Raw genomic sequence first — 144,179 nt, forward strand, 5'->3', positions numbered from 1 at the left:
GACGACGATTCCTGGCCCCTTATTCCCCCTCACGCATAATCCAGAACTTGACCCCAATGTTCGTAAGGGGCTCTTAAGCTTACTCAAGACCATGCACCTCAAACATATGAGGATCTGTCACATCATGCAGGGCTCTGAGTTCAGACCCTTGAAGGATCTTCTTAGACAAACCCCTCCACTTTTCAGACAACATTCTTATTTCACCAAATTATGCCAACTCCCTACTACCTAACACTCAGTTGACGAGAGATTTGACCGGTTTTGAAAGCCTGTGCGTAATGGCTGGTGAACCGGCCCATCTCTTATCCCGACTTTATGCTTTGATACTCGAGGAAACCAGCAGTTCTAAACCATACTACTTTAGCCTCTGGAAAAGGGACCTCGACCTGCAGATCACTGACTCAGACTGGGACAAGATCCTCTCCCTTACACGTAAAGGTGTCATCTCTAGCAGAGCGCAAGAGTGCTCCTTTAAATTGTTATCCAGATGGCAGTGGCATCTCCAGCTTTCATAATTAGGGGGGGGACATGGGGGGCCAGGGACCAAAGTAAGGGGGCCAAATTATAAAACGGTACATATACTCTATATATATCTATATATATCTATATATATCTATATATATAATATATATATATATATATATATATATATATGCGTTAGACGTGCATTTTTAACTACATCATATGTACTTATGTCTTTGAAGTGATTGAAATATGATTTCAAAATAACAGCTGAACTGGCAGTTATTTTGCATTCTTTAATATTAGCCCCTGCTGCCAATATACATATAAATATTAGACCCTGCTGCCTATATATAGAAATATTACACCCTGCTTCCGATATATATTAATATTAGCCCCTGCTGCGGATATATATTAATATTAGCCCCTGCTGCGGATATATACTTATATTATACCCTGCTGCCGATATATATTAATATTAAACCCTGCTGCCAATATATAAATAAATATTTGCCCCTGCTGTCAATATATATATAAATATTAGACCCTGTTGCCAATATATTTTATAGTGAAAAAATTGGACCCCATCCAAGCATTTCCTTGGGCCCCGCTCAACCCTCCCTTGCATGCAATCACTCCCTCTGCTACCACACCAAAAAAAATATATTTGCCACACTGACTGCAGATCTTCCCTCCTTTTGACTGCACAGTGACATTGAGAGGTCCTCTCCCCTGTAATCATCCCTTTGTCCCCTCATTCACTAAACCATACCACTCTTTTACATACACCCTGTAGTTCAAGTATAGATCAAATAAACAACAGATGCAAACAGCACGTGCAACTGAATAAGACAAAAAAAAACCCCTTGTATTTGCAGGTATACATAAATAATGTATGGAAGCATAGCATTGCAGGTATAAACCAACAGAACACACAAACCCAGCATTGCAGGTATAGATCAACTAGAAATCACATATAAACTCAGCACTGAAGGTATAGATCAAATAAACAACACATGGAAACAGCACTCCAGGTATTGATCAACTGAATAAGACATACAAATCCTATATTTGCAGGTAAACATAAATAATGTATGAAAACATAGCAGATACATATCAACAGAATAACACAAAACCCAGCTTTGCAGGTATATATGAATTGGAATTCACATAAAAATTCTGCATTAAGGGTATAGATGAAACCCCCTAAATTACAGGCATAGATCACAGGTCGCACACCCCAAAGCCAACCTTGGCGTCCACATTGCCCACATGGAACCCGACCAGCACCCAAATTACACATATATAGGACGTGCCATCTTTGTCGCCAAACAGCCCAGCATGTGTCAACTTTGTCCCCAAACAGCTGAGTGTACGCCATCTTTGTCCCATAAACACGCTACCTGTACCATCTTTGCTTTTTTGACAAATACTAATACAAATAATACACCTATGATTCACACAAACACTTTTACAGTCATTCACTTTCATTCACACAATCATTTATTCTTTCACACAAATTATTTACACATATTCATTAATGCATCCACACATTAATCCATTCATTTTCTCTCTCATTCTGACTCTTTATTTCAATATTCTTGCCACCCTCCTTTCTCCCTCTCTACCCCCTCTCCCTCCCTATCTACCGTATCTACCCCCTCTCCCTCCCTATCTACCCCCTCCTCACGTTCTACCCTCTCCCCCTTTGAAGTTCACTTACCTTGTAGAAGTCCAGCGGCTGGATCTCGAGGCCTCTGCCTCCCTGTTCTGCCGCGGTGTGCGCGGCTTCACTGCTGAGTGCCGGTATATGACGTCATATACCGGCGCTCAGCATGAAATGCCGGCACCGCGACCAAGGCAGAGGCCTCGCGGAGATGAGTGAGAGGCGCTGAACGGTTTCTGAAAACTTATCCCTCAGCGACCGTTCGGCGGCACCGCCTCTCTCTCTTATCTGCGTCTATTAAAAAAAGACGGCGTTTCAATTGGGGGGGCACACGGGAGGGGCACAGCATGCTGTAGGGGGGGGCCATGGCCCCCTCTGGCCCCCCCTGCCGACGCCACTGCCAGATGGTATAGGGTCCCGCTAGCAGTACACCACTATTTCCCACATGTATCTCCACTATGCTGGAGATGCGGACTCGCCGAAGGTTCTTATCTGCATTGATGGTGGGAGTGTAGTGAGGTTCGTCCTTTTTTGGGACGTGATTATCGTGGTGATCAGGGAGGTTGCAGACCCTGACTTTGAGGCTTCTCCTGGAGCTCTTTTGCTACACCACACTCGCTCCTCCTATGGTACTTAAAAGCGCTCTCTGACCATCCATTTGATCCAGGCTGCTAAATCTGTCATACCAAGGTATTGGAGAACCTGCGGTCCCCCCCAATTGCGGCGTGGCTATCTAGGATGAATTTCATTTCCCATATGGAGGACCTGGTGGCTATTTCAACAGGTCGTGAATATAAAAACGGCCTCAAATGGTTACCTTGGACGATGTTCACATCCTCAACCCGTCTTATTGACCTATGTTTCGCACACACTCTCGGGGCTTCACAGGTTCCTTGAAATTGCCAGGCAGGTCACTGCTACCACCACCAAACATGTAAAGCTCCTGCCTTTCCTCCCTCTTTTCCTGTCCTTCTCTTTCTTCCACCTCTTCGAGGCCCTTGCTTACAGGTTCTCATGCTGGGTTCTACATCAGCTGGCGGCATTGACAAGCAGCAACTTTATGTTTACTTTGCATTTTGTTTTTATTTCTGTGTTATGGTTTGTAGTTTTAACCCTTTCCATCTCTGGAAACTTTCTCCTTATTGAGCGCTGATGGGATTCATAGCGATTGTAATTCTGACTCAGACATGCTATGTATATGTAGACGTGTCATGTGCACATTAATGCTTCATACACTGTATTGCCAAATGGCTTGCCTACTATGTCTGTACTTACTGTACCCGTTTTTCCATGCTATTTAATACAATACATTGTATCTAATCCTTTTGTATACACATCTTACGCACTTTGGCAATAAACGGAGATTTGACTAAAATATATATGGCCTGGAAGAAAGACGTGACAGGGGAGATGATAGAAACTTTAAATACTTAAAGGGAATCAACACGATAAAGGAAGAGAGATTATTTAGAAGGAGAAATACTACCACAACAAGAGGACATAACCTTAAACTAGAAGGGCAAAGGTTTAAAGGTAACATCAGGAAATATTACTTTACGGAAAGGGTAGTGGATGTATGGAATAGCCTTCCAGCAGAAGTGGTAGATGTTAATACAGTGAAGACATTTAAGTAAGCATGGGATAGGCATAAGGCTAAGCTAGATATAGGATAAGGCCAGGAACTAAGCAAAGTATTCAGAGGTTGGGCAGACTGGATGGGCCAAATGGTTCTTATCTTCCGTCACTTTCTATGTTTCTATGAGTTTTGGGGTCATAAAGTTTTAAAAACTATAATCACCGACATTGCCACAAGTTGTTTGGAAGGGTTTCAAGAAAAAAGCCTCTACTCTCATCCAAAAACAAACTCAACCATTTTTAGTTTGCCACTACAGAAACGTCAAATGGGGTCAGATTCTATGGTCGAATGAACCGAAAATAAAATAACCAAACATTTTGGAAGCAAACACCAGGTGGATTTGGCACACACAGAAAGGTAGCCACATGGAAACGTACCTCATGCCCACAGTTAAATACAGTAGTGGCTCTTTAATGTTTTGGGGCTGTTTTTCTGCCAGACATTTTAGTAGGATACATAGAATCAAAACCTGTGGGGTGAACTGAAGAGGAGAGTGTGGAAATTTGAAGGATCTGGAGAGATTCTGTATGGAGGAATGGTCTCAGATCCCTTGCCATGTATTCTACAATCTAACCAGACATTATAGGAGAAGACTTAAAGCTGTTATTTTGAAAAAGTATTTAGTAAAAGGCTGCCAAATAATGTGGTTATTTTGTGTTGGCAATTGTTTGATATCCATGAGAGCATTTTGGTGTATTTTTTGAGAAAAGATCAATGGGTTAAGCAATAAAGACAATTTTTCACAACATTCTTTGCTCATATTTACCAAGGGTGCCAATATTAGCCAAGGGCACTGTATGCTGTGATTTAATGCAAGGCCCTTGATTAATTTCCAGGTTATTCTTTGGATATTATTTGGATATGCCCTCCTTGCCAACTTGTCCATTTTATTTCAATACATATATAATAGGGTAAAATACGTTGTGTTAGCATTTATGTTTAAGTGTGTGAACACGATTGTGCATGTGTAAATGTGTGTGAGCATGAATGTGTCCCTTACGAAAAAATTACTGCAGTTTTTCTGAAGTAATACTGTAATACTTTTGGACATGAAAAAACTGTAATACTGCACTTTTACTGCAGTATTACTGCACATTTACTGCAGTTTTACTGCATTTGTACTTCACTGTACTGCAGTTTTACTGCCGTTATTTTTGTAAGGGAGTACAAATGCAATAAAGCTGCAGTACATTGAAGTACAACTGTAGGTTTGCAACATAAAAAAAAACTGCAGTACAGTGAAGTACAAATGCAGTAAAACTGCAGTAAATGTGCAGTAATACTGCAGTAAAAGTGCAGTATTGCAGTTTTTTCATGTCCAAAATACTGCAGTATTACTTCAGAAAAACTGCATTAATTTTTTCGTAAGGGGTATGTGTAATAGTGCGTGTGAGCATGAATGTGTATATGAGTGGAACACTTGGTAAAACAATATCTTCAAGCCTCAGACTAGCAGGGTCTTAAGGGACAGCATTAACCTCTTCTCTAAGAAACTGCGCCCCAATGGATAATACAAAGAACAACACCCTCGCATCCCAAGATATTGGTATGCAGATCATCACCAGAAACAATAAAGATTACCCAATTATAAAAAGTGAAGAATCTTGAGAAGAAATTTAATACACATTTGAAAGGGCTATGAATGGAAGACTGCTTTTAATACATGGTGATGCCCTTTGGCCTATGCAACGCACCTGCAGTGTTCTAAGGATTTATTAACAACATATTCCATGACATCACACTCCTGTTCTTCCCTTCTATTGTAATTATTGTATTATGCCATTGATGACTAACCACTTCATGCAGAGTGTGCATATTGACTAAAAAAGTAAAACTCAGGAAGCTAACTCTCCTTTGCCGGATTAATCAGACGAAGGACTCCTCCCTTTGGATTACTTCAGTCAGGAATGCCATTTACTACCTGGTACACTGGAAGGGATATGGATCTGAAGAAAGGTCACAGGTCCACTCTAGTGATCTGCATACAGAGCCGGCCTTAGGTGTTCTGGCGCCCTGTGCAGACTACTCCTCTGGCGCCCCCCCTCACTACCCCCCCCTCTGCCCCTTCAAACTACCCCCCCTCTGCCCCTTCAAACTACCCCCCTCTGCCCCTTCAAACTACCCCCCCTCTGCCCCTTCAAACTACCCCCCATGCCCCTTCAAACTACCCCCCCTGCCCCTTCAAACTACCCCCCCTCTGCCCCTTCAAACTACCCCCCCCTCTGCCCTGTCAAACTACCCCCCCTCTGCCCCTTCAAACTACCCCACCCCTCTGCCCCTTCAAACTACCCCCCCTCTGCCCCTTCAAACCACCCCCCCTCTACCCCTTCAAACCACCCCCCCTCTACCCCTTCAAACTACCCCCCCTCTCCCTACTTCTCCTTATCCTAACTTACATCGAGGAGTCCTGCGGTGGGAGCCGGAGGCATCCGTCGCTCGCTCTGCCGCGGTGCCGGTATTTCATGTTGAATGCCGGAATAGTCCGGCGCTCAACATGAGATGCCGGCACCGCGAAGGAGTCACGGAGAGTAAGGGGCGTCGAGCGGTTGCTGAGAACTTAACGAGCAACCGCTCGGCGCCCCTGCCCGGGACTTAGATTAAAGCATCGGGGGGGTTTTTTGTTTTTTTTAAAAACTTTATTTAAATGAATGATGTTAAATAAAGTTTAACCCCCCCCGATGTTTTAATTTAAGTCCCGGGCAGGCACCCCTGCTGCCATGGCGCCCTGTGTGGCCGCACAGGTCGCACACCCCTAAGGCCGGCCCTGTCTGCATACCCCAGTTATACCGTTTGCTTGATTATAAGATGACCACCCAAAATTTGAAAATTAATTTAGAAAAAAAAGCCTGAATATAAGACTACCCTATAGGAAAAACATTTTACTAATAAATATTAGTTCACAACTATTTTTTCATATTTCATAAAAACTACGATTGAGAAAAATGCATTTCTTGTTTATTTCCTTTTACTGTATTTGCTCGATTATAAGACGACCCCCAAAAATCTGAATATTAATTTAGAAAAAAAAAGAAAAAGCCTTAATATAAGACAACCCTATAGAAAAAAAGTTTTACTAGTAAATGTTAATTCATGTAAACAATTTTTTTAATAAAAGCTATGACTGAGAAAAATATTTTCTTTTTATTTCCTTTTATTTTCAAATCTGCCCCCCAGTTATGCACATCTGCCCCCAAGCTTGCCACTCTGCCCCAGAAATGCCTTATACCCCTATATGCCACTGTGCCCCATGATATGCCTTTTAACCCTCTAAATGCCACTGTGCCCCATGATATGCCTTTTAATCCTCTATATGCCACTGTGCCCCATGATATGCCTTTTAACCCCCTATTTGGCACTCTGCCTCCAGAAATGCTTTATACCCCTATATGCCACTCTGGCATTTAGGGGGATTAAAAGGCATATTATGGGGCACTCTGCCTACAGAAATGCCTTATGCCCCCCATTTAACACTCCCCCCCCCCAAACTTACCGGTGCTTCTGACTCCCCGGTGTGTTGTCCGGGCAGCGGGTAGACGTCTACGCGATTCGCATAGGCAACTTCCGCTGCAGCCGGAAGGAGGTGCAGTTAGCAGCGGGGGTTGTCTGCGTCCATAGCACGGGAAACTCTGATCTCTGACAGCCGGGGAAGGTCTGTGCGATGGACGCAGACAACCCCCGCTGCTAACTGCACCTCCTTCCAGCTGCAGCAGAGGTTGTCTACACGAATCGCATAGATGTCTACAAGTGGCCCCGGCTACAATCCGGGAAGTCAGAAGAACCGGTAAGTTTGGGAGGGGGGAGTGTTAAATGGGGGGTATAAGACAGGAGGATCCAGGTCCCCTGCAGCGCTGCGGGGGATTTGGATCTTAGTCTCATAGTCAGACCTATTTGAGGTTTGATTATAAGACGAGGGGTATTTTTCAGAGAATTTGCTCTGAAAAAAACCTCGTCTTATAATCGAGCAAATACGGTATTTGCCAACCTGCCCCCCAGTTATGCACATCTGCCCCACAGCTTGCTACTCTGCTCACCCAGATATGCCTTATACCACCCTATATGCCACTCTGCCCCCTAGGTGTGCCTTATACCCCCAAATATGCCTTATAACCCCCTATATGTCACTCTGTCCGCTTAATATGCCTTATACCCCTCCCCTGACTTACCGATGCATCCCTAGACTTGCTGCCCATGCTTCAGACTCCCTGGTGTCTAGTGGGAGCAGCTGGTGGACATCTGTGTGATACGCGAAGACAATCTCTGCTGCTACTCGGCACTTCCGTCTGGGCTTCTATGACTGAGGGCTGGAAGGTCATGTCGCGAAATGTACTATTGGGACTCCCAACCTTCCCTTACTCACACAGTAATACACTTATATACTTGCACACACACAGTAACTTACTAACATACTTACTTTCATGTCTGCCATCACCAGCACACACCACAGAAGTTCTTCGCCCGGAATCACTCAGCAAGGGGTTGAGCCCCAAGTTAAGCAGACTTGAATGATCCCAACAGTGTGGAGGCTCAGAAATAGGCAGGTGTAATAGGTACTGGGTATAGGTGGCAAAGCACAGTAGAATAGCCAGATAAGTTAGGTAGGTAGGACCACAGGACAGCATGTACTGGATGCCAGGTAACAATGCAGAATGGATAGTAAGACACAGCCAGAAGTGAAAGACTGTGGAGAGTGTGAGTGTGTTTTCGGGGTCCACAGCAAGTATGACAGGTAGGCACAAAGGAGTATGCATAAGGGTGATGGGTACAGGGAGGTATTAGCACAGGAGGGATGGGCATACTGTAGGGTAGATGTGACACAGGGGTGGATTCTAGGTCTCAAATACCTATGGAACATGGCGAGAGAGGGGGCAAATGGGTATGGACGCTGGTGGGAGTGGAAGGCAGAGGGGTATGGGCACTGGTGGATGAGAAGGCAGGAGAGGAGTATTGATACTGGCAGGGACTGGCAGGGAGAGGACAAGAAAATGGTATCGGTATCGGTGCCGATACACAGCAGTTGCTGTGTACTCGTGCAAACTGCTCTGATGCCGAAACCGATACCCTGCCTGCAAGGCCGGACTGGCCCACCGGGATACCGGGAAATTGTCCGACAGACCGGCAGACCGACATTCAAAACAGCGTCTGAGAGAGGGATTGAAAGCCGCCTCCTCCAGCCGCCGCCGCCCAACGCCGCCCAGTTGCCGTTCCTCAGAACTTCGTCCCACATCTTAAAAGATCGGATGTCTGCATTAACAGACCTCCCGCTCCCTTGATTGTCTTTAAGCCGGTTAGAGGGAGATCCTTGATCTCCCCAACCGAGCCTGCCCCTCTAGCGGCGGACATTACTGTCCGTCTCTGGGGCAGTGCTGACGTGGTGGCACCCCCCTGATGAGCGGCACCCAGGGCGGAACGCCCCCCCCACCCACCGCTAGGTACGCTACTGCCCACACTAACATACCCAGACACATGCCCAGAATCACATACCTGTACACACACACTAACTTTCCCATGAAAACAGATGTCCACAATAACATGTGCTATCGAACACACTTACGCACCCAGCCTACTCCTAGACCCCTTACACACGCCTGCCCATCCACATGTATACACACTATCCATATACACACATATACACATGCACTGCCCATATACATGCATGTCCAGACACACACATCCAGTTAAGTCCGGAACACCGACACAATTTTCATAATTTTGGCTCTGTGGTTTCAGGTAAATATTTGATAGTGGTGCTGCAAGCGTCCCTTGGATTTTTTTTTTAAAATGTTGGCCACTATGGTCTTTCATCGTAGGGAGGACGAATGGCTGTTCCCGATGACTGCCTTGGGAACTGTCGGGTAATGGTGTGCACAACGATACTTTTTTCATTCATGATTAATTTTTTTTTTATTCATGATGTTCCATGCCATCATGATAGGCTTTCTGGCATATTTTCATGACAGCATGGAACTTCATGAAGGGTTAAATATTATGTGCTATTACATGCAAATAAAAAAAAGGAATAATTTCACAGTAACTACTAGGTTTCCCCCACCCCCAATCTTTTATTTTTTACCTAGCACTGTTTCTGATTGTTGGACGTCACCGTGAGAAAACACAGTTCTCTGTGTGTTACATGATGTTGTCACCAATGGGGCCGGAGGAAAACTGAAGTCCCCCTGACCTGACACTGAGAAGTCATTCAAAATTTCAGCCCCATTGTTGCAATTATCCCAGCAAATTCGAGCAGCTATATTTTTATGCATTTATTTGCTTTAACAGTGCTACAGTGGGGGGGGGGCTGTCGCTTTAATTCACACCTTTCCGCATCTCTTCATAGTGCAGCCAATGAAAAACCGGTACACTTTACTAGCCCGGACACCTCGAGACTTTGCATCACTGCAGCCCACCTACACGTCTTTCATTGAGATTGAAAACCCGCAGAACCAATGACCTGAGAAAGAGGGTGAAGGTTGGATGTAGAGCACATATTAGTTTACGGGGTTGGCTGCAACACTAAAAGAAGGCGGGACGATTGTAGATCCCACAGCAAATGAGGGAGCGGGAGGGGCGTTTCCAGTGAGACAGCGGGTCGTGTGGGTGTTCTTCGAGGAGGGAGGGAGTTGTAGGGCGATGGGGCACCTGCGCGCAGAGTAGACTCGGAGAGGCCTTTTCTCCCGGTCAGGTGAGAGGTCCACCTGTGGGGGGCTTTAGGTGGATGAGCAGCAATAGTGATATGGCGCGGGCTGGAATAGGTTATGGAATGGCTTAAAGGTTTATGCGTGTGGGGGAGATAGCAGGTAGGTGATGTAAAGTAAGGAATGGTGAACAACTAAGGTCAAGGGTGTAGATAATGTGTGCATTTGGGGTGCGGTGTGTTTGAGAGGTATGATGGATGTTGTTGGGTGAGATTTGGGGTGCGAGGCTGGTATTTTTTCAAGGCTGCGAATATCTCCAAATGCGCATTTTATTCATTAGAATTAGAGCTGTGTGTATTTTACATGGAGCCACAGTGGGTAGTGCTTACTCTGTATGCTGGATCAGTGTGTACCTGTATACAGTGTGAATACCCCTCTACAAAAGACAACATATTCACATTGAGATGATTGCAGGGAGCAGTGTAGGTATTGGTTGGGCTGCGATATAATTGGCACAAAATAATGATATGCATTGAGCCGTGTGATTTACGGTTCTTCTTAGGCAGTGTGTTCGTGTCAGCCTCCCCCCTCACTGGTGTAGCGACAGAGAAGCCAAAGAGGTGTAACCTCACAGCTTCTTACATCTCTACAGGGTGTTGTGCAGGGATGTTGGAGGTGAGTGCTTTAACTATCATCTAATAGATGCAGGGCGATGCACTAAGTCTGTGTGGATATGCTTAATCTTGATAAACTTGATTACCTGATTGAGTATACGGGGTTGTTGATATTTGACCTAAAATATTCACAAACATGCCAGGTTTGGAGTCTTCATGTGAGCACTGGGGTGTCTCAAAATGATTAAGGAATTGATCTGTTTGGCTTCTATTAAGGAGACTCTGCAATTTTAGTTGAGGAACAGTAAAACAGTATTTGTCCATGATACCGGTATATATGCTCATGGCTTTTTTTTTAGGTTGCCTGTCTAAGTTTGGGCAGCGAACAACGTTCTTAGAGGTAGACATTAGGCAAAATGATCCAGAAATTTGATGATGTTCTTTTACCAGCTTTGCCTTATACAGTAAAATTGTAATAGATACTGGTTAATACATTACCAGTTTTATTTAGGTGACATCTGGTGTCACTGAGGTAATATCTTTCTAATAATAGAGATAGGTGATCACACGCTTTATAGTACAGGTGCATTTTCATGAACAGATAGATCTTGCCTAACCTCTCTGTACTTTTCAAATTGTTTCGCCATGTGAGTCTTTCACTTGGAGAGAATCAAGATGTTAAGGCTTGTTTAGGAAAGAACACCCCTGTCTTTTACTGTGTGCTGATGTTCAAGAAATGTGTTTCTATTGTCATTTTGTATTGCAGAATAAAGTGAACCTGAAAAACTCATGTCAATCCGTTTCCGTTCATAGAAAGAGGAAAGGGAGACCGGAATTTGGGTCCAAATGAGGACCACTTGTTGTGTATGAAACTATGTAGTTACTGTTAGGTTTCTTTAGATGACAAGTCACTGCAGAATCAAGTCTAGTAATGTGTACTGGTTAGGTAGCAAGAAGATGACAGATGAGGTATCTCCTGTGTCTGTTCCCTGGGAGTGAAATTTAAAACCATGGTGTCTTCTTGCAGTTGTACCTCCTCCTTGTCTATACACTTGCAGGATGCTGATAAGGGAGCAGCGCACAGACCTGGATACTGTAAGTAACCCCTTTTCCTTACATTGGTTTGTGTGTCCACCAGCCAACTCTGTGGAGAGCTGTCCTTACCTTCCTGTGAATTGTAGTGAAGTGGTAGTTCAGTTAAATCATGTAATGCTACATCATATGTCCCCGTGGTAGTAGCACAGCTCCTCTTGGCTTTTGCTTGTGGAGTGCATTTATGAAGCTGTGAACTATGCGTTATGCACGTCTTTGCTTTGCAAGTGAATGGTAAATTAAGTGTTCCAAAGTTTTTAAAAAAAATACAAAAAAAACAACACGTTTCTCCTTAGGAAGAATAGCCTGCGGTTTTATGGCACGTTGCTACAAATGCATAAATGGACATTTTGCACATATGCATGTAAAAAGCGAGAAATTATGTTGGTGAAAGTCTTGTACAAGCTTGTAAGAAAAATACACAAAATTTTAATTTGCTTAGTACGGACACCAGGAACCCCCAAAACAAACACATTTACAACCCGAAAATCATGTTTTGAAGTTGCTACAGCACCTACTTCGCTGAATAAAACACTTGTACACCAGTGCAGAATTAGAAAATATTTGCTGTTGAATACCAAAGTCTGTCCAGATAAAAGGTTTATTTTGCCATATTCGTATTCTCCCACAGATGCTTCAAGCTGAATATACAGTAGTTGTGGGAAGTAAAACAAGGGCTATAGGAATATAAAAATTCTGTTTTCAGTGTGATTGATTTCTGAAGTGTCAATAAAATTATCAATCTGCATACATAAGATAAAACTTTTCTTATGTATCTTTTTATAGTAAATATGGGAACAAACTAATGAGCCATGTACCGTTATCCAAATTATACCAGTGTAACCAGCGTTCAAACTATGCTATGTGAGTGCAGCCCCATGCAATACTGAATTCCTAATATATATATATATATATATATCACACACACGTTCACTTTAAGAGGTTGTATTTTTATGGTAATTTAAATGCTAAATTCTATTACTGAGTATGCAGGCCTCATATATTATCCTCAGGGCCCCACCAAAGAGGTGAATTTCACTTCTGTTTTTTTCTAGTTTCTGGTCTTGGGCACTAAGATGTCGCTACTACTATCTGTCACCTCAACCACATCCTGCTGTGATGTGGAAAGTGTTGTATAGGTTTAATTTGCTGCTTTTGCCTCGACCTACACTGCAGCCTTTGCTTTGCACCCGTGTGCATATATATATATATATATATATATATATATATATATATATATATATATATATATATATATATATATATAAAAAAAACAAACAATTGCTTATCAGTTCTTCTTTTACCCTTCTCTGTTCTTTATTCCTACTGCACCTCTTCCCCCTCTCATCTTGCCTCCCACTCTCTCTGTTCTCCAGCTTCCTCCCCTTCTCTGTAATATGTGAATGACCCATACAGTTCTCCTGCTGTCCCTTATTAAAGCTTATGTTCCCCTAGCTCAGTGACTGCTGACGAACTTCTTCCGGCTGTGGTGGCTATTCCACTGCTTTTGTCTCCAGACTACAAGATGTCCTATTTTGGGGAGCATTTTTGGGTAAGATGTTAATCCTGACGTCTTTTTCCCATATATTTAAATCTTTATTCTCTTTAAACGTTGTGCCCCATATTTCTTGTTTTTTCCTCCCTACCCTTTCTATTTAATCTCGTAACTTTATATACAGTGCAAAGTCTGTTTTTACCCAATTAAAATGTTTAGTTTTAGGGCCTCCTTTACATTATGAAATTAATTTATTAAGTTTTTTGACAGCGCTATAGAAATACAGTTGGAAAGGACCGTGGTTCTAGTTCCTTCTTACAAAGAAATACAATGTTCATTTATAGTGGAGCAATGCATTGCAGTTGAGTGTTATTTATATTTGTGTCCTTCTCATAAAGCTGCTATTTGCATTTATAAATTTGTATATACACGTGTATATAGTCTCCCACACGCTTACTCAGAGCTATGTATTTGTTATTTATATACCTCCTGCAGACGCCTCTTATCTCTTGTCAAGTGTTAAAACTCCAAAGCCCGGAGTTGTGGGTTGAGGCGGCAAGCTGTTTCTTTATACTGTTTTGTTTTTGAAGATTTCTATTTTTTTTTCTTCAGTGTAGCATTTCTTTTTGTCTATTGTATACCTTTTTTGCTTTTTATATTTGGATGCTGTCATTTTCTACTGATTAATTCCAACAACATATTTCTGTAACCTAGGACTAGTTAAGTACGAGTTGTGTTTGTCACTACAGATTTTAATTAGAAGCGCAATGAATATATTCTGAGACTTGTAAAAACACAACACAAAGCAAAACTTTATGGTAACTGTACTTGAGTGCCTGTGCAGGATGGAATGCAAGATGTCTTGTGTGTCTTGAGCCTCGCTTGTTTTTTATCTCTGTTATACAACTGCAGAGACCTTACTATATTGAGCAACACAAATTATTTATTGGTTTGATCAGCATATGTTAAATATCTTATTTAGTGACCCAGGCCTTGTCTTCACCTGGATGAACTCACACGTCTTCATTTTTATTTAGAAATATCTACCTTGCAGGTCTCTTATAATACCATAGCAATCCAAAAAGTCTCTAAAACATGCATGGTACCTTTACCTTAGAAACATAGAATTGGCGTGGCAGGTAAGAACCATTTGGCCACCTATTTTAAAGACAGATCATAATCAGTCCTTGGTTTTTGTCTTAGATTCAGTATAGCTTTTTGCCTATACCATGCATGTTTAACTCCCCTCACTGTTTTAGCCTCTCCCACCTCTGCTGGGAGGCTATTCCGTTTATCTGCCACCTTGTCTGCAAAATAAAACGTCTAGCACCTATATTAAATACAAATCTCCCTCTGTGAAGCTTCTAAAGAAAAGAAAAAACAGTGCAGTATACAATCATATTGTACATAGAGGATTGTTCATGTTCGTGTGTGACTGCTTTGTATGATAATGCCCATACTTTATTACTGCCATGTTACATCTCCACTTCTCCAGAGAGTTTTATTAATTTAATTTCCTTCTTCCTGTGAATCCAGATGTCTCCGGGACTTAATGGTATTGATGCACACAACCTAATTCTAGGCCCACATCCATGTCCTTCTGCCTCGGCTAAGCAAGATTCATTCTTATGCACTAGTGTTTCTGAGAGTGACTCCTTTACAATACATAATCTGCTTGTTGCAGTCTTTTAATGTGTTTTTTGGTTTTTGTTTTGTTGAAAGCTTTATCAATATACATGGCTATTTATATGGCCCCGTACACTCAATGTTTTTATAGCTTTTAGATGATTCTATTTTATTAAGTAACTCTAAGTAAGTAAAGTATGTGATTGACCAGGTCCACTGGTACATATGACTGACACTTTATTGTACTTCTAAATAGTTATGCTTGACTGAATGGTACCAGTTCCAGCTATTTTACAATATGGCTGCCTGAGTGCCCACTTGCTTAGACTGCCTTCTGTGTTGTCCTGAAATGCTCTAAGCATTCTGTGACATGGTGAAGAGGATTGTAGGTGATGAGATGCGGCCATGCTTCTAGTTTTTTATTTATTTTTTAATCTAAATTCCATCATTTTTCAAATACACAGGTGCACATAATAAAAAGCCTATTCACTTCACTTGGTGTAACATACTCCCTGTATTATTTATTCATATAAATTTGCCAATATGTGGCCAAGGTGTACTCCAGTCTTTTTGTATAATTTAAGTGTAGATGCACAAGGGATAACAAAAAGAGATAATTAAAGTTTGGTGCAGTTGATGAAAACATAAAAAATTTGATTTTTGTCATGCAGGCAAATTTCTATTCTGTAAGGCCTTATATAAAACTAATAATAAGCTCAAGAAAAAATAAATAACATTAAGATAATGCTATTTCCATTTTGGGGGGAGGGGTTATTTAAGGGTAATTCGGGCTATGTTGACCTTGGCCTTCTTTTCACGCAGAGAGAGAGATTCCAGTTACCCGTGGAAACTGGTTTCCATGGCAACAAGGCCTGCATCCCCAGCCTGGCACACAGGCCTATTCTGTGCTATAGGCTGGTACACAGGCTGGCATTGTAAGCCCCCAGAATGCAGCTCTGTCATCTGGCATCCTTATGCACAGGATACACAGGACACCTGCAGCGAGATATACGTGTCTGGGTAAAATGGCAGTGAAGCAGTCATTCTTTGATCTGCCCTATATTCTAGTGTGCTTACAGCCAATGTAACTAAAAAATCTCTTCTCCCATTTTCTCACTACAGCTAAGTCTGTAGAATTTTAAGGCTTCATAGGCTGTTCCTTCATTCAGTTGCTTTATGTACGTAGCTAGCAGTTTAAACTGTCACACTCGTGTCTTTAATGGTTGATGGTATATAAGCTTCTTATCCCTGTCATTTAATGGAAAGAAGTGTTGATCCAACCCAAAAATTTATTTAAAATGCAATATCTCAGGAACTAGAATAGCTCTAAAATGCGGGGCTGTCGTAATCGGTAACATTTTTGCCAGTTTCTTTGTTGAGGGGGCTGGTTACAAACAATTGTTAATATTGCACATTTTAGAGTAGATTTATCAAACAAAAAAGTTGATCAAATCTTAACAACTGGAATTAATTTTGGTAAAATTCATAACACTGTGGGCTAACCCAGATGAGGTGATTAAGGTCTGAGTCTTTACATCAGGAACAATGGGCAGACTTAGATGAGACGAATGGTTCTTCTCAAATGTAATATTTCTGTTGAGGAGTAGGCTTCATTAGCATTGACAGAACTGGCTCAGGCATACTTGACAACTTTAACTCCGGGTTTCTTGGGGCATAAAGTAGCCTAAAGTGGAGCGTAAAGTAGGCAGACATATGGAACACTTTGGCTCCACCTACTTTAGGCCCCACCTCTTCGGTTCCTTGGTGTCTGGAGCTCATTTACCAGTGTTTAGGTTGTGTGTTTTTCTCGGACGTATCCAGCTTAAACGCAATGGTGCCTGTGCACAGTGTAACGCAATGTGCATAGGCAGTATTTTCATGCTGAGACACACCAATTTGATGGGGGTGGGTGGGGAGTCTGTTGGGAATGACACTGTCCAGGCAAATTCGAGACTGCTGGCAGGTAGGCTTGTAGGGGGAAAAAAAACCTAAACAAATCAAATAAAATTGTATCAAATATATACGTCCCAAAACTTTAGTTTCACAGATGGTATAAGTTCTCAAGAATCCTAGGTACTTGAAAGAAGAAAACAAGGAACTTTATGGTGTAGTATGCACAATAACAAGTGGTATATGTGATAGAGTATAAAAGAGACTCTTAAACTTTGCAGGTCAATGCCTGGCCTCTTTGTATTTTGTTTCTTTACAATGCAACTTTCAGGTGTTTCTGACGGCGTGCATGAATTCAGTTTTCTCCCGAACAATGGGAAATCGTATACCAGGGGGTTAAAAAGTATAAAAATATCTTTAATCTTGAATAAAATCTGGTAGCTTACTGGGGTTGTGGTAGCTTTGCTACGTGTGGAATTCTGAGTGTGCGGCTCGCCCCCCCCTCCTGTTTTTTGTCAGTACGCATGACGCGTTTCGCTTGAATAGCTTCTTCTGGTACGAGACTCTTGTATCCTCCTTACATTATTTAAATCCTTTCCTTTCACTCAATTTGTGGAGAGACAATTGGAATCACTTGATTTTCAATAACGATGCGATTAAAAATCTTTGCATCGTTATTGAAAATCAAGTTACTAGATGTTTTATACCACTTATTTATACTTTTTAACCTCCTGGTATCCGCCTTCCTTTTTTTTTTTGCGAAAACTGGTTTCATGCCTGCCGTCAGGAACACCTTAAAGTTGCATTGTAAAGAAACAAAATACATTGACCTGCAAAGTGTAAGAGTCTCTCCTATACTCTATCACGTATACCACTTGTTGTGCATACTACACCATAAAGTTTTTTTGTTTGTTTTTTCTTTCAAGTACCTACGGTTCTTGAGAACTTACACCATCTGTGAAACAAATGTTTTGGGGAGTATATATTTGATTTTGATTTGTTTTTTTTTTCACAACTTTTTTTGAGGGCTGTCATTTCACATTACTTTTGGAGTAACTGTGGAGTTTTACCCCCAGTGATTCAACAGCACTTACGTTTGTTTAGCACCTAGTCGCTTTTTTAAGGTTTTGTTAGAGCAGGGAAAGTCATCTAAATTATCACATAACTGACAACAATGGCAGCCTGCAAATAAGTTTATTGGTACAAAATGAGAGTTCTAGATTTTGTCAACGATGACCTAAATGCTTGCATTTTAGACACAATTTAATGGCAGGTAATAACCATTCAGCCCATCTGTCCTACTGTAAAGACTTAATCAATCCCTTTGCTCATTTACCGCCCTCTAAACTAAAACGTCCTTGTATTACACCTAATCCTCTGAACCTCTTGCTTTAGATTGAAGTTCTAACACTTCTCCTCCTCTGAAATAAACTTCCAGTACTAAGTTAAATCCTTTTGAGTGTTTAAATGTTTCTCTCACACTTCCTCTCCTGCTAGAGCACTGCATTGAATTATATAAATATGTATGACTGTAGATATATATATTTTTTAAACAGTGCCTGCTATGTAGGAGATAGGTAGCTGGCAATTGGATTTAGACCATCTTCGTATCTCTTAAATAGTGGCACTCTAAGCCCTGTTTCTAGCAATCGCAGAAAGATTACTAAACTCTTCTGTGGTGTAGTGGGGCTTCCAGCCTTTTCCTACCTCCCAATGAAGACTTCACACTACATTTGAGACATAGAAGACAAATGCTCCTCTTTCACACTTTAATGTCCACCTGCATGGACTGCTTGTACATACATGTACATTGCACAACCAGTATTGCGTACATTTGGTAAGGATAACGGAAGCATTTAAAAAAAAAAAAAAAAAAAAAAGTATTTTCCATCATTAAAGTTGCTTATTTCGGTAGTGCTAATAGATGCTACAGAACTGCTCTATGGAGAACTAATACATAATTATCATATTGAAACAGACGGTGCAAAGGCCCTGTTGAGTTGGTTATTATGTGCAGTAGTACTTAAGATTTGTCAAAGTAGTGTCAAATTTGTCAACTGGTCAAATATTTGAAAAGGCTTTCTAGAAAGAATAGTCAGAGGGTTTATATAGCACAGAAACAGAAGTACATGATGGCCAGCAGAGGCTTAATTAACACACAGTTTAATTGGAAGTGTGGAAGGGAATTTCATGAGGCGAAAGGAAGGAAATGATTTCATGTATGATTCATCCTGGGTTATAATCTTGTAAATTCTAGATGACATGAAGACAAGGCAAAATGGTGGTTGAACTGTGAAAAATAAAAGAACATTGAACAGTGGAGTAGTGTTTGGTTTAAGGAACCAATTAACTGGTGCCAAAAAATCTGGCGAGATTTGGAGAATTGTCGGACAATGGAAGTGGAGGGCAGCTGCACTGTTGCATCTTCTACTTAATTTAAATAAGAATACATGTTAAAATACTCAGTACAGTAAACTGACCCTTTAATGTTAGCTTCTATTAAATCTCACCACTCCTTAGTTATTCCTTGTATTCAAATTGATGTATGCATTTTTTGTTTGAAGTTGGAAAGCAAGATTTCCATCTATCTTTAACTCCCCTGGTTGTCTCCACTGAAGCCATGAACTATTATGTACAGTTCTAGCACATGCTCACTAAGCACTTTAAGCACTGTTCAAGTGAATGATGCATCAGCTGATAGCATGAACGCTATGACAACTTAAATTTTCAGGTAGCATACGTTTGGATTTCAATGCGAACCCTTGTGAGCATGTGTAAGCATACTTGAGTATGCTTCCTGTTCTCAGTAGAGTTAGCTGGAGGAGGAGTTAGGTGAGAGAACACTTTCGTTTCTTTCAGTAAAATGTATTAATCCTTGCAGGATGGGCTCCAGTATGGGTTTAACAAGAAAATAAGGCTTGTGTGCTCCATTAAATCATGGTTTTGTGAGTCGGTTGCAGTTTATTATTTGACAGTCCAGCAATGTGCTATTAGTCCCATGATAAATACAAACCCAAAAATAAACCTTTCTAGGGATGCAACAACGAATCAATAATATTCGATAATAAAAATCGCTGCCAGCGAATTTCATTATCAATTAGTTGAATCTATTTTATCGAATATAAGATGAGTTTTTTCAGAGCAAATGCTCAGAAAAATACCCCTAGTCTTATAATCCGGCCTCAAATAGAGGTTGGATAATAACACTAAGATCCAGATACCCAGCAGCACTGCAGGGGACCCGGAACCTCCTCTCTGACAGCCGGTGGGTGTCTGTGCACTGCGTGCAGACATCCTCCGCTACTGTCCTCCACTTCCGCTGGGGCAGAAGTACCGGCCAGAGGTTGTCTGCGCGCATTGCGCAACGTTCGCCGCCTGCCAGCACTGCAGGGGACCTGGATGTCCCTCTCTGGCAGCCGGTGGGCATCTGTGTGATGCACGCAGACAATCTCTGCTACTGCCGGCACTTCCGCTGGGGCTTTAGAGGGGATATAAGGCATATCTGGGGAGGGCGGAGTGGCATATCTGGGGGTATAAGGCATACAGGGGGGGGCAGGCTGGGAAATGAAAACAAGAAATGCTTTTTTTTTTTTGTTTTGTTTTTTTACATCCAGTTTGTTCACTAAATTATTTCGAATTTACATTTATTTTTTTAACAGATTAATCGCAAAACAATCGTCCAACTAATTGATTGTGAAAATAATCATTAGTTGCAGCCCTAAACCTTTCCTCTCTAAACGCAAAGGAGTCCTGCCACATATCCCGCACTCTGTCAAGTGAACAGAAACATTATTTTTATCATGTCCAAATTATGTTTTGGAGAATCACATGATGTTAACTAGTACTTGGATGAAATACCTGATTCATGTTGTCTACCAAGATACATATTTTCAATATGTCTATGGCTGATAAAACTAGTCTTTAAAGTCAGTGTACATGTTTGGTTTTTTTTTTTGGTTTTTTTTTTGTGGCATCAAACCATGAGAATCTATATTAATAATTAAATCTATATTAATAGTACAGCCATGCAAAAAATGTTTTTGAGAGAGCAGGCATATATGATCTGTGTCCCTAGGATTGTGCTTGGTGCAGGGTACGGTTTGTATGACTTGCACAAACTTTTAAACTAGTAAATGGTTTGACAGATAAATACCAATTACATTTAGAGGGGTCAGTGTTGATCCAGATGTTTTGTTTTAAACCGGTATTTTTGTTTAGTGGTGGATTCATATAAGCAGTTTATTTAAAGAGAGAGCCATCTGTAATTTGTTCTACTCTTTCTATTTGAAGGGTGACAAGAACTCTGGCTTTGCTGTGTTGTACCACAATATGAAACATGGTCAGCTGTCTGTCAAGGAGCTTGCAGACTTTGTGCGTGAAAGGTGAGTAGACTCAGAACCACAACTGTAAAGATAACATGCTTATCAGGTGTACCATCCTGCATGGTGATATGTTGTGACTTGGATCTCTCTTTACATGGGTGTAAAAGTTTGGATCTTTCCTAGGAGGGTGCAGACCAAAGAAGAGATATTATACACTGTTGAGCTATAACATTGACTATTGACAGGTGAACTGAATAACACTGGTAATCTTGTTATCATGGCATCTGTCTGTGGGTGGGATATATTAGGCAGCAAGTGAACATTTTGACCTCAAAGTTGACGTGTTAGAAGCAGAAAAATGGAGAAGTGCAAGGATCTGAGCGACTTTGATTAGGGCCAAATTGTGATGTCAGACGACTGGGTCAAAGTGTCTCTAAAGCTGCAGCTCTTGTGGGGTGTTGTCGGTCTGCAGTGATCAGTAACTATGAAAAGAGGTCCAAGAAAGAAAAGCAGCGAATCACAGGGTCATGTGGAGACAAGGTTCATTGATGCACGTGGGGGGCAAAGGCTGGCCCATGTGGTCAAATCAAACAGACTACTTCAAGCTACTGTAGCTCAATTTGCTGAAAAGGCTAATGCTGGTTCTGATGGAAAGGTTTCAGAACACACCGTGCATTGCAGTTTGTTGCGTATGGGGCTGCGTAGCAGCAGAACAGTCAGGGTGCACATGCTGACTTCTGCACCTACAATGGGCACATGAGCATAAGAACTGAACCACGGAGCAGAAGGCGGCCTGGTCTTATGAATCATGTTTTCTTTTACAACAAGTGGATGACCAGGTGTCATGTGCGTCTCTTACTTGGAGAACACATGGCACCAGGATGCACTATGGGAAGAAGGCAAGCCGTTGGATGCCGTGTGGTGCTTTAGACAATGTTCTGTTGGGGAACTTTGGGTTCTGCCATTCATGTGGATGTTAATTTGACACGCACCACCTACCTGATCATTCTTGCAGACCATGTATACCCATTCATGGACATGGTATTCCCTGGTGGCATTGGTCTCTTTCAGCAAGATAATGTGCCCTGCCAAAAAGCAAAAATGGTCCAGGAATGGTTTGAGGAACACGAGTTCAAGGTGTAGACTTGGCCTCCAAATTCCCCAAATCTCAATATAATCGCGCATCTGTGGGATGTGCTGGACAAACAAATTCAATCCATGGAGGCCCCAATTTACAGGATTTAAAGGATCTTTTGCTAACGTCTGGGTGCCAAATACCACAGCAAACCATCAGAGGTCTAGTGGAGTGCGTGCCTTGACAGAGCAGTGCTGTTTTGAGCAAAAACTTTAAAAATATAATATGTAGTGCGGGTTAAAAACATTTTGCTGATGTAATGAGGGAGGAATCCTACTACTGGCAAGCATTAAAAGAAGGTAGTCTGTAATGCAGGCATTATCCATAGTAATGAAAAGTTAATGTTGCTTTTTGTTTCTTTACCATTTTGTTTTATGCCAAATGATCGTAAATAACATTGTGAATAATTCTTAAGCATTGATATGTCTGTTTTGGGGTATTGGCAATTTGGTGGACCAGTTTATCTTCCAGATTGTTAAATATAAAGGAGTTTCTGTGGGAATACAGTAGAGCATTTGTGAGGTTAGGCACTGATGTTTGATGAGAAGGCAAGCCTCCTGATCTCTGTTCCATTCCATCCCAAAGGCAGGTAACGGTCTCCTGGCATCCGCCATACCCATTTTGGAACTCGTCGGCTACTAAATCAGCTGACGACTTTTAAGCACCATGTGCCTCAACACAGTTGCTGCAGTTATTACCGTATTTGCTTGATACCGTATTTTCCCATCAAAGATACCCGAAATAGCGCATGGGGCAGAATGACCAGATTTGGAATAAAATTGGTTTTGAAATCTGAAAATGCTACTTGTACTTACTGCACAATAACTTGCAGAAAAAAAGCAAAAAAACATTGGGTATATCTAAACTCAGGACAAAGGCTAGGTTTCCACTTGGTTTTTTTTTTGCTAAAAACGCCCATAAAAACGCCAATAGCGCCACCTGGCGTTTTTTTAGTGAAAAAACGCTGCAGCCAGATGTTAGCTGTTCTTCAATAGGAAATCGCAGAATGCCATATCCGTTTGGCGTTTTTTCAGTCCTCTTTGGCGTTTTTCTGCTTTTTTGGGCTCTGTGGCAGTTTTTCAAAATTGCAGCATGTTGACACTCTGGCATTTTTTGCAAGGAAATCTTGGCGTTTTTCTCCAATAGAAGTCAATGGGAGAGAAAAAACGCCATGAAAAAGCCATGTGGGTTTTTTGCCTTGGCGTTTTTTATGGCGTTTTTTTCCACAGTAACAATTAGGGCTACAACTAACGATTATTTTAATAATCGATTAGTTGGCCGATTATTTTTTCGATTAATCGATTAATCGGATAAAAAAAAACAATATGCAAATTTTTTGTTTATTTAAAATAATTTAATGAACTGGATGTTAAAAAACAACTTAAAATTTACATTAACATTCTTATTTTGTTATGATGTAATAAAAAAACAATATTTTCAAAGTACAAAAACCCAAACACAATATTTATGAAACAAAATAACCCCAAACATTCTGAAAAGAGGTGGACTATTACTGTTCAAGAAACTTTGCACCCGGCACTTTGCACCCGGCACTTTGCACCCAGCCCTGGCACTTTGCACCCAGCACTTTGCCCCACCCCTGGCACTTTGCACCCAGCCCTGGCACTTTGCACCCAGCACTTTGCCCCACCCCTGGCACTTTGCACCCGGCACTTTGCCCCAGCCCTGGCACTTTGCACCCAGAACTTTGCACCCAGCACTTTGCACCCAGCCCTGGCACTTTGCACCCGGCCCTGGCACTTTGCACCCGGCCCTGGCACTTTGCACCCGGCCCTGGCACTTTGCACCCGGCCCTGGCACTTTGCACCCGGCCCTGGCACTTTGCACCCGGCCCTGGCACTTTGCACCCGGCACTTTGCACCCGGCACTTTGCACCCAGCACTTTGCACCCAGCCCTGGCACTTTGCACCCAGCCCTGGCACTTTGCACTGTGCCCCTGCACCCAGTCTCCAACTCTGCTCTGCACCCACACTCACACTCTGCCCTGCACCCAGTCTCCAACTCTGCCCTGCACCCAGTCTCCTGCCCAGCCCCCACACTCACACCCTGCCCTGCATCCCCACCCCCACCCTGCCCTGCACTCAGTCTCCTACCCTGGCCTGCCCCCCCCACCCCCACTCTGCCCTGCATCCCCTGAAACCCCACCCCCACCCCCGCGAATCGCTCTGTGCGAATGGAGCCACTCGCACAGAGCGAAACCGCTCTGTGCGAACGGAGCCACTCGCACAGAGCGAACCGCTTTGTGCGAACGGAGCCACTCGCACAGAGCGAACCGCAACTTAAAAGGAGGCGCGTGTAGCGGAAGCGGGGAACGCTCGCGGAGGTAAGTAAAAGGAGCCGAGTGCTCCAACAACGAATCGATCACTCGATTAATCGATAACGGAAATCGTCGACAACGATTTCCGTTATCGATTATTATCGATTTTATCGATTCGTTGTTTCAGCCCTAGTTACAATGCAGAGGATGGACCCAGTATCTGTGTGTCCTACGAGAAATAGGCTGGAAACAAACAGTTTCACACAAAACAAAGTTCATATTGAATTTTACACCATTTGGAACAAACACGCCATTACAAACAAACCAACGGGATCCTGCGTGCCAAAAGCAACAGCAAACAATTTGCTCTATCATTTGGGGCCAATCCTCCTAGAGGAGCAGACATTCGGAATAAAGCAGGCCTTACAAACCACAGAAAAGAGACAAAAGGGTCCGCAGGGGCGTTTAAGTAGAACTCTACCAAGGAAATGACATCAGGAGGGGGCAGATAGTTGCCATTTATCCTAATCCCTTTTAGCTGGGTGAAACTTCTAACTTGTAAAGGCTGGAAAAACTGCCTAAGGTCAAAAAAAGCAATTTCCACAAAAAGGCTAAAACGCCAGAAAAAACGCCAGAAAAAAACGCCAAAACGCAGGAAAATGCAATGGCAGTTTTCTTGGCGTTTTTCATCAAGAAAAAAAAAACGCAGGACAAAAACCCAAGTGGAAACAGCCTTAGGCTAGGTTTCCACTTGGTTTTTTTATGCTAAAAACGCCAATAGCGCCACCTGGCGTTTTTTTAGTGGAAAAACGCAGCAGCCAGATGTTAGCTGTTTTTCAATAGGAAATCGCAAAATGCCATTTCCACTTGGCGTTTTTCTGTCTGGCGGTTTTTCAGTCCTCTTTGGCGTTTTTCTGCTTTTTTGGGCTCTGTGGCAGTTTTTCAAAATCGCAGCATGTTCACACTCTGGCGTTTTTTCAAGGAAATCTTGGCGTTTTTCTCCAATAGAAGTCTATGGGAGAGAAAAAACGCCATGAAAAAGCCATGTGGGTTTATTGCCTTGGCGTTTTTTATTGCGTTTTTTCCACAGTTACAATGCAGAGGATGGACCCAGTATCTGTGTGTCCTACGAGAAATAGGCTGAAAACAAACAGTTTCACACAAAACAAAGTCCTGGACTGGTTCATATTGAATTTTACACCATTTGGAACAAACATGCCATTACAAACAAACATACCCGACGCATCAACTGGATCCTGCGTGCCAAAAGCAACAGCAAACAATTTGCACCATCATTTGGGGCCAATCTTCCTAGAGGAGCAGACATTCGGAATAAAGCATGCCTTACAAACCACAGAAAAGAGACAAAGGGGTCTACCAAGTAAATGACATCGGGGGCAGATACTTGCCATTTATCCTAATCCCTTTTAGCTGGGTGAAACTGCTAACTTGTAAAGGCTGGAAAAACTGCCTAAGGTCAAAAAAAGCAATTTCCACAGAAAGGCTAAAACGCCAGAAAAAACTCCAGAAAAAAACACCAAAACGCAGGAAAATGCAGTGGCAGTTTTCTTGGCGTTTTTCATCAAGAAAAAAAAAAACGCAGGACAAAAACCCAAGTGGAAACCTAGCCTTATAGTAGTTTTTTTCATAAGTTTTTTGGGATGAGTTCAAGATTTTTCAAATAAGTGGTTTTTTTTTTTTTGTTTGCTTCATTTTATTTTTTATTTATATTTTTTTTTAGAGGAAATTAGATGAAATGATCAAAAAAGCCCTTCCTGTCTTGAAAAAAACAATATAACTTGTGTGGGTACACTAAATGGGTGGGTAGAAAATTACAGCTAAAGGCTAGGTTTCCACTTGGGTTTTTGTCCTGCGTTATTTTCTTGATGAAAAACGCCAAGAAAACTGCCACTGCATTTACCTGCGTTTTGGCGTTTTTTCTGGAGTTTTTTCTGGCGTTTTAGCCTTTTTGTGGAAATTGCTTTTTTTGACCTTAGGCAGTTTTTCCATCCTTTACAAGTTAGAAGTTTCACCCAGCTAAAAGGGATTAGGATAAATGGCAACTATCTGCCCTCTCCTGATGTCATTTTCTTGGTAGAGTTCTACTTAAACGCCCCGGCGGACCCTTTTGTCTCTTTTCTGTGGTTTGTAAGGCATGCTTTATTCCGAATGTCTGCTCCTCTAGGAAGATTGGCCCCAAATGATGGTGCAAATGGTTTGCTGTTGCTTTTGGCACGCAGGATCCAGTTGGGTATGTTTGTTTGTAATGGCATGTTTGTTCCAAATGGTGTAAAATTCAATATGAACTTTGTTTTGTGTGAAACTGTTTCCAGCCTATTTCTCGTAGGACACACAGATACTGGGTCCATCCTCTGCATTGTAACTGTGGGAAAAAAAACGCCATAAAAAACGCCAAGGCAAAAACCCACATGGCGTTTTCATGGCGTTTTTTCTCTCCCATAGACTTCTATTGAAGAAAAACGCCAAGATTTCCCTGCAAAAAACGCCAGTGTCAACATGCTGCGATTTTGAAAAACTGCCACAGAGCCCAAAAAAGCAGAAAAACGCCAAAGAGGACTGAAAAAACGCCAAACAGAAAAACGCCAAGTGGATATGACATTGTGCGATTTCCTATTGAAGAACAGCTAACATCTGGCTGCAGCGTTTTTTCACAAAAAAACCGCTGTGTGGCTGAATTGGTGTTTTTATGGGTGTTTTTAGCAAAAAAAAAAAAAAGTGGAAACCTAGCCAAACACAAGCACTTCAAGTGTTTAAACAGCCTTGGTTTCAAAGGGTACAAGAAATTTTAAAAAAACAAACAAAAAAACAGCTTGGTCCTTAAGGGGTTAAATAAACCTTACTCATCTAGGTAAATAGTACATTTGCAAAACTAAAAAAAAACCATTTGAAAAATCATTGATTTATTGTAGTAACTATTAAATAAGAGTATATAATGACACAGATTGTTTGTGAGTGCAGTATCTTAGTTTATACAATGAACAGAAGTAATGAAATGTTTTCCCTAAAAATTGTATGTATATATAATTTTTTATAAACGCCCTTAATAGCTGGATTTGTTTGGGTTGACTTTAGGCCTGATGTGGTTTTTTCCCCCATACAGGGCTGCTGTTGAGGAGGCTTACGGCAAATCTATGCAGAAATTATCAAAGATGGTGAGCAGCGGAAGCCACCTAGGGTAGGTGTTTTTTTTTGTTGTCCTATATAACAAATGTGCGGCTGATGTACCGATAACACCTTGTAGTAAAGAATGATTGGTAGAGCATTGCAACACACACAATTCAATTGCAGAATCTGATAATACACAAGGAGCTTGTGCTATTGTCTTTTTGTTTTCCCTTTTTCTACAGTCATATTGGCTTGTTTTACAGTTTTTAGGGTAACAAACATCCAGCTTTTCAGCAGTGACAGGGAGGGAGATCTGGCTGAAGACAGTCTTGGCACTTCCAGATCACCAGTCACTGCCACTAATGCCAAGAAACACTACATCTTCACTGTGAAGTTGTAGTGACACATGCCTTCCTATAGGTGTTACTGCTGACACCACAAAGGTCTAGTCGGATGAGCTGAGACCCAGCAAGGCCTGTCCAGACCCTGCTGTGATCCCTGAACACCCTGGACCCACTTCTCCCTCTGCTGGCTGATCACATACACTCTACCACTGGCTAAATTTAACCCCATGATCAAAGGGATCATGGGGTTAAAATTTAGTATCGTCCATTTTTAAAAAGGGAATGTGACTTTTCATAGCTATATGATCACTGTGGTAACATTGGCTACCACAGTGATCATTTAGCTAGAATACTTAAACTTTTTTTTTTTTTATTTTTTTTTTAAGTTAAACTAGTTAATGTTTAGATAATTTAATTTGGGGGTCTCTAGGCAATTTTGATCTTTATTTATCTTCCTTTAGAGACCCCCAAATCATTTTTTGTACTTTTTTTGTACATTTTTATTTTTTTAACTTAATATTTTTTATTCTTTAACAAGCATTATACCATTGGAAAGGTGAGGCGATCAATGGTATATGTTGGGGGTCTGTAGCTGCTTAGATGCCTGAGATATAGGCATCTAAGCAGCATGTCCCCATACCGCTTTAACTGACAATTGTCAGTTATTAATAAAGTTGCGCGGTGACGTCATTGCGCGTGCCGTCACCGGCCGGATCGGGTGGCCCCAGTGATCCCCTTCAGCAATGTTCCATCTAATTTTTCTTAGTTGGCATGCGCAGAAAATTTCTCTTGTGCAAAAAGTTTCACAGAGCAAAAATTTTGTGCGCACAATATCCGCGCCGCATAAAGTTTCAAAAAAAATATTATTTTTTTCTTTTTTTGGGGAAAAACTGTTGTGCGCACAATTTTTGGACATGTGCGCTCTCTAAAAAAGCTATGTGCGCGTGCACAAGCGCACAGCTTAGAGGGAACACTGCCCTTCAGTATGAGGGGCAGATCGCCAGGGTAGGTGGTGATGGGGGTCCACAGACCTCCATCAAGGTAGGGTAGTGCTAGCGACGGCATGGTGCACCATGCCGTCGTTAGCAGTCAAGAGGTTAAAGGTAACCGCTGATTTCAGGTTTTTTAGATACAGCATGCTTTCCATGGGGTAAACAGGATAATAAACCAGTCCTAAAACCCTGTAAAGATGAATCCAGCAACTTATACTGTAGCAGCTTAGCCATGGAAGCATCACATTTAGATTCACTGGTATGTTCCCCTTTGAGCGCAACTTGTTGTGAGGCATGCACTTTTCCACTCTTAAAACAGCGGGAGAAGCTATGTTGTCCTCTGCAACCTGAACATTTCTGTCTAAACTTGCATGTGGAACCCCATTTCCAATGGTGGTGGTTAAGCAGTCAGAATAGGCCTCTTGGAAGCGGCCAGTGAGTTTCCTTGATTGGACCCGCTGGCCCTCCCTGGAAAAGGAGTTGCCCTCTAAGCTGTATTGAGTTTAATTCAAAGTGCCATTTGGTCCCGTCTCAGGCAGCCTTAATCTATCTCCCCTGGCTGGTCATTGGTTAAAAATAAATGAAATATAATCTTGTTACCATGGTAACATGACACTGGATAACCAGTGTTCTCATGCTCTACTGACCGCTAATGTTGCCTTTCCCCACCATCACCCACTGGAAAATAGAGCGGGCTGAAGGTACCTTCCGCAATGCATCCTCACGTTCCCCTTTTGGGGTGATGTGACTTGCGCACACAGAGGACCTGCTATAGTTTCCAGAGGAGGCTAATACTATTGACTTTGGATGAGTAACGTGAATATCTATATGAAATGACTGGACTTCTATGTTGCCTTGCACTGTTGAGAAGCAATTTAGCTGGGGGGAGTACTTTTAGGAAGCCCCCTACCCCCTATATTCTGATCTCAGTGGTATAAGTACAGAAGAGATCATAGTTATGAACAAGTGGATACATTTAAAATAAAAATTCCATAAAATTAAAATGGAAATAGTGCAAAAAATCTAAATACAAAAAGATCCCTGCCATTATAAAAAAGAAAAAAAAAAATACCCAGAAGTATTAAACGCCATATAGGTTACTATGCAAGGAATTGATGTGGCCCGCTGTATTAAAAAAGATCCTATATGTGATATTGTAACTGGGGTATATTGTTAAACTTTATTCAGCTGTGGGTGAAATCTCACGAAAGATTGAGAACAAAAATTTTAAGCATACTCTTCATGTATTAGTATTGTGTTTTTTATATTTTATGGAAAGACTTGTCCTGCAGAAAAAACTAATTTGTATGAATATATACCATACATTGAAATGGAGAGCCATGGTCTAACAAACATGATAAAAATGGCAAAAAATTTACAAAAGTAAAAATGTAAAGTAATGGAAAAAACATACAGATCCAGGGACAAGTAAAGATAAGGTGTCTCATTCCATGGTATACATGTTTGTTTTGTATAAATATGTAGATATGGTTTAGTTTGTTAATTTGTAATATAAACTGTTTTGAACTGTCATTTTATGGATCTATATAATCACTTCATGTAAAACTGTAATGCAAAATGGCATTTGTTTAAGTACTAATTGTGTAAATGTTGGTTATTAAATCATAAATGTGTTTTTACGGTAGGACTTTTGCCCCAATGTGGGAGATGTTCCGGGTGTCCTCTGACAAGCTTTCTCTCTGCCATCTGGAACTGAGTAAAAAACTCCATGACCTAATCAAGGAAATAAACAGATATGGGGAAGAACAAGTCAAAATGCACAAAAAGGTACAGGCAAAAGTAAAAAAACCAAAATGTGGATTGTTCTTTTTGCCAGGTGCAGTGGCATTTTCTGAGAGTTGTATGCTTTTTTTTTTTTTTTTTGACATTTTTCTAGTAGGTGACTCTCTATTATGTCAGTATTGCTATTTGGGTTTAATATTCCCATATGATTTCCAAGACACTGCAGATTTACTGGACCTCCCTACAGATGCAAATGTTTTAGCCATTCTTGACTGTTGCCTATATAAAGTTCCGCCGGCTGTCATATGCAGTATGTAATGTAGATCTTAAAACCCTGTTCTATACTGTCCTGGTGACTGACAATGAAACCAAACAATTCCATTTATGCTGTTGCTTATACTCTTCCCCTTAATCTACAGTCCAAAGAGGATATGTCTGGCACTTTAGAAGTCATACAACTGCTACAGTGCAGTTCTCAGCTTCTCCAGAAATCACGGGAGAATTACTGCAGCAGATTTTCTGAGCAGGAGCGGCTTAGGAGAGAAGGATCACCACAAAAAGAAGTGAACAAGGTGAATGGAATTACTTTGCATATAGTGGAGGTTGAATGTCAGGATTACCTTTAGCCTAGCTAAGTGTTATACTGTGGTGATATCTACAGCTGCCTTCTGTTGGCACAATCTAAGAGGGCAGCGTCCTGGTCTGTGTGATCCACATGCCACTATTTTGCACAGTATGGTGTTTGTAACTAGCCTATATAATGTCAAATAAGGCAAGAATCGTGTTAGAGATATAAAATATGTACTCATGGACACACACATACTGTACTTGAATAAGTCATGCAGCATCCTCCTGGGGCTATCCGGCAATCCCTGCCATTTTTACCATATTTTTAGTGTACTCAGTGGTATGAAATCCCCCTCATCCTAAATGGATTGAAAGAAGAAACAAAGTATAGGAACATGCGATGCCTCCAGAACACTGCAGTGTGTTTATACACTCATTCTGAATTTATTGAAAAGAGGGTCATCGTTGGATTAAAGTGAAAGCAGCACTTCACTAGGCTTATGAAATATCCTTGTTTTTTTCTTCTTCTAGGTATCAATTGGATTCCTTGATGCGATTTCATAGACTCCTTGTGAAGTTTAACTTTACTGTCAGGGTTATTGTATTCTACATTACATTAGGTCTAAACACTAGTTTTTAATCGAACTCTCGTGCTAACATGTCCCTTCTGAAATAAATTTACCTGTCTCTTGTCACACTATATTTTCCCCTTGAATAGACCCCTGTCAATAGTGACTGATTAACCCCTTCAGGTCCGGGACGTACCTTCCTGGTCACCGGTAGACCGGGACGTACCAGGTACGTCATCCCCAAAAACCGCCCCTGCATCCCCACAATCGTGGTGATCGCGGGGGCGCTGCTGCAGTACAGCAACTCAGAGCCCGCCCCCAAGCCTACGACCACTCCCACGGAGTGATTCTGTAGGCTGAAACCGCGATTGCAGAAAAACCTGCAATTGCGTTTTCAGCTGCCACAGGCAGCTTCAGGGAAGGGGGTGGTGTGTTGATTGGGTCCACAACAGCAAAAACGAGCCCTTTAGGACTGATCAAAGAGAGTCCTCCCCTGCAATCTCCAGTCTATGGGAGATTGTGTCCCAGCTGCCAGATGCAGCTTCAGGGACAGGGAGACAGGGTTCTTTGGTCTCCACATGAGTGTGGTGACCAGCCCCCACCCCCTCCCTTGCTCAATTAACCCCCCTACCCCCCCTCTTGCTCAATTAACCCCTTCAATGCTGCGATTGTGTATGACCCCCATCGCAGCATTGCAGGGGTTAATATTAGCCCCCACGAGCTTGTGGGGACTAAATATCAGGAAATGCTGTGCTTCAATGGAGCATCAGCATTGAAAGAGTTAAAAAAAAAAACACAAAACAAAAAAATGTAAAAAAATTAAATAAAAGTAGTTAAATAAATAAATAAAATTTAAAAATGGAAAAAAAATAACAGCACTGACCTGAAAGTCCAGGGTGCTTCCAGGTCAAATGCTGGGCTGGGCTGATGATGATCAAATCACTCCTGGCCAATAGGAGTGATCGGATCATTATGGCAGCCCATGGATGACCCTGCCCTACAAAGAGAGAGGGGTCATCTAGGGTAATTATGAAAAAACAAATTATTAATAAAAAAACCCAAAAAACATAATTATTACCTAATCACTTGTCGGTGACATTTTAAGTCGCTGATTATTGATCGGTCTCCCTGATGTCAGCGGCCTAAACCTGTCATTTACAAGTAATCTGATAAAAAAAGATATTTAAAAAAGTTTAAAAATGTAAATGTGCATGTTCCAGTTTTGCCCTCATAGCTTCCTCAAAAAATGCATGAACCATGCATGTGAGGCCTTGTTGGAACCGGGGGATGTTGGTGAACAAAATGTGGTGTTTTCTTCCACTGTTGCACATATGCTGTGCAAGAAATAAATTGCAACATTGAAATATATGCGTTAAAAACACAATAAAATTAATTTTCTGTGAACTTTGGCAGACATCAATGAAGAAATGGTTGCCTGAAAACTGTCAAAATTACCCTAGTTGAACACCTTGACTTGTCTGCTGTTCATAAATATATACTTTTATGGGGTAATTTATAGTGGGGGCTTCCAAAATCTCCCAAATGGGATATGGGCCCAGGAAACCAATTTCAGAAAATTCCAGTTTTGCCTTCATAGCTTCCTCAAAAAATGCATGAACCATGCATGTGAGGCCTTGTTGGAACTGGGGGGATGTTGGTGAACACAATTTTTTTTTTTTTTTTTTCTGCAGTTGCACATATTCTATACAAAATATAATATGAAATCTAAAGCAAGATTGCAACATATGCAAAAAAAACAAAAATATAAAACTACCTCAAAATTTGGCAGCAATTGGCGATAAAATCCCTGTTTGAAAAGTGTCAAAATGACCCTAGTTGTACACCTTGACTTATCTACTATTCATAAACATATAATTTTGGGGGGATAATCTGTATCTGTGACAACTATTGCAGTTATTAGACTACCATACCAAATTTGAAAAAAATTACATTTTAAAAACGTGATGCATGCCTTGCAATATTTGCCCTATACTGGTCAAAATAGATGAAAATCCTGGCCATGTTGGGTGATTTCCAAATCAGGACAACTTAATTAATATATTTGGGATCATTTTTTCCCATTGGTACAATGTGTGTACAATTTGTATGTATACAAAACTGTAAAAAATGCGTTTTCCCCATTTTTTTCCCCACTTTTTCCAGTTTATTTTAAACAAAACAATGTACTACCCAGCTTAATATGGTTTCAAATGAAAGCCCTACTTGTGCTGAAAAAAACATGATTTGTGTGCTCTAATTGATAAGAGAGAAATTACAGTTGAAGAAAGACATAGCGAAAATACAAAAACGGCTCCGGTCCTTTAGCGACACCTTTGTATCAAAATCCCGGTCCTCAAGGGGTTAAATAAGTCTGCATTCTGAAGTTCTTTTAATAACTTTGGATGTATCCCTTGAGGTCCAATTTCTGTTTACTCTTGAGTATTATTATTATTATTGTTTTTATATAGCGCCGTCATATAGAAATTCTTCCTTTTATAAACATACAGATAATACATTTCTCCTTATTTGTCTTTTCTAACTAGGTCCCTTACCTTCACATTCTACTGTAAAAACTCAACAGAATGCTCTGAAAAATACCCCTGTTTTATATTCGGGGTCCTCTTAGACTACAGAGGTCTGACTAAAAGACTAACATCCAGATCCCCTGCAGTGCTGCAGGGGACCTGGATCCTCCTGTCTGGCAGCCGGTGGACGTCTGCACTATATATATATATTCGATTTGGTGACCTGACAAAACCTTAATTGGCCTCAACATTGTCACAAAACCTAGCAATTAAACAGCTCGACTAAATCTCATAGAGCAATCGTATGTTCTACCTAAGAACACACAGAAAATGCTACGTTTAAACCATAGAAAAACCTTCCATTTAATGCAACTCAGTGATGTGTGCAGTGTATATGAGCGCCTAAAATCAATTTTTGCTTGTACATTACAGACCATGAAATCTTTCATATAACCTCCACTAGGCCTGACTAAACTAAATAGACAGGTGGATATTTTCTTCTCTGTATTAAGGGAAGGTCAACCTCTGGCAAGCACCATGAAGACCAAGGAACTCTCCAAACAGGTCATTAAAGTTTGGAGAAGTACAGATCAGGGTTGGGTTATATAAAAAAAAAAAAAAAAGCCCCACAACAAACCTCCCAAGAGAGTCACCCACCAAAACACACGGAGCAGGCAAAGAGGGCATTATTCAGAAAGGCAACATAGATAACTCTAGATAGAAAGCTCCACAGCGGAGATCGGAGTATCTGTCCATAGGACCACTTTAAGCCGTGTATTCCACAGAGCTAGGCTTTATCAAAGAGTGTACAGAAAAGCCATTGCTTAAAGAAAACAATAAGCAAACACTGTTTGCCAAAAGGCATGTGGGAGGCTCCCAAAACATGGAAGAAACTACTCTGGTCAGGTGAGACTAATATTGAGCTTTTTGGCCAGCAAGGAAAACAATGTGTCTGGCAAAAACCTAATATATCTCACCAACCAGAGAACACCACAATGAAGCATGGTGGTGGCAGGATCATGCTGTTCTGATATTTTAATTAATTGTCAGGGACTGGTAAACTGGTCAGGATTGAAGGAATGATTGATGGTGCCAAATGCAGAGGAAATTGTTAGGGAAACCTGTTTGTCTCCCAGTGCTGTTCAGTGCTGTTTGATGTCTGCCGGTTTTACAAGTTGATGTCATTTTTAATCTGCCGGTCTCTATTGTGTTTTTGCATAGTACTGTATTACTAGCCTCATACTGTCTCCTTCCACTTCCCAGGCAGAACTGAAGACCAGGAAGGCGGCAGAGTCTTTGCGTTGCTCTGTTGAGAAGTACAATGCTGTACGCTTAGAGTTTGAAGGGAAAATGTTGCAGTCTGCGCAGGTCTGTGATTTGCATCTTGTTTGTACTACAGATTGAGGACCTTATTTAGGATATAGAAAATTGCTTGGTGATGCAGAGTCCTCTGCAACAAAATTAACCACTTTTTTTTCTATCTGCCAGGCTTTCCAGGACACAGAGGCATCTCACCTTAGACACATGAAGCACCTTGTTGCAGCCTACTCACACTCCGTAGAGGACACACATGTACAGATTGGACAGGTAGGGCTATAGAACACCCTCTGTTTCCCAAACATCTATGAGTTGTGTATGCTGCTCTAAGTAAGTAGGCATTCATTCACTCAACTACTTTAATTTGCTTTATTAAGACTGTCTGAATTTAAGTTTTTGCAGGATTCCATGTTCATGGTTTCCTCATGGTGAGTTACCATTGAGCCCAACTTGTAAAACCTCAGTTGCTGCCAATGTTGTATAAGCTGTTCCACTTGGATGGTATTTAATAGATCTCACTGTAGTCTTTGTGATCCAAGATTACCATCTAAGGGTGGCCACCATGTACTCTAGGGTGTCCATGACATCTTACATGCCACCAGTCAGCTCCTCTATCAGCCTCCTTGTCAATTTTTCAACCTCCAGTTGTGGTCTGTCTCCTGGTAAGACCTCATTGTCTTCCAGGAAGTTATGCATTTTCTGAATCGGGTGGATAAATAAGGGCCAAACTGCAATGCTTTTGGCTTAAATTCTTAGTTTTGGGCCTTAAAGGCTTCAGGACTGCCACTACCTACACCATTAATGCCCATTTCTATCTGTCCAATGAGTTGGGCACACCAATGCTCAGAGGACGTGGATTAAAGGGCCTGCTAAAGCTCTAGGGCCTGCTCCATCATGTCCAGGGTGGAGTTCCAGTGGGTGACTATGTCCTGATGTAGAGTGTGCAATATTTGTGTGGTGCAGCCCAAACCCACATCTGTCCCGCCACTGTATCTTCCTGAGAGCTGCCAAACTGTGAGCTGATGTGTGCTGCTCAACCAAAACCTATGCACTAGCTGTTACCACTAATGCCTAGAGCAGCCATCCAACACTTTGGGCTGCCCCTGGTGTGCCATCAGCGAAAGAAAGGCATCCTGTGCGCTGAAGATGGTGAAACAAGTGGAGGCAGTAGTGGGGAGTGAGGAAAACTAGCAGCTGCTTGAATTGCTCCTCATCAATTATGGAGACAATTTGACTGCTGCTTCAACATGCCCCTTGAATGGAAAGTGCTTAAGGGTAGGCTGGTGCTGTTTATATTCCTGCCCCTCATGTCTGATCAGCCTGTTACTAATTTTTTTTAATGACAGTCCCCTCTACTGAAAACCGCCTTCTGCTGGATCATTTTTAACTTTATGATTTTTTTTTTTGTTTTTACTTTTGCTGCTGATTGGTCACTTTACATGAATGGAACATTGTGTTCATTCAGATTATGATACATTCATTCAAAATAGAAGTCTTGCATGATTGTATGCTACCAGCTTTTTTGGTACCGGTTTGAGGAAGGCCTTTTCCTGTTCCAGCATGACTGTGCACCTATGCATAAAGCAAGCACATGGTTTATCAAGTTTGGGGCCTTAAATGAAAAATATTTCTACTTAACGGGAATTTTCTTTTAGCTTGCTCGTCCCATGGCAGTACGTTTATTTCCCACCTATTAAAATTATTTTTCATGCACTTTGAGGTGTAGTGGAAAAAGGACAACCCAGTCTATAAAAGAAGTTGGGGAAGTTTCACCCCTAACCACCCCACTCCCACAACCCTAAACCAAACTTGCCCCGTAAAAAACAGGACTCCCCAAAAATCTGCCTGACATCAAATGCTTGGCATCAAACCAAACTGCCCTAGGTTCGAAAGGTCAAAGGAGCAATACCCTCCCCCTCAAAAACAACCCATACCCACCCACCTCCAGTAACATATAATACACACAGCAAATAATGAAAAGCACACCCTCCACCAGTCACCTAACCTCAAACGTCTCTCCCCAATATTCAACATTCCAACCTATGAACAGCAAGTCCCGAGGGGCACAAAAGGCATAGGACATAACTCTTCCATAACGGATACAGCAAGATAAACAGAAACGTAACTAAAAACGAAGAGCGAATATAAGACCCCCACCCATCTCATCAGGGCACCAGGAGCAGAGGGATAAAAAGTCTGAATTGTCCGCAGGGGTGGAGGAGGTCCCAACCATAGCCAAGGACCAGAGCCTTAGATGGAAAGGCAGGGGCCCAACTCCAAAGATGGAATACATAGGTATGGGCCTGGGGGACAGCCAAAGGCATCACTGTCCCCATTCTGGAATGGCAAAGATCAGGAACCACCAACCTACTGCAACACACGCGTAGCCCCCGGGAATCCTTGCCAATCTCCATCCAAAAGATAACTCCTCAGCAGCTGTAGCTTCAGGAATCACTGAGATCGCACTCCGGCGTCGAGTAGCACCACCTGTCGCCATCCCCTCCCGTCTGGAAGGCCTCAGATCCCTAGCCTCAGCACCGCGCTTCCGTAGTAAATCAGGCAGATGCCAGTCTGCGATCAGAATATGAGGTAAGAGCAAATCCTGGAGGGAGACTAATAACTCTGAGTGTAAAGGTAGTGCCCCAGGATCTTACATTGGGGCTGAAAGGGTAACCCCCTCAGCAGTGAGGGTGATGTCCGAGAGGTCTTGATAAAATGTGATGCTAGATCCACTGTAGGTCCAGGAACCCACCTCCCTCACCCTGCACATGATCTGCTTGTTCAGCTGGAAGTCCGTGATGCAGCATATCACATCCCTCGGTGGTGATGTCGGGGGACCCTTAGGCCTCAGAGCTCTGTGAGCTCTATCCAGATGGATCTCTGCCTCAGGGGGTCGACCCAGAAGGCTGTTAAATAAGCGCACCACACGACTCCCAACATCATCTTCAGTTAGTCCCCTGATGCGCGCATTGGGCTGCTGGCCCAGATTATCGAGATCCTCCAAGCGCCGCCGATATTTGACCAGGTAGAAGGCATGTTGGGCAGAGGTTCTTGCTATGTCTGCAGTTTTCTTGTCGAGCCGAATCTGCTTCCTGTGCTGCGAGTCCACATTCCACTCTAAGCTTTGGCTGCAGTATGCTTGAGCTCCAAAAGCAAAGTGCTGAAGTCCTCCCGCCATGGAGCTGAGGAGAAGAGCTGCTGGATCTCCGCTGAACAGGTAGGTACACTTGGCTCCCCAGGCAGGGGGGGGGGCAGCACCCCTGTCATCGGATTCGAGGGAACTCAAGGGTGAAGCTACCTCGTGGTCCTCTAGTGTCTGCGAGGCCAACACTGATGGGGTGTTCGAAAGTGCTCCCTGAGAGATGGTGTGGATGAAGCAGCACCATCCCCAGACTAGGACTGCTGCTTGTTGCGTACCATGTCTACAAATTATTAGGTGTAAGTTCTGATTAAACCAGGTGATCGATGGAGCTCAAAACTCAAGCGTCATCTTCCCCAACAGCTAGCCGGACTTTTTTTTTTTTTTTTAATACGTTTGTTTTCCTTCCCTAACTTGCTGGGAGTTGGAGTCTCGTGTGTACTGCCGTGAGATGAGCAAGGGATATATTGTGTTCCCAGGTTGCAATGTTATCCTCTTAAGTTTAATTCCCGCACCCCCATTATTTTTCCACTTCCCTTCACAATCTTGTTAGTCTTAAGTTTTCTGCTTTATCAAAATCTTTTTTCAGGTACAGGAAGAGTTCAATCACAACATGGAAAATGTGGCCATTGAGAAGCTAATCAGGAGTTTTGCAGAAAACAATGGCACTGGAACAGACAGACCAGGTGAGAGGAACAACTTACACTCATGTTACTACGATTGAACTGTTGTACAGTTTTTGGACTGGGAGACGCAGGAGCTAGTAGACGGATGAGTAAGAACTGAAGTTAATGTGAGTGGAGTCATAAAAGTGGTGTGCTTCACTCTCTTCACCACAGTACAGCAATCATTTCATGTTGGGTTTCCCCCCCCCCTTTGTTTTCAGACGCTGTGGAATTTGAAGGTTTTCGCTTTCCCACCCCTCTAGAAGGCAAGCATCCTTATTTTCTTCTTCTATCGGCCTGTTTTTTGCTGTGTTAACAAAAGTTGGCATTGGGAGGAGAGTAGTAGTGGTCACTATACATTAATATGTGTGTGTGTATATATGTATGTGTGTGTGTGTGTGTGTGTGTGTATATAAATCACATTTCTTAAGTCATCTTACTGATTGAACTATTCCTTATTCAAAGCCAGCTCTTGCAGAGAAATTTGCTAGGGTTAGCCCTTTTATAATGATGTTGTAGTTAATTGTGTCTATGCTAAAGGGTAATTTAGCTGTAGAACCAATCCACACTTTAGTACCTCCTGTCCTTGTTGACAGCATGATCAAATTGAATATCCAAGTATTTTTATCACAGTGCAGCAAAGGGAAGTACTTGTTTTGTTTTTTTTTTTGTTTAAAGAAAGAAAACACCCCCCCCCCCAAAAAAAAAACACGTCTGTCACCTCTACCAAACCCTACATAATTTCAGTACACTGAGTATGATACTCAGCTGGCGTACATGCTTTCATTCCCTTTTAGTTAGGAAGTACAGAACAGGAGCAGTACAATCATGTACCAAAGGTGTATTTAAGTGTGTGTTCTGATTTAGTAGAAATGGACGAAAGCATGTGTGCACAGAGACTTGAATGCATCTTTAGAGTTCTTACTTTCTGTCCCACAGGAGTAAAGCGTACATGGTCCAAACCTTTCCGCATTCGAGGATTGAGCAAGAAGGAAAAGGGTACTCGCCCTTTGTAAGTTCTTGAAATGGATTTAACCGGACATTGTATGTGTTACAGCTGAGTAGACTAATTGGATCAATGACAAGAGAAATAACCAGCTATTTTACATTTTTCCTCTGTCTTGCAGGGAAGCCTTGGAGCCAGAATGTGTTGTAAGTAGCCCACCAGTTCACTGGGAAAATCCATTCAATCTGTAGCTTTCAAGTACACTTAAACAAAACATGATGATTTATAGTTAAGATTCTACCTAGGCAGAGGCAGTTCTGCAAGGGTATCAAATAAAATCCACAGCTGCATAAGGTTCAGTAGTCTATTCAGTGTTCTTGTTGGTCAGTGATTGTTTTTTTGTTTTTTGTTTTGTTTTGTTTTTTTTAAACCAGACTATTCTTGATAAAAAATGTAAACAGAATACACTTGCATGATAAATTCTCCTAGCATCCATTCTGGGCTTCAGATACAGTGAGGCTAACTTCCTGTTGCCACTTGGGACTGGTTGGAACTTTTGTTTGATAGTGGGAGAGTATTCCCTTGCACAGCGGGCATGCCTGGTTCTCTGAAACATGGACAGCAGTGTTCAGAAGGAGAGCAACAGTGATCATCGAGCAACAAATCCTGATTGATTTAAAGGGTAGTTTGGCAGGTTTATTTTTTTCAGGTTCATAAGTATATAGGTGGTATGAGGTTTTCACTTTATTTAGTTTTTTGTCTGAGGACCAACTGATCCATGAAAAATGGGTGGGGGGGAGCTGGCTATAAGAAGAATATCATAAAACATTAACATTGATTTCATTTGCAAGACCTATGAGAGTCTGATGATCACGGATTCAGAGTAGTTTGGGTAAAACAAAGTCTTTCTATATTGTGTCACAAAAAGCCTGTAAGAATTTTTAAGGTCTTTTGCACCAGGCCAAGATGATACATGATTTTCAGTTGTACAGAGTCTTAAGTAGTTTGGTGTTAGTTCCGTTCCTAAATTTGCAAAGGCAGTAATATCAGTTATGGAATCTGTAGAGAAAGAGGTTATTCATGATAAGTTAATTGAATTCCCAAACCCAGATGATTTTAGTATCAGTATTTAAGGGCATTATGCTGCAAGGGGTGGAGTATACTGATAAGAGACCATCATTTTCCTCATATTGAATGAGAAACAGAACTTAAATGGTGTAATGCTTTTGCACACCTATTAAGGCATGTGCTTATTCCCACTAAAGACCACACATGCCTTTTTGGAGACACTATCAACAGAAGAGCAGAAACATCTAAACGCACAGCCTGCCTATTCTCAGGGGCATCATGTAAGGCAGTTTGGATCTGCAATAGTTGTGTTGAGGTTGCAGCTTGAAAAGTAATTGGAATGGAAGCAAAATCAAATGTTGCAGACACCAGATGATTTCAAACTGATTTGATGGGTGACTCGTATGTTTAGTTCATGAGACTGGCTATCGCAAATATGGCATTAAACAGTTGTCCGTGAGGCTTTGTGACTGAAACATTCGTTTTCTAAAAGGGGACATACTTTTTACTTGATTGTACCTCCTTTTTAAATGCAAAGTCATGTCAGATCAGTGGATGCTGAGGACAATAAGTGACTGATATAGCTTTGAGTTGGAAGACACTCCTCTAGCATCTGGTATCCATTAGTGAATGTTAAGAAAGTTGTAGTATTGCCAGTTGGAAAAATCTTAGTAAAAAGGGGCTTAAACCCATACACCCTTTTGGAGCAGGCAGTGTGTTTTCCATTCAAGACATTCCTGGTACCATATGTATTCTTCAGACCTATGCTATTTGAATTGGTTCTTTTAAAGTAACTCTTAAAAACGGAGCTACTGTTTTGTAGGACAAATGTTCTTGACTCGATGCACAGGGAACTTGATGCAAATGCTCATATACTTATAATAGTTCATCCAAAATTTCTGAAATTGTGGATCTGCCTTTTTTTTTACAACAATTCTGGTGCTTCTGGCAGCTACCATACCAGCTATTCATTGGAGCCATTTTTTTTTCTATTACAACTAGAGATATATCTCTATATAGGGGACAGATAAACTGGGTCCTTGATGATCAGTAGCACTGATGAGTGCACAAGTTCTCTTAGAAAAGCCTGATTATATCAGCATGAGTATCCTGATCACAGATGTCTTTCTTTTTGGATGGAAAGTGCAGTTAAAAGGTTGGTTTATGGGAACCTGAGTGTCCTAGTATTTTTGTGAGGGGAATCCATGTGATTGACGCTAAAAGTATTTTGTACCCAATGGAAAACTCTGTTCAGAATGAGTCAAGCAATGTTAACATATTTGCTTATATGAAACAACCAAAGTGGTATGCATCCTCCTTGCTTTATGTGACCAGCACAACTGATTCTGTCTTGGGCAAAATCAGTTCTTACTTTATGCTGTTGGAATTTGGTGGAGATGTACTAGCAGACATACTAAGTTGGGACTATCACTCCAAGTGTTTTTGGAAGAGATCCGCTGAGGAATAAAAGACTGAATTGTGTTTCTGTGTTAGAATGCAGGCAAAAATAAGCTTTACCAAATTTTTGCCAGATTTTGAATTGCATTCCAAATCTACACAGTGGGACATTGATCCATGTGTTGCCACAGTACAGACAATTCTGAAAAGTTAGAAAGTGAGACTTCTATCTTCTAAACTCCCTACTGAACCCAAGAAGATTGAGCTTCTAGTAGCGGTAGCTCAGACAGGAGGATAAATAAAGCAGACATTTTCTAAATCTAGAATGCGTATCCAGATTTTCATGTGGGAAAATGCATTAATTTCTACCCAAAGTGTATGCAACATGAAAATAGGGCTGGGAAACATTTCTGGTAATCATTGCATTAACAAGATATTTGTGTGAGTTTCAGGGCTTATCAACAAAAGAGCCTAATGCTACTGTATTTGCTAGATTATACGACAACCCCCAAAATTTGAATATTAGGAAAAAAACAGCCTGAATATAAGACTACCCTGTAGGGGAAAAATACTAGTAAATATTAATTCACATGTAAACTATTTTTTCATCTTTTTTTTATTTGCCAGTCTGCCCACAGGGCATGCCTTATACCACCTTATGTCACTGTCCCTCCCTGCCACGCAGAAATTCACCGGCTGCCAGAGAGAACGAACCAGGTCCCATGCAGCGCTGTGTGTGTGTGGGGGGGGGGTCCTCCTTTCTGGCAGCCAGTAATTGTCTGCATGATGCACATAGACAACCTTTGCTACTGCCTGGCACTTCTGCCGGGGCCTCTATGAGCACCGGAAGGTCATGTCAAATCGCACAGACATTCACCGGCTGCCAGAGAGGAGGATGGAGCTCCCCTCTAATATATATATTGTATTTACTAGATTATGAGATGACCCCCCCCCCCCCCCAAATTTGAATATTAATTTAGGAAAAAAGAAAAAGCCTGAAATATATATATATATATATGTGTGTGTGTACAGTTATGTGAAAAAAGTACACCCTCTTTCTATGGATTTAATAACCATCTGTTCCTTAGGTGTAAAATTAGGTAAATACAACCTCAGATGAACACATCACATTTTACCATGTTATGATTTATTCAACAAAAATAAAGCTAAAATAGAGAAGCCATGTGTGTGAAAACGTAAGTACACCTTATGATTCAGTAGCTTGTGGAGCCACCTTTAGCAGCAGTAACTTCAAGTTATTGTTTTTGTGTGTGACTATCAGTCTTGCACATCAATGTGGAGGAATTTTGGCCCACTCTTCTTTACAACGTTGCTTTAGTTTATTGAGGTTTACAGGTATTTGCTTATGCACAGCTCTCTTAAGGAACCACCACAGCATTTCAGTAAGGTTGAGGTCTTTGCAAGGACCATTGGAACACCTTGATTCTTTTCCTTTTCAGCCATTTTGTACTAGATTTGCTGGTGTGCTTGGGATCATTGTCCCGTTGGATGACCCAATATCGGTCAAGCTTTAATCTCACATTTGACTCAAATCATCACCCCTCTGCCATTGGTATGAGGTGTTTGTGCTGATACGCTGTCCAAAGGACAAAACTAAGCTGTGTGGCCATTGTCTTTTTCAAGAGAAGAGGCTCTGACAACCCTTCCAACCCACCCATCTTTGTCTAATTGTACTGCCATAAACATTATGATTTAACATGCTAACTGAGGGCCTGTAGCATCTGAGATGTAACTCTTGTGTTTTTTGCAATTTCTCTGGACAGTGCACGGTATGACCTTGGGGTGAATTTGCCGGGAGGTCTGCTCCTGGGAAGATTTGCAACCGACTTGAGTGATTTCCACTTTTAACCCCTTAAGGACCGGGCTCATTTTTCGTTTTGTACCCTGTGGGACCGAGGCTGTTTTTTGACACTTTTGTGGTGCTTGTGTTCAGCTGTAATTTTCTCCTCCCATTTAGTGTACCCACATAAGTTATATATTGTTTTTTTCAGGACAAGATGGGCTTTCTTCAGATACCATTTTTTTGATCGTATCATCTTATTTACTATCAAAAAAATAAAAAAAACATGGTGAAAAATTGAAAAAAAACACATTTTATGACTTTTATTTGAAAAATCTTTTACTCACCTAAAAAAGCAAGAAAAAAAACTAGCTAAATAGATTCTACTACTTGTCCTGAGTTTAGAAATACCCAATGTTTTTATGTTTTTTTGCTGTTTTTTGTAAGTTATAGGGCAATAAGTACAAGCAGCGTTTTATGATTTCCAAATCTTTAACAAATCTGGTCAGTCTGCCTCCATCTCCTCTTTGGAATATATTTGAAGCCGGTTAACTCAATTTAACCCGGTCAGACCATATATTTTTGAAAACTAGACACCCCAGGGTATTCCAAATGCTGTTATTTTAACCCTTTCCATGCACCAATTATAGAACTACACTTTGTCAAACTTTGTAATAGTAATTTTTATTTTTTTTTCACACAAATTGTACTTTAGTTATAGATATACAGGTTCTGGTATATGTCACTGTCAAACAACACCCCAATGTGTGTTCAGGAACATCTCCTGAGTGCAGTGATACCCGACATGCATGGGTTTGTAGGGTTGTTTGAGACTTAAAATGCCACATTTGGGAAGTGCGCTTTTTTCTCCATTTTGGTCAGTCTGTACCTATGCCCTATCTTTGAGCTCGGCCACTCCAATTTACCCCATCACTCATTTTTTTTTTATATATTAGACACCCCTTGGGTATTTGAAGTGCTTTTATTTTAACTTTGTTGAGATTTTTGAGAAATTTTAGCACTTGCTCAAAATAATAAACTTTATTTTTTTATTTTATTTTTTTAATACTTTTTTTATATTTTTTTTACACATTTTGCTGGTACTGGATGGCTCATCAAGTGACATCACTGCATAATTATTTTTAAATGTTAGCACATTTTTTTTTTTATTTTTTTTTCATTTTTTATTTTTTTTTTTAATATTTTACTAATCACATAGTGATTAGAAAGCTGGGTTCCATTGACTTGCTTGGTTGAATGCAGTACCTGTATTCAACCTGCAAGTGGAGCCAGAGTTCTCTAGAGGGTCAGGAGACCGTCTAGCGAACTCTTTCTTCTTTATTGTTTTTTTTCCCGGGCCGCCGCCATCTTGCTTGATGGCGAAGATCACCGGCAGCTGCGGCTGTGACCGCTCTCCGGAGCGGTCACAGCCCATCCAAAGGTAAGTGTTTGGTGTCGCTGGATGCCTCCTGATCGAGGCATTCCAGCGACACCATTTAAGTTTAGGAGGCGATCGTTGATCGCCTCCTAAACGCTTTTAAAACGGGCGTCCGCCGCCATACAATGTATGGCGGCTGTTGATGCCCCGGGGAGGGGCCAGACATGGCCCCCGATGCCGATCTCGGCGTTACTGAATGCCTCGACATCGAGGCGTTACAGTAACGCCGTTTAAGCGAAGAAAGTGATCGTTGATCACTTTCTAAGCTTATTTAATTTTTTGACGGTTCAGGACCGTCAAAGGTCATTTAGTGACCTTCTTGTCATGACGGTCCTGAACCGGCAAAGGTCGCGAAGGGGTTAAATAACCTTTCACACTGTAGAATGATTGACTTTACATTGTTTGGAAACAGCCTCATAACCCTTCCGAGATTCGTGGGCAGCAACAAATGCTTCTCTAAGATCGTTGCTGATGTCTTTCCTCCTTGGCATTGTGCTAACACACACCTAAATGCTCCAGGCTAGAGGTGGTCACACTTGCTGATTAATGAATCAAGGGTATTTGATTAACAGCACCTGTCTGCTACTTAGTATCTTAATTTCTATGAAAGCAAAGAGGGTGTACTTAGCTTTTCACACATGGCTTCCTAATTTTGGCTTTATTTTTGTTGAATACATCATGACACGGTGTAATGTTTCATGTTCATATGAGGTTGTATTTACCTATCTTTTTTTAGACCTGTGAAGGAACAGATTGTTATTATGCCCCGATATGTAAAAACACAACTGTATATATCGTGTGTGTGTGCGTGTAAAGAGATATAGATGTATAGAAAAAAATGTGTATGTATTCTACCAATATCATATTACTGTATTTACTTTTTTAGGATATACCAGATGTAGATGAAGAAGGTTATACGATCCGTCCAGAAGATAATGTAACCAGTATCCTTTTATCTTAGTATGTTTGACCATAAAAAGTGAGCGCTGAAGACATTGGTAATGTTGACTTGTTTCACACAAAACCATCTTGCTCTATAGATCTTGTGATGCTTTTCTTATGAAATATTGTCTTAGTCATGTTCATGCACTGTTGGTTTATTTATGAACCTTATAAAATCTTTTTTTGGGGGGGGTTGACCTGTATGAATGAAATATGACAGATACATTCATGTAAAAAAATATATTAAACACAAAAGTAACCAAGCACAGGTTTAGCATAGATGTTATTAATAAAAAGGCCCTGTCCTATTTGCACTCTTGTATTTTTTTTTTTTGCAAGGAATGATTAATTGTAACTTTTACTGTAACTTGTTACAGCCAATGATGTATTAATACACTCCACCCACTCCCTGAACTTCCCTCTGAAGCTGAAGCCTATGAGACTGCTGTTATTTCCCCCGGTTAAGGCAATTAGTCACTGGGTACAGCATGTAACGGAGCCTGTGCTGGCTAGGAACAGTCCTTTGTAGTGTAAATGGTCCAATAAGGCATCAGATCAGAGATCTCCATTGAGTAACGACCTCACTAGGAAGATGTCCTTCCATGTTTGCAGTAGAGGAGCTGCCTCTTCCCACAGAGAACAGAGTGATAGAGAGGGGTGGAGTGATTAATAAGGGGGAGAAACAGAGGGGGGGGGAGAAGAAAAGAGATGATAATGAGAAAGGAAGGTTTAAAGATTGTATGTTATGGCATGCAAGTGTGTGGATGCAAGGGCAAGTGTAGGCCAAGATGTTTGTGTAGGGACAATTGTGTTTATGGGCAGGCATTGTATGTGTGCACTCTGACTGTCTATCCATTACTGTTCCTGTTTTGGGCCAAAAAGGTATAGAATTAATAAAGGGTGTGTGTAAAACAGAACTGGAGGAGCCCACTATGGCTGCAATCTGGGCGAGTCATGTATCTGTGTCCAATCTGGGCACCAGGGCTGGCATTTGAGGTGTGTGACGTATGATCTATGCCTGGAATTTGGGGTTCCCGTGCATTTACTTGATCTATACCTTCAATGCTGAGTTTGGTTGTGATTTTTCATTTGATCTATGCTTCAAAGGCTGGGATTGTTATTCAGTTGCTCCGTACCTGCAATGTTATGTTTCCAGGTGTTATTTATTTACCCTGTATCTGTAAATACAGGGTTTGTATATTTTATTCAGTTGATCTATACCTGCATTTCTGTGTTTCCACCAAACCATGAGAGTGCAAAGTGGTTTCAACTTGTTACAGTTGAACAAGGAAGGTACATCCCATGCTTTTAGGGGTTAAAACTACACCTAAGCACAAAAAAACACCAAACTATATATTCTCTGAAGGCACCTCACCTAAGTATTTCAGACAACCCACTTACCTTTTCATGTGGCCCACCACAAACACAAATCTAATGGGAAAACAGATTTTGAGTTCTTTTAATTTTTCACGTCAGGCAAATTTTGGGACCAATGCTGCACTCTGTGATATCTGTAAATATATGTAAAACATAAAAAATAAAAGTACAAATTGGGCCTAAACAACAAAATAACCCTATATATCTCGTGTGAAGCTCGAAGAAACGATCAGGCTTGTCCCTGAAGCTATGGCAGCTGGGACAGGATCGCTCCATTGGGAGTGATCAAAGGCTTGTGTAGGCTTTTTTCTTTTTTTTCTTTTTTATTAGAAGATGACCTTGAATATAAAACGAGCAAATACGGGATTTCCATTACTCCAGTGATGGTGTGTGCTTTACAGCACTCCAGCTAACCTTTGGCATTGTGCATGGTGATCCTAGCTTGTTTGCAGCCGCTCGGCCATTAAAATGAGGCTACCGACACACAGTGCTTGTGCGGATGTTGCTTCAAGAGGCAGTTAGGAACTCCATAGTGAATGATGCTATAGAGGATTGGTAGGAGCTCTTACTCCTAGACACTTCTACTTTACAATAATAGCATCTACTGGATCTTGCAGGCCTACATTTAACAAAATGACTTGTGGCAATGGTGGCATTCTATGACCGTGCCATGTTTAAAGTCATGGAGCTCTTCACTACTACACTACTACCAATATTTGTCTATAGATGCTGTTGTGTTTGACTTTATACACCTGTTGGTAATCGTTGTGGCTGAAACACCTAAACTCAGTAATTAGGAGGGATGTCCACATTCTGGTCATAAAGTGAATCAGGGCCTGGTAAGTACCGGTTTCCCACTTGTAATTGTGGTCATAGGTCATCCAGACTATGTAAAGATAGCATGCTTACCGAGAAGAATGGCTCTATTATAGGACACCACACCAAAATATGCTTAGACAGCATTTTAACAGCATTAAAAAATACAAGTAAACTCAGGTTTGTTTTCTTATTGCATAGATGCGTGATCTTTCTCATAGTTTTGCACCCGGAACATAGTTTTCGATACATTTGTTTTCTTATTTGTTCATGTATCCACGTACATTTACTTTGCTTTGGACGCTAAACTGAAAACTTTGTAAGCACTTACTGATCTTAACAACAGTCCAGGGGGCAATGCAGTTCACTGCTGCTCCTCAAGCGACTCTGATTTTGATGACGATGATGAGCCTCGGAGATTCCGAATTCTAATCAAACCCCCTCAGGCTGGAGAGCATGACGGAGATCAGGAAGCTGAGATGAAGAGGCTACGGGACACAGTGGGATATCTGATGCAGCCACCAGCTGCAGGGGTAAAAATGTTTTAACATTTTGTTTTGAAGTATGGTAAGAGTTTCTTACTATAGATTTGGCTGATTATGGGTGCTTGAATCACATTATAGTTTTTTCTTTGCAGGTGTCTGTGAGGCGACAGACTACACGTGAGTGTAACATCTAGAAATTCTAACTCTTGCACTCGCTCCAAGCCTGCGTATATGGAGTACTTACAAAAATCAGTTCTTCAACCAATATAAGAAATGAAAATCAAGTGACAAAATTAGTTTATAAGCATGTGTTTTTGTCCAGACCTAACATAAAATTGTGTATGTTTTCATAGATACCTAACATGTCTTAGCTCTTTGTCCTCTTGCATTGTCCAGAAAACCCCCCACACTGAAGTGATTTTCAAATTATACATTAAGGAGAAACATTCTAATGTGCTTATTACTTTATTAAGAGACCAATGTTTTTCAGACTCTGATTTGTTTAAACATTTCCAACACAGAATCCATTCAACAAATTTGCAAGGTTTTTTATTTTTATTTTATTTTCACCTAACACGAAAAGTAATGCTCATCCAAACATTAAATAGGTGCTGTAGTTCGTGCCGGTGTTGCTTCTGGAGATTCCCAAGGACTTGCTTACACAGGTGAGTTGTCCATGACTGCTAGTAAGAGACTGTACTCATATATGTTTTTACCACCACTGATTACCTGATCTTTTGTATATGATCTCTACAGATAAAGGTTCTGCTACTTTATCCAGCACTCCTCCATCCTCGCTCCCAAGCAGGTAGATGAATTTTCTCCTTAAACTTCATTTTCCCAAAAGAGAAGTTTACAATGGTTGGTTACGTTTCTTTAAAATGCCCCTTTATAGGATTGTTGTATTCAAAAAAGTAATCCCTCTCAACTGGCTGTATCCATTACCATTTTCTTTGGTACAGATGCTTCACCTAGATATCTGTGCCAAGAGCTGTCATACAGTATAATATAAATCTGTGCCTAGCCAGAAAATAGACATTAGTGCACTTTTCAGACCATGTGACATAAACCTCATTTCAGTTAATGTGACTTAGTTTGTCTCTGTTGGACAGACAATAATTCCAACAGTATCAATATGATCTACGCATTCGGAACTCAACTAAAAAGTGCTAGATTTTATGCTCACTGGCATTATTATCCTTAAGCTGTTTTAAATTAAGTTTTGCTTTTTAACTATATTTTATGAATGTCTTTTTAGCTCTGATATCAGTTCTGTCTGCCGCTCCCTTCCTTCCCAGTGTGGTCCTCTACTGGAATCTGCCTTTGAGTCTGAAAATTTTACAGGTAAATTGAGTTTATTTAGAAATGATTGTTCTAAGTGGCTGGGTAAATGTATACGCAATCTGAAAACTATTTTTTTTTTTTTTTTTTTAAATGAAAATCTGAAATATCTCTCTTCTGTTTCCTCTGTACCTTGTCATACTTGTAGCCTGTTAAAACTAGACAGTCTATGAATAGATCCACAGATGAAAAGTCAACTGTAAAAATTAAGCTCGTAGGTTTTTACAGCAGGCAGACGTGTGCTTACTGGTGTAGGTATGGCATGTATATATAAAGTTTATGTTCATAATGAGCACAAATTGTGTGAGTACACCCCTCACTTTTTTGTAAATATTTTATATCTCTTCATGTGACAACACTGAAGAAATTACACTCATTGTGTCGATGTACCACCTGTAAATGTTTTGTCCCCTTAAAAAAAAAAACACAGCCATTAATGTCTAAACCTTGGCAACAAAAGTGAGTACACCCCTAAGTGGAAATGTCCAAGTTTGGCCCAAAGTGGGTATTTTGTGTGGCCACCATAATTTTCCAGCACTGCCTTAATCTTCACAGAGCTGTTAGATGTTAGAGACCTTGCGCTCCCCCACCTTCCGTTTGAGGATGCCTCACAGATGCTCAATAGGGTTTAGGTCTGGACACATGCTTAGCCAGTCCATCCCCTTTACCCTCAGCTTATTTAGCAAGACACAAGTGGTCATCTTGGATGTGTGTTTGGGGTCGTTATCATGTAGGAATACTGCCCTGCTGCCCAGTCTCCGAAGGGAAAGGGATCATGCTCTGCTTCAGTATGTCACAGTACATGTCGGCATTCATGGTTCCCTCAATGAACTGTAGCTCCCCACACATTCAATTTTACAGTTTTTAAGTTGGTCTTTCCTGCGTTACATGTTTTTAGGCAGAGCAGATTGTCGATTTTGATAAGCTTCCAGTACACTGTGATTGTTGGGTTGCCTGTACAGCCAACAGGATTTGTGCTTCCCTTGTATTGTGAATTACATCGGTGTATGTGTGTGTATATGTCTGTGTGTGTGTGTATATATAGATGTATATATAGATATTTATATTGTGTATGTGATTATACTTATTTTGGTCTTCACTTTTATAGGGTGCCAGTCATACAATCTCAACTCTAGCCCATCTCCTTTTTCCTCCTCTTCGCCAGAGAACGTGGAAGACTCTGGCTTGGACTCTCCTTTCCATCCTTTCTCTGGACCTTCACCGGATTCACGTCCCTGGACTCCTCGTGATGATTCTTCCCCTGGTGATTCCCTTTTGGCGCCACCCTCCTGCTCCGAATCCCCAGCAGATCTCCCTAGTGATATTGCTTCTGACCTGCAGACATCTGGAAGCTTAGAAGCTTGGGAGGAAAAAGTAACAAATGACAGCCCTCCAGTCATAACAACATTGGGCACAACAGAATCCCCTTCAAATAAACCTGGTTAGTATGTGGACAGGTAGTCATGATATTGGAACACTTTTCTATAGTTTTGCTTGATATAGTAAGCATGTAAGAGTTCATATTATGTTTTATGGTAATTGTTCTGTGGTTGAACTGCAATCTGTCATCCCAATATTTAAAAAAAAAAAAAAAAAAAAAAAATTCTCATTATGAAGTCCCTAGCCCAAGATGGTAACATATATGCCTGTAGATCTTTTTCCTAAACAGAAAATAGCTAGTGTTAGTCAAAGGGGCAAATGCGTAAGGGGAAATCTGTAGAATCCTCCCATGCAAAAGGGACACCGTTTACATTTTTAAGGGACCTTGCATCTCATGCATTAAAGGGCATATGATGGCTGGAGTGTCAATGATTAGGTAGGATGTTTTTTTTTTTTTTTTTATACATGTAGTAGTAGTAGTAGTAGACATGGATATTCATCAGCCATACCAAAACTTGTCTGTGTTAAGTTTATTTCAACCAGACCATGATCAGTTACATTATTCCATGCTTTGAGGAGAGTCCTTTAGGGTGTCAAGAAGTGGTAAAGCTCCCACTGAATAAACTTATACAAGTAGACTCATTGCTAATAAGTTGGTGCCTTTTACTTCTTGTTTTTGCCAATTATAGGTCAATTTCAAAAAGAGTTGGTTATTCAAAATATATAATATAATTTCTAGTTACCATGGTTGCACTAAATGACCAGAGCAGTTTTGATGACTTTATTCAACTCTGCCCACTAGGGCACAAGTAGGGCTTTCTTTTGAAATGGTAATTATATATACCATCATTTAGTATTAAAATTAGGGGGAAAAGGGAAATGTTTTAACAGTTTCAGCTATAAAAACTATATAAAAAACAAAATACTGTCTGCGCTTCTCACCCTAATAAAGTTGGCAACAAATATATAAACATAATATAAATGAGAGGTTTTGGTTATATGAATTGGCCAAAGCATAATTAAGCTCACCCGCCACGTCAAGGCACACTCTCAATAGGGTGAGAACCTACTCTCACCTCCTACATAGTGGGTACACAAAGCAGTTTATACTGCTACCAAAACCAGATTAATGTGTTGGGGGAGGTGCAATTAAACCTCCTCCCATTTAACCCCTGGACAGCAAGCTGCAACCAGACTAATGAGGAGCCAACAACCTCAAATATGTGCAAACAGGGAAAAGAAAAAATGTCGGTGCGCTAAGCTAGTCTCAGGCTCAAATAATACAAATGTATAATATGAGGCCTACCAAACAGTGTGAGCATGCTGCAAATACAGTGTGTTGGCTGTACAATGTATACAAAAAACAAAATACTGTCTGCGCTTCTCACCCTAATAAAGTTGGCAACAAATATATAAACATAATATAATTCCCTTATAAAAACTATATAAACACCAAAACCTATCGCAAGGAGAGCACGTAAGGAAAAAAGGTATATACAAATTAAATCTTTTTATGTCTATGATTTAAATCTATGATTTAAATACATATAAAAAATATATAATATAAAAGCATCTCGGCACCAAGACACATATAGGAAGGTACATATGAACAGGGGCACAGGACTACAGAAACTAGGATGGAAATACGTATGTATATGCCCCCTGACGAAGCTCATTGTAGCGAAACGTACGTTGGGGTTGGTACGTTTGGACTTGGCACCATTCATTACCAGGCTTTTTGCTGTTTTCAGCCTTTCTTCTAGGTTTGGTTAGTAACTTTTGAGCACCGATGTACCATTGCAGTATGTTATTTCATTTGTTCCTTTTCACAAGGATCACTTTGGTCATCCTTGTGTTTCCTATTTGTGCCTTCATATACAGACGTATTTACATCCTAGTTCCCTGTAGTCCTGTGTCCCTGTTCATATGTACCTTCTTATATGTGTCTTGGTGCCGAGATGCTTTTATATTATATATTTTTTATATGTACTTAAATCGTAGTGTTTAATAAAGACTTACTTTGTATATACCTTTTTTTCCTTACGTGATCTCCTTGCAATATGTTTTGGTGTTTATATATGTACAGTGCACGTATCTCTACCACTATTGGTAGCTTGTTCGTTTTTGGCGACTATAAAAACTATATATAACCAGTGCAAATGGGGGGAAAAAACCGCCAAAAGTGTATTTAGGTATTTGTCCTGTTTGGGGAAACACCACATATGCCTGGTATTTTTTATTTATTTTGCCTCGTACAGAGTTAAATATGTGACACTCATCGCTGTTTCTAAACAAGATTTAGAAAATAACAATTTTAAAAAAAGATGACATCCCAAATGGGGTCATTTTAACACTTTTGATTAAACCATTTTAGTGTCACTGTCCTAAACATTACAGTAAAAAAAAAATAAAAAAAATCATTTTAATAAACCCATTACTTCAGTAATTTTTTTCCCCTTGGGTACATGGAATTACTGAAACAACTTGTGATTTGTATTCAGAAACACCCCCTGCCACCAAAAAATTGGAACATGCGCGTTAGTTTTTAAACATGGGATTTTGACGCAAAGAATCACAAAGGTGCTCAGCAATGGGAGTAAATTAGTGTAGTTTTATTTCCACCCGTGTGGCCACGTTTCAACCCTATTGAAGGCTTGGTCTTGGTCTTCCAGGCAGATCAGCAGCAGCAGAGCCCCGTACAAAACGTGTATTAACCCCTAAAATTTAAGGGGTTAACGCTGCACTGTAGCTCATGGAGCGATCAGGCAGCAGGGGAATGTTGTGGCATGTCCCCGCACTTGTGTGGGGAGTCAATCAACACACAACCCCCTTCCCTGAAGCTGGTTTTCCGGCGATTGCGTTTTGAGCCTGCAGAATCACTCCTGTGCTTCACAGGACCGCTGAGCCCACTTGGGCATGGCGTACCTGGTACGTCACAAGTTAATTTAGCTGCTTCTGTATTCAATTCGCCCACAATACCTGGTATACTATTCCTGTATTTCTCTAGTGTTACTCTGTATGTGTGATTCAAATTTTGTTAAAAACTTATCATACCCTTCCCTATTCCTAAGCCTTGATTTGGCTTTTAATACCAAAGCGGCAATCCCTTAAGTGTACAGTAATTGTGCGTTTTCTTGACAAAATTCATCTTCTACGGTACAGATTACCTTTGTATTAGTACATTATGTTAAAAAAAGTTATTTCTAGCATTGGTATAACTTAACTATTTATGTACCGTAGATTCATGGGATCCATCCGGTCTTTACTCCTCTGTGTGCTCACGTACCGAACCCCCACCCCCAGTGCCCCGTGTGCAGCGGAGCATCAACATGGTGAGGCAATGACTGTGGATGTCCTTATAACTAGTCCTCTTTATATATTAGTAAGGACTTGTAGTAACCTTCGCTTCTTACCTACTAAGGGCAACTCTGTCACCCACTCCTTGTTGAGCCCAAGTGCACCCTCTTCAGCACTCAGCGATCGTGGTTTCTTCTCGCCTTCATCCTCAGGAGCTGGAATATCCTTGGGTGAGCTAGGTTGAATATAATAGTTGTTCTGCTTGGTACCATACCTTCTACAGCTGTGTTTGTGAAATAGCATCTTATGTTAATGTTAACGTTAATGTGTCATTCTACTGTTTCCACTCAGGGTTATCTCGTGGACCAAGTCCTGTCATTCTAGGATCTCAGGAGTCTCTCCCCCTGGCTGCAGCTTTTACAGAATATGTACATGCTGTGTTTGAAGGGGGACATTTAGAAGGGTGAGTAGGGGAGGGTTCTGCATGGCTGTCGGGTGTCCTGTGGCATCACATTTCTCCGTTTTCTTTGTTAGTATAGACATGGATTATTATCTTTATTATCCAGTCCTGCAGTAACCAGTACTAGGTATTAAAATAGTAATTACTAGGCTTGTGCATTCGTATTCGGGCGAACATGAAAACGAACACGAAGAGTACGTTTTCGTTGTTCGCCACGAAGACGCTAAGATAGCAGCGGTAAAACGTACACGAAGACGCACAAAACGAAGAATCTTCGTCTTCGTCTACTAATCTCCCCGGTCCCTTCCCTATCTAGCCTACCTCATCTCTGCAGCATCGCAGGGGTTGACGGAAGTGGAAATCCATAGGTTCGCCGTCAGGGGTTAAGGGGCCGTGCAAACTACCCTATTGGGTGCCGGGAGGGTCCTCCTCTGGCATCAACCAATTTCAATCGGTACACTGTGATGTTAGAAAGTTTTACTTAATGTTAGGAAGATTGATTTTACTGAGGGGATGGGTGATTTTCTTATCTTTCCACCTGTTATAAGCTGTTTTGTTTGAGATTTATTAAAGGTTTAGTTTCTCCTCTAGACACTAATCTCGTTTAACCACTTAATGACAATTGCCGGTTCTGGCACAGCACGGAAAAACAAGTCGATTATGACAAATGACGTGCCAGAACCGGCACGCCTTTAAACGGGTGCAGAAAGCGATCTACGTTCGCTTTCTGCACCCAAACGGCGTTGCTGTAATGCCTTGACCTCGAGGCATTCAGCAACGACACGATCGGCACCAGGGGCCATGTCTGGCCCCTCCCCGGGGCATCAACAACCGCCATATTGTATGGCGGCGGACGCCCGTTTTAAAAGCGTTTAAACGATCACCTCCTAATCTTAAATGGTGTCGCTGGAATGCCTCGATCAGGAGGCATCCAGCGACACCAAACACTTACCTTTGGATGGGCTGAGACCGCTCTGGAGAGCGGTCACAGCCGCAGCTGCTGGTGATCTTCGCCATCTGCAAGATGGCGGCGGCCCGGGAAAAAAACCAATAAAGGTGAAAAAGTTCGCTAGACGGTCTCCTGACCCTGTAGAGAACTCTGGCTCCACTTGCAGGTTGAATACAGGTACTGCATTCAACCATGCAAGTCAATGGAGCCCAGCTTTCTAATCACAGTGTGATTAGTAAAAATAAATTAAAAAATAAAATAAAATAATAATTAGAAAAAAATAGTAAAAAAAACCCAGTAAAATGTAAAAATAATTTCCCACTGATGTCACTATCAGGGGAACATCTCAGGAGATGTTGCTGAACACATATTGGGGTGTCATGTGACAGCGGCATAAACCAGGAGCTGTAAATTCATACATAAAGTAGGTGTGTGGGGGAAAAATACACACAAAAAAATACTACTGCAAACTTTGAAAAAATTCTGGTGGTAAAATGTGTGCATGCAAAGAGTTAAAATGCCAGCATTTAAAATACCCTGGGGTGTCTAGTTTTCAAAAATATATGGCTTTATTGGCCACGCTGAAATGGCCCGGCTCAAAGATGTACCAAATAGGGCATGGGCAGTGGATCCCCAAATGCCAAAGTCCAACATTGAAAAATGCGCATGTCCCAAATGTGGCCCTTTTGCCCCAAAACAGCCAGGCAAAATCATTCATGTGAGGTATCGCTGTACTCCGGAGATGTTGCTGAACACATATTGACGGTTTTGTGATAGTGACATATACCAGAACCTGTTTATTCATACCTGAAGTAAAATGTGTGTGAAAAAACAAATGCAAAAAAAATTACTACCATAAAGTTTGACAAAGGCTGATGGTAGAATTAGTGCTTGAAAAGGGTTAAAATACTAGCATTTGGAATACCCTGGGCTGTCTAGTTTTCAAAAATATATGACTTGATGGGGTAAATTGCATTGGCCGGCTTCAAAGATACCCGAAATGGCACATGGGGGGGAAGAATTACCAGATTTGGAAAAAATGGCTTTGAAATAGCAAAACGCTACCTGTATATATTGCCCCATAATGTGTAGAAAAAAGCAAAAAAACATAAAAACATTGGGTATTTCTAAACTCAGGACAAATAGTAGAATCTATTTAGCAGGTTTTTTCATTACCTTTTATAGATGAGTAAAAGATTTTTCAACTAAAAGTTAGAAACAGTAATTTTTTTCAAAATGTTTCACCATATTTTATACTTTTTTTAATAGTAAATAATATGATACAATCAAAACAATGTCATCTAAAGAAACCCCTTCTTGTCCTGAAAAAAACAATATATAATGTGTGTGGGTTCAGTAAACGGGAAAGAAGAAAATTACAGCTAAACACGAGCAGCGCAGAAATGTTAAAACGGCCATTGTCAACGAATGGTACAAAAAGTAAAATCAGCCTTTGTCACGAAGGGGTTAAGCAGGGCCCTGCTCACCTGTTGTCTCTGTTAGTCAATTTGTTATGTTACATACTACTTGTTATGTCCTGTCTACCCGTTGTACAGCGCTACGGAATTTGATGGCACTATATAAAACAAATAATGATCTGAGGTAGGATTGTTTTCTGTATAGATATCTCTGGCATTGCAGTGGTATAGCCATGTATTTTGTTGTGTGTAACCTCTTGCTGGCTCTGATTGTTTCCAGGGGAGGTTGTAATTGCTAATACTTGATAAGCAGCGCCTTTTTGATTTATTTGGACTCATGGTTAACACCTTGAACCATAAACACATGGGCACATTATCAAAATTTAAGCCTGTCTGACCCCAATAAAAATACCTTGTAATAAACTGGCAACCATCCCAGAAAATGCAAGAAGGTCTTGCCTACTGCAGGTAAACAAATCCTATCAAAATGTTTCCATTAGTTTTAGTTTGTTTCCCTGGGGCCCTCTTCGTTATTGGAGATTTTTACGAATGCTCGAAATTGGTAAAAATGATGTTCTTACGAATCCGAATGCACAAGCCTTAATACCAATTCCTTGAATTCTCTGAAACGTTTGTTGTTGCACGTCCTAGCTTTAGAGGCGACAACCAAGGGAAACCAGAAAGTAAGACAGAAGTCTTATTTTTTTTATCCCAAATAACTGAAGAATGCATGTGGTGATTTGAAAAGTGATTTGGACCCCGTGTAGAATGACATTTGGTGACAAGATTGTTTAAATAAGTTGGGTCATGTGAAAAGAGTAGTTGTTGGTAAGAAAACATTGGACAGCGCTGTGTTTGAAGCACAAATATATGACGTTGCAGCATTTTATTATTTTGTATCTGAAACACTCTAATTTCTTCTTTCCAGTTCTGGTGTGCGGATTTCTGGAGAACTCACAATGTCCTTTCCAGGAGGAATACTTCGTGTGCTTGCAAGCCCCACTCCACCTCCTGTACTCAGCTTCCGATTGGTCCACACATCACATGTGGAGCTCTTCACTCCTAACACTGATCTACTATACAGGTGAGAGGAAATGTTTAAGCATCTGTAGCAGGCTGTCAGATGTAATATATAGTATTTTTGTTATCGAACATGTTATCTAATATATTTTAAACATACATTTTAATGGCAGATAAGAAGTATTCGGCCCATTTAGTCCGCATGTATTTCCTGCTGTAAAAACTTAAACCTTACTCAGTCCTTGGTCTTGTCTTAGATTCAGGATAGCCATATGCCTGTTCCATGTATGTTTAAATTTCCTCACTGTATTAGCCTCTACCACTTCTGCTGGGACACAGTTCCACTTATCTACCACTCTCTCAGTAAGTAAAAACTTCCTTAAAGATTTTATGTGATTATTAAATAAGGCCTGGATTTAATAACATAATTTGAAATTTGCTTTCATTTTGAGTTAATCTGAGTGAAACTCATAAGATTCGTGATCAGTAAATAATTTCTGGTTCTATTCATCCCACAGTGATTTATCTCAGAATGACCCTAACTGTAGAGACTTCTGGCTAAATATGCCAAGATTAACCTCTCATCTTCAGAACCTAGCTGAGCATAACACAGCTCCTTACTACAATGTCATGCTGCTCAAGTACCAGGTGTGTAATTTGTTCTTTCTGGCTAAATTAAAGGTTTCTGTCTTCACGGCTTCACCCAGTTCCCTCTGATATTTCAGGTGTTTAAGGCAGGTGTTCCTGCTGCGCCCCTACAGCTTTCAACCTCCTGGATCTGTAGTCCCTCATCCACAGAGTTTAGTTTGGAGTACAAGCAGAACATGGCAGACCTATGTGATCTTCACTTTATGCTGCCCCTGGAAGAACCCTTGTCCAATCTTCAGTTTGACCCTCCAGCTCGCTGGTAGGTAATATCTTCCTTTACCATCCCCAGTAACATAGACTCTTCAACTCTTCACTGACTGTAGCGTTAAGGAGCTCATTGTTCTGTCCTGTATTGCTTGACATTTCTGGGTGGAAACCTTTTTGAAAAGTCCCTCCTCAAAGGAACTGTGTGGTACTGACTTATTTTAAGGGTTTCTTTTGCAGGACACAAAAATATTTTAGGTCTTATAGGCAAGCGTAGTGCATCTTATGGCTCAAGCAAATATCAGTCATGAATCGGGAAAGGACCCATCCACTTCCCCTGAGGAATCCTTGCTCGCTGGCAGGATTGGCAGGCAGCCTCAGGACCTTAGCAGTACCCTTACTGTGTGAGCCAGATGCCATTAGAGGAAATGAAGATGAGGCTTTCTAATGACCTTGTCTGTGGTAGTTGTGGGATTGAGTGTCTGTAAGCAATGTGACTTGCATTATTGTGAACAATGAATTTGTACGTCTGTGAGTGATATGAGTTGCGCGTCTGTGGGATTTTTTCCATTTAAAGGGAGTTGCGGCATGTTTCTCCAGCCTGAAGTGCTGAGCTGGACCTGCATAACGCAATGTGTGAAGAGACTGATGAAGACTTATTGATTTAACTATACTATAGACAGAGCAATCCAAACTCTCCCTATAGCTCACTGAGTTTGGAACTTCATAAAGTATAGTAAAGCCAGCTCTCCTAAAAACTATCCTCACAACTCTCCAACTGTAAGCTTATGTGTTCTGTAACTAACCATGGCTTAAAGTTAAATGGAGAATTATATAGTGTACCAATTGAATTTACAAATATGCAGTCCCTTAAAATAGAGTTGAGAGTTTTTGTCTGTTCTTGTCGCGGGCGCCGTCGCGTCTTACCTGCAGGATCCCCGGGAGGGACACGCAGCTCCACCGTGAGGCTTTAGTCCAGGCGTCGTAGGACTGACACGCGTACGAACCGTGCACGCACGCACGCACGCCTACTAGTGGTAAGACGCACGCACGGAACAAAACAGGGAGTAGGAGAAATCACAGAATGAAACGTGTACACCTACTCCCTCTACAGGGAGTAGGAGAAATTACAGGAGGACGTGCAAAATGTCATTTGTTAGCGCCAAAGCGCTAACGAATGACGTTTTGCGCGTTCTCCGGACGCAAGTAGGGGCTGGTTGTTTGGGATGTTTTTTATGGAACACCTTTACAAGAGCAGGAGCATGGAAATGAGAAGCAGGTTCCCAAGAAAGTTCTTCAGGTCCATATCCCTTCCAATGAACCAAGTATTCTAAACGACGTCTCAGAAGTCTAGAGTTTACGATCTCCTGTACCTCATATTCTTCTTCACCATCCACTAGAATAGGGTCAGGTGGAGGAGTATGGGGAAGTATGGGAGCTGACCAAGTTTTGAGTAGAGAGATGTGGAAGACCGGGTGGATGCGACTTGAGGCTGGTAAACAAAGGCAAACTGTTACAAGGTTGACAATCTCTGTCACAATGTAAGGACCGGCGTATTTAGGACCAAGCTTCTTACTGGGACACGAGAGACGAAGATTGGTAGTGGATAACCAGACTTTGCCACCTATGGAATAGATGGGATTCGGCCGTCAATGTTTATGCAGATTGTGCTTTACGAAGAGTAGTCTCTAATAATGTAAATTCAGTCGTTAATTGTCGTAGACGTTCAGCCGTAGAAGGGACAGGACAGTTTATCCGATGGCTGTTGGGTGGTAGCCGAAATTTGCATAGAAGGGAGAACGACCCGTAGTTCTGTGTACTTGATTGTTATAAACAAATTCAGCTAGGGGCAGCAAAGGGATCCAGTCATCTTGTAAATGAGAAATATAACATCTAAGGTATTGTTCTAAGGTTTGATTTGTACGCTCTGTTTGTCCATTGGTTTGTGGGTGGAAAGCAGAGGAGAGGTTTCATTGAATCTTTAAGCCTTGGCAAAAGGTTTTTCAGCAGCGTGAGGTAAATTGCACCCCTCTATCGGGCAAAATCGAGTTGGGGATTCCATGAAGTCGAAGTATGTCTTTAATGAATAGTTGTGCTGTTTCACCTGCGGTAGGTATTCCTGGACAAGGGATGAAATGTGCCATTTTTGTGAACTGGTCTACGACCACCATAATTATAGTGGTTTTGGGAAGGAGGTAAATCAACAATAAAGTCGACAGTGATATCCTCACATGGATGGGATGGTACAGGTAGAGATTGGAGAAGCCCCATTGGCTTCTGATGTAACGTCTTGTTGAGAGCACAGACGTCACATGCTTGTTCATACGAGATAACATCGTTACGGAGTTTAGGCCACCAAAAAGAACAATGGATTGGCTCTAAGGTTTTCTGAATACCTCCATAACCTGCTGTGGAAATATCATGTAGATGGAATAAAACCTTTGGTCGGAGAGCTTCGGGGTACATATACACAATCTTCTTTATAGAAAAGACCTTGTTTTGGGGTTAGTCCTTCAGGTATGACAGATTCTGCATCATATCCAGTTTTTACTTCTTCTAAAAGTGTAGCATGAAAATGGCCAGAAGGTAGTATCGTCTCAGTAGTGTTTTGTGAAGGTGCTGCATCTTCATACAGTCTGGACAAGGCGTCTGCTTTACCATTTTTGGATCCTGGACGATATGTACATAGCCCATCGTGCTTGTCTAGGACATAGACGTTTTGCGGATTTGAGATACTCCAAATTCTTATGACACAGGATGTAATTTCGCATCATGTCTTGATCTTTGAGATAGAACAGCCCCTACTGCGGTCTCAGAAGCATCTACTTCTAATGTGAAGGGATGTACTGGGTCAGGAATGATTAGGATAGGTGCTGTGGTGAAACATTCCTTTAAATTCACAAAAGCTTGTTCGGCTTTTGATGTCCACTGAAAAGGAATGGTTTTCTTGGTAAGGAAAGTCATAGGCTGTACAATATTAGAGAAGTCCCGGAAGAATCATCGATAGAAATTGGCGAAACCCAAAAATTGGAGTAGGCCAGTGAACAATAGTCTCCACCTTTTTTTGATCCATCAGTAAATTACCAGGTGATAGGATGTAACCTAGAAATTCAACAGACGTAGTTTCTATGTAGCATTTTTCAACCTTGGCGTACAGTTGGTGGTTCCGTAGTCTAGTGAGAACGAGTGACATGTGTTGTCTGTGTTCCTCCAGAGATGGAGAATAGATTAGGATGTTATCCAGATATATTATGACAAAGACATTCAACAAATCTCGGAAGATGTCATTCAGGAAATGTTGAAAAGTAGCTGGTGCATTACAGAGTCCGTATGGCATAACTGTGTATTCGTAATGTCCGTAACGGGAACGGAATGCTGTTTTTTTCCACTCATCCCCCCTCTCGTACGCTTACCAAATTACAGGCACCACGAAGGTCTAATTTGGAATAAATACGTGCCCCTTTAAGGCGATCCATCAATTCTGGAATGAAGGGTAATGGATATCTATTTTTATGGTTATTTTGTTAAGCTACCGGTAATCCACACAGGGTCGTAAGCCTCCATTTTTCCCCCACAAAAAATATCCTGGCCCCAGCAGAGGAGGTTGATGGCCGAATAAATCCTTTTTTCAGGTTCTCTGAGATGTATTCTTTAAGAGTCTTAAGTTCTGGTTCAGCCAATGGATATATACGACCGAAAGGCACTGTGGCTCCAGGGAGTAAAACAATAGGGCAATCATATGGACGATGAGAGGGAAGTGTGTCAGCCCCTTTTTTGCTGAACACATCAATAAAGGAGTGATATTCCTTGGGTAATTTTTGTAAAGTCTCTTGGATGGTAGGAGTATGAGGAGTTGGTACTCCTATCAGGGTACTGCTTGATCCTGCTTTACAACAGGTGTCTTGCCATTGTTTGGAGTGAAAGGATATTGTTCATGTGGACCAGTTGATAGAAGGTTATGTTTACGTAACCAAGAGAGTCCCAATATAAGCGGAAATAAAGGAGACTGGACTACGTCAAAAGACATGTGTTCGGTATGTTTATTGCCGCAAACAAGAGAAAGGGATTTTGTTTCAGCGGTAACAGGACCAGATTGAATTTCTCTCCCATCAACGAGCTGATTCAATACAGGTTGTTTCTTTTGTTGTGAAGGTATGTTGTATTTCTTTACTAGAGTGGTATCCATAAAACAGCTGCTGGCTCTGGAATCCAACCGCCTCTCTCTGAATTGACGATCCATACGAATGACCAGGCCAATGGTCTCTTCTAATGACTCGGGGGTGCCGACCATGTCTGAGTGTCTCAGACAGACCTAAACGGAACTGGTCTAATAGAGCAGGTTCATTCCAAGTGGTGTCTGTAGTAATACTACGAAATTCTGTGAAATACTCTTCCACAGGACGTCGGCCTAGTCGTAAGGAGGATTCAGCAGATGAAGCCCGGGAATTTAAGACAGGACGCTGGGTAAGAAGGAGGTGGTTGGCCCAAGTCATAGGTTCGCCTGCTAGCAGGGTAATAGCCGTACGTACTTTTACAAAATCAGGCTGGCAAGTACATAGTTTGAGGACAGATAACAGTTCACAAGAAGTGATGAAACGGAATTGTTTGCGATCACCGTTGAAACTTTCAGGGAGCTTTATCTGTGGTTCAGGAACACCGTATATTGCTCCAGGAAGTTCAGGAAGGCTAGTAGGAGGTGTAGAGGAGGACGCGGTAGCACCAACTGGTGTAGAACGTAAGTCCTGAATCTGGGCCTGAAAGTTAGTTTGCTCTGTTTGGATGTTTCTAACAGTCTGTGTGAGTACAGAGTTAGGGCCGAGAGTACATCAGCCATTCCTGCGTGATCCATGATGTGGCTTGGTTATTCTGTCAGCCTAGAAGGTTTTTAGGAAGTGGATACCCAAAGCAGGAACAATCTGTGGGTTCAGAATGAAGACACAGGTTTGTGAAAGCGGTGATAATCTCGTAAACGATAAGCAGGTACGGGTCAACACAGGCGGCGACAATCTCCTCAACGATAAGCAGGCACAGGTCAATGCAGGCGGCGACAATCTCAACAACAGTAAACAGGCACGGGTCAAGGCAGGCGGCGACAATCTCATCAATGGTAAACAGGCAGGCACGGGTCAAGGCAGGCGGCGACAATCTCATCAACGGTAAACAGGCACGGGTCAGGGCAGGCAGCAAACAGGAGACGGTCCAGGAGCCAAAATACCGGAGACAGACAGTAAGGAAGTGATAAAGGGGCAGGATATGGGTATAAGGGACAGGAGGACAGCAGGACACAACCATAGGGGAGCTGGTATAACCAAGCAATGAATGTAGTGCTTGGTTTCTTTTTATAGTGTCATTTGTTAGCGCCAAAGCGCTAACGGATGATGTTTTGCACATTCTCCGGTAATTTCTCCTACTCCCTGTAGAGGGAGTAGGTGTACATGTTTTGTTCCGTGCGTGCGGCGAACTCTGATCTCTGACAGTCGGGGAAGGTATGCGTGACGGACGCAGACAACCCCCGCTGCTAGCCACACCTCCTTCCGGCTGCAGCGGACGTTGTCTAGGCGGATCGCGTAGACGTCAACCCGCTGCCCCGGCAATACAGCAGGAAGCACCGGTAAGTGTGTGTGTGGGGGGGGGTTAAATGGGGGGGGGGAGACAGGAGGATCCAGGTCCCCTGCAGCGGTGCGGGGGATCTGGATCTTAGTCTCATAATAAGACCTCTATTTGAGGTCTGATTAGAAGACAACCCCGATTAGAAGACCTTGTCTTATAATCGAGCAAATACGGTATTTGTGGGGGGTTTTTATCACTAAAATTGCGCTTCAGGTATGGATTTACAGCTCCTGGTATACGTCACTTTCAAACAAGACCCCAATATGTGCTCAGCAATATCTCCCAAGTACAGTGATACCACCCATGCATGGGTTTGTTGGGTTGTTTGGGAGGCAAAACGCCACATTTAGGAAGTGTGCATTTTTAACTTAGAACTTTTACATCTGGTCCTGCCCCATGTCCTAATAGGGTCATCTTTGAAGCCAGATAATTCAATGTACCCCATCAAACCATATATTTTTTTAAAACTAGACACCCAAAGGTATTCAAAATGCTAGTATTTTAACCCTTTCCATGCATGAGATATTACTACCAGCCTTTGACAAAGTTTGTGGTAGTCATTCCCCCCCCCCCACCCCACACACACATTGTACTTTGGGTATAAATGTATAGCTCCGGGTATACGTCTTTATCTAACACCCCAATATGTGTTTAGCAACATCTCCTGAGTACAGTGATACCACCCATGCATGGGTTTGTCTGGTGTTTGGGGTTAAAAGGCCACATTTGGGAAGTGCGCCCCCCCTATTTTGATCAGTCTGTGTCTATGCCCTATGTTTGAGCCCAGCCACTACAATTTACCCCATCAAACCATATATTTTTGAAAACTAGACACCCAAGGTATATAAATGGTAGTATTTAACCCTTTCCATGCATGACATTCTACCACTAGCCTTTGCCACAGTTTATGGTACTATTTTTTTTTATTTTTTTTTTCCCCCACACACAAATTGTACTTTGGGTATGAATTTATAGCTCCAGGTATACATCACTATCAAACAAGACCCAAATGTGTGTTCAGCAACATCTCCCAAGTACAGTCATACCCCACATGCATGGGTTTGTTTGGAGTTAAAATGCCACCATTTTGGTCAGGCTGTGCCTATGCCCTATCTTTGAACCTGGTCACTCCAATTTACCCCATAAAACCATTTTTTTAAATTAGATATCCCTTGGGTATTTGAAATGCCTTTACTTTCCATGTCAAGATTTTTGAGAAGATACAGCGCTAATTTTAGCACCTGCTCATAATAATAAACTTTATTTTATTCTTTCTGGACTTTTTTTTTTACATTTTGCTGGAACTGGATGGTTCCTGTGATGCATAATGATTTTTAAATGTTACCATTTTTTTATTTTTTTTAATTATCACATAGTCATAAGAAAGCTGGGCTCCATTAACTTGCGTGGTTGACTAGCAAACTTTTTCAACTTTTTTTTTTTTTTGACAGGGTGGCCGCCATCTTGCGATTGGCGAAATCACTCGCAGTGGTCACAGCGCGTCCTGGGGGGAGTGTTAGGTGTTGCTGAAACGCCTCGATCACGAGGAGGCATTGTTGATCGCCTCCTAAACTTTTAAAAGGACGTTCGCCGCCATATAGTGTATGGTGGATGTTGACGCCCATTGGGAGGAGCCAGACATGGCCCATGATGCCGATCTCTGTGTTGCTGAATGCCTCGACATCGAGGCATTACAGCAACACCGTTTACGCGGAGAAAGTGATCGTTGATCACTTTCTAAGCTTGTTTAATGTCATAACGTGTCAGGCACGTCATAGGTCGTTAAGTGACCGTTTTGAATGACGTGCCTGACTAGTCAATGGACGTTAAGGGGTTAACTTTGATCTTGTGACATATACTTCCAACGGTGTGTCTAGGACCAGTTCCTTGTTTGTAAAAGGTGATGATCTCCAACTTTTTGGACCATTCTTTTGACGTATTTCTAACTTGCAGTCCAACATGACACTCGACAAACCCCTAGGCAATGTAGGTTAGGTCTGCAACAACTAATCCATAAAATCGATAATAATCGAAAATGAAAATTAACGATTTTCATTATTGATTAGTTGAATAGATTTATTCAAATATAAGATGAGGGTTTTTTCAGAGCAAATGCTCAAATAGAGGTCAGACTATAATACTAAGATCCAGATCCCCCACAGCGCTGCTGGGGACCTGGATCCTCCTCTCTGGCAAAGTCCACAAGGGGGCGCTCATGTATTCCATTCAATGTGGATGGAAATAATAAAAAACAAAACAAAGAAAAAATAAGATAGTGTAGGTGTACAAAAATGGTATAATGTGCCCTGCGTATCGCAGATTTCACACTCACAATGTTTCTGTGTGGTTCAAAGTGATTAATAGTCCAAATAGTCACTCTATTTTAATCACTTTTTTATTTGTACTAGTGCTTTTTATTTATTTTATTTGTTAATTACTTTTATAGCTGCATCTGTTATAGATCCAGCTCATTGTTACTTTGGAATAGGGCTGAAACAACGAATCGATAAAATCGATAATAATCGATAACGGAAATCGTTGTCGACGATTTCCGTTATCGATTAATCAAGTGATCGATTCGTTGTTGGAGCACTCGGCTCCTTTTACTTACCTCCGCGAGCGTTCCCCGCTTCTGCTACATGCTCTGCAGTCTCCGCCTTCTTTTAGTTGCGTGACGGATGTGACGCGTTCCGGAGGTAAGTATTCTTCATGTCTGTGCGAATCGCTCTGTGCGAGTGGCTCCATTCGCACAGAGCGGTTCGCTCTGTGCGAGTGGCTCCATTCGCACAGAGCGATTCGCGGGGGTGGGGTTTCAGGGGATGCAGGGCAGAGTGGGGGTGGGGGGGCAGGCCAGGGTAGGAGACTGAGTGCAGGGCAGAGTGGGGGTGGGGATGCAGGGCAGGGTGTGAGTGTGGGGGCAGGGCAGGAGACTGGGTGCAGGGCAGAGTGGGGGTGGGGATGCAGGGTGTGAGTGTGGGTGCAGGGCAGGGTGGGGATACAGGGCAGGGTGTGAGTGTGGGGGCAGGGTGTGAGTGTGGGGGCAGGGCAGAATGTGGGGGCAGGGCTGGGTGCAGGGCAGAGTTGGAGACTGGGTGCAGGGGCACAGTGCAAAGTGCTGGGTGCAAAGTGCTGGGTGCAAAGTGCTGGGTGCAAAGTGCCAGAGCTGGGGCAAAGTGCTGGGTGCAAAGTGCCAGGGCTGGGTGCAAAGGGCTGGGTGCAAAGTGCCGGGTGCAAAGTGCCGGGTGCAAAGTGCCAGGGCTGGGTGCAAAGTGCTGGGTGCAAAGTGCTGGGTGCAAAGTGCTGGGTGCAAAGTGCCAGGGCTGGGTGCAAAGTGCTGGGTGCAAAGTGCCAGGGCTGGGTGCAAAGTGCTGGGTGCAAAGTGCTGGGTGCAAAGTGCTGGGTGCAAAGTGCCAGGGCTGGGGCAAAGTGCTGAGTGCTGGGTGCAAAGTGCCAGGGCTGGGTGCAAAGTGCTGGGTGCAAAGTGCCAGGGCTGGGTGCAAAGTGCTGGGTGCAAAGTGCCAGGGCTGGGGCAAAGTTTCTTGGACAGTAATAGTCCACCTCTTTTCAGAATGTTTGGGGTTATTTTGTTTCATAAATATTGTGTTTGGGTTCTTGTACTTTGAAAATATTGTTTTTTATTACATCATAACAAAATAAGAATGTTAATGTAAATTTTAAGTTGTTTTTTAACATCCAGTTCATTAAATTATTTTAAATAAACGAAAAATTTGCATATTGTTTTTTTTTATCCGATTAATCGAAAAAATAATCGGCCAACTAATCGATTATTAAAATAATCGTTAGTTGCAGCCCTACTTTGGAATAAATATATCTTTTAAATACACCTCTCATGTGGACAGTGGCTGTTTGATACACCACACACCCACTGGTATTTAATCACCGGATTTACCAGATTGAGGAATATATGGACGTGACCAGACCATCACCAGGAACTACGGGCATCTTTATACTTGCTTAAGTGTAAGTATATTTCCACTTGTTGCGCCTCTAGCGTTATATACAGTAATACACTATTGGATCCTTTTCTGTTTGTTTTTTTTCCTCGGTATATATCCCTTACGTGGACCTTGAAGCTATCCCTGTGACGCATTGAACCACACAGAAACATTGTGAGTGTGAAATCTGCGATACGCAGGGCACATTATACCATTTTTGTACACCTACACTATATTATTACTAGCGGACTTTGGCTGAAATACTTCAACACCCGGAGAGTGTTGCTTAAGGGCTGCAGCTGTGTTTCCATACACTAAAGGAAAGTCACTACGGCTGATTACTTCATTTATTTACTATTCTACTCCTCATACTGGTTTTCTCACTTTTTGCACATATCCTCCTCTCTGGCAGCCAGTGGGTGTCTGCGCAATGTGTGCAGACAACCTCCTCTGCTGCCTGACACTGCATGACATGACCATAGGTGCTCTGTCATAGAAGCCCCGGCGGAAGTGGCGGCCAGCAGCAGAGGTGGTCTATGAGCATCTTGCAGACGTCCACCAGCTGTCTCCACTAGACACCAGAAAGTCTGGAGCACGGGGGCAAGTCGGGGGAGGCATAAGGCATATAGGGGGGATAAGGCATATCGGGGGTGCAAGCCAGGGCTCAGATGTGCATAACTGGAGGGCAGGTTGGCAAATAAAAACAAGAAATGCATTTTTTTCAATCATAGTTTTTATTAAATATGAAAAAAGTTTACATGTGAATTAATATTTACTAGTAAAACATCTGTAGGTATTAAAACCTAGTTTGAGAAATACCGTATTTGCTCGATTATAAGACGAGGTTTTTTTCAGAGCAAATGCTCTGAAAAATATCCCTCGTCTTATAATCGAGGTCGTCTTCTAATCAGACCTCCGCTGGGGCCAGGCTGCTTACCGGTGCTTTGGTCGCGAGCAGCTTCTCTTCTACCAGCGGCAGGAGAACAGGAAGCTAGAAGAGTGTCACATAACTCTGCCTCCCCCCTCCTTCCTCTGGCGGGGCCAGAGAAGTTGCTCGCACAGCCGGGCCCCTGCAGAAGTCTTCGAGTGGGAGATCTGCAGTTCAGGTAAGGGGGTGGGGGAGGGTTTTTGTGATGTATGTGTGATAAATGGAATGAATGAGTATTTAAATGTTTGTGAATGAGTGTGTGATAGCATGGATGTGTAAGGGGGGTGGTGGTAGCATGGTATAGGGAGGCTGTACTCACACTCCTATCATCCCCAGGTTCCAGCATGTACTGGCTGCCTTGGCTTGATTGGAGTGTGATTGCTGCTAGCAGTTATATATATATATATATATATATATAGATATATAGATATATATATATATCTCCAGAAATGCCTTTTAACCCCCTATATGCCACTGTGCCCCATGATATGCCTTTTAACCCCCTATATGCCACTCTGGCATATAGGGGATTAAAAGGCATATCATGGGGCACAGTGGCATATAGGAGGGTAGAAGACATTTCTGGAGGCAGAGTGGCATATAGAGGGTTAAAAGGCACATCATGGGGTATAAGGCATTTCTGGTGGCAGAGTGGCAACCCTGGGGGCAGATGTGCATAACTGGGGGGGCAGGTTGGCAAATAAAAGGAAATAAAAAAATATATATTTTTCTCAGTCATAGCTTTTATTAAATATGAAAAAATTGTTTACATGAATTATTTACTAGTAAAACTTTTTTTCCTATAGGGTAGTCTTATATTCAGGCTTTTTGTTTTTTTCCTAAATTATTATTTAGATTTTGGGGGCTCGTCTTATAATCGAGCAAATGCGGTATGTTTGGATTCTTGTACCTTTTTGAAATATAGTTTTTATTAGGGATGTACTAAACAGCACATTGGGATGGGATGATTGGCTGCAATGCTCAGAACTACCAGTAGATGTCAGTACACTTTTTTTATACACATGGTAATTGTAAATCAAAATACGGTAAGTTATTTTCTGTAGTGCTTGATAGGAAGTTGCAAAAAGGAGCTGCAGATGTTTAACTATTCACTTGCTGATATATATATATATATACAGTTGTATAATGGAATCATAGTAAATTCTACAGAAATAGAAAAATGAGTCAAAGCATTTGTAGGGTGGATGACTGATTTAATATGTATGTGCAAACACCACATTTTACCTGTTTTGATTGAAACCTGGGATTGTATTTTTTAAATATGGCGATTGTGGGAGCAATATCATGGTTTCCACATGCCAAGGAACAAATTTGATATATTTCTGATAAGAATATGATTATAATAATTTTCTACATGGGGATTGTCGGTGGAATATCATACTTAGAGATGCCAGGGAAAACACCTGACCTGTTAAGAATATGGTGATAATTGCATTTCTACCTGGGGATTATGGTTGAATATCATGGTTACACATGCCAAGGAACATATTTGATGTGCTTCTGTTAAGAATATGGGTATAATTGTTTTTCTACATAGGTATTATGGGCACTTTCACTAAAGCGTGGAAGCAAGCCAGCAGCTGAGGGAGTAGCAGTCAGGTCTACACCACAACACCAGGATATAGTTACCCGCGGAACTCAACCCTGGACCTGAACCCGATCCTAGGGCAGCAGCTGGCTCTTCACTCAATGTCCACTAAACAGAACATTGGGGTGTCCAGCCTGTTGGACAGAAGGAAATGGGCATTAATGGAACTAGAGCTGCAACAACTAATCCATAATGAAAATCGTTGTCAACAGTTTTAATTATCGATTAGTTGAATCGATTTTATCGCATATAAGATGAGGGTTTCTTCAGAGCAAATGGTAAGATCCAGATCCCCCGCAGCGCTGCATGTGACCTGGATCTTCCTCTCTGACAGCCAGTGGGCGTCTGTGCGATGCGTGTAGACAACCTCCGCTTCTGCTCTCTACTTAATAGTCGTAGAAGCTCCAGCAAAAGTGCAGGCCAGCAGCGGAGGTTGTCTGTGTGCATCACCAGGCAGTCTGGAGCATGGGGGGCAAGTATGGGAGGGGGTTAAAAGGCATATCAGGAGGGGCAGAGTGACATATAGGGGATATAAGGCCTATCAGGGGGCACAGTGGCATATCGAGGATATCCGGCATGTCAGGTGGCACAGTGGCATATCAGGGGGTATAAGGCATATCGGGCACAGTGGCATAGGGGTATAAGGAATATCAAGGGGATATAAGGGTATAAAGGCATATCTCTCAGAGTTGGGGTCAGATGTGCATAACTGGGGTGCAGATTGGCAAATAAAAGCAAGAAATCTATTTTTCTCAATTCGTTTTTTAAATATGAAAATCGCGGACGCCCTGTACCTGATGTGTACTCCCGCAAAACGTTGCTTCCTCCTACTGGGACACCAGCGATTAACCCCTTCAGCAACAGACAGAACCAGCGTTGTAGAGAGAGGGGGGGACACAACTGCACTGGAGCTGCGCTGGCACTGTGACTAGCCGAAGCTTAGCTAAAATAAAGGATCATAGCAGTCCACCCCAAGCATCAGGCAGCACTCAAGTTGATGTGAAAACAGGACTCGTTTGTTTGGAAACACGGGTATTTAACCCCTTCAGTCCCCTATGGACGTATCACTACGTCCAAAAAAACGCTTCCCGACAATCCCCTATGGACGTACCGGTACGTCCAGCCCTTCTTGCAGCGATCAGGCTGTCAAGCCTGCACTGCACCATGACAGCAGAAGCCGGCATGAAAATGTGCAATCGGGCATTCCCTTCCCTTCCGAGGCACAGACGCTGCTATCTCTATGCAAGTCTGTGGGGACTTGCAGAGAGATCGGTGCAGAGGGATCATGTTTCTCACCCTCCTCCCATGCGGAAACAGAAAACGAAGGAAAAAAACTGTTAGCTCACTTTTTTAAAAATATTTTTTAAATGGACTAAGTGATGTCATTGTGACATCACTGGCATTAATAACATGTTCAAGAGGTCCTTAAGAGGACCTCTAACCATTTAAAAACAAAGATATATATATATATATATATATATAATACAAAACTTTAAAAAAAAAAAACCTTACATCCCATTGCCCTAGCACAACATCTACCCAGTATAATCCTCCTGCCCCCATTCACAACCCCCAAACCTGTTAAGCCATAAGCATAAAAATTCTACAAAAAATATACACCTTATAGTATTTTCCCTATAAGTGCTGGGAAAGTATGGAAAAATCTATATAAATTAGGCAGTAGCGTACCTAGCGGGGGGGGCGGTCCGCACCGGGTGCCGCTCATCAGGGGGGTGCCAACTTGCCGGCACCCCTCCAGAGACGGACAGGCTCACAAGGGAGCGGTATCGGAGGTCTTTAGCAGACCTCCGATATCGCTCCCTTGCGATCCGCGCGGCAACAGCTGCTGTGCGCCGGGATTTGTTGTCGGATCCCGGCGCACAACACTGAAGCCGCGCCCACTGCCGTCCGTGCCCTCTGACCCGGAAGAAAACAGAAGAACTGAAGAAGAGGAGGAAAAGAAGCTGTAAGGAGAAAAGAGGGAAGGTAGGAAAGCATTTAGTGAGTGAGAGTGGATTGGTGTGTGTGTGTGGATTGGTATATGTGCTGATTGGTAAGTGTGTGAGAGTGATGGGTGTTATGCTGTACCATTTCCAATGTATTTTTCATTATATAATTATGCTCTAGTACATCATAACTCCCATCACTCTATACTGTTCCATACAGTGGCAGAGCTGGGAGACAGAGGCCTTGCACCCCCACCGCAGGACTCCTGAAAGGTAAGTGAACTTCAAAGAGGGAGAGGGTAGATAGTTAGGAGGGGGTAGATAGGGAGAAGGGAGTGAGACGGGGGATAGGGGGTAGATAGGGAGAAGGGAGTGAGAAGGGGTAGGTAGGACAAAAGGGAGTGAGAAGGGGTAGATAGGGCAATCATACTCCTATCATGCCAAGTCTGCGAGTACATCCTGGAATCTGGGTATGCCTGGGCATGATAGAAATGTGATTGCTGTTAATATATATATATATATATATATATATATAATTGTTATTTAATTGTTTTGTCCTATTTTGGTGTGTTACTTACTTGAAATAAAAGTGTTAGATTTTTTTTCATGGTGTGGGGGGGGGCATATTCGGTTTCGACCAGGTAAATGCTGCATTTTCGGTTTCAGTCCAGAATTCGTTTCGGTGCATCCCTACTACTAATGAAGTGGTAGGCCTACACCACATCAATGTTTGGCTTAGTATATAGTGATAGGAGTTATGCTGCACTATTGTCAATGTCTGGCTCAATGTATAGTGATAGGGATTACGCTGTACCACCGTCAATGTGTGCCTCAGTATATAGTGATAGGTGTTATGCTGTACCACCGTCAATTTCTGCCTCAGTATATAGTGATAAGTGTTATGCTGTACCACCGTCAATGTCTGCTTCAGTATATAATAACAGTAAGTGTTATGCTGTACCACCTTCAGTGTCTGCGCCGGTATATAACGGTAGAAGCAATGCAGTTTTAAAGTGTGTGTGGGGGGGGTGCCACATACAGGATCCGCCCCAGGTGCCAAATACTCTAGGTACGCCCCTGAAATTAGGTATTTCTGAAATCGGGACACCTGAATTGATAAACTTGGAGGGGATTTTCCATCACTCTACCTAATTTTTATGAGGATTCAGAGGGAAAATTAAAAAAAAAAAAAAAGTTTTTTTTTTTTTTTTAAAGTTTTCGCTGGTTTTTACTACATTTCTCATTCAAAATTGTCAGCTAATCATCCAACTATGGTACCAAAAGAAAGCTCTATCTCTTCTTGAAAAAAAACAATATATATAGTTTACATGGGTACACTATTTGCAGGAAAAGAGAACAATCGCTGAACCGACAGTGCAAAAATGGCAAAATTGCTGCAGGACGTGAGGTACCAAAAACCCCTGGAATTGAAGGGGTTAAACAGTACAAGGGGGAAATCTACATACGGTAGACGCAACAAACCACACAAAGTTCTTCATCAGATCTTTCTTTGCACACAGCTCAGAATTTGAACTCAGCCCGGTAGGGGGTCCCTATAGTAGTCTGTGGGGAGGATGGTAAACACGGGTCATTCCCTGACTTCTGACTAAAACCTGCTGAATATCAGATCAAGGTTAAAATACTGGACATGGAGGTTTCTGTCCTGTAAGTCCTGACCCGATAGAGAGTAGCACCACACGTAAACGCCCTCCCCAAATGCAGGCGCCCAAAATCTGTGTCCGAGTTATAGAGTCTCTGGTACTTGGAAACGTGGAAACGTTGCACTCTGTACCAGGGGAAGAGATAGTCCTAATGGACCTCCCTTTACCCACCTCCCCAAGAACTGAACCCCTTCCAAGGCCAGGGCCCATAGTCTGTAGGGAGGAGGCTGGCCCTCAGGACTAGTAAATCATTTTTAGGTATTAAAACCTAGTTCAAGAAATATTGCGTTTGGGTTCTTTTGTATATATAGCTTTTATTATGTCAGTAAAATAAGAAGGCGATTAGTGAAAGGCCATTGTAATTAAGATAAGTGTTGTGTGCGCAGAATACAATGCCACGTTAATTTAAATTTTAAGCTTTTTATTCTGTTTTCAACACCCAATTTGCATTTTGCTTTATCTGGATAATCGGCCAACTAATCTATTATGAATTCTTCTTCTTCTTCTTCTTCTTCTTGCATGCACTTACCTGTATATTAACCCCTTCAGTCCCAAGGGTTTTGGTACCTCAAGTCCTGGAGCAGTTTTGCCATTTTTGCGGTATGTCAGTTCAGCGATTATTCCCCTTTCCTGCGAATAGTGTACCCATGTAAACTATATATTGTTTTTTCAAGGAGAGAGGGATTTTTTTACCATAGTTAGATTTAGGGTGAGAAATTAGTGAGAATTAGAAAAAAAAAACCTCACAAAATTAGGTAAAGTGATTTCAGAAATACCCGATTTATATATAATTTTCACTTTCCCAGCACTTATAGGGAACATACTATAAGGTGTACATTATTCTTTACAAAGCTGTAGAAATTTTACGTTAGCTATGATGGGATTGCAACTCTAATTTTAAACAAATAGTGTTTGGGCACTCTTCATGCAGCTATTTATCCACAAATCACTGTCAAAAGTGGCCGCAGAAATAGTTTCCTGCGCTTTTTCACCAACACTTCTGTGCTGTTAGATTTGTTTCTACAGGGTATGCGTGAAAAACCCAGTCAAAATTGTTTCGCTGCATCTCCTGATTACATAAACACCCACATCCTTAGTTTTTCTTCTTTCTAGAGGGCCATATCCATCCCTTACATATAGTATAGAACGGGGGCAGGGGGTTGTACCTTTTTACATGTTGTGTTTGGGCAATGGAATGTAAGGGTTTTTTAATCTTTTTTTTATTGTAATTTTTTTTTTTTTTTTTTAATTGCACTGTTATCAGTGCAGTATGGTTAGAGGTCCTCTTAGCGACCTCTTGAATATGTTATAAATGCCAGTCACTATTGTTGTTTTTTTTAATTTTAGTAATTTTTTTATTGTTAAAAAATAATCACTAACTTTTTTTTTCTTTTTTTGTTGATTTGTATTTCACCATGTGAGAAGAGTGAGAAAAATTTCTCACTCTCCTCCCTGCGATCCCCCTGCACCGATCACACTGTGATCTCTATGCAAGTCTGTGTCTTGCGATCAGTGCCTCATTGGCGTGATCGGATATCCCAGCAGGGTATATCATGTCCTCCGATGACCCTCCGTGTGACGTCAGCAGTGACGTGACCCGGAAGGGAATGCCTTCAGTTTTCTGGTGTTCACGCCGGCAGCAGTTACAGGCGATCGCGAAGCAGAAAGCCTGCGGTTCTGGCTTCTTGCAGCTACACGAGATCCTGTCAGCAGAAGGATGTACCGATACGTCCATAGGGTACTTAAGGGGTTAAATGTTCCACAAATTGAGTACATCTAATTCACAGTTAGTTGCTATTGTGTGTTTTACTTCCTGATTGAATTTAGCCAGCTTCCTAAAATGTGGTCTGCTGGTGTGGAATATTTTTTTAATACACATCTTTGTATTATGGTGTGTGTGTGTGTGTAGAAGGAAGCTTGGCTGCACGTGTCCCGTTCTCAACAATCTATTCTTTGTTTAGTGCTGACCGACGGTTGCTGTGGCAGATCCCACAAACGCTATCTGGAAAGGATCAAGAAGGTAAATGTCTTATCTGTCCCATACTGTAAATACACTTCTATATACAGGCACCAAAGTATACAGATAACAAAAACCTAGGATACGGATGTCTGCCTACATTTACAGAGACAATTCTAGGCAGCTAGTAGTCTGTGGAGACTGATTTGAAAGACAGCATTCAAGAATTTACTGGTTTAGTAAAAGATTCATGTGATGCTAGGTATTTAATGCTAATGACCTAGGATAGGGTCATTGCCAGCAGTTCCAATATGTAAAATTGCAGTAAACTGTATTTGAAAGCACTGCATCTTATTAATGTATGTATCCCAAAAGGTGCTAATAGGTCTACCGGTATTGCCATTATTATTTATTATTATTATCCTTTATTTATATAGCGCCAACAGTTTACGCAGCGCTTAATACAATACATAAATTCAAGGGATATGACAAGAATTGACAGACTAAGACAAACCGATACATTTGGTGGAGAGAGCACTGCTCGCAAGCTTACAATCTAGAGGGAAATGGGGTGACAAACATAAGGCATAGAGAAAGGGTGAGAGGTAGTGTGGTGGTTGTATCGATGACGAGGAAGTTCTAGCAGCTAAGATGGTATGCTTCTCTGAAGAAGTGGGTTTTTAGATGTTTCTTGAATGTCGGGAGGGAGGGTGAATGCTGAAGGTTCCTTGGGAGTAGATTCCAGAGATATGGGGCAGCTCGAGTGAAATCTTGTAGACGGGAAAAGGAAGAGGTGATGAGTGAGGAGGAGAGCCTTAGCCCATGGGAGGAACGTAGGGATAGAGTAGGAGAGTATTTGCTAATGAGGTCAGAAATGTACGGAGGAGCAGTATTATGGATGGCCTTATATGTCAGTACCAGGATCTTAAATTTAATTCTAAAGGTAATTGGGAGCCAGTGGAGGGTTTCACAGAGGGGGGAAGCAGAAGAGGAGCGACGTGCAAGGAAGATGAGCCTAGCAGCCGCATTTAGGATAGACTGTAGACGAGAGAGTCGAGACAGTGGAGTGCCAACCAGAAGTGTTGCAGTAGTCAAGACGGGAAATAAGTGAATGAACTAGAGTTTTTGTGGATTCTTGGGTGAGGAATGGGCGGATACGAGAGATGTTTTTTAGGTGCAAGCGGCAGGATCTGGCAAAGGACTGAATGTGAGGGATGGAGAGGTTTGAGTCAAGGATGACCCCAAGGCATCGGGCCTGGTTAGTAGGAGAGATAGTCGTGTTGTTAATGATGATAGAGAATTCAGGGAGTGGAGTGGAGATGGAGGGAGGGAAGATAATGAGTTCAGTTTTAGAAAGATTACGTTTCAGGTAGTGTTGTGACATCCATGAGGAAATAGCAGACAAGCAATTGGTAATATGGGACATGAGAGATGGAGAAAGATCAGGAGAAGACAGGTAGATTTGGGTATCATCTGCATATAGGTGATACTGGAGGCCAAATGAGTTGATTAGTTTGCCAAGAGAGGAAGTATAAAGAGAGAACAGCAGAGGGCAAAGGACTGAACCTTGGGGGACACCAACCGAAAGTGGAAGGGGTGATGATGTCTTGCCAGAGAAGTTGACAGAGAAGGAACGGTTAGACAGATATGAGGAGATCCAGGAGAGAGCTGTATTTTGAATGCCTATAGAAGCAAGTGAGTCTAGAAGAAGGTGGTGATCAACAGTATCGAAAGCAGCAGAGAGATCCAGTAGTATTAGAATAGAGTAGTGACCTTTTGCTTTGGCAGAGAGCAAGTCATTGGAGATTTTTGTTAGAGCTGTTTCAGTAGAGTGAAGGGGTTTGAAACCAGACTGTAGAGGGTCAAGGAGGGAATTAGAGGAGAGGAAGTTAGTGAGGCGATTGTACACAATCCGTTCAAGCAGCTTAGAGGTAAAAGGAAGCAGAGAGATAGGGCGGTAGTTAGTCAAACAGACGGGATCTGAGGAAGGATTCTTTAGAATTGGTGTGATTAGCGCATGCTTGAAGGCAGATGGTACAGTTCCAGATGATAGAGAGAGATTAAATAGGTGGGTAAGTGATGGACCAAGGGATGGACATAGAGACTTTGTGGGGTGTGAAGGGATGGGGTCGAGGGGACAGGTTGTTGGGTGAGAGGAAGAAGAGTGGCTATCTCTTCTTCGGTTGTAGGGGAAAAGGCAGTTAGTATAGTAGGAGTGGTGGTGAGTGGTGTAGGAGGGAGTTGTAAGGAAGAGAGGTCTTTTCTAATAGTCTCAATCTTCTCTTTGAAGTGGGTAGCAAGATCTTGGGCAGTGAGAGAGGTTTGTGGTGTGGGTGTGGAGGGACAGAGAAGGGTTGAAAGTAGAAAAAAGGCGTCCTGGGTTGGAAGAAAGAGAGGATATGAGAGTGGAGAAGTAGAGCTGTTTGGCGAGAGAGAGGGCAGAATTGTAGGTGTGAAGCATGAATTTATAGTGAGTAAAGTCTTCGCTGGATTTGGATTTTCTGAAGTAACGCTCAGCCGCGCGGCAGCACTTCTAAAGAAACCGGTTAACAGGAAAGGCTTAACATGGAAGGTAAGAGAGGTTCAAGTGAGGCTGACAGTTGGGTAATGGTATTGTCTGGTAATGGCCTACAAGTATGAGGTGAGCGCCAGGCCCGGACTGGGACAAAAAATAGGCCTGGGCATTTCAGACTAAGCAGCCCATTTTTATGAAAAAACATATATGTACATACATATACATAATACTTGGTCATTCAACATGGGAAGCCTGAAGCCACAATTTAGTACAACTAATCCTTTAAAAAAATATTAGAGTAAATAACACAATACCTTATCTTTTCCACTAAATGATTTCAGGTCCTTGAATGTTTTGTCCCCTGAAGTCACTACAAATTCAGGAGGGCATTTTATCTCTGGATAAGTAAAAATGAAAAAGTTCCTACTGTAAAGTAAGGAAACAGATAAGCAAACACACACACCAGGACATGCTTTTCCACACCGACACCCAGACACACACACCAGGACAGGCTCTGCCACACCGACACCCAAATACACACCAGGACAGGCTCTGCCACACTGACATCCAAACACACACACACACCAGGACAGTAAAAAAAAAAGAAGAAATGGTTCAGCACTCAACTCCCAGGAAGCTGGGAGCTAACAGGAAAAAAGGGCAAAACAAAAACAGAAAGCATAACAAAAATAGCAACGTTTGGCCGAAACATTGCTTTTTTGTTTTGCTTTCTTTGAATAAAGTAACCTAAGGATTGGAAGCTGATTAGAGTGCTGGGGTTCTTTTCTGTGTTCAAACACACCAGGACAGTCTCTGCCACACCAACACCCAAACACACGCCCCAGGACAGGCTCTGACACCTGAACACACACACTAGGACAGGCTCTGACACCCAGACACACACATCAGGGCATGCTCTGACACCTAGACACACACACCAGGACAGTCTCTGGACAGGCACACCGACACCCAAACACACCAGGACAGGCTCTGTCACACCGACACCCCTACACAAACACACACCAGGACAGGCTCTGCTACACTGACACCCACACACACCAGGACAGGCTCTGCCACACCGACACCCAAACACACACACAACAGGACAGGCTCTGCCACACTGACACCCAATCACAAACACCTGGACAGGCTTTGCCACACTGACACCCGCATCCGGAGGGTTTCCACGGACGGTTTCACTGCGCCTGCCTGTGGCATCTTTGCCCCCAAAACAGCTTGCCTGTGGCAACTTTGCCACCAAAACAGCCTGCCTGTGGCATCTTTGCCACCAAAACAGCCTGCCTTTTGCATCTTTGCCCCCCTCTTACACATCCATGCTATCACACACACATATTCATTCACTCTTTCACAAATATTTATTCACTAATTCACAGATAATCATTCACTCATTCAGATATTCATTCATACATTGATACTCATTAATTCCCTCATTCAGATACTCATTATTTCCCTCATTCAGATACTCATTTACATATACTCATTCACAAACATTCATTCACTCACTCCTTCACATATACTCATTAATTCTTTCATTCAATCTCACATACTCCATACAGCCTCCCTCACACCCTTACTTGAACTAATGATGTACGCGCCGCTCGCAGACTAATGCAGATCTGCACAGGGGAAGCAGACGCGCAGCAGGGTCATGTGACGTACGTCACATGGTTCCGTTGGATTCCTGCGTCCCCCTGGCGGTAGAAGAGACGCTGCTCACGCGCGTCTGCCAGGTAAGTAGCGGGCCCGCTGCTAGAGTTGCGGGCCTGGTCGCAGTTGCTGCGGGCTTAAGGGTCAGGTGCCCCTTTTGCCCTGCATTAAGGACGACCGCATAGGCCCATTCGGTCCGGTCCTGACTGGGCCTATTTTAAGGTAGGGGCCTGGAGCTGCAGCTCCATTAGCCCCTAAGTCAATCCGGCCCTGCCGTGGCCCGATGGCCAGTCCGGGCCTGGTGAGCGCTGTAAGTTTGTCTTGTTAGGGGTTAGCACTGGAGAAAAGGATAGAAGGTGGTGGTCAGATAGAGGGAAGGGGTAGATGGAGAAATCTGAAAGGGAGCATGATCTGGAGAAAACCAGATCAAGCGAGTGTCCCTCGAGTGCGTAGGGGAATTAGTCCATTGAGAGAGACCAGAGGAGGATGTCGGGGAGAGGAGTTTGGAGCTAGCAGAGTTGTTAGATATATCTAAAGGAATGTTAAAGTCACCCAGAATAAGACAAGGCATATTAGGAGAGAGGAAGAAAGGGAGCCAGGCAGAAAGGTGGTCAAAGAACTGCGAGGTAGGACCTGGAGGGCGATATATGACAGCAATTTGAAGTGAGAGTGGAGAGAAAAAAAAACAGTTGATTGCGGGGAACATGAAGGTGGGTATTGCAGGTTGTGAGGGCTGTAATAGAGAGTGTTAAATAGTGTTAAAGTGGACGGGGGCAGTAAGAGGGCAGATATAGGAGATAAGGGGTTAGTGGAGCAGAAAGATAGAAAGTAAAAGAATGTGCAAAGTTTTCAGTGAAATCTGTTCTCTACCTTTATTAGCCATATAATTGGGGTTTTAGTGTCCTTTGATAATACCTTTATGCTTTCTCTTGTAAGTCCTGACCCGATAGAGAGTAACACCACACACAAACCCGCTCCCAAAATGCAGCTTCCTCAAATCTATATCTGATGATACCTTTATTTAACCCCTTCGCGACCTTTGCCGGTTCAGGACCGTTATGACATGAAGGTCACTAAATGACCTTTGACGGTCCTGAACCGTCAAAAAGTAAAATAAGCTTAGAAAGTGATCAACGATCACTTTCTTCGCTTAAACGGCGTTACTGTAATGCCTCTATGTCGAGGCATTCAGCAAGGCCGAGATCGGCATCGGGGGCCATGTCTGGCCCCTCCCCGAGGCGTCAACAGCCGGCGGCAGACGCCCGTTTTAAAAAACTTAAATGGTGTCGCTGGAATGCCTCGATCAGGAGGCATCCAGCGACACCAAACACTTACCTCCGGGTGGGCTGTGACCGCTCCGGAGAGCGGTCACAGCCGCAGCTGCCGGTGTTCTTCGCCATCAGCAAGATGGCGGCCGCCCTGTAAAAGAAACAAACAAGTTTTTAAAGTTCGCTAGATGGTCTAGAGAACTCTGGCTCCACTTGCAGGTTGAATACAGGTACTGCATTCAACCATGCAAGTCAATGGAGCCCAGCTTTCTAATCACAATGTGATTAGTAAAATATTCAAAAAAAAAAAAAAAAATATGGAAAAAATTTAAAGTGCTAACATTTAAAAATAATTATACAGTGATCTCACTAGATGAACCATCCAGTACCAGCAAAATGTGTTAAAAAAAAAAGTATTAAAAAAATAAAATAAAAAAATAAAGTTTATTATTTTGAGCAAGTGCTAAAATTTCTCAAAAATCTCAACAAAGAGTTAAAATAAAAGCATTTCAAATACCCAAGGGGTGTGTAATATAAAAAAAAATGGCTGATGGGGTAAATTGGAGTGGCTGAGCTCAAAGATGTAGGTACAGACTTTCCAAAATGGACAAAAAAAGCGCACTTCCCAAATGTGGCATTTTAAATCTCAAACAACACGACAAATCCATGCATGTCAGGTATCACTGCACTCAGGAGATGTTCCTGAACACACATTGGGGTGTTGTTTGACAGTGGCATATACCAGGACCTGTATATCTATAACTAAAGTACAATTTGTGTGAAAAAAAATAAAAAAAAATTACTATTACAAAGTTTGACAAAGTGTAGTTGTATAATTGGTGCATGGAAAGGGTTAAAATAACAGCATTTGGAATACCCTGGGGTGTCTAGTTTTCAAAAATATATGGTTTGAATTGGTTAAATTGAGTTAACCGGCTTCAAAGATGTTCCAAAGAGGAGATGGAGGCAGACTGACCAGATTTGTTAAAAAAGATTTGGAAATCATAAAACGCTGCTTGTACTTATTGCCCTATAACTTACAAAAAACAGCAAAAAAACATAAAAACATTGCGTATTTCTAAACTCAGGACAAGTAGTAGAATCTATTTAGCTAGTTTTTTTATTTGCTTTTTTAGGTGAGTAAAAGATTTTTCAAATAAAAGTCATAAAATGTGTTTTTTTTCAATTTTTCACCATGTTTTTTTTATTTTTTTTATAGTAAATAAGATGATACGACCAAAATAATCTTTCTGAAGAAAGCCCATCTTGTCCTGAAAAAAACAATATATAACTTATGTGGGTACACTAAATGGGTGAGGAGAAAATTACAGCTGAACACAAGCACCACAAAAGTATTAAAACAGCCTCGGTCCCACAGGGTACAAAACGAAAAATGAGCCCGGTCCTTAAGGGGTTAATAGAACAGCCTGTTCTTCCAAAGCAGCATTTGCTACGTGTTGCCGTACATTTTTATTGCAAAGTGCTTTATATGAATTATGTTTTCATATGGCATGACTGCCATTGTATTGATGGCTTTATTATCCCTTCGAGAGCCTTTGAATCCATCAACTAATATTTAAATTTTTTCTCTCTCCTGTATTTGTAGGGGAATTTATACTTTTTTTTTTTTTTTTTTTTTAAACTATTTGTCTATCCTATCTATTACATGTTGACACACCCCTATGATGTATTGCCAGTGTGAAACTACTTGGTGCTGAATACATCGGTTTCATGACCTTGAGGAAACTGTTATGCAACGTACAACTGTGTAATAGTTTCTGCTGCCTCACATTGGTTTTGGTAAATACATGGATTTGCCAGCTACCGTAAAAACTCAATGTGCCATTATCAAGTGGCTCTCAATAATCAAATCTATGTGCTTCTAGAAGTGCATTTGAGATGACTAAATGTGTCTTCGGCCCGCCCCCAAATATTCTGTGCGTATGACTTGTTGTTATTTATAGATACAAAAAAATGGAGGATTATATATTCAAATGAAGAATATAAGTGGCCACTGAATGGTCAAAATGGGAGGATTTAAGAAATATCTGAGCCATTTACAAATAATGGATTGCAGATTATGGTAATGCTATGTTATAGTATGTTTTAGAGAGAAATAGAGTAGTTCCATTCATGCGCCTAATTTAAATATTCTGAAATCATATTCTTTCTCTTGCAGGTTGGCAAAGGCTTTCTGCTCAATGGCAAACACTCCGCTCGCATAGCAGTCCTACTCCAGCCGCAGCTCAGTTCACATATGAAGGCAGTACTTTGTCTGGGGTAGATATTGAACTAGTGGGATCTGGGTACAGGATGTCCCTTGTCAAGAAAAGGTTTGCAGCAGGTGAGGGACAGTATCTGGTCTCATTTTGATTTAGCGTGCTAAATTCCAATTGAGCAGTTCACTGTATAAAACCCTTTAAGATCAACAAGCATCCTTACTTTGCAGCAACACACCAACTGTATCTCACACTACTGTTTTGCCTGTTGTTTTCCCCATTATTAAGAGTCTTTGTTTTGTAGGAAAATATATTGTTTGCTGAAAAAAAGATGTCCTTGCCTTGCACCAACATACCCCTTCAACAATCTACTTCTGTCCTTTGGGCTTTGGACTTCAGATGCCACCGAAAGAAAGATACCCAGTTGGCTGATACTACTGATGCTGGAATTCTGCTGCAATTTGTGAACCTAAAACCTTTGCAGACTCCCACACAGTATAAAGGTTATGCAAGAGGTGTCTTTGTATGATTCAGTGAGCAATAGTAAATATTGGCATGCTGTTCAGGAAGGATTAAAGCACTGTTAATAATCTTTTGTAATACAGGTAGGGAGGACTTGTAGTTTTACATAAAATGGATAATGTTGACATAAAAGGTTTTGCAATATGCACTTGATCAAAGAGATCTGCCATACAGCCTCCTTTGTCTGTAGTGTGAAGCTGGAGAGTATGATGTGATTGTACGTGCGCAATGTATGTATGTACAGGAGTTTTGCTATAGAAGTATAGTGTTCTTAGTGACCTTTCCTGTTTTTTGTGTTTTGAGGGCTTTTATGTGTTGGATATACAAACAGAAAACTATTATAAAAATATATTGTTTGCACAGAATATTAAAGCTTTGTGGTGTATATGTCTCTGTGGTTTAAACTCTGTATTTACAGCATTCTGGAGACAGTGTACTCCACCTATATTTGCTTAGACACATGACCCTTGTATTTTCTCTCCCTATATGTAGACTTCTTTATAGATGGACAGACTAGAAGGTGATATACTTTACTTACAAAATAAAGCAAACAAAATCTCAAAACCCATGGTTTCTTTAGTGTTCATATCTCTGCAACTTAGCCCATACCTTTTTAATAATGCTTCTGATCTACTGCCCCACAAAATGTACTAAAATGCACATTTGTGTGGCCTACAACAAAAAGGAACCAGGTTTGAGCCAATATGCACTTGCACTTTGCTGTGGATAATGTGCATGTATAGAACACCCTGTATCTTAATAACCTAGGCTATATACACATGTAACTCTGGGTCAGAGCAGTACCAATGTATGATATCTGTTACACGGTGTAGATTAACTTATTTGGTAATGTTGGTATTACCTTTTGATAAATGTTCTATACTTACACATTATCAGTCAGATGAGGTTTGGGGGGTGAGGTCACCCTAGAGTGGGGGTTTAAGTAGACTTTTTATGGTGACTTTATGAACGGTTAAGAGCAGTTTATGTATTTGTAGAAGATATTTTGAAACAAAGTATTGTATCAAAACACACAGCTATATTTCCATGTCATTCCTAGTAGCAGCTATAGAGGCTTGTGTCCCTGGCTCCAGTACCTACTATGGGAAGCAAGTGAGCTGTTGGTCCCTGCGGCAAGGATCCTCTGGCGGATCTAGTGTTACCATTGGCCCTTGGGCAGGTGGGGCAGTATTTATCAGAAGCCCTGGGCCCTGAAATTGCTGGTTGCGCAAGTCAGCTAGGCTGTTCCAATTTCTGAATTTTTACACCATATGTGCTTCCTTATGCGTCCTGGACCAGCCGCTTCCAGGTTGCCGTCTGCAGATGCTATGTGTGTAGAGGATTTTTCTTGATGTCCTGCAAGTTAGATCCTTATCCATGCCGGAAGCTGTTACAGGCGATCGGACAGCAGAAAGCCAGCTTCTGCTGTCAGTGGGGAGTCCAGGCTGTCAAACGACAGCCTGGTCTCCCGTGCAGCGGCAGGGATGTGTCCCTGACGCTGCACGAAGGGCTGGACGTAAAAAAAAAAAAAAAATACAATAATGAAAAATTGGAAAAAAAAATCCACACCTTTTCTCACTTTTATTTGAAAATTCCTTTACTTGAATCTAAAAAAGCTAATGAAAAAAACTACTCAATAGATTCTATTTGTCCTGAGTTTAGAAATATCCAATTTTTCTATGCTTTTTTGCCTGGTTTTTTTCTTTCTGTAAGTTATTGGGCAATAAGTACAAGTAGTGTTTTGCTATTTCAAAACCATTTTTTCCCAAATCTGGTCATTCTGCCCCATGTGCTGTTTCGTTGAAGCCGGCCAATGCAAACAATATACTTTTGAGAACTGGATGCCCAGGGGTATTTCAAATGCTGGTATTTTAACCCTTTCCTTGCACTAATTCTACTACCACCCTTTGTCAAACTTTGTGGTAGTAATTTATTTTGTGTTTATCAAATTGTACTTAAAGAATGGATGTATAGCTCCTGGTATATGTGTTCAGCAACATCTCCTGAGTACAGTGATACCACCCATGCATGGGTTTGTCTGTTTGGGGGTTAAAAGGCCACATTTGGGAAGTGTAGGTTGTTTTTTGTTTTTTCCCCATTTTGGTTAGTCTGTGTCTATGCCCTATCTTTGAACCCGACCACTCCAATTTACCCCATCAAACCAATCATTTTTTAAAAGAAACCCCTTGGATATTTGAAATACTGGTATTTTAACTCTTTCCATGTAAGGGTTTTTGGGACGATATGGTGTTAAATTTAGCACTTGCTCACAATAATAAACCTTTTATTTTTGGATTTTTTATTTACATTTTGCTGGAACTGAAAACACTACTTGTTCTTATTGCCTAATAACGTGCAGAAAAAAAGTAAAAAAACATAACATTAGTTATTTCTAAACTCAGGACAAATTGTAGAATTTATGTAGCAGGTTTTTTATTTAGCAGGTTTTTTTCATTAGTTTTGTTTAAAGTACGCCACCATCTTGCGAGTGGCAAAATCTCTTGCAGTGGCAGTTGTGACCACTCTCGAACGGTCACACTGCGTTCTGGGTTGGGCAGGGCCGGCCCAAGACAAAATGCCGCCTGGGGCGAAGTTTAAAATGCCTCCCCCCCCCCCCCATACTTACCTCTCAGCAGTCATGTAATGCTGAGCGCCAGAAATGACGTCATCTTCCGGCGCTCAACATTACAAGCCGGCACCAAGACCGAGCTAGAGGGCTCGCAGGGCCCCTGATGCCAATCTCTGTGTTAATGAATGCCTCGACATCGAGGCATTACAGCAACACCATCTAAGCGAAGAAAGCGATTGTTAATCCATTTCTAAGCTTGTTTAATGCCATGACGTGCCAGGCACATTATTGGTTGTTAAATGACCATTTTTGGGTGTCGTGTCTGGCACGTCAACTACCTCGGCTGACTTGTGCTCCCTTAGCCTGGGACAACCCACTCTTTCCCTGGTTTCCTAGTCACTAGCCGAGACTCGATGTAGGGTATGAATGAACTTAAAAGGGGTAGGATAAAAGCGCTAAAAGCAACAACAACCAAAAAAAAATAAAATAAAAAAGGTCCTTTTTAAAACAGTTATTGTAGATGATGATGTAGCAGCAGAACCACTTGCCAAGGTTTCCTCTTCTTGGCTTAGACAGGTAGAATAGTTCACAAGGGGGTTAGTGGCTGCGCTCTCACGGATATATATGAAATATATAAAAGAAAGAAAAATACAATAGTGCAATATGTCTCAAAGCTTATTTTTGTTTGAAATGAAGGCCACAAAGGGCTACTCACATTTGGTGGGGGCTTCTTCAATTAGCCCCAAAGTATACGCTTGGGCGATATAATCCTCGCCTTAAAGATTTCTTTGGCAGCACTATGTAATATGGGCTTCTTCAGTTAGCCTCAAGATGTGCATTTAGGTGGTATAGTCCTTGCCTTGGAATATCTTTAGCCTCAGCCTTTGAAGCAGTCTGGAGTGTCCACAGTTCCTTTTTGGTGAGCAATGATAGAATTGCTTACTCCTCAGCGCATAGGTGGTAAAATCCCCACCAAGGATATAGTGGTGGTTGACAAGGTATTTTGTCTTATAAATTAAAAAAGGTCCAGGAGCAAGATAAAGTTTTTAAAAAAAACTTATTTATTTTAAACTTTTGGTAATAAAAACCAACAAAGGGTTAATATAAAATAATACACATAAGGCGTTTCGCCTAGCACAGGCTTCCTCAGAGTGTATAGAAAAGCTCCTGATACATTGAATGTTTTTATACAGTTTGAAATGTCTAAAATGGTGTGGCTTATACACCTTTTTTTTTTTTTTTTTTTTTTTAATTAAAACAAGCATAATTGGAACATTACAGAAAGAGGTGCATGTCAAAATCTATATTTAACCCTTCAGGGGTTAGGGTTTTTAAACAAAATATCCAATACAATTCAGTCTTTCCTAAAATCTTCACAATATCCCCTCCTCTCCAGGGTATGGATATTTTTTTTATAGCAGTACATTTTAGTAACTTTGGATCTTTATTATGATTTAAAAAGTGTTTAGAGACGCTATGGGTGACAATTCCATTTCTAATATTGCGACAATGTTCTGATATTCTAACTTTTAGACATCTTGTCGTCATACCTACATACTGTAAGCCACAAGGGCATTCTAGTATGACCAAGTTTGCACTCCACTTGTTGTTGGTCCAAATTACGTCATTTTCCCAGTCCGCCATGAACAAATTGGCGTAACTGGGCGCAAACTTGGTTCCCATAGCAGTACCTATTAATTGAAGTGTGAGTAGCCCTTTGTGGCCTTCATTTCAAACAAAAATAAGCTTTGAGACATATTGCACTATTGTATTTTTCTTTCTTTTATATATTTCATATATATCCGTGAGAGCGCAGCCACTAACCCCCTTGTGAACTATAAACAAAATGAAGATTGCTTTATTTTTCACACACGTCTGGATATAGCCAGCAAAGCACACATTAACATAAATCAAGATATTGGGATACAATGGGTACATAACCGCCCCCTTAATCTGCCTCCCACAGACAATAAGGTCAGTAACGGTATTAACAATACAGTGGGGGTCCTAACCTCTATCTATTACTGGCTGAAATCAGTTTCGGGGAAACTGATGATTTTACCGGGGTAAGTGTCTGTAGTGGTGGAACCGGGGGGGGGGGGGGGATCGGGGAGACTGACTTATTCAACATAGTAGTGCACCATGGGCGTGGGGGAGAAGAGTCTAACGTTAAACTGATACAATAGCTTGTCACTCCTGGGTTGCAGATCCTTGCGGCCTGCCAGAGATAATCCCCTCAGCAAGTGATGAGATAATATACTTCTGAGGGTAGCTGAAAACATCGGGAGACACAGGGAAAAGTTATAATATACAATATCATCTGTGTTGGCAAAGTACAGGATCAGTCCCAAATCAATATGGTAACATCTGTACCAGGGGGGAAATCAGTAGAAACGGACTCCCTGTACCTACACAGAGAAGTCTTTACAAAGCTAGGGCCTATAGTCAGTAGGGAGGAGGCTGTGATGGAGGGTTCCCTCACACCCGGTATGCCCATCTACTGTTGGAGAACTCTGGTATCCCATAGTCCTCCTGGAAGACTTGCTGCCAAAAAAAAAAAAAAAAAGCCATACATTCAATTTAAGAAAAAAGGCAAGAGACTCGGCTATTCACACAAACACAGGGATTGGGATGCAGAAAAATGACAGCAGGTGCTCTGGACTAATTAGCTCAAATATTGGATGTAGCAGAAGGCAGTTTGCTTGAGAGTGGTGCAAGAATGACTGCAGGCAACAGTGAAGCAAGGTGGATGTCCCTTGCAAGTTTGGGGCTGCATTTCTGCTGAGTTGAGGATTTGCTGGGAAGTACAGGGAGATACCTATTCATCATGCAATACCAATTTAGGCTGCCTAAATCCCCACACAACTGGTTAGTTTAGAATAACATACCTGCAGGATTCCTTAGAAAGAAAAAAAACTGCATGCCACATATTCATTTGATTTAGATTTTCCTTCTGTTCATTTACTTTTCATTTTGTAAAATTATACAAATAAGCTAACATGTATATTTTTAAAACCAGTCTTACGTTACAGATTTTCTTCCACACCTACAGTACTGTATATTCACTGAAAAAACATTAAAGCACTTCTGCAATACCAGCAATATCCACAGGGTATATAACTGTCATTGTCCTTGGGCCTTTGGAAATGCCAGTAAACTCATGTGTTATATTTATATTTGAGAGGTTGAAACAGTTTCTTACACTGACCCACCTGTATACTATGCAGGACACAGGCTATGCAGTATGTGTCACCAGCACACAGGAGATCAGACCTACAGGATCACTACTATACTGATTGGAAGAGAATGCCTTAACTTAGGTATGGACACTTGAACTCAGTCGGTGTACCAGCATTTTGCATCCTTACCATTTACTAAAATATGGTAAAAGATTTCCAGGATAAAAAGTATGAGGAAAGACTGAAGAATACAATATGTATAGCTTGGAGGAAAGAAGAGAACAGTGAGAAATTAAATCCCTTTAAGTATTTAAAGGTTTCTATCATAAATGTAGAAGAGGAGATAGTTTCAATGGAGGAGAAATGTTAGAACAATAGGTCATAGCCTAAAACTAGGGGGCCAGAGGTTTAGATGTAAGGAAGTTTTATTGAGAGGATGGCAGACGAATGGAACAGCCTCCCAGAAGACGCGGTAGGTGATAATACAGTAAGGAATAGGCCTAAAACGATCCTGAATCAAACACAAGACCGACAGAATAAAGGCTTTGCATCAGGAAAAAAATGGTATACTAGATGATTACTAACCAACACATTCTTTGTTCCTCATATAAGGGTTGGTCTCACAGTTTTGTTTTGTCTTTTTGGTCAACCTCATGAACAATTTCTTAATTGCTAATTTCCACGTATCTTTTAACACAGCCTGCTATTGCCAAACTGCCAGGCCTGGATGTGGAGAATAGGGCATGGAAACAGTACCGAGTCCACAAAATCCAAGCACGAGGGCAAATCCAAAAGAGAAGTTGGGGGTCACGGTCCAGGGGTTGAGGTAGGCAGCAAGTAGCCATATAGAGGTCACAATCCAGGGTGGAGCAATGAAACCATATCTGGGTCACGAGCCAGGGTTCAAAATACGGTTCAGCAGAAGAGTTGTCCGGAATGCAAAGCCAGGGGTTGGAACCAGGAAGATAGTTGATGGGGAAGAGGCGGTAACAAGGTACACAGCTCAACTAGTAAGCCCTGTGTGAGGTGTCTGGAGGGTTTATATAGGGGTAGGTAGCAGGATCCACCTCCCCTTTCCCCTGGTCTCCTCCCTTGCGTTGCGCCATTGCACCGTTGGTGGGTGCCTCACACAAATTAAGTTGATGCAGGCTTCCAGTGGACACTTCCTGATTTGACTCATTTGAAATCCTCATTTTAGTAGATTATTTCAAAGCTTCATTGAATTTTAAATTAATTCCTTAAAAAAGCTTAAAACTCATCAATTACACCAAAGGCTACCATAGGTTATTGCCTAATTAAATTACTATGATTTCTCATTTGGAAGAAATTAAATTATATATAAATACACCTGAGAAGAGACTTAAGGATTTAATTCTAGTCTATACGTAGCTATCCATCTAGTCAATTGGAATGACTATATCTGAAACAGTTGTTTCCTTCTGGGTACAGAATTTTTGCTCAACAATAAAGACCGATTTGCTGGTAACCCTAACTAACGTAAAAGGATATGACAACTGCATAAGCTATACTTTTTAGTTTTTCTGTGTTAAGTGCTTACCTCTTGAATTCGTGCCTAAGGGTTTCCATCTAAATCAAGAAATCATTCTGCCATTCTTCTGTCCCAGTCCAAGGAATGAGACGGAATCCTGCAAGTCGATTTGGAAAGGACAGCATTCTGAATAAAAGACATCTAATCTGTCACGTTCACAGGCCCTAGAAAGGAGTAAAGAGTCTCCAGAGCCACTATCGTTCATTAAATTGTGTTTGTGATTAATGAAACGTACACAGAGGCTGGCATGGAGCCTCCTAATGGATTATGTGCACATTCTACTATAGGGCTTTCTTGGCGTCTTGGGCAAAGACAGCTGGCCTCTTGGCACATCTGATTTGAAATGCAGCTGTTTGGAAAAATCATACATTTATGGTATCAACTTAACTCTAGAGTTCTGCAATTGGTAGTGTTTTGATCCCACCCTATAGCATTGTTATATCCCCCTCTTTAAGATACATGGAATGGCATGGATCCCCATAGGTGAAGACTGGCCAGCTGCAGAGTATGCCAGGCTGATGGCCGACACAATCCATCTAGCAATGGAGCGATTGGAGATGTTCAAACCCCTGCTGGGGCCGGATGAGACCACAAACAGGTGAGAGGACTTATGTACGCGTAGTTTCCATTCCAGACAGCGCAACAGTGGCTCAGAGAGGTAAGTGCGCGCGGGCAATGCCGGCACCAGCCGTCCGGCTATAGTGCCAAAGGTATCCCCCGCTAACTTTGCAGTAAATCAGGATAAAAACAAATTATTTTCCTGCAAAACAAATAAATTTAAACCAGGGAAAAACAATCCCTCAGTGCAGTGTTTCCTCTAATGTTTACTTGGCTTGTGTGAGCAGAAATATTATTTTATGCAAATGTATGTCCTGTTTAGGGCTGCAACTAACGATTATTTTAATAATCGATTAGTTGGCCGATTATTTTTTTGATTAATCGGATAAAAAAATGCTATTTTTTTTAATTTGAAATAAAGTAATAAAAAACTTACAATTTTCATCTCTTTATTGTATCAGAAAAAAGCCTTGTTTATATTTTCTTTTATTTACCAAACTGCCCCCAGTTATGCACACCTGACCCCCAGCTTGCCACTCTTCCCCCATATATGCCTTATACCTCCTATATGCCAGAGATTCCACTGTGCCCCCTGATACGCCACTGTGCCCCATATATGCCTTATATTCCTTATATGCCAGTGATATGCAACTGAGCCCCCTGATATACCTTTTACCCAGTGGCGTCTCCAGCTTTCATATTTAGGGGGGGCACATGGGGGGCCAGGGACCAAAGTAGGGGGGCCAATTATAAAACGGTACATATACACTATATAGATATATATACATATATATACATACACACGTTAGACGTGCATTTTTTACTACATAATATGCACTTATCTCTTTGAAGTAAATACCGTGATTGAAATATGATTTCAAAATAACAGATAAACTGGCAGTTATTTTTCATTCTTTAATATTAGCCCCTGCTGACAATACATATAAATATTAGACCCTGCTTCCGATATATATTAATATTAACCCCTGCTGCGGATATATATTGATATTAGCCCCTGCTGCGGATATATACTTATATTATACCCTGCTGCCGATATATATTAATATTTGACCCTGCTGCCAATATATATTAATATTAGCCCCTACTGCCAATATATATTATTAGTTCCTGCAGCCAATATATATAAATAGCCCCTGCAGCCAATATATATTAATATTAGCCCCTGCTGCCGATATATATATAAGTAATAGACCCTGCTGCCAATATGAATATAAATACTAGACCCTGCTGCTAATAAATATTAATATTAGCCCCTGCTGCCAATATATGTTAATATTAGCTCCTGCTGCCAATATATATTAGCCCCTGCTGCCGATATATATTAATATTAGACCCTGCTGCCGATATATATAGTATTAGTCCCTGCTTCCTATATATATTAATATTAGCCCCTGCAGCCAATATATATTAATATTAGACGCTGCTGCCAATATATATAAATATTAAACACTGCTGTCAATATATAAATAAATGTTAGCCCCTGCTGCCAAAACATATATAAATATTTGCCCCTGCTGCCAAAACATATATAAATATTTGCCCCTGCTGCCAATATATATATAAATATTAGAACCTGCTGCCAATATATTTTATAGTGAAAAAATTGGACCCTACCCAAGCATTTCCTTGGGCCCCGCTCAACGCTTCCTTGCATGCAATCACTCCCTCCGCTACCATACCAAAAAAAGAATATTTGCCACACTGACTGCAGATCAGAGGAAGACCGTGAGAGTCCTGCACCGTGACATTGAGAGGTCCTCTCCCCTGTAATCATCCCCAGAGTCCCTTTGTCCCCTCATTCGCTAAACCATAGCGCTCTTTTACTTACACCCTGTAGTTCAGGTATAGATCAAATAAACAACACATGGAAACAGCACATGCAACTGAATGAGATAAAAAAAACTTGTATTTGCAGGTATACATAAATAATGTATGGAAACCTAGCATTGCAGGTATAAACCAACAGAACACACAAACCCAGCATTGCAGGTATATATCAACTGGAAATCACATGTACACTCAGCACTGAAGGTATAGATCAAATAAACAACACATGGAAACAGCACTCCAGGTATTGATCAACTGAATAAGACATACAAATCCTATATTTCCAGGTAAACATAAATAATGTATGGAAATATAGCCGATACAGATCAACAGAATAACACAAAACCCAGCTTATATATATCAATTGGAAATTACATATAAACTCTGCATTAAAGGTATAGATAAACCCCCCTAAATTACAGGCATAGATCACTGGTCACACACCCCAAAGCCAACCCTGGCGTCCACATTGCCCACATAGAACCTGACCAGCACCCAAATTACACATACATAGGACGTGCCATCTTTGTCGCCAAACAGCCCAGCATGAGTCAACATTGTCCCCAAACAGCTGAACGTACGCCATGTTTGTCCCATAAACACACTATCTGTGCCATCTTTGTCCCCATTGTCTAAACACCCTGCTTTTTTGACAAATCAATAATACATCTATGATTCACAAACACTTTTACAGTCACTCACTAATTCACACAATCATTTATTCTTTCACACAAATTATTTACACATATTCATTAATGCATCCACACATTAATCCATTCATTCTCTCTCTCATTCTGACTCTTTATTTCAATATTCTTGCCACCCTCCTTTCTCCCTATCTATCCCCTCTCCCTCCCCATCTACCCTATCTAACCCCTCTCCGTCCCTACCTAACCCCTCTCCCTCCCTTCCTAATCCCTCTCCCTCCCTCCTTATCTATCCTATCTACCCTATCTACCCCCTCTCCCTCCCAATCTATCCTATCTACCCTATCTAACCCCTCTCCCTCCCTCCCTACCACCTCTCCCTCCTTATCTATCCTATCTATCCCCTCTCCCTCCCAATATATCCTATCTATCCCCTCTCCCTCCCAATATATCCTATCTATCCCCTCTCCCTCCCAATCTACCTCTTCTCACTTTCTACCCTCTCCCTCCTTTGAAGTTCACTTACCTTGGGCTTGTAGAAGTCCAGCGGTACGATCGCGAGGTCCCTGTCTCCCTGGTTCTGCCGCAGTGTGCGCAGCTTCACAGCTGAGCACCGGATATGACATCATATACCGACGCTCAACTTGAAATGCTGGCACTGCGACCAAGGCAGAGGCCTCGCGGAGAAGACTGAGAGGTGCTGAACGGTTTCTGAAAACTTATTCCTTAGAGACCGTTCGGCGCCTCTCTCTCTCCTCCGCGTCTATTACAAAAAAAAAGACGGCGCTTCAGTTCGGGGGGCACAGCATGATGTAGGGGGGCCATGGCCCCCTCTGGCCCCCCCTGCCGACGCCACTGCTTTTACCACCACATATGTCTTATGCCCCCCTGATATGCCTAATATCGATATGTCACTCGCCCCCATTTATGCCTTATACCTCCCTATATGCCACTGTGCACCCTGATATGCCACTCCACCCCCCCATAAATGCCCTAAACCACCCTGAAATTCATTATACCCCCCATACATCACTCTACCTCCCCCTATACACCACTCTAACTCCCCCAGATATGCCATTCTGCCTCCCTGAAATTCATTACACCCCCATACACCACTCTGCTACCCTGAAATTCATTATACCCCCATACACCACTATAACTCACTCATATACCACTCTGCCTCCTCCCCCTCCCATACTCTACTCTGCCTCCTCCCCCCTCCCATACACCACTTTGCCTCCTCCCCCTCCCATACTCCACTCTGTCTCCTCCCCCCTCCCATACTCCAGTCTGCCTCCTCCCCCCTCCCATACTCCACTCTGCCTCCTCCCCCCTCCCATACTCCACTCTGCCTCCTCCCCCTCCCATACACCACTCTGGCCCCTCCCATACACCACTCTGCCTCCTCCCCCTCCCATACACCACTCTGCCTCCTCCCCCCTCCCATACACCACTTTGCCTCCTCCCCCCTCCCATACTCCACTCTGCCTCCTCCCCCCTCCCATACTCCACTCTGCCTCCTGTCAGCAACGGAGGCTCACAAGACACCAGGGTGCTGGGTAGAGAGGCAGAGTGGTGTATGGGAGGGGCCAGAGTGGTGTATGGGAGGGTGGCTCCCATACACCCCTCTGACTCCTCCCCCCTCCCATACACCACTCTGCCTTTCTCCCGACTCCCTGGTGTTTTGTGAACCTCCGTTGCTGACAAGCACTTTCACTGCAGCTTCATAGAAGCCTCAGCGTAAGTGAAGGGCAGTAACGGAGGCTGTGTGATGCAGACCCCACCAGCTGACAGAGAGGATGATCCTCTGCAGGAGACCTCGATTCTCTGTCAGCCGGTGGGGGTCTGCACGATGCACACAGACAGCCTCCGTTACTCACCTTCACTTACTTCTATGAAGCTGCAGTGAAAGTGCCTGTCAGCAACGGAGGTTCACAAAACACCAGGGAGTCGGGAGAGAGGCAGAGTGGTGTATGGGAGGGGGGAGGAGTCAGAGGGGTGTATGGAAGTGGAGGGGAGAGACGGACGTTGTCTGTGCGTATTGCACGGACACCCACCGGCCGACAGCGAGGGGAATCCAGGTCCCCTGCAGTGTTGCAGGGGATCTGGATTCTAGTGTTATAATCCGATCTCTGTTTGAGGTCGGATTATATAAGGAGAGGAGTTTTTCAGAGCATTTGCTCTGAAAAAACCTCTTTTTATAATCAATTAAAATCGATTCAACTAATCGATAATGAAAATTGTTGTCAACGATTTTAATTATCGATTAGTTGTTTCAGCCCTAGTCCTGTTACAAAAGTATGTGCTCATTGAATTTCCAAGTATCGATTAAATAAATAACCCAATAAGCACAGCACTGCAGGTATAGAGTAACTAAATAACACAAAGCATGCTCTACTGGGTGAAAAGGAAGCACAGAAGCAAACCAAAATCTTGCGGAAACCCTTCCAAGAAGTGTAGACGCTGTTGATGTAATGGTCGGATTTCCCAATACTTTTGTCCATATGGTGTATATGATATAGTAGAGAACACAATCAGAAAGATACCTGTCTCATTGATGTATTCGCAATTGCAATGTGATGATCGGAGGAGGTGGCAGATAGAGAAAAGGAAGGCATGCCTTGAAGAATGACATTAAGTGTCTTCAGCTTAATGGAGTGAGAGGAGACATGTCGACAAGAAACATAGGAACTGGATATGACATCATCACATGACCGTACTAGAAAAAGGAGGAAGGCTTTAAAATAATTATTTTTTATGTTTCATTATTTCTGATTGAGCCACCTCCTTAAGAAGAACAGTCACCAGAACAGTTCAGGAGCGATACTGTACAGTAATCTGTTCAAAAAAGTGCAAAATATTTGGCTTATCCTCACTGATATATACATATAATACTTTTATTGTGCCATGAAGATACTTTTTTCCTTTATGTGTATGAAACTGAATCATATTGGAGACTTCCACAAGATACATATAAGTTAAATATCACTATCTGTGCTGTGTACCTAGATGGTGCAATTGTTTTAGCACACCCCACTGGTTTGTTTGTAAAAGTCCCTTTTATCTAGTTGGAGACACTAGAGGGGTGTGGTTAAACTCTAATAACTCCGGGCACTGTGGGTCAATGTTTTCTATTTATATATCATATATAACTTGGTAGCTGACACGCCCACCCCTAGGGGCTTTAATGTGGAACAATGATGTTTTGATCACCTGGTGAATTAAGCTCCTCTACCCAATATATCCTGTATTCACACATGACTTTCAGCCAAACAAAAAACCCTTTAAACCATCAACCTACCATGGCTGTTCACAATGGAAAGTGACATAACACTTCACTTGAAGAAACACGCCTATAGTGGCAAGATATATTAAGTGAACCCTTTGGAATGTGGAAAAGGATGTGGTGAGTATGGTAGAAGCCTGGGAGAAAGTATGCTTCTGTAGAACAACCTGTAAGATAGATATGGTAAAAGACATAGGTTAAGTTTAACAGCCAAAATGCTGGTCAATAACTACTTTAATGATTGTATCCATTATTTTCATCACTTACTCTAACTGTAAATGTACTGTTGAACTTTATCTTTATATTTCGTATGCAGTTTTTCATTAAACAGATTTATTTTTTTTTTACTTAACAGCCAAAAGAGATGAGAAACTGTAGGCTAGGCAGCAGAGTAGAAGGAACGTAGCATTAATTTATAGTGCAGAAAGTCATACATGGAATGAGACTTCCGCCAACTACGTTCAGCAGTGTGGGAACAGCGTCAAAGGTGTTGGGTTACAGTTGTGTGCGAGGGTTGAAAACGAGAAGAGCGAGTAGTAACTGGGGCCAGTGGCGTCGGCAGGGGGGGGCCAGAGGGGGCCATGGCCCCCCCTACATCATGCTGTGCCCCCCGGTGTGCCTCCCCAATTGAAACGCCGTCTTTTTTTTTTTTTAAATAGACCCGGAGGAGAGAGTGAGAGGCGCCGAGCGGTTGCTGAGGAATAAGTTCTCAGCAACCGTTCGGCACCTCTCACTCTTCTCCGCGACCGCGAGGCCTCTGCCTTGTTCGCAGTGCCGGCATTTCAAGCCGAGCGCCGGTATATGTCGTCATATCCGGCGCCCAGCAGTGAAGCCGGCAGAACCAGGGATACAGAGACCTCGCGATCTCACCGCTGGACAAGCCCAAGGTAAGTGAACTTCAAAGGGGGGGTTAGAAAGTTAGGAGGGGGTTAGAGAGTCAGAAGAGGTAGATAGGAAGTGAGAGGGGGTAGATGGGATAGATTGGGAGGGAGAGGGGGTAGATGGGATAGATAGGGAGGGAGATGGGGGTAGATGGGATAGATGGGGAGGGAGATGGGGGTAGATGGGATAGATTGGGAGGGAGAGGGAGTAGATAGGGAGGGAGAGAGGGTAGATTGGGAGGGAGAGGGGTAAATGGGATACATTGGGAGGGAGAGGGGATAGTTAGGATTGATTGGGAGGGAGAGGGGGTAGATAGGATAGATTGGGAGGGAGAGGGGGGTAGATAGGATAGATTGGGAGGGAGAGGGGGGTAGATAGGATAGATTGGGAGGGAGAGGGGGGTACATAGGATAGATTGGGAGGGAGAGGGGGGTACATAGGATAGATTGGGAGGGAGAGGGAGTACATAGGATAGATTGGGAGGCAGATGTGGTAGATAGGGAGGCAGATGTGGTAGATAGGGAGGGAGAGGGGGTAGATAGGATAGATTGGGAGGGAGAGGGGGTAGATAGGATAGATTGGGAAGGAGAAGTCTTTATGGGACAAAAATGGCGTACGTTCAGCTGTTTGGGGACAAAGTTGACACAATGTGTAACTTAGGTGCTGGTCAGGTTCTATGTGGGCAGTGTGGACACCAGGGCTGGCTTTGGGGTGTGTGACCAGTGATCTATGCCTGTAATTTAGGGGGTTTTATCTATACCTTTAATGCAGAGTTTATATGTAATTTCCAATTGATTTATATCTGCAAAGCTGGGTTTTGTGTCATTCTGTTCATCTGTATCGGCTATATTTCCATACATTATTAATGTTTACCTGCAAATATAGGATTTGCATGTCTTATTCAGTTGATCAATACCTGGAGTGCTGTTTCCATGTGTTGATTATTTGATCTAAACCTTCAGTGCTGAGTGTACATGTGATTTCCAGTTGATATATACCTGCAATGCTGGGTTTGTGTGTTCTGTTGGTTTATACCTGCAATGCTATGTTTCCATACATTATTTTTGTATACCTGCAAATACAAGTTTTTTTTTAATCTCATTCAGTTGCATGTGCTGTTTCCATGTGTTGTTTATTTGATCTATACCTGAACTACAGGGTGTAAGTAAAAGAGCGCTATGGTTTAGTGAATGAGGGGACAAAGGGACTCTGGGGATGATTACAGGGGCGAAGACCTCTCAATGTAACGGTGCAGGACTGACTCTCGCGGTCTTCCCCTGATCTGCAGTCAGTGTGGGAAATATTTTTTTTTTTAGTATGGTAGCAGAAGGAGTGATTGCATGCAGGAAGCGTTGAGTGGGGCCCAAGGAAATGCTTGGGTAGGGTCCAATTTTTTCACTATAAAATATATTGGCAGCAGGGTCTAATATTTATATATATATTTGCAGCAGGGGCAAATATTTATATATGTTTTGGCAGCAGGGGCTAATATTTATATACTGGCAACAGGGTCTAATATTAATATATATTGGCTGCAGGGGCTAATATTAATATATATAGGAAGCAGGGACTAATACTATATATATCGGCAGCAGGGTCCAATATTAATATATATCAGCAGCAGGGGCTAATATTAATATATATCGACAGCAGGGGCTAATATATATTGGCAGCAGGAGCTAATATTAACATATATTGGCAGCAGGGGCTGATATTAATATTTATTGGCAGCAGGGTCTAGTATTTATATTCATATTGGCAGCAGGGTCTAGTATTTATATATATACCGTATTTGCTCGATTATAAGACGACCCTGATTATAAGACGACCCCCCAAAATCTGAATATTAACTTAGGAAAAAAAGAAAAAGCCTGAATATAAGACGACCCTAAAGGAAAAAAGTTTTACCAGTAAATGTTACTTCATGTAAACTATTTTTTTTAATAAAAGCTATGATTGAGAAAAATATTTTTTTTGTTTTTATTTCTTGTATTTTCCAACCTGTCCCCCAGTTACGCACATCTGCCCCCAGGCTTGCCACTCCAATATGGCACTGTGGCCCATGATATGCCTTTTAACCCTCTATATGCCACTGTGCCCCATGGTATGCCTTTTGACCCCCTATGTGCCACTCTGTTATACCCCTATATCCCATTCTGGCATTTAGGGGGTTAAAATGCATATTATGGGGCAGAGTGGCATATAGGTGTATAAGGCATTTCAGGAGGCAGAGTGCTCTATTAAATGCCCCCTTAACGACACACACACACACACACACACACACACACACACACACACACACACACACCCTATACCCCCATTTAACTAACACACACACACACACTCTCCTCTCCCCTCCCCTCCCCTCTCAGCCCTCTCTTACCGGTGCTTCCAGCCGGGGCAGCGGGTTGACGTCGCCTTCTGCTGCAGCCGGAAGGAGGTGGAGTTGGCAGCGGGGGTTTGTATCCGTCCGTCGCGTATACTTTCCCCGGCTGTCAGAGATCAGAGTTCCCCGCACCGGTGCGGGGAACTCTGATCTCTGACAGTCGGGGAAGGTTTGCGCGACGGACGCAGACAACCCCCGCTGCTAGCCACACCTCCTTCCGGCTGCAGCGGACGTTGTCTACGCGGATCGCGTAGACGTCAACCCGCTGCCCCGGCAATACAGCAGGAAGCACCGGTAAGTGTGTGTATGATGGGGGGGGGGGGTGAGACAGGAGGATCCAGGTCCCCTGCAGCGGTGCGGGGGATCTGGATCTTAGTCTCCTAATCAGACTCTATTTGAGGTCTGATTAGAAGACGACCCCGATTAGAAGACGAGGGGTATTTTTCAGAGCATTTGCTCTGAAAAAAACCTCGTCTTATAATCGAGCAAATACGGTATATCGGCAGCAGGGGCTAATATTAATATATATTGGCTGCATGGGCTAATTTTATATATATTGGCTGCAGGGACTAATAATATATATTGTCAGTAGGGGCTAATATTAATATATACTGGTAGCAGGGTCAAATATTAATATATATCGGCAGCAGGGTATAATTTTTATGTATATGGGCAGCAGGGTATAATATAATTATATATCCGCAGCAGGGGCTAATATCAATATATATCCGCAGCAGGGGTTAATATTAATATATATCAGAAGCAGGGTGTAATATTTCTATATATCGGCAGCAGGTTCTAATATTTATATATATTGTCAGCAGGGGCTAATATTAAAGAATGAGAAATAACTGCCAGTTTACCTGTTATTTTGAAATCATATTTCAATCACGGTCTTTACTTCAAAGAGATAAGTGCATATTATGTAGTTAAAAATGTACGTCTAATGTGTGTGTATATATATATACATATATATATATATATATATATATATATATATATATATATATATACATAGTGTATATGTACCGTTTTTTTATTTGCCCCCCTACTTTGGTTCCTGGCCCCCCATGTGCCCCCCCTAAATATGAAAGCTGGAGACGCCACTGACTGGGGCCACATCCTCAAGAGCAGATGTAAGGGTGGAGTTATAGATAGAGGTAGTGTTGTTAGGGCATGACATGTTTGAGATAGGGGAGGGAGTAAATCGGTTGAGAATTTCTGAAGGTTAATAGAGCTAAGTTCTCTGGTTAGGCGAGGTTGGGGTGCAAGGGAGTAAGTAGGAGCCAAGGTAAGAGAGCAGGATAGGAGGTGGTGGTCAGGGAAGTGAAAAGGAGAATTAAAGAAGTTAGAGAGAGAGAGAGCACATACTAGACACAAAAAGGTCCAGGGTGTGACCATCATCGTGAGTAGGGGAGATAATATGTTGTGTGAGATCAAAAGAGGAGGTAATGGAAAGAAATTTTGAAGCCATGGGAATCAAAGGGGTGTCAACTGGGATGTTAAAGTCCCCAAGGATGACAGAAGGAACATCAGAGGAGAGGAATAGAGGAAGCCATGAGGGGCAGTGGTCAAGAAAGATATTAGCCAGGCCAGAGGTACATTATATAACAGCAATGCATAAGGAGATGGGATTAAATAGTCCAATAGTTTTGACTTCTAATGAGGAGAAAGAGTGCTGGAGCAGAGGGAATAGGTTGAAAAGTACAAGTTAGGGATAGTAGGAAGCCTACCCCGCCACCCTTCCGGTCATCAATACTGGGAGTGAGTGAGGTGGATGCTTCCATAGGAGAAAGCAGCTGGAGAATCAGTGTTACAAGAGGTTAGCCAGGTTTTAGTTAGAGTGAGAATGTGCAGGGGACTAGAGGCAAAGTGGTTGTGTAGGGCTGTTAGTTTGTTACACACTGAATGTGTGTTCCAGAGCCCAAAGGTAAAAGGGGGTAGGATGAAATGGTGATGAAATCAATAAATGAACGATTAGAAGTTGAATGGGGAATTTGAGACCAATGTTTACATACTTGCCTAACATTTGCAACTTACCTACAACCGGAATTTGATGGGACAAGACTGGGGGGGGAAACGGTACTGTCCCAGGAAATTCAGGACTGTTGGCAGGTATGTAGATGGAAGAAAGTGGGTCAAAAACTTAAAATAAGCTTAGATTTAGAGTTATAGAGTTAATGTAAGGTTAAGAGTAGCAGTAGCGCACTGGTTTGGTTAAAGATTCATTAATTTATGTAATTGGAAATTACTGTAATATACCTTTTTGCAACAAAAGTTAAATGATACAATAACATTAACATGTGTTAAGGCTCCTTGGAGTAATTTCACGACAGAATGGCATGATGTTTGGCCAGAGTTGGTGGACGTTCCATTTTTATTTTTTATTTTTTTTTATCACTGTATATGGCTTTGAGCACACAAATTTGCGGACACTGTGTTGTGTAACCAAACATTTTGGCATGATTGTACAATCTGAAATAAAAAGGTTAATAATAAGAAAAACATACACAAAGAAAAAAACAAAAAAACAAAAAACTAGCTCCTGGTTTTCAGTCAGCATTAAGGTTTATCACACACCAGTCAGCATGAGGGTATGATAAACTTACTAAAAACACCTTACACTTGCTACAGGCTCACAGTACCCAAGGCTGGGTACCCCTGTTTGAGGGATGATGAATCACCAGTCAGTACCCTCATACTGATAGCTCCTGCTATCCACGGATCAGTCAGACCACCATTCATAGTAAAACAAGAACTCTCTTTATTCAAAACACACAGAACTTATATATAACCTAAATTCAATGTGCAACAAACCCAACCCCAATCCCATCACCCACATCCCATCAGTATACAGGCGATAACCTGTGTTATCCCTCCCCCTGTAGTGAGGGTGCCGTCTGGGCAGACAGGGTTGTGCTGGCTGATTAAGAGCTTCAGCCAGGTTACCTGATCACGAACTGGACACAAAAGCGCTCCATGACCCGGCTAAACTTCACACGAACATATGAGCCAGCTAGCCTGGCCCTATCACAGCTAAAGGTGTTTATTAGCTACATAAAACACTTGAAATACCTTGGTTAAACACATAAATTCTATGCCTGATCTCAGCCACACCACAAAAAAAATGAGAAGCTCTTGCAGCTATCTCTGGGAAGCTTTTTTTTACCCATTTACTTTCTCTTGTAATAAGTAGACTTGTGCATTCGTCTTCGGGCGAACATGAAAACGAGCAGGAAGAGTCCGTTTTTTTGTTCGTTCCGAAGGAACGTAGAACAGAATACAGTGCCGGCAAAACGTAGGTGAAGACGTCATCAACTGTGTAGTGCTGTTGAGTTGACAGTGCACCCAGTGCCTCACTGGCACTGGGGTGCCCTTGCCCTGGGCTGGCACTGCCTACTGCCTGTCCTGTCTTCACTTAGATAAATTAAATAATAGAATTTATAAATAATAATTGAATAAAATATATAATAATTTAATACATTATAAAATTATATATATATTTGCCAGTCATATATATATATATACTATAGTTATAGTTAGTATACTAGTGTAGAGTGTACTGTAGACATTCAAGACATGTACTAGCGTCTAATCTAAAATAAGTAATATTATATAATTCATTTTAGCTAGCTTAATAATTAACTAGCTATAAATAAAATTAATAATTACTACTAGCTTAAAGTTCAGATAATCTTATTAGTACTAGTCAGGGACGGGCTGGGCCGGGGGGCAGGGGGGCAATTGCCCCCCCAGGCTGCCCTGAATCCGGGCCGGCAGACGACCATTCATGGCAGCCACAAAGTTAAAAACTAAGCGGCTGCCACCGGGACTGGCCGCCGAAAACGATGCGCGCGACAACTGTGGCTGTGCGTCGGGACTTCATGTCAAATCCCGGCGCACAACACTGAAGCCACACCCACCGTCTTCCGCACACCGGAAGGACAGGACACAGAAGAGGAAGAAGAAGAGGAAGAATGAAGTGGAGGAGGAAAAGTGACAGTGCTAGAGGAAAGGTAGGAAAATATTATGTCAGATATTTTATCATAGAAAACATGTATTCCATATATTCTGTACTTTACATGAACACAAAATGCAGTCAGAGCCATTTTATTTTACTTAATCATGTAGTGATGATTTCTTTTTGTGTTTGTTCCCTCTATAATAGAGAACAAAGAAGTATTCATGTATATAGATGTTTCAGTATGTATGATACAATTAATGTTATCTTCCGTGAGAAAGTTAAGGAGTTGACGCTGCATATCTTTAGAAATGTAACTTGGAATGGGGGATACATGGTAAGACTACCAAGGCCTGAGTTACTATCTAGGAGGTAACACCTGGCGATTAGGGTGACCAAGGATAAATTCCAAACACATATGTAATGGTTTTAAGTTAATTCTTAGACCAGAGCGTCTCTCACAGGTAAATTAAGAAATTACAACGGTGTAAATATGAGTAGAAATCCTAATTTTAATGGGTAAAACCCACCGTTATGATTGGAGAATTCCAATCAAGAGGTGGAGGCTATGATAATAAGCTCTGTTTTTAAGCTTATGTCTTGGCTAATTAAAAAAAAAAAGGAAAAGGACGGACTGATTCACCAAATTTACCCCAGAGAATTGGAATCTTAAGATCCTGGCACCATATTTCACTCTTAGAGTTACTTGGAGTCCTAACCTATATAACTTTTAGAAAGTTATATTCTTGCCCACTTAATTTCTTGCCACTGAACCTGGATTAATTTCTACAAGGACCAGTTGGACAACAGCAACAAGTGGTGGTAAATATAATTGTTTTATTATTCTGAATAGAGGTGAATTTTGTCTTCTTCGTATAGAATTCCCTGTTTCTGGGAAATAATATATTGCATTATTGTATATGGCGGCTTGTGAGACTGCAGCTTATAACCCGTGATAATAACAATAATGAAAAGGTATTTTTACCTGTAGATGAAGTTTGACATCATTTGCACCTATTAGGAATTTCACTAATACTCGTAGACATTATTAAATTACTTTTTAATTTGTCATATTAGTTAAACTAATATAAGAGAAATAGTGATATCTTTATTGCTGCCCTGATTATTATCAATTTTTGGTTGCTGAGTGGACTGGAAATTAATTGTGTGTTAGACTCAAAGTACTAATTCATATTGATAACTATCGATAATATATTGTATTTAAATTGATTCAATTTTGACATGTTTTAAGAACGTTGTGTTTTATATTATGCACTGTGTGACTCATATATAGATTTTATAAATTGTATTCACAATAAATAAATATTTTTGATTGACTATCTTGGTGATATATATCTGATTTGAATTATAATTTTCGGCGATCTGAAAGAATTTAGGATCGGAGATAAAATATAGGGTATCTCCTTAAATTAATATTGTGGATGTGGTACTACAATATTTGGTAGCGTCGTTATTTTGTGTGTGTGACGAAATATTTTGTCTCATTAATATCCCTAACAATTAGTAAGTGTGTGAGAGTGATGGGTGGTATGCTGTAGTTTATGATGAATGTTTGTGAATGAGGGTTTCAGATTGCATGGAAGTGTGGGGGGATAGCATGGCATAGGGAGGCTGTCTAGGCATGATAGGAGTGTGATTACTGTTATCAATTATTTTTTTTTCCGTCCTATAATTCAATAACAGTATTCATAGATATATATGGTTGCAAACAGCAATCAGCCAGTCAGCCAGTACATGCTATAACCTGGGCATGATAGGATTGTGATTGCTGTTAATTATATATATATATATATATATATATATATATATATATATATGTATATATATATTAATATTGTTATTGATTTATTTTTTTTGTCTAATTTTGGTGTGTTACTTTTAATAAAGTATTTGAAACGTTTTTTTTTTCGGTTTTGGCCAAATTAATGCTGAATTTTCAGTTTAGGTCCAGAATTTTAATTTCGGTGCATCCCTACTATATACTAAGTCAGTCACTGAAGTGGTAGGCCTACACCACATCAATGTTTGGCTTAGAATATAGTTATAGGGGTTGTACTGCAGTATTGTCAGTGTCCGGCTCAATGTATAGGCACACATTGACAGTGGTACAGCGTAATCCCTAAGTATATAATGATAACAGTTATGCTGTACCACCGTCAATGTTTGCCTAACCACAGAAACTATGCAGTTTTCAAGTGTGTGTGTGGGGGTGCCACATACAGGATCTGCCACAGGTGCCAAATACTCTAGGTACGCCCCTGCATCATGCAGCAGTCAGACCCAATGGCTATTCCTCAGCTCTTCGTCCCACGTCTTAAAAGGGGTGGGATAAAGAGCTGAGGCACGGCTATTGGGCGGCGCGGTGCGTGCACGCCGGCCGCTTTAATTTCATTAGGCGCCGGTGGAGTGACTGCTATCAATGTCGCTCGCAGCCGCTTTGGTGGCGCAATGGGCCACTTGACTAGACTTGCCCCCCAGGCCTTAGGCTGCCAGCCCTCCCCTGGTACTAGTGCTGGAGCTCTTTAGTTTTGTGCTTTGTGCTCTTTGTGCTTTGTTTTAGCAACAGTACCTCAGTCCATCAGTGAAGTGAACTTGTTGGGCTAGTGAGTGCAGCCGCATAAGTGCTGTGTGTTTTTGTTCGGCAAGCAGTGAAGCTAACTGTTTTGCTGTGACATTTTATTTTCTAATTTCTTTTCAAGAAAGACTGACTGTGTGACAACAACAACTGTACTAAGCAAAGCTTCAAGGTACTAGCTGTAGTACTAAAATAATTCTAATCTTTAATCTTAATCTATAATATATTATATAACATAATATAATATAAATTCTAATTCATAATCTAAAATATAAGTAATTCTAAATTCTAATTCATAATCTATATTCTATCTATAATCCATATTTTAAGTAATTCTTCTAATATATATTATATAACATAATATAATAAATTCTAATTCATAATCTATATTCTATCTATAATCCATAATATAAGTAATTCTAATCTATTAATATTATATAACTTAATATTAATTAATAAATCATATACTGAATCTAATTTAACCTCACTTTAGCTTAGTGGGCTTGAGAGCGTCTGCCTAGAGTTAGACTTAGAATAGTAAGGAATATAGCTTTAGGCTTAGCATAGTAGTAGGCTAGGCTCTTAAGCCCGTGTAAATTCAAATTAAAAATAAAATACTGCTAGTTAATATAAATAGTTAATCTTGAGTTAATAATTAAAATAACTTGAGCACTTTGGCAGATTGCACACAACAGCACAGTGCAGTTGTGCAAGTTTTACTTTTTCAGCAGTAGCACTGAAGAGAACTTCCTCTAATTTTTTTGTCTTTCATTTTCTTTTCCTTTTTTTTTTTTTTTTTTTTTTATAGTTTTAAACACTACACTACACACACAACACAAAATTTGAAATGGATCCTCCTTTTGGGACTAAGGAGGGACAAGTTCCATCTACTACCACCACCACCAGCACCACCACCAGTTCTAAGATGCAGCCTTTGTGTCAGTCTAGTAGGCCAAGTAGGCCAAGCTCTCGCTTATCATTTGGGGAAGCATTGCTTGAAGGATCATCAAGTAAAGGAAAGGCACCAAAAGCACGCAGTAGTAGTGACAAAATCTATGTTTTTTTACGGAAAGCCTAAAGCACCAGAAGCACGTTCAAAGTTAAAGGGTAGCACAACTAGTACTTCTACTAGCCCAGTGACTAAAAAGAAGTGCCTTTTGCCCCAAGCAGCATCTTCCCCATCCACAAGCAGCATGCAAGGTACCAAGCAGAGCCAAATTAGCAGCAAGACTCAGAGGGGTTTTCCCAAACCAAAGCGATCTCATTCTTTCGTAGGGAAAACCACCACCACCACCACCACATCTACCACCACTAGTGCTGCGCCTACTGTTCCCACCGGTACCGCCACGCCATGTCCTCCTAGTACCTCTAGCAAGCCACCAAGTCCTTACAATATTTTTGTAAAGACAGTTAGAGAGAGGGCTACACATAGTGGAACTCCACCTAGCGAGGTACCAGAGGAGCCCGAGACTGAGAGGCCAAGTGCAGAGTCTGTTTTTACTGCTCGCACTACTACTAGTATATCAGTCTTAGCTCCAGCCTAGCAGGAATTCAATTTGATCTGGCTAATGAAGAACTAGACAATGAGCCAGAGGAAGTAGAGGAGATGAGTGGTCAGGAATCAGATTCCTCAGGGAGCAGTGTACAAATGACTAGTGCACAATTTTCCCCTGAGCCTCCACCTTCTCCGCTACGATCATCACCACCACCAGCAGCAAAACCTACCAAATCTGGTAGAGTTAAAACAATTAGCAGTCCCACTATGGCCAGTACTGGTAGTACCACCAGTGCCACCACCACTAGTTCTGCCGCTTTTCATCCACCCCGAGCAGTAGAAGCAGCACCCAAGGCACACTCCAAGGCTATGCGCGCCTCAATTTGGGAGCACTTTGAAAATGTTGAAGAAGGGCGCTATGGAAAGTGCAAACATTGTGGGAAGCTAATAAGCAGAGGGAAAGTGTCTGGCCATTTACCAGGGCTAGCATGAAGCATCACCTCGGCACTCAACACAACGCTGTGCTATTGGGGAAAGATGCAGAAGTAAAACGTAGTGCAGGCAGCATAGCTGGTGGCCGTGGTACTACAACAACAACTAGTACCATCTCCAGAGAGAGTGGAAAAACCCCCAACAGCTGCTTCTGAGCCAATAGCACTAGTGCTGGCAGCCAGAGACCAAGGCAGGTTGGAGCACTGCATGTCCAGCCCACCCTGGAACAATTTGTGGCATTCCACTCCAAGAGGTCAATGTCCAAACAGCAGGCCAATAAAGTAACGCGACTTATTGGTCAGTTCATTGCTGTTGGAGGGGCATTCTTCTCCATGATTGAAGGGGAGCCTTTCAAACAATTGATGGCGGCTGTGGCTCCACAATACACAGTTCTGTCACGTTCCACTTTCAGTAGGAACATTGTCCCCTCATTGTATCAGTCCTGTGTTTCAGCAGTGAAAGAGGAGCTTTCCAAGGCTGCTAGTCAGTCTGTTCATTTCACAACAGATTTGTGGAGTGCACCTAGTGGGCAGCATGCCTTTCTTTCTTTGACAGCACACTGGTGGCAGCCTGGTGTGCCTAAGGAAGCTGCTGCAGCAGGCTACCGATCATTCATTCTCCATGCAGAAGTGATGGATGAAAAGCACACTTCCCAAAATATTCTGCATGCAATAAGGAAAATGTTTAGCCTTTGGGTGGGAGCAGAGGCGGGCACCAATGTTGAAGTTGGTTTTGTGGTAACTGACAGAGGTGCCAATGTGGGGCCTAGTGTCTGACAGTTTAGGACTGACAGTTGTTGTTTGGATGCTTTGCCCTGGGGTGAAACAGGTGAGCGGGTCGCCAATTGCCCACTCATTCGCCTTTCGCAATGCTGCTGGTGCCAGCGTCTCTTCTCTGCCAGTTCGCTTTCTGGCTAGTGTCATGCCTCCAATGTCCCTAATGGTAAGGGTAGTTTCTCCCCCTGGCTGCGTCTGTTTGCGGTGTGGCAATGCCTGCTACCTCCGCCAGTGTAGCCAATTTACGCTAGGGCCTAGTGTCTGAGCTCTTGAAGTCCGCTGCCAAGCGTCTAGGACTGACAGTTGTTTAGATGCTTTGCTCTGGGGTGAAACAGGTGAGCGGGTCGCCAATTGCCCACTCATTCGCCTTTTCCATTTTTCAATGCTGGTGGTGGTGGTGCCAGCGTCTCTTCTCTGCCAGTTCGCTTCCTGGCTAGTGTCATGCCTCAAATGTCCCTAATGTTCAAGGTAGTTTCTCCCCACTGGCTGCCTCTGTTTGCGGTGTGGCAACGCCTGCTACCTCCACCGGAGCGGCCAGCTTACGCTAGGGCCTAGTGTTTGAGCTCTGGAAGTCCGCTGCCATACGTCAAGGACTGACAGTGTTTGGATGCTTTGCCCTGGGGTGAAACAGGTGAGTGGGTCGCCAATTGCCCACTCATTCGCCTATTCCCATTTCCTTTTCCATTTCCATTTCATTTTTTCCGTCTGATACACAACCCACCAAACATAACAGTGACATAACACATAACACACATACGTACAATTCACAAATCACAAGGACCTTTCCTCCTGTTATTTGCACTGGCCTTCACTTCTACACTCACTAGCATTAACGCTGTAACTCACACTTCACCCTATAACATTTTTCCATCCACATACCTGCCAACAGACCCAACTTTTTCAGGGACAGTCCTGCTTTTTTCCAGTCCTGTCCCATCAAATTTAGCTAAACTTGGGTAGCACTACAACATTAAATAAATATAATAAAGTAAATAACAATAAATATAACTTTAACCCCTTCAATCCCCTATAGACGTACCGGGACGTCCAAAAAACGCCTATTAAGAAACCCCTATGGACATCCCGGTACGTCCAGCCCTTCTTGCAGCGTCAGGGACACATCCCTGCCGCTGCACGGGAGACCAGGCTGTCGTTTGACAGCCTGGACTCCCCACTGACAGCAGAAGCCCGCATTGCCGGCTTTCTGCTGTCCGATCTCCTGTAACAGCTTCCGGCATGAAAGCCGGTAAGCTGTTACACTGTAAACTGCCCGATTGCGCGATCGCGCAGTTTCACACGCATTTCATCGGGCATTCCCTTCCGGGTTGCGTCACTGCTGACGTAACCCGGAAGGTCATCGGAGGACAGGATATCCCCTGCGGGGATATCCTGCCCTCCGATGAGGCACAGAGACGCTGCGATCTCTATGCAGGTCTGTGAGGACCTGCATAGAGATCACAGTGTGATCGGTGCAGGGGGATCGCGGGGAGGGGAGTGAGAAACTAGCATTAACGCTATAACTCACACTTCACCCTATAACATTTATTCATCCACATACCTGCCAACAGACCCAACTTTTTCAGGGACAGTCCTGCTTTTTTTTTTTTCCAGTCCTGTCCCATCAAATTTAGCTAAACTAGGTATGCTAGTGCACGTAAGTAGGTATAGCTGGGTAGGGTAGCACTACAACATTAAATAAATATAATAAAGTAAATAATAATAAATATAACTTTAAAATAAAATTATTATTTTTTTTTATTTTTTTTATTTTTTTTTTTAACACCCATTAAAATAAAATTAAATTATTATTTAGACATAATACATCTTTAACCAAAACAGTGCACTGCTTATAATCTTAAACATAACCATACATTAACCCTTAGCTATTTTTTAGTTCTTGTCCAACATTTCCATTTGCATACCTGCCAACACACCCAACATTTTTGTGGACAGTCCTGCTTTTTTCCAGTCCTGTCCAGTAAAAGTTGGGTTGTTGCAAAGTATGCCATTGTAAATAGGTAGCAAATGTTAGGCATGTATTTAAAAGTTGTCTAAAATCGATTTAAAAATGTAAAATAATCCCTATTCTTTTATTATAAAACTATGAAGGCAACAGCTTCCATCTACAATACAGACTCTTATGCATCCTGCAGCATGACAATTTCAACACAGCTCTGTTGTACACATTGTTTGCAAGCTTCCCTACTAGAAACCTGTTATCCTCTAGATCAGGTTTAGGCAACCTTTTGGTAGTGGTGTGCCCAAAAAAAAAAAAGTGGAGCGAATGGTAAATAAATGGTAATAAAGTAAATATTTGAAAAAAAAATTATATTCCTTAAACAAAAAGGAATATCATGAAAACTGCTTTTCTTTCTCTGAAAACCGCTGCACTGCAGAGGCAGAAATTTTGGGTACATTTTTTCACCTCTTTTTGTTTTATACACTGGAACCAACCTCCTACCTACTCGCTCAAAAAAAAAAAAAAATTAAAAAGACAAACAACCCCCGTATTTGCAGGTATACATAAATAATGTGTGGAAACATAGTATAGCAGATATAGATCAACAGAAAAACACACAAAACCAGCTTTGCAGGTATAGATCAATTGGAATTCACACAAAATCTCCACTTTAAAGGTATAGATAAAACTCCCTAAATTTCAGGCATATATATCACAGGTTGCACGCCCTAGTGTCCACACTGCCCACATAGAACCTGACCAGCACCCAAATTACACACACATAAGACATGCCATCTTTGTCCCCAAACAGCCCACCCTGTGCTATCTTTGTCCCATAAACATGTTACCTGTTCCACCTCTTTTATCCCATAAACACCCTGCCCGTGCCATCTTTGCCTTTCCAAAAATCTATTATTATTGCATCTATAATACACACAGACACTTTTACAGTCACTCACTAATCCACACAATCATTAATTCTCTCACTCTTTCACACAATTTAGTTAAACTTATTTATTAATGCATTCTCACAAGTTCATTAATTTTTCCAGCCCCGCGTGCCACTCATTTGCACCCCTGCTCTAGATTATAAGATCGTTTGAACAGGACCCTCCTCACCTGTTTATGTCAATTTGTTAGAGTATGTTATATACTACTTTTAATGTCCTGTCTACCCATTGTACAGCACTACAGAATATGATGGTGCTTTATAAAACAATAAATAATAATCATCTGCTCCCTGACTACACCATAAACCTATTGCTGCTTCACAGATGAAGGTCAGTAAATAAAAAGGTGACAGGGGTAATGCTAGCAACAGCAGGCAAAACAAGAAAAACCTGTCCGGTTTTAGGCCACACCATACCTTGTAAATCCCTGTCCACCTTTATAGCACATGTGCCAGAGTGGCTAATATCTGGGAGATGTTTGCTTGCAAGGAAACTGTAGAGACAGGCACCTGAGAGGTAAGCTGACTTTTGTGTGTGTTTGTTTTTAGTATCCAGCTGGCTAAGGTGACCAGATTTTTAAAATGAAATCAGGGGATTTTTGGCAAATTATAAAAAAATATTTTATAAGCATATTTTCTTCAAACTATGTATGCAGTGTATTTGGTATGTGTTTCTGAAGTGATTGTATGATATATATGTTATTTCTCACATTTTGTCCATGAGATTTTGTTCAGCTCGTGTTTAGCTATAATTGTCTACCTCTTCCAGGTTAGCCCCCCACATTAAGAATTTTTACAAAAGATCTTTGCGTTTGTTAGATCTTTGTTAGATCTACTCTAAAATAGGCAATATTAACAATCTTTTTCAGGGGGGGCTAACCCGTAGCCAGCCCCCCCTCAACAAAAATTTCAACAAAATCTTACTGATTATGATAGCTCTGCGTTAGATCAGGTTTGATCAGACAAAATTTTTGTTAGATCTAGTCTAATTACTGAGATATTGCATATTTAATGAGGGGGGACTGGCCCCCCCAACTGAAATTTGGAAAAAAAATTATGGATTTTGGTAGATATTAGTTAGATCAACTGTTTTTTTCGTTAGATCTACCACGCAGGAGGCGGTATTCACAATCCTATTTTGTGTGTGGGGGATGGGTATACATATGGGCTGGCCCCCCCTCAACTGAAATTTGGATTTTTTTTTAATGGATTTTGGTAGATATTCGTTAGATCCGATTAGATCAACTGTTTTTTTCGTTAGATCTATCACGCAGGAGGCGGTATTCACAATCCTATTTTATGTGCGGGGGATGGGTATACATACGGGCTGGCCCCCCCTCAACTGAAATTTGGATTTATTTTTTTTTAATGGATTTTGGTAGATTTTCGTTAGATCCGGTAAAATCAAGCAGCTCAGTATACCGGCTCTATAATTCTTCCGTTTTTTTTTTTCTTATCCGTTCCTGGTTATCCTGAAATCTTCGTTCCCTTACTTACCTACTAACGTGAGTGTCTGGGTACGTAGGAGTGTGTTAGGAGCCACACAAGTCCCAGGGTGCCTATGTCTGCGGCTCAACCATAGGGCTAAAGGCAGATTGGGTGAAAACTTCTTGATTCACTCTGTTCATACTTCAGTGCTCTGCCTGTTCTGCATCGCGGACCATTCGGAACGTGACAGGACCTGAATCCAATCCAGACAAATCAGTGTATATTGTCTTGACCCTTAGGTCAACATGTGTTGTCCTGTTGTCCAGGACTCAGTAATGTATCTATATCTAGAAAGAACACAACTTTCAAAGCCATTGTCATGACTTTAGTGTTGTTGCCGGATTCTAAATGAGGTCCTTGACTTTTTCAATAAAAATGCATGTACACAGACCTAAACAAAAAGGAGCAGTTTTTTGGTTTTTTTTAAAAAAACAGTTTAATTAGTATAATAAAACTAAATATTAAAGTTATTTGCATGGTCTAAAACACAACTGAGTAAATACTGTAGAAAAAAAATGTGCAGTGCTTTTACAGCAATGTCTAAAAATTGAAACATCTTGAACATGCATAATCAATGCCCATAGTGTACAAATCATATCTAATTTGGAAAATCAGAAAAACATTGTTTTGGTGTATGTAAACCAACATATAGCTCAATTAAGAGGTGTGGGCCACATTTACATCCCATTGTAGCATGTTGATTGCATTTATATGAAAATGGTCTATGAATGACCTTAGATTAACTTTATAAAGAGTGTTTAAAACTATGTCTTACATAATTTGTTACATCTGTTATGTTAAAAGAAAAAGCTACACTTTAACATATACAACTACCTCTGAAAGTCCACATACTTTGTTTGGGTCAACAGTTTTTACAGTGCGCACCATATCATCGTATACCTCCCAAAAATTGTCTTTTCTTCTACAACATGAAATGTAATGGCCTCCTTGAACATGCATTATAACTGCCCCTAGTGTGTAAACCATGCCTGATATGGTCACCTCGTTAGGAAATTCAGAGAGCCATTGCTTTGTTGTTGGTGAACCAACACGTGGCTCGATTATGAGATGTGATCCAGGTTTACAGATCATTGTAGTACGTTGGTTGCAATTGGGTGAACATGGTCTGTTAACGACCTTAGAGGAACTTTGCAAAGCACGCTCAAAACCATGTCTTAGATCATTTGTGTTGATCGGCCAAAAGATATTGCATTTTTCTTGGTTATTTTTACATGCTGCATTTTGACATGTAAATGTTTCAGTTGCACTGGGAATGTTTTTTAAAAACATTTGAATTGTATTGCCAATGTAATCTTCTGCATTCACACTAATAATTCCAACAGGAAGTGTGAGGCTTGGGTAAACTTCCAGTAACAACTGTGCTCTCTTTTTGTACATGTTTTGATTTGAACCAAATTCAACAAAGTACTTAACATCAAGAAATGGGTTTTCCGAATTATTTATGAAGTTTCTGTACAATTCATAATCAACATACATGGTGGACACACTATGTAGCAGAGAATCAAATGGGCAAGTATTATTGACCTTATATATGTTATTATTTATTTTGATTGTATTCAAGATACTTCCATTCTGCAGGACACCTAAAGGTTTTCGTATGGAAGGGTCATCAATTATTTGGCAGATATTTGGATATGGTGTTAACTTAACTAGCAAAATTGAATAAATGCAAAAGCCAGCTCACCTCCCTATATATTCATCTGCACGGATCCGCACGGACTTGATGCGTGGAATGAACACAAAAAAAACAAAGGGATCGATCCAGCATTTGAAAAAAAACTTCCAGCTTTATTTTACTTAATGATTAAAAAGCATAGTTCACACCTGTGCATCTAGTGCACAGGAAACCCCAAATCTGACACGTTTCAAGCGGTACCCCGCTCTTTATCACAGATGATAAAGAGCGGGGTACCGCTTGAAACGCGTCAGATTTGGGGTTTCCTGTGCACTAGATGCACAGGTGTGAACTATGCTTTTTAACCCCTTAATGACAATTGCCGGTCCTGGCACGGCACGGAAAAGCATGTGCTTTACGACAATTGACGTGCCAGGACCGGCACGTCTTTAAACGGGTGCAGAAAGCGATCTACTATCGCTTTCTGCACCCAAAAAGCGTTGCTGAATGCCTCGACCTCGAGGCATTCAGCAACGCCGCGATCGGCACGAAGGGGCCATCTCTGGCCCCTCCACGGGGCGTCAACATCCGCCATACTTTGTATGGCGGCGGACGCCAGTTTTAAAAGCGTTTAGCAGACGATCGACGATCGCCTCCTAAACTTAAATGGTGTCGCTGGAATGCCTCGATCAGGAGGCATCCAGCGACACCAAACACTAACCTTTTGATGGGCTGTGACCGCTCCGGAGAGCGGTCACAGCCGCAGCTGCCGGCAATCTTCGCCATCAAGGAAGATGGCCGCCGTCCTGTAACAGGAACCACAAATTTTAAAAGTTCGCTAGATGGTCCAGACCATCTAGAGAACTTTGGCTCCACTTGCAGGTTGAATACAGGTACTGCATTCACCATGCAAGTCAATGGAGCCCAGCTTTCTAATCACAGTGTGATTAGTAAAAATAAATTAAAAAATAAAATAAAATTAATAATAATTAGAAAAAAATAGTAAAAAAACTGTAAAATGTAAAAATCATTTCCCACTGATGTCACTATCAGGGGAACCTCCAAGTTGAAAAAAAATGTAAAATTTTTTTTTAAAAATAATAATAAAAAAAAAAAATATATATATATATATATATATAAAAAATATATTTTTGTGAGCAAGTCCTAAAATTAGCATATTAGCTTAAAACAATTCTCGCATGGAAAGAGTTAAAATACTGGCATATTAAATGCCCGTGGGGTGTCTACTTTTAAAAAATGTATGATTTGATGGGGTAAATTGAATGGGCCAGGTTCAACAACGTCCCAATTAACACGGGGGGAAGGATGGCCACACATCTAATTTCCAATTAGAAAAATGCACACGTACCAAATGTGGCCTTTTAGTTCCCCCCAAAAATGACACACCCATGCATGTGGGGTATCACTGCACTCAGGAGATGTTGCTGAACACATTATGGGGTGTCGTGTGACAGCGGCATATACCAGGAGCTGTAAATTCATACATAAAGTAGGTGTGTGTGGGAAAAATACACACACAAAAATATTACTGCAAACTTTGAAAAAATGCTGGTGGTAAAATATGTGCATGCAAAGAGTTAAAATACCAGCATTTAAAATACCCTGTGGTGTCTAGTTTTGAAAAATATATGGTTTTGTTGGGCACACTGAAATGGCCTGGCTCAAAGATGTACCAAATAGGGCATGGGCAGTGGATCCCAAATGCCAAAGTTCAACATTGAAAAAAGCGCATGCCCCAAATGTGGCCCTTTTGCCCCAAAACAGCCAGGCAAAATCATTCATGTGAGGTATCGCTGTACTCAGGAGATGTTGCTGAACACATATTGGGGTGTTTTGTGATAGTGACATATACGAGAACATTTTAATTCATACCTGAATTAAAATGTGTGTGGAAAACCAAATGCAAAAAAATGACTACCACAAAGTTTGACAAAGACTGGTGGTAGATATGGTGCATGGAAAGAGTTAAAATACTAGCATTTGAAATACCCTGGGGTGTCTAGTTTTCAAAAATATATGGGTTTATTGGGCACACTGAAATGGCCCGGCTCAAAGATGTACCAAATAGGGCATGGGCAGTGGATCCCCAAATGCCAAAGTTCAACATTGAAAAATGCGCATGCCCCAAATGTGGCCCTTTTGCCCCCAAACAGCCAGGCAAAATCATTCATGTGGGGTATCGCTGCGCTCAGGAGATGTTGCTGAACACATATTGGGGTGTTTTGTGATAGTGACATAAACTAGAACATTTTAATTCATACCTGAAGTAAAATGTGTATGACAAAACAAATGCAAAAAAATGACTACCATAAAGTTTGACAAAGACTGGTGGTAGATATGGTGCATGGAAAGAGTTAAAATACTAGCATTTGGAATACCCTGGGCTGTCTAGTTTTCAAAAATATATGACTTGATGGGGTAAATTGCATTGGCCGGGTTCAAAGATACCCGAAATGGCACATGGGGGGAAGAATTACCAGATTTGGAAAAAATGGCTTTGAAATAGCAAAACGCTACCTGTACTTATTGCCCCATAATGGGTAGAAAAAAGCAAAAAAACATAAAAACATTGGGTATTTCTAAACTCAGGACAAATAGTAGAATCTATTTAGCAGGTTTTTTCATTACCTTTTATAGATGAGTAAAAGATTTTTCAACTAAAAGTTAGAAACAGTCATTTTTTTCTAAATTTTTCACCATATTTTATAATTTTTTTAATAGTAAATAATATGATACAATCAAAACAATGTCATCTAAAGAAAGCCCTTCTTGTCCTGAAAAAAACAATATCTAATGTGTGTGGGTTCAGTAAACGGGAAAGAAGAAAATTACAGCTAAACACAAGCAGCGCAGAAATGTTAAAAAGGCCATTGTCACAAAGGGTACAAAAAGTAAAATCAGCCTTTGTCTCGAAGGGGTTAATCATTAAGTAAAATAAAGCTAGAAGTTTTTTTTTCAAATGCTGGATCGATCCCTTTTTTTTTTTGTGTTAACTTAACTAGGTCTGTCTTTTCTTGATGGGCTTGTTCAATGAGGTAAGGAATTCCTTGGACTTTAAAGATTGCAGATTGACTTTTTGTCAATCAATTTTGTGCTTCAGAATTATGCTTAATTTTAAACTGGGGTTTGGTTTTACCCCGCCAACATTCTTCTTGCCTAAGCTCCAGCACATTCTCTTCCATGTGCTTAGGTTCTGAAACACTCTTTTGTTTAAGAGGCAGTAGAGTGTCCGTCAGTTTCTCTATGTGTTCACTAACCTCTTCTTCTTCAAAAGTTTTTCCTTGTTGACAATATTTGTCATGTCTACACTCAGTAACGGCCTCTTCACACTGCACTGTTGTTGAACTGATCATTTCTGGAACATGAACAGCAGCTGCCATTTTCGAACTTCCACAAAGCGCTATTAAATGACATGCACCAAATCTATCAACTCGCATTGGTGTTTTATTGTGCTGAAGAATGGAGTTCTTCAGAAGGCCAAAATCTCCCTCAACTGATGCAGAAGAGGCTGTTTTATTTGGTGACTGAAAAACTGGTTGCATTACAGATGTCCAAATGGGAAAATATTTCAAAAGATGGACTAGTTTCTGAGACAAGTTTGGACAGAAGTAAGGGTTAGGTTGGTCCCCCTGTTCTAGACTTAGTTTTTCGGCTTCCTGAACGATGTCGTTTAGCCAACCAGACAGTGGTTTGGAATAGTTGTTTTCTTGATCATCACTGAGTATTTCAAGGTCATTAGAATTATCCATGTATTCGTCAATATTTTCAAAATTCCCAGTCTCGATGCAATGACAAAGGTATAGCTTTGATGTTTCATATTTTGACGTTTCAGGGCCATAGACTTTACCTGTTGTCTCACATACAGATAAGATAAAGGTACTGAGAACTAGGTGTTTTAAAGTGTCAAACGATTCACACTTGACCATGAGTCCAACACAGCGTATATAGAACTTCCTAACAAGTTTTGCTTTTTTTTTGATAGCACTTCCACCGACATACTGTTTTAATCAGATGTGCAACATCTACTCGTACATAGCATTTGGGTTTTTCATTTTTTCCCCCAAGTAGGATTAACATGCAGGTCTTCAGGTAGGTGTTAAGGCTGCAGTCATTCAGGGCTCGTGATATTGCACCAAGTAATGCATAAGAAAAGTCACAGACACATTCCTTAGGCAATTTCTGTACATCTTTTATCCATTTTTCCATCCAAAAAGTTATAGTTGGAGTATCTTGAGTTTCACTCAACATTTGAGACACACTGTTTGTGTATGCTCAAAGTTGATCACAATCTCATATAAAAAAATATGAGCAGACAATTTATTTTCTCGTTTAAGTTTTAATACCAAACTCCCTGTGGCATCTACTTGAATTTTGGAGAAGGAATGCTTTGAACAATACTTTTTATAAATATATATTTGTTCCTTTGACCAGTAATGAACAAAAAAACTATCATACGAGATAGTATGAATATTTCCTTCATACTTAGGAGTACTTTTCATCCGAGAGAGTGATAAAACCGGATCTTTCAACTTAGGTGTACCAAACATCCGATCCACAGCTTCCTGTCTGGCATCTTGACAAATTCGTAATGATGGTATGTTGGGTGGCTCCTTTTCTCCAAATGAAATTTCAGAATCAAGTTTTTCTCGTCTCCAATTGGAGGGTAAAGTTTTTAACATTTCTTCTCCAAGTTTCCTTCTCTTATCACCTCTCAACTGATTTTTTTTGGAATGTGGTATTGGTCTTGTGTCAGGGGCTCGAATATGAAGAATTAAAGGGTTCCCAAGATCAGGTTCATGTTCTGCGGAAATATGCACTACTGCTTTGCACTCCGTGCAATGCCCATTAGCAGTTATGAATTTCCTTGTTTTGTCTTCACCTACACGAACTTTGTTCCTCTTAAAGGAGAATGTACATAGGATTCCATGCTGTTTATAAAGCACATCTGTGATTGTAGCAGTCCATGTGTTTTTTTGGGGGTTTTTTTTAAGCACCCTGCGCCTCTTCTTGCAACTACCCTCATTATAAATCACTGTTTGTGGCTCAATTTCTAAATATTGTTCATAAGGTATTGATATATACCATAGAAGCGTTGGTTCATTTCCTTGCGTGTGCACAAAGTCCCCCTCTGAAGAGTCTTCATCAGTTGTGCTTGTGTCAGACCACACCTCTTGCATAATTTCTGTAGCATTTGATTGAGGCAAGAAGCTGCTAAATTCCTCGCGCAAGAACGTCAGCAAACCATACCTGTTTTGAAATATGTAATCGTGAATCTGTTTTGGTTTAAATATACACTGGGACATACCCACAGAGGTATATTTCTGGAAGGAGGAATGCAAACACACTTCTCTCCAAATAGGATCAGAGGCTGACTTTAACTCTCCATTATCATTGAAAATGCCTGGATAAGATTTCAAGGATTCTTTTAATATGTTATTATCAGTGGCTGGTTTTCGGGGCATCTAAAATCAGAATATGAAAATATTTTAATGGATAAGCTAGTGTTTTTTTTCCAGTTACTAATATAAAGATATTGTTAAGTATACTTTCAAGTAACAACGCAGTACATAAAATTCTTTCAGTAAAAAATTAATTAATTGTATTTGCCCGAATATAGGCAGCACCTTTTCTCCCCACTTTAAGTTTTTAAAGTGGGGGTTCAGCCTATATTCGGGGTTTAGCGCAGGAATGCGCAATTCGTATCGCTCGACGCCCGGTACAACCCAGCAGCAGGGTTAGCATACAGATCCCCCGCAGCGCTGCAGGGGACCTGCATCCTACTCTCTGATACGCTGAGACAGCCTCCCCTGCCAGCACTTCCCACGGGTAGAGTGCCGGCACGGGAGATTGTCTAAGCGCATCGCGCAGACGTTCATCGGCTGCGGCAATGCACGCATAACAACCTCCGCTGCTTGCACGTCTGCTCTATGTGCTTTAACAATATCCCAAAGCGGAGGTTGTTAACGCGCGCATCGCCGCAGCCGGTGAACGTCTGTGTGATATACTTTAACAATCTTCCTTGCCGGCACTTCCTACGGCACCGGAAGTTGTCTACATGTATCACGCAGATGTCCCCCGCCGGCCCCGCTAGACACCAGGGAGTCTGCATTGTTAAGTTTAGGGGGGGGCATATCTAGGGAGCAGAGTGGCAGCATATCTGGGGGGGGCAGAGTGACATATCTGGGGGCAAAGGGGCATATCTATAAGTAAGGTGCATTAAAACGGCTATTGGTTTTCTGTTTGTATGTAACATATGTTGACTAACTGCATAATAGATACCAAAAATGTTAAAATACAGTGTGTTACTTAGAATACTGTTTTACTAATGTGGAAAAAAGCACCTAATGTAAAAAAGCACCTAACTTACTAAGCGAGGGGGTTAGTAAGATACTTTATTTGTAGTTGTTCATTAAAGCATTTGTATATAACTTGATGCAAGCTTTAAAACACAACTTATTTTTCTACCAACGGTTATCCTTTAACTTGTGCGTTGTTTCATTGTTGCATACCATGTTTTATTGAACTTGTTGAGTGTCAAAGGCTTTGCAACACATTGGACACACAGCTGGCACTCAAAAGATTACTACACCACGTCTGAATAAATGAGCTGCCATATGATAATTTATTCACAAGAAATAAAAAAAATAAGGCCTACTAAAAGTAAACTTGAAAGTATTCGGGCTGTTTTTGCAATTTTTAAACACACTTTACTGTTTTGCACTTGAGAAAATAAGTCTCACTTTATGAACACAATATACAGTGCACATATTTTGATATTGTCATACATACATTATGCACACATTAATAAGCATATCCACACTCATACACAAATACACATATGGAAATTATACACTGAAAGTAGTATATATATATATATAATCCCATATACAGTAAACCAATACCCACCTTAGCATTTAGTTAGCGGTCACACAGGATGTGTTTCTTTAACAACTGTTATGACTGGAGGGAAATTATTATCCAATCAAAGAAGATGTCATACACAGCATTATTCAAATGTCACTAATATCTTCAGGATGGACATATGCTGACCTCAGCCAGGTTAGCCCACCAATATTAAAGCAACTGTATCACCTAAACATTGCTTATACTGTGAACGCAGAGAATAAAACAATATTGAAAGCTATCTATACATTGTGTTAGGCAAACTGCAAGAAAAAAATTAGGAGAAAAATGTGTTTTAAATGTGTCTGTGGAGTCTGTTTATGACATCACCTCATACCTCCCAACATCTCGGCAAATTGGGACGCTGGCGCGCATGTGCGGTGCTGCCATCACTCTTCCTAAACTGTGAAGATCAGAGTGTCAGCGTTACCGCGCATGCGCGGTAGTGCTGTCACTGAAGCTGGCAGTGTTACTGCGCATGCATACAATGCTGAGCATGTCCAGTAGTCGTTTTCTGGTGACCCAGGCACCAGAGAACACGATCAGGACTCTGAATCCCAAATTCCATGGAACAGAGGTAGAGCTCAGCGGGACAGAGCCTCCAAATTGGGACTGTACTGCACAAATCGAGACAGTTGAGAGGTATGCACCTGTGGCTTGATGTGCAAATGAACAGGCATGGATATGTAAAATCAAAAGAAGATTGTGAATAGATAGATCTAATGAAAAAAACAGTTGATCTAACCGGATCTAACGAATATCTACCAAAATCCATAAAAAAAAAAAATCAAAATTTCAATTGAGGGGGGGCCAGCCCGTATGTATACCCATCCCCCACACACAAATAGGATTGTGAATACCGCCTCCTGCGTGGTAGATCTAACGAAAAAAACTGTTGATCTAAATGGATCTAATGAATATCTACCAAAATCCATAAAAAAAAATCAAAATTTCAGTTGAGGGGGGGCCAGCCCATATGTATACCCATCCCCCGCACATAAAATAGGATTGTGAATACCGCCTCCTGGGTGATAGATCTAACGAAAAAAACCAGTTGATCTAATGAATATCTACCAAAATCCATATTTTTTTTCTTCAAAATTTCAGTTGAGGGGGGGCCAGCCCGTATGTATACCCAGCCCCCGCACATAAAATAGGATTGGGAATACCGCCTCCTGCGTGGTAGATCTAACAAAAAAAACAGTTGATCTAACCGGATCTAACGAATATCTACCAAAATCCATAAAAAAAACCCCAAATTTCAGTTGAGGGGGGGGCCAACCCGTATGTATACCCATCCCCCGCACACAAAATAGGATTGTGAATACCGCCTCCTGCGTGGTAGATCTAACGAAAAAAACTGTTGATCTAACGAATATCTACCAAAATCCATAAAAAAATTCCACATTTCAGTTGAGGGGGGGCCAGTAATTAGACTAGATCTAACAAAAATTTTGTCTGATCAAACCTGATCTAACGCAGAGCTATCATAATCAGTAAGATTTTGTTGAAATTTTTGTTGGGGGGGGGCTGGCTACGGGTTAGCCCCCCCTGAAAAAGATTGTTAATATTGCCTATTTTAGAGTAGATCTAACGAAAAAAACAGTTGATCAAACCTGATCTAACAAATGCAATGATCTTTTGTAAAAATTCTTAATATGGGGGGGCTAACCCGGGGGAGGTAATTGTCTTCTTTCCCATTTACTAAACCCACACAAGTTATATACCGTATTGGCTCGAATATAGGCCGCACTTTTTCCCCCCACTTTAAGTTTTTAAAGTGGGGGTGCGGCCTATATTCGGGGTCTAGCGCCCGACGCCTGGGACATGCAGTCCCGGGCAGCGGGGTTAGGATACAGATCCCCCCGCAGCGGTGCAGGGGACCTGCATCCTACTCCCCGATACGCTCAGACAGCCTCCCCTGCCAGCACTTCCCACGTTTTACCTCTGCCCCCCCCGACTTACCGGAGCAGACTCCCGGGTGTCTTGCGGGGCCGGCGGGGGACATCTACGCAATACAACTCAGATTGGGGGGGGGGGGTCGTCTTATAATCGAGCAAATACGGTATATCTATATTAATATTGTATAAAATATTTCATATACATGGTGCCATTCAATCACACTGACTACTATCATGCCATGGCATGCTGGAATCACTCAGATTCCAGCATGTACTGGCTGCCTGGGCATTATAGGAGTTTAATTGCAGGTATCAATTATATACACATGGTGTCTTGGCATGATAGAAGTGTGATTGCTGACTGTTAGCAATTACACTCCTATCATGCCCAGGAAGCCAGTAAATGCTGGAATCTGGTCTTGATAGGAGTGTTCATGAACATAAACCTTTATTGTAAGTTCTGGGTGGCTTTTGGGATAGAATGACACCCCTATCATGCCCAGCTTCCAGCATGTACTGGCTGCCTAGGCATAATAGGAGTGTAATTGCTAACAGTCAGCAATCACACTTCTATCATGCCAAGACACCATGTATATGAATATATATATATATATATATATATATATATATAATTGATACCTGCAATTAAACTCCTATAATGCCCAGGCAGCCAGTACATGCTGGAATCTGAGTGATTCCAGCATGCCATGGCATGATAGTAGTCAGTGTGATTGAATGACACCATGTATATGAAATATTTTATACAATATTAATATAGATATACCGTATTTGCTCGATTATAAGACGACCCCCCCCCCCATCTGAATATTAATTTAGGAAAAAAGAAAAAGCCTGAATATAAGACGACCCTATAGGAAAAAAGTTTTACCAGTAAATGTTAATTCGTGTAAACTATTTTTTTTTATAGGGAAAAGAAAAAATGTCGGTGCGCTAAGCTAGTCTCAGGCTCAAATAATACAAATGTATAAAATGAGGCCTACCAAACAGTGTGAGCATGCTGCAAATACAGTGTGTTGGCTGTACAATGTATACAAAAAACAAAATACTGTCTGCGCTTCTCACCCTAATAAAGTTGGCAACAAATATATAAACATAATATAAATGAGAGGTTTTGGTTATATGAATTGGCCAAAGCATAATTAAGCTCACCCGCCACGTCAAGGCACACTCTCAATAGGGTGAGATCCTACTCTCACCTCCTACATAGTGGGTACACAAAGCAGTTTATACTGCTACCAAAACCTTATTAATGTGTTGGGGGAGGTGCAATTAAATTGAGAGTGTGCCTTGACGTGGCGGGTGAGCTTAATTATGCTTTAACCAAAACCTCTCATTTATATTATGTTTATATATTTGTTGCCAACTTTATTAGGGTTAGAAGCGCAGACAGTATTTTGTTTTTTGTATTTTTTTTTATAAAAGCTATGATTGAGAAAAATATTTTGGTTTTATTTCCTTCTATTTTCCAACCTGCCCCCCCAGTTATGCACATCTGCCCCAGAAATGCCTTATACCCCCTATATGCCACTGTGCCCCATGATATGCCTTTTGACCCCCTATGTGCCACTCTGCCTCCAGAAATGCCTTATACCCCTATATGTCACTCTGGCATTAAGGGGGTTAAAAGGCACATTATGGGGCATAGTGGCATATAGGGAGGTTTAAGGCATTTCAGGAGGCAGTGTGGCATTAAGGGGGGGTTAAAAGGCATTTCATAGAACACTCTGCCTCCAGAAATGCCTTATGCCCCCCATTTAACACTCCCCCGCCCCCCCCCCAAACTTACCAGTGCTTCTGAGTCCCCTGTTGTGTAGCTGGGGCAGCGTGTAAACGTCTACGCGATTCGTGTAGACAACTTACGCTGTAGCCAGAATGAGGTGTGGCTAGCAGCGGGGGTTGTCTGCGTGCATCGTGCAGACCTTCCCCGACTGTCAGAGAGAATTCTGACAGCGGGAAAACTCTGATCTCTGACAGCCGGGGAAGGTCTGCGCGATGGACGCAGACAACCCCCACTGCTAGCCGCACCTCCTCCCGGCTGCAGCGGAAGTTGTCTACACACCGGGGTTCAGAAGCTCCAGTAAGTTTGGAGGAGGGAGGGGGAGGGAGTGTTAAATGGGGGGCATAAGGCATTTCTGGAGGCAGAGTGCTATGTGAAATGCCTTTTAACCCTCTATACGCCACTCTGCCTCCTGAAATGCCTTATACCTCCCTATATGCCACTCTGCCCCATAATATGTCTTTTAACCCCCTAAATGCCAGAGTGGCAATTCTGGAGGCAGAGTGGCACATAGGGGGTCAAAAGGCATATCATGGGGCACAGTGGCATCTAGAGGGTTAAAAGGCATATCATGGGGGACAGTGGCATATAGGGGGTATAAGGCATTTCTGGGGCAGAGTGGCAAGCCACACAAAATAACATTTACTGGTAAAACTTTTTTCCTATAGGGTCGTCTTATATTCAGGCTTTTTCTTTTTTTCCATAAATGAATACCGTATTTGCTCGATTATAAGACGAGGTTTTTTTTCAGAGCAAATGCTCTGAAAAATAGCCCTCGTCTTATAATCGAGGTCTTCTTCTAATCACACCTCGATTAGGTTGCCAGGCTGCTTACCGATGCTTTGGTCCGGAGCAGCGTCTCTTCCTCCAGCAGCAGAACAGGAAGGAAGCTAGTAGAGTGTCACATAACTCTGCCTCCCCCCTCCTTCCTCTGGGGGCGGGGCCAGAGAAGTTGCTCGCACAGCCGGGCCCCTGCAGAAGTCTTCGAGTGAGAGATCTGCAGTTCAGGTAAGAGGGCGGGGGAGGGTTTTTGAGCAAGTATGTGTGATTAATGGATTGAATGAGTATTTAAATGTTTGTGAATGAGTGTGTGTGTGATAGCATGGATGTGTAAGGTGGGTGGTGGTGGTAGCATGGCATAGGGAGGCTGTACTCACACTCCTATCATCCCCAGGTTCCAGCATGTACTGGCTGCCTTGGCTTGACAGGAGTGTGATTGCTGTTAGCAGTTATATATATATATATATATATATATATATCTCCAGAAATGCCTTTTAACCCCCTATATGCCACTCTGCCCCATGATATGCCTTTTAACCCCCTAAAAGGCACATCATGGGGCAGAGTGGCAAATAGGGGGTATAAGGCATTTCTGGGGGCAGAGTGGCAACCCTGGGGGCAGATGTGCATAACTGGGGGGGCAGGTTGGCAAATAAAAGGAAATAAAAATATATATTTTTCTCAATCATAGCTTTAATTAGATATGAAAAAATTGTTTACATGCATTAATATTTACTAGTAAAACTTTTTTTTTTCTATAGGGTAGTCTTATATTCAGGCTTTTTGTTTTTTTCCTAAATTAATATTTAGATTTTGGGGGGTCGTCTTATAATCGAGCAAATAAGGTATTTAGATTTTGGGGGGTCGTCTTATAATCGAGCAAATACGGTATATCAAAATATTCCTCATATGCAAGTACCTCTAATTCTCCCATTTTGTTAGCCAGACTTCGTGCATTAGCTAGTAGACAATTTAGTTTTCCATCAGTTATTTTATCATGAAAACAGTCTGCATCAGGTGCAACCTTATTCTTTATGCTACTACTATCCTTAACCTCACTAACCACCCTTCTATCTACACAAATATCCTCCTCTCTTGGTATAAATGCTGTGTCTGAATATCTACAGCAGCATAATTCGTAGTCATGGATACCTCCCCCATTACTTTGCTCTGGCCATTTAAATATTCTGTATTTATGGAACAAAACGTAAGTACAGCTCCATAAAATCGGTCACCTGCCTACAATCTGAGAGTCCCCCCCCCCCCTTCTCCACCCTCCTTGGTTCTATATAAGATATACTCCCTCTGTTTACTTCCTATCCTATTTAATTTCCTTGGTCCCCCCCCCCCCCTATTACCTAGTTTAAATACTCCTCCAACCTTCTGGCTGTCCTATCCCCTAGCACAGCAGACCCTCTTACATTCAGGTGCAATCAGTCACGACTATAAAGTTTGTACCCAAGTGCAAAAATAGCCCAGTGCTCCAAGAACCCAAAACCCTCTTCTTACACCAAGTCTTCAGCCGCGCATTAACCTCCCTGATCTCCCCCTGTCTTTCTTTGCGTGTGGCACAGGTAACATTTCAGAAAATATTACCTTGGAGGTCCTTTTCCTAAACTTGATACCCAATTCTTTGAACTCGCTCTTTAGGACCCTCCATTTTCCACTAACTTTATCATTAGTGCCAATATGAACCAAGACAGCTGGATTCTCTCCAGCCTCTCCAAATAATCTGTCCACATGATCAACAACATGCTGAACCAGAGCACCCGGAAGACAGCAAATTGTCCGGTTGATCCTTGTTACAGATTACCCTGTTACTGATTAGCCTTCCTAATAATGGAATGCCTTACCACCACAACCTGTCTAGCCTTTCCTGTTTTCTGGATCTCTTCCTTACCAGAGGGCTGTTTCCTCGGCTCTTAGAAGGAACAGCTTCCTCTAATGCGGCCATTTCTGAGCTGATCCCAGCAGGAAAAACGCCAAGAAAACTGCCACTGCATTTTCTTGCGTTTTGGCGTTTTTTCTGGAGTTTTTTCTGGCGTTTTAGCCTTTCTGTGGAATTTGCTTTTTTGACCTTAGGCAGTTTTTCCAGCCTTAACACGTTGGAATTTTCACCCAGCTAAAAGGGATTAGGATAAATGGCACGTATCTGCCCCCTCCTGATGTCATTTCCTTGGTAGAGTTCTACTTAAACGCCCCGGCGGATCCTTTTGTCTCTTTTCTGTGGTTTGTAAGGCATGCTTTATTCTGAATGTCTGCTCCTCTAGGAAGATTGGCTCCAAATGATGGTGCAAATTGTTTGCTGTTGCTTTTGGCACGCAGGATCCAGTTGATGCGTCGGGTATGTTTGTTTGTAATGGCATGTTTGTTCCAAATGGTGTAAAATTCAATATGAACTTTGTTTTGTGTGAAATTGTTTGTTTCCAGCCTATTTCTCGTAGGACACACAGATACTGGGTCCATCCTCTGCATTGTAACTCTGGAAAAAAACGCCAAGGCAAAACCCACACGGCTTTTTCATGGCGTTTTTTCTCTCCCATAGACTTCTATTGGAGAAAAACGCCAAGATTTCCTTGCAAAAAACGCCAGAGTGTCAACATGCTGCGATTTTTAAAAAAACTGCCACAGAGCCCAAAAAAGCAGAAAAACGCCAAAGAGGACTGAAAAAACACCAAACAGAAAAACGCCAAGTGGATATGGCATTGTGCGATTTCCTATTGAAGAACAGCTAGCATCTGGCCGCAGCGTTTTTTCACAAAAAAAACCCTGTCTAGCTGAATTGGCGTTATTATGGGCGTTTTTAGCAAAAAAAAAAAACAAGTGGAAACCTAGCCTTACTCTAACACCACCACAGCAACCCCAACAATACACAAGTCAATATACTACTTAGTCAAAGCAGTAGGTTTCCAATTCCTGAGTGCTCCAATTCCTACATAAACAGCATCACTTGAATTGCAGACTTTAATTGCAGAGCATTTTGAGTGTGTAAATCAATCCATGTTTAGAGATTTATTCATCTAATTCTGATAATTTATAATAATCTGATAATCAACAAACTGGTGCAAAGGAGAAGAGGGCCCTGCTCTTGCGGGCTTACAATCTAGTTGCATCACAATTCCTTTTCCAACAGAGAGAAAGAAGGTAGGTAGATATAAGGAATAGGTGAAATTATAACATGCTGCGTACCGCGTTAACCTCATATTAACCCCTCCTACAAAAAATGGCACAAAAATGAAGAAAAAAATGAACACTAAGAATGTACATGAATATTTGCCCAAACCGAACACAGGAAGATGAACGCAAAGAGTTGGCCGGCGCCCAAGTCTAGTAGTAACCTCTACCACTTCTTATGGGAGCCTGTTCTATATATCTACCACCCTTTCCGTAAAAGAAAATTTCCTTATGTTACAACTGATCATTTTTAAACTATGACCTCTTGTTCTTATCTACTTGCTCAGTCTACTAGATAAACACTCTGACTTCTTATCATACTGCCTATGGCAAAGAATAAAATGCTCAGTCTTAACCTCTTCATGACCATTATTTGGTATGGATAACATATGAAAAAACTGGTGAATATACATTTTTTTTTTTTTTTTTTAAGTTTTACTTCAACTTCCAAAGCAATGCATTCCACGGTAATATGAGGGTTATTGTATTGGAAATGTAGGTAATGTGCATCCATCATTAGCAACCACATTGGCTTCAGTTACAGTGAGATGTCAAGGTAATTTTATAAATATCAGGGATTTTTTTTCTTTTAATTTTTGATCTGATTAGATTTCTTCACTGTTTGCGGTTACACACCCTCTGCGCATACTTTTCACTTTTATAACCTCCCCTTGTCCTCATTCTATACAACCACCAAACTGTTTCTATAGATGTCAGTTTGTAGGCCCAACATTCCAGACACCAGCATAGGGGTAGCAGAATATGAATTGTGATGGCAGAAGGAGCTAATTAGCCTACAAGGTCTGCCCTTTTAAAAGCATTTCCTACTTATTAATTCTTTACCAGCATCGAACTATTCTTGGATTCCACGCCTCTGTTCGCCACCCAACATTCTAGGTGTCCAAATCAGGACAGATGTGGCAAGAGGTGGGGGGCTGGCACATAAGTGGGGAGCACCAGCTCTGAAAATGAGATTGGAACCCAGCCACCAAACCTGAGGCACTCAAATGCAAAGTGTTGCGAGATGGCCAAGTATATAAGCAATGGATTAATTTTACAGTTTCCTGGGCCAGTCAGGGAAGATCAGAGATTCTCCCCCCACTGACCCATGATCCCCACAGCCCACAAGACAGGGCCCGCAAATTAGGGCTTTTCTGTAAAAGCAGGGACTCTTGGCCACGAATATGTCTTCTGCTCTTTATGTAAAGTACAGTTTCCTCAACATTAACGACCTTAACAGTTTTTCGCAGCCCAAAATGGAGATGCGCATGGTACTTTGCCTACACCTCCCCCGGGTTAGCCCCCCCATATTAAGAATTTTTACAAAAGATCATTGCATTTGTTAGATCTTTGTTAGATCAGGTTTGATCAACTGTTTTTTTTTGTTAGATCTACTCTAAAATAGGCAATATTAACAATCTTTTTCAGGGGGGGCTAACCCGTAGCCAGCCCCCCTCAACAAAAATTTCAATAAAATGTTACTGATTATGATAGCTCTGCGTTAGATCAGGTTTGATCAGACAAAATTTTTGTTAGATCTAGTCTAATTACTGAGATATTGCATATTTATCAGGCCCCCCCTCAACTGAAATGTGGAAATTTTTTTTATGGATTTTGGTAGATATTCGTTAGATACGGTTAGATCAACTGTTTTTTTCGTTAGATCTATCACGCAGGAGGCGGTATTCACAATCCTATTTTGTGTGCTGGGGATGGGTATGCATACGAGTTGGCCCCCCCTCAACTGAAATTTGGATTTTTTGGGGGGGATTTTGGTAGATATTCGTTAGATCCGCTTAGATCAACTGTTTTTTTCGTTAGATCGATCACGCAGGAGGCGGTATTCACAATCCTATTTTGTGTGCAAGGGATGGGAATACATACGGGTTGCCCCCCCCTCAACTAAATTTTTTTTATTATTATTATATATTTTGGTAGATAATCTTTTAAATCCGGTTAGATCAACTGTTTTTTTGTTAGATCTATCACACAGGAGGTGGTATTCACAATCCTATTTTGTGTGCGGGGGATAGCAATACATATGGGTTGCCCCTCCAACTGAAATTTGGAATTTATGTCCCGCTGAGCTCTACCTCTGTTCCGTGGAATTCGGGGGTGGTCCACACAGGGCACCTGAACACCTAAGGCCGGCCCTGGAAATGCTATACAAAGCTAAAAGATAGGAAATAAAACCTATCCCTCCCGCACACAAAATAGGATTGTGAATACCGCCTCCTGCGTGATAGATCTAACAAAAAAAAAACCAATTGATCTAACCGGATCTAACGAATATCTACCATAATCCATAAAAAAAATCCAAATTTCAGTTGAGGGGGGGGCCACCCCATATGTATTCCCATCCCCCCGCACACAATATAGGATTGTCAATACTCCCACTTGTGTGATAGATCTAACAAAAAAAAACAATTGATCTAACCAGATCTAACGAATATCTACCAAAATCCATTGAAAAATGTCCAAATTTCAGTTGAGGGGGGCCAGCCCGTATGTATTCCAATCCCCCGCACACAAAAAAGGATTGTGAATACCGCCTCCTGCGTGATAGATCTAACGAAAAAAACTGTTGATCTAACCGGATCTAACGAATATCTACCAAAATCCATAAAAAAATTCCAAGTTTCAGTTGAGGGGGGGCCCAACTCGTATGTATACCCATCCCCCGCACACAAAATAGGATTGTGAATACCGCCTCCTGTGTGATAAATCTAACGAAAAAAAACAGTTGATCAAACCTGATCTAAGAAATGCAATGATCTTTTGTAAAAATTCTTAATATGGGGGGCTATATATTATTATATTATTTACATGTATTCAAAAAAAAAGTGTGTTTTTATTTATAATTTTACAATTACATTACAAGGGTAATTCATAAATATATTTTCATCATATTGTGCAATGCTGTACGCCGGTTAACAGGATATATTACAGGTTGTGCATCACATAACATTAAATAGCAGCTATAAAAGAGCTCATATGCATTCATACAAAAATGAACTACCGGAAGGTTAGTTAAACATTTACAGCAAATTATATATATTCTTGTAAATGTTTCCACTAACCGCAAGGTAGCAGCCCTAAAGCTATATATGAACTTACCAAACAGTGTGAGCATGCTGCAAATACAGTGTGTTGGCTGTACAATGTATACAAAAAACAAAATACTGTCTGCGCTTGTAGGAGGTGAAAGTAGGTTCTCACCCTATTGAGTGTGTGCCTTGACGTGGCGGGTGAGCTTAATTATGCTTTGGCCAATTCATATAACCAAAACCTCTCATTTATATTATGTTTACATACCGTTTTTGCTCGATTATAAGACAAGGTTTTTTTCAGAGCAAATGCTCTGAAAAATCGGGGTCTTCTAATCGGGTCGTCTTATAATCAGACCTCAAATAGAGGTCTGACTAAGATCCAGATGCCCCGCACCGCTGCAGGGGACCTGGATCCTTCTGTCTCCCCCCCACACACACTTACCGGTGCTTCCAATTTCCTGCTGTATACCGGGGCAGCGGGTTGACGTCCACGCGATCCGCGTAGACAACTTCCGCTGCAGCGCGATGGACGCAGACACCCCCCGCTGCTAGCCACACCTCCTTCCGGCTGCAGCGTAAGGAAGACTGCTGCCCCGGTATACAGCAGGAAATTGGAAGCACCGGTAAGTGTGTGTGGGGTGGGGGAGACAGAAGGAAGACTGCTGCCCCAGTATACAGCAGGAAATTGGAAGCACCGGTAAGTGTGTGTGTGTGGGGGAGTGTTAAATGGGGGCATAGGGCATTTCTGGAGGCAGAGTGCTCTATGAAATGCCTTTTAACCCCCTGAACGCCACTCTCCCTCCTGAAATGCCTTATACCTCCCTATATGACACTCTGCCCCATAATATGCCTTTTAACCCCCTAAATGCCAGAGTGGCATATAGGGGTATAAGGCATTTCTGGAGGCAGAGTGGCACATAGGGGGTTAAAAGGCATATCATGGGCCACAGTGCCATATTGGAGTGGCAAGCCTGGGGGCAGATGTGCGTAACTGGGGGGCAAGTTGGAAAATACAAGAAAATAAAAACAAAAAATTTTTTTTCTCAATCATAGCTTTTATTAAAAAATGTAATAGTTTACATGAATTAACATTTACTGGTTAAACTTTTTTCCTATAGGGTCGTCTTATATTCAGGCTTTTTCTTTTTTTCCTAAATTAATATTCAGATTTTGGGGGGTCGTCTTATAATCAGGGTCGTCTTATAATCGAGCAAATACGGTATTTGTTGCCAACTTTATTAGGGTGAGAAGCGCAGACAGTATTTTGTTTTTTGTATACATTGTACAGCCAACACACTGTATTTGCAGCATGCTCACACTGTTTGGTAGGCCTCATATTATACATTTGTATTATTTGAGCCTGAGACTAGCTTAGCGCACCAACATTTTTTCTTTTCCCTGTTTGCACATATTTGAGGTTGTTGGCTCCTCATCAGTCTGGTTGCAGCTTGCTGTCCAGGGGTTAAATGGGAGGAGGTTTAATTGCACCTCCCCAACACATTAATCTGGTTTTGGTAGCAGTATAAACTGCTTTGTGTGCCCACTACGTAGGAGGTGAGAGTAGGTTCTCAACCTATTGAGTGTGCCTTGACGTGGTGGGTGAGCTTAATTATGCTTTGGCCAATTAACATAACCAAAACCTCTCATTTATATTATGTTTATATATTTGTTGCCAACTTTATTAGGGTGAGAAGCGCAGACAGTATTTTGTTTTTTCTATATATGAACTTTCCTACCGGTGAATTTATTTGCATAGGCATTATTTTTACCTCCAGGAACCAGTTTAACATTCCTCTTTATAGCCTTAATGATAAGGGGGTTTCCTACCTTTAATATAGGATGTGTTTTGCTATTTTAACCATATATACGTTTAACCACAATTTCTTTTTGTCCATGGTTAGTGTTGCCACAGACATATATTATTGTTTCAAGGGCAGATTGGCCTTGTTATATTGCCATTTTAATATGCATGCAAAACTCACTTGTTTGTGCTTTTAAGCACACAGGTTTTCTTTCACAGGTTACATGATACTGCTGAAACAATAGTGCACATAATACCTCCCAACAGTCCTGTTTTTCACAGGACAGTCCTGATTTTCAGACACTTTCCTAGGTAGCTGTTTTTAAGGGCAGCAAGGAGCATAGTCCAGATGAGGAGATCCTCTTATCTCACTTGAGAGGTTCAGGGAGGTGAAAAAAAGGAATGGAGATCTGTAATTTTGTAACACAGACCTCCATTGCAACTTGCACAAAGCCTCCTCATGATGCAAGGTGGCTGTTCAGAAATGGTGGGTGGGATGCCTCCCACCCTGCCCACTTCTGGGACTGGCCCCGACTTCCTAGACTGTTGCCACAGGTGTCCTCGATTTGGACATCTGAAATGTGCGGTGTCTGCCACATACATAGTTTTTAAAAATGATTTGGGAATCATTTGTTATTCTTTGGGGGGTTCTTTAGGTATAATGTGCTTCTTTTTCCACATAATCCATATTTTTGGAGAACCATTTGGGGTCTTTAAAGATCTCTTTTCTGGGGACCCAGGTGTGGCGACCACAGTCCCAGTCTCTGGGGCTGCCTGACTGGACCCTACAAGGTCGCTGTGGTCAGGCTCGGGAAACAGGGAAAGGAGCAGGCAGATGCCAGCGGCACTCTGCCCCGATAGCAGCTCTTATGCTGGGTGGGTGCTTGTGGAGACCGCAGTGCCATCTACTACACCCAGAAAACTTTCTTCCTTTTGCTGGGAAGGAAAGCCAATTGCAAGCCCTCCCGGACCAACATCCTCAGATGTAAAATCAATTAAATCCACAGTCTCTGGATCTGGTTGTGGTGTACAGTCACATAGTTCCGCTATCGGATCTGGGTTAGCTGTCCAGTAATCCTGTGGCTCATGGGCAGAGACCGCAGTCCCATCCACCCCTCCTGGGTCAACATCCTTAGGTGACCACTCAGTAAAATCCATGAAATCCATGGTCACTGGGGCATACTGTTGCACATGGTCGAACAACTCTTGATATGCCTGTTCCAGTTCCCATTCTTGTGTGACCAAATAATCCAGGTCAGCCCACAGCTCAGGCACATATGGGATATCCTCCGCCCTTCGCTCCTGGACGTCTTGCCCCCGACACTCCGGCCATTGCCCTCTGTGAGACCTTTATCTTCCAACCCCAGGCACAGCTGTGCTGCGTACCACCGCAGAGCCCGATATCCATCGTCCAACCTCAGCTCTGTCTGGACCAGCACCTCCAGCTCAGCCACACCCATTCCTCTTTGGGCTGCTTCCCCAAGAACGGCATCCGCAACTTCCGCTTGAGCCAAAACCTTTCCTCAAAGGTTGGGAGGCTTTTCCCCCTGAACTTAATTTCCAGGTGGAGAACCTCCCTCCAGAGCTTTAGGCGGGTACAATTCCTCTGGATCAGCTCTGCGTAGCTGACTTCCATTCTCTTTCCTGGAGATAGATCCCGGTGCAAAGGAAGTGTCCCTCAGACTAGGAAGCAATCCCGCCGCTTGCCACCAATGAAACGGGTTCACCAAGAGAGCTGTAGTAACTCCCAGAGATCACCCACATGTATCCTCCTGTTGTCCCCGGAATCACTTCCAGCACCAGCCAGCATGCGCACCTTGGAACCCTGCTATGTGTACTCAATGAGTAGACACAACTACCTGGAACTGAGTACAGCAGGAATAAACAGTTTATTGTATATAAACTGTTGACTCATATTGCCACAGAACTTCATTAACAGAAAAATGTATTCAACCCAACCTTTAATCCCCAGTCAGCAATCCTATTGATGGGATTCATTGAACAATGGAGTTCCTGCCTGTTTGGCAGCCAGGCTGGAGCCATCTCTGACTACCTTGGGGCCTTGTATGACAGGTCATTCTGTCACACCGCCCATTGTCTATGTTGGTCAATTATGTTATGTTGTCAAACAGTAATGTACTTGGTTGCTGGCAGTTTTCTTGGGCTGATGTGTACACCAGCATTCAGTAGAAAGTAAGATTTTTAAAATATAACTTTACCACACAGTAACATTAACAGATCTTTCTGCACAGATCGGGGAGCAACACCTTAATGACCACTTCTGTGGCTGAAAGATTTTTGTGGTGTAAGAAAATTGTATTTACTTCTAGTACTTCTAATCCTTTAACCCCTTAATGACAAGACTGTTTCTTACTCGTTGTACATTTTGGGACAATGGCTCTTTTAACATTTTTCAGTGTTGCTGTTTAGCTGTAATTTTCTTCTTTCTCATTTTGTTCACCCACACATATTATATATTGTTTTTTTTCCGGACAAACGGGGCTTTCTTTAGATACCATTATTTTTATAATATCATCTAATTTACTATAAAAAAAAAAAAAAAAAAAAAAAAAAAAAAAAGATAAAATATGGTGATTTTTTTTTTTTGTTAAATGAAAAAAACTGCTAAATAGATTCTATTTGTCTTGAGTTTAGAAATACCCAATGTTTTTATGTTTCTTTGCTTTTTTTCTGCACGTTATGGGGCAATAAGGCAATAAGTACCAGTAGCGTTTTGCTATTTCAAAACCATTTTTTCCCCAAAGCTGGTCATTCTGCCCCATGTGCTATTTTGGGTATCTTTTGAAGCCGGCCAATGCAATTTACCCCATCAAACGATATATTTTTAAAAACAAGATGTTATCTGTAGAACTGTGTAAGAAAAAATTCGGACAAAGCAAATGAAGTGATAGTAGAATTTATTATATGATCTTGCAAGAATGGGTGACCGTACTAAGTTATAAAAGTAGGCACACTCTTATCAAGTTACGGCGAGTTGTTATAACTAGACTTGTGCATTCGTCTTCGGGCGAACATGAAAACGAACACGAAGAGTGCGTTTTCGTGTTCGTTCCGAAGACATGAAGAAGAGAAGACAGTGCCGGTAAAACGTAGACGTAGACGAAGACTCACACACGAAGAATCTTCGCCTTCATCTACTATTCTCCCTGGTCCCTTCCCCATCTAACTTACCTTATCTTCACAGCATCGCGGGAGTTGACTGAAGTGGAAATCCGTAGGTTCGTCGTCAGGGGTTACAGGGCAGTGTGAGTGAGCCTATTGGTCACCTGCAGGGTCCTCCTCTGGCCTCAACCAATTGGTTGAGGCCAGAGGAAGACCCTGCAGGTGACCAATAGGGCTCACTCGCACGGCCTTTTTAACTCCTGATTTCCGCTCCCGTTAACCTCTGCGATGCTGCGTTGGATAACGGGAGCAGAAATCCGTAGGGTAAAGGGCTGTGCAAGCGACCAATAGGCTCACTCACACGGCCCCTTACCACTAGTTGCTAGGCAGAAAAAAAAAATAAAGCAACCTGGGACCCTGCTGCAACAGTTAAAAGTCCGTGCCAGCGACCAACAAAGTCGCTGGTACGGACATTTAACTGACACAGCAGGGACACCAGTGGTCTCCCCGCTGTGTCAGTTAAATGTCCGTGCCAGCGACCAACAAAGTCGCCGGTACGGACATTTAACTTAGCATAAATAACTTACTATAACTTCGGACACAATGCTGCCCTCTGTTGGTTTTACATTAAGTAGCATATGCTTGAAATCCAAAGTTGTTATGCTACTCAATGTAAAACCAACAGAGGGCAGCATTCTGTCCGAAGATATATTAGCCATATGTGGCAGTGTGTTCATTTTCATCTAATTATTTAAATAAAATATATCCCCATGATCCGCTGGTCTCCCCGCTGCAAGAGTTAAATGTCCGCACTCGCGGACCAACAGAGGGCAGCATTCTGTCTGAACATATATGGCTAATATATGTTCGGACAGAATGCTGCCCTCTGTTGGTTTTACATTAAGTAGCATTGTTCCATATGCAACTTAATGTAAAACCAACAGAGGACAGCATTCTGTCCGAACATATATTATAGAGTTGCTGATACGCACATTTAAACTACTGGCGCCAGAGCTGCTGCGGTACGCGTTAACCCCGTATTAACCCCTTAACCGGAAAAAACGAATATTCGCCCGAAGAGAAGACAGGAACGGGCGAATATTCGCGGAATACGAAGATTTCTTTTTTTACGAAGACGAGCACGAAGACGAAGAGCCCCCTGGTGCCCAAGTCTAGTTATAACCCTATTCCCGAACGCAAAGTCCCTCCTCTGAGACCCCGTTTGATAGTCACCAGAGTTTACAGCCTATCCTGACCGCCTAAACAGAATACAATAGAATTTAAGTTTACCCGTCCTTGATTACTACTAAGTTGCCAAGTATCTTATTTATATAAACACTCAAATATAGTTTTGCCTTCAAAACAAACCTAGCTATAGATTTACGAAAAACCTTGCTTACATGCTGAACACTGAACCAAAAGAAAATGTATCTTTATCGGAACATGTGCTATTTCTGGCTGAAGCAACTGGTAACTCTTTTGTTCTTTTACTTGCTAAAGCAGTTTCACTATGCATTGCTATTAACTCATTATGTACCGTATTTGCTCGACTATAAGACAAGTCTTATAATCGGGGTCGTCTTATAATCAGACCTCAACTAGGTCTGACTATGAGACTAAGATCCAGATCCCCCGCAGCGATGCAGGGGACCTGGATCCTCCTGTCCCCCCCCCCCCCACCTACCGGTACTTCTGAGTCCCCGGTGCTTAGTCTGGGCAGCGTGTGGAGCTCTACTCCATTCGCATAGAGCTCTACATGCTGCCTGGACTAAGCACCGGGCAGCGTCTAGAGCTCTACGTGATTCGCGTACTCAGCTTCCGCTGCAGCAGGGAGGAGGTGCGGTTAGCAGCGGGGGTTGTCTGCGTCCATCGCGCAGACCTTCCCCGGTTGTCAGAGAGCAGAGTTCCCCGTGATCTCTGACAGCCGGGGAAGCAGTGGCGTCAGCATGCTGTGCCCCCCGGTGTGCCCCCCCCAATTGAAACGCCGTCTTTTTTTTTTTTTTTTTTTTTTTTAATAGACCCGAGGCCTCTTCCTGGTTCGCAGTGCCGGCATTTCAAGCCGAGCGCCGGTATATGTCGTCATATCCGGCGCCCAGCAGTGAAGCCAGCAGAACCAGGGATACAGAGACCTCGCGATCTCACCGCTGGACAAGCCCAAGGTAAGTGAACTTCAAAGGGGGGGTTAGAAAGTTAGGAGGGGGTTAGAGAGAAGAGGTAGATAGGAAGTGAGAAGGGGTAGATAAGGATAGATTGGGAGGGAGAGGGGGTAGATTGGGAGGGAGATGGGGGTGGATGGGATACATTGGGAGGGAGAGGGGGGTACATAGGATAGATTGGGAGGCAGATGTGGTAGATAGAGAGGCAGATGTGGTAGATAGGATAGATTGGGAGGGAGAGGGGGTAGATAGGATAGATTGGGAGGGAGAGGGGGTAGATAGGATAGATTGGGAGGGAGAGGTCTTTATGGGACAAAAACGGCGTACGTTCAGCTGTTTGGGGACAAAGTTGACATAATGTGTAACTTAGGTGCTGGTCAGGTTCTATATGGGCAGTGTGGACACCAGGGCTGGCTTTGGGGTGTGTGACCAGTGATCTATGCCTGTAATTTAGGGGGTTTTATCTATACCTTTAATGCAGAGTTTATATGTAATTTCCAATTGATTTATATCTGCAAAGCTGGGTTTTGTGT

General features: G+C 41.7%; 1 protein-coding gene across 1 annotated transcript; it reads left to right on the forward strand.

The window, feature by feature from the left end:
• The first annotated feature begins 13,627 nt into the window (after positions 1-13,627).
• Positions 13,628-86,484, forward strand: LOC149289491 (F-BAR domain only protein 1-like). Its single transcript, XM_089490544.1, has 26 exons — positions 13,628-13,654; positions 21,404-21,495; positions 27,970-28,044; positions 30,957-31,098; positions 31,473-31,625; positions 35,978-36,082; positions 36,203-36,301; positions 39,760-39,856; positions 40,057-40,101; positions 40,775-40,847; positions 40,963-40,987; positions 47,373-47,430; positions 49,973-50,154; positions 50,259-50,283; positions 50,863-50,914; positions 51,365-51,450; positions 52,556-52,888; positions 56,068-56,159; positions 56,249-56,354; positions 56,476-56,587; positions 59,880-60,035; positions 60,490-60,619; positions 60,697-60,878; positions 78,495-78,553; positions 86,121-86,285; positions 86,465-86,484. The coding sequence occupies exons 1-26, from the start codon at positions 13,628-13,630 to the stop codon at positions 86,482-86,484; spliced, it is 2,691 nt and encodes an 896-aa protein (XP_089346670.1).
• The last annotated feature ends 57,695 nt before the right edge of the window (positions 86,485-144,179 follow it).

This window comes from Sceloporus occidentalis, unplaced genomic scaffold, assembly GCF_023333645.1.
Source record: "Sceloporus occidentalis isolate IW3139 unplaced genomic scaffold, rSceOcc1.0.p SCAF_45, whole genome shotgun sequence".
NCBI lineage: Eukaryota > Metazoa > Chordata > Lepidosauria > Squamata > Phrynosomatidae > Sceloporus > Sceloporus occidentalis.

What these genes read in the sequence shown, in the direction of transcription:
- LOC149289491 (XM_089490544.1), top strand. Translation starts at nt 13,628, where the DNA reads ATGTCCTATTTTGGGGAGCATTTTTGG. An exon ending in AAGTCAAAATGCACAAAAAG is followed by an intron (nt 31,099 to 31,472) that starts GTACAGGCAAAA and finishes CTTAATCTACAG; the next exon opens with TCCAAAGAGGATATGTCTGG. An exon ending in CCTTGGAGCCAGAATGTGTT is followed by an intron (nt 40,988 to 47,372) that starts GTAAGTAGCCCA and finishes TTACTTTTTTAG; the next exon opens with GATATACCAGATGTAGATGA.